This window comes from Ziziphus jujuba, chromosome 4, assembly GCF_031755915.1.
Source record: "Ziziphus jujuba cultivar Dongzao chromosome 4, ASM3175591v1".
In the NCBI taxonomy this organism is placed as follows: domain Eukaryota; kingdom Viridiplantae; phylum Streptophyta; class Magnoliopsida; order Rosales; family Rhamnaceae; genus Ziziphus; species Ziziphus jujuba.
The window spans coordinates 26,203,605-26,347,783 of NC_083382.1; the positions used below are offsets into that span (position 1 = coordinate 26,203,605).

The window sequence follows — 144,179 nt, forward strand, 5'->3', positions numbered from 1 at the left end:
ATTAATCGTGTCAGATACCTAAAACACTAACCCGACCTGTTTATAAACAGGTCAACACGACACGACCCGTTTAACACGATTATTTTAACAGGTCGTGTTGACCTATTAACCCGTTAACCTGAAATTGACCTATTAACCCGAAAACTAACCTATTAACCCGTTAACCCGAAAATTAACCTATTAACCCGAAATTTTTTTTTATTTTTATGTTTTTGTTTTATTAAAGATGTATTTTTTGTTTTTAAAAAATTAGTAATAGAAAATTATTTTTATAAAATTTTTAATTTATAATATTTTTTAGTTATTAAATATTATATTAGTGATAAAATATTAATTTAAAATTAAATTTAAATGGGTTGTAATAGGTATATAATCGTGTCGGGTTGAAACTGATACGTTTAATAAATGGGTCGTAACGGGTCAATTTCGAGTTAAACAGGTCAACCCGAAAATGACACGATTAATAATCGTGTTAAACGGGTTGATCCGATTATGACCCGAACCCATTTATAATAAACCCAAACCCATTTATTCCGTGTCATTTTCGAGTCATGTCGCCGTGTCATGATCCAAATTGCCAGATCTACTACATATGCATGTGGTAAACCAAAATTTCTTTGCGAACTGTAGTTTGGGTGGGAAACAGAGAAAAACCAGTTTCTGATAGATTCATTTCATTTTATTTTATTTTTAACAAAAACATTATGGACTTGTAGTATTTTTATTTTTTATTTCTTAATTATGCTAATATTTTTTTCTCCAAAATATTTGTTCTTTTTTCTTTTTTTTTTTTAATTTTAAATCAGATTTGTTCTGTTTTAGTAAAGCAATGCCCTTGGAATTTAAAGTCAGAAAGGTGCTTTGAAAAAATGCTTCTCTAGAAATCATGTCCAAGTTTGACTTTTCAGATACTGGTCCACTGGACGCCTGGATGCCAAAGATTGGCAGCTCATTTAAAGCGGTAACATTTATGTGGTTTTTTTTTTTTTTTTTTTTTTTGGTCTTTCTAAATTAAGGTGATCAAAATCCGGTCCTGATAAAAAAACACACATGACGCAGATTTTTGTCGAATTAGAGCTCCATTAACCAATAATTGTCTAGTTTTTACATCACTATTTGAACGCGATAGAATGATAGCAAGAAAAAAGTTGCCTAAAATTACAATTGCGTGGAAAAAAAGAAAACCATTGAAAAAAAAAAAAAAAAAAAGATATTTTCACTGACTAGATTATTTTTATTTATTTTTGGAAAGTCTGATAGTAGTTCTGGTGCGTTGAAGTAGTTTTCTGCAGAACTTTGCTGTGGCCATGGATAAGAAAAACAATCCAAGACACATGGTACTTGTTCTTTTCGTGTTCCTATTTCTGAAGGCCCATACATGCCTTGGTGCGGATTCCATCTCTGCAAACCAATCCATATCCGGTGACCAAACCATCGAGTCCGCTGGTGGGGTATTTGTCTTGGGATTCTTCAAACCAGGTAATTCTTCAAACTCCTATTACATTGGCATTTGGTACAAAGAAATTTCAGAGCATACCATTGTTTGGGTGGCAAACAGAGAGAGACCAATCTCCGACAGATTTTCATCAGGGTTAAGAATCTCAGATGGTAATTTAGTACTGTTCAATGAGTCCAAAATCCCAATTTGGTCAACAAATATTGTGAATTCAATTTCTTCCTACTCTGTACAGGCTGTTCTTCAAGATAATGGGAACTTTGTCTTAAAAGATGGATCCAATTCGCCAAGAATTCTATGGCAGAGCTTTGAACATCCAACAAACACTTGGTTACCTGGTTGTAAATTCGGATACAACAACATGACCAAAACAAACCAACGTCTCGTTTCATGGAAGAATTCAGAAGATCCATCCCCTGGACTATACACTCTTGAGCTAGACACCTCTTCAAGCACGTACAAAATACTATGGAATAGGTCTAAGAATTACTGGAACAGTGGACCTTGGAATGGACGGATTTTCGATACGGTCCCTGAGATGAACTCCAATCCCATCTTCGAATTTACATATATAACCAACATCAATGAAAGCTATTTCATCTATTATGTCAAGGGCAACTCTACTAAGTACCCTCGAGCCGTCATGGATGTTTCGGGACAGCTTAAGCAGCTAAATTGGTTGCCAACAAAACAATGGAATGCGTTTTGGTCCCAACCGAGACAACAATGTGAAGTTCCTTATTTTTGTGGGGCATATGGAATCTGCAACGAAATGTCTCTGCCTTTCTGTAACTGTTTGATGGGGTTTGAGCCAAAGTTGAAAAGCTTTTGGGATTTGGAAGATTATTCCCATGGCTGCCAGAGGAAAACAAAATTGAACTGCGAGAACATCAATGATACTGGTAACGGTAAGAGGGACAAATTCTTAGAAATGTCTAGCATGTCATTGCCTGAAGCTCAACAGTATGTCACTGCAGGGAGTGAAGCAGTATGTAAAGCAATCTGCCTAAATAACTGCTCTTGCACAGCTTATGCTTTCGACAGCAATAAATGTTTGATTTGGGTTGGAGAACTCTTAAATCTGAAACAATTCTCAGCAGGTGAAAGCAAAGGAGAAATTCTGTATGTTAGGCTAGCAGCTTCAGAGCTACGGAGTTCTAGGAAAAGCAATGGAAGAGTTATTGGTGCTGTTGTGGGTGGAGCTTCAGGATTAGCAGTTTTGCTTGGCCTAATTATTTTAGTAATCTTGAGACAAAGAAAGAAAATATTTTCGCCTGGAAAAGCAGTAGTGGAGGGCTCTTTGGTGGCTTTTGATTACAGATACTTGCAAATTGCAACGAACAATTTCTCAGAAAAATTAGGAAGAGGAGGATTTGGTTCAGTTTTCAAGGGGAAACTAAACGATTCAACTGTCATTGCAGTGAAGCAGCTTGAAAGCGTTAGCCAAGGAGAAAAGCAATTTCGGACAGAGGTAAGTACACTTGGGACAATCCAACATGTTAATCTTGTTAGGCTCCATGGGTTCTGTTCTCAAGGTAGTAAAAAATTGTTGGTCTACGATTACATGCCGAACGGCTCTTTAGATTCTCACATTTTCGAAACCAAGAATTCAAAAGTGTTGAACTGGGAAACAAGGTATCGAATTGCTCTGGGAACTGCAAGAGGGTTACGTTACCTCCATGAGGAGTGCAGAGAGTGCATAATCCACTGTGACGTTAAACCTGACAATGTTCTTTTAGATGCTGAATTTTGTCCAAAAGTGGCGGACTTTGGGCTGGCAAAACTTGTGGGAAGGGATTTTAGCAGAGTCTTGACAAGTATGAGAGGGACAAGAGGTTATCTTGCACCAGAATGGATTTCAGGAGTAGCCATAACAGCAAAAGCTGATGTCTACAGCTTTGGAATGATGCTTTTTGAATTTGTATCCGGAAGAAGAAATTCAAAGTACTATGTTAATGGCGACGTGAGTTTTTTCCCAACTTGGGCAGCAAGCATAATAATTGGAGGAGGAGATGTTTTCAGCCTTTTGGACCCGAGGTTGGAGGGGAATGCTGATCCGGAAGAGCTTATTAGAGTTTGTAGAGTGGCTTGTTGGTGCGTCCAACGTGAAGAAACTCAAAGGCCTTCCATGGGCCAGATTGTTCAAATCCTAGAGGGAATTTTAAATGTGAACTTGCCTCCACTTCCAAGATCTTTCCCTGTTTTTGTTGACAACTCGGACCCGGAGTATATCTTGTTTACAGAATCATCCTCAAGCCGTAGCATTCTCAGCCAGGAAACGGTGATGTCCACTGCTACATCTTGAGTAAACCTTGAGAAGATTTCAATTTCAGATGAGAATATATGTAAATTATTGCTTTTCTTATATTTCTTTATATATAACCTGCTCTGTTCCATAGTATGATCTTAGTTTATTATATTGTTAATTGAATTCTGGAGTATGTTTCATTAGCTTACCTATGCCAAAATTTTACTAGCATATTACATCGATTGGAGTTTAACTTTCTGGAATTCTAACTTGTATATATAAGCCAACGACCAAAAAATAATTATATATGAGCCAAGCAAGACTATGTTTCGGCAAGTTAAACAGATTTTTTCAGAAATGAATTAGAAACGTGCCATTTGTGCTTAAAATATTTCAATCCAGTTGGGCCATTATGTATTGTTGTACCTATACATCCAATTCAATTTTTGTGTTGCGCGTTTGCTCTTAGCATTGAATGTCCGGGCCTTTTAGATTAATTGGGATGAAATATTTGAGCACCAGACCTTGGACAAAAGCTATTGGATTATTAGTTGGTGGGTTGGGAGATGACTAAGTCAATGAAACATCTAATCAAAGCTTATCCTTTGGTACTAGATGATGGATGAGGTTTAACTGTTAACTAGAGCTCCGAAGCCGATTAATAGTATAATTAAGCTCTCACTGTCAGGGTTTATACTCCATCCCAATGTTACTTTTCAAATGAAACGCACAACCGAGGAAGAGCTGGACACGTAGGTTTCTGAAGGGCCTTGTTGCGTTTGACTGATGGTATTACAGATCACATTCAAGTTGCTGGAAATTTACAACGAAAATAAATGGAAGTCCAAATTAAATTAAACTGTAAAATTAAAAGGAACACAGTATATAATATTATATCATAAATCAAGGTCCAAAACCATTTGACTTTAATTGTTTGACCCAAATTATAAAAAATAAATAAATAAATAAAAACTCTTAGTAAGGGTTAAATAGACTTAGCCCTCTAAACTATACATAATTTTTTATCTCCCAAAATATGGAGTGTATTATGTCACCCTTTGAACCTTTATTTTTTGGTCACTTTAATCTAATTTTGCATTTTTGACAAATGAATTTTATGAAGTTGACCATATTCAATGTTACCAGCCAAATTATATTCGAGCATCGACCTAGTTTGTCGGGTCCTCTACAGCATGACAAGGAATTTCTTAATTAATTACTTGCAGCTAGTCAAATTGGCGCCCTTGGAAGTTTGAAGTCATTGTAACTCTGCAAGACTTTTTTCAGGAATGGCGGAAACCGGATAAGGAGATTCCAAGGACTCAATAGAGAATTACCCAAATTCCAATATTCATTGAAAACACATAAAATATGCAAATTTTAGTTTATTATAGTTTTATTGATCACTACCACTTTCAACCACTTTTATTTCTGTTCGATATATAAAATTAGTGATTCCCCTTTCCGTGGGGTAAGGAGTACACTACTAAAATAAAAGGAATGGACCACAATGATCAGATTACAATGTCACGGATATAAATAATATATATATATATATATAATACAAAAATAAAATCTCAAATGTTGGCATGACCTGGGCAACATGTTAAGAATTGTAACTTAATTAGTTAATTTTCTATCTACTAGTTCATTAGATTAATATATAACTATTCTATTTATATTTTAGATTGGGCCATTCAAGTGGAAGAATTTTGGAATGATTATGTGAACTGCACATAATCAGATTAACTCATTTGTTGGGTCTTGATGTTCCAATGATGGAATTGGATATTTTATTTAAGTAGCATTGCAATTAGGTTCATTGAAATAATCCTTTTTTTTTTTTTATTCTTTAGTTGGTCCATTAAATTAAAAGAACTTTGCAGCTTTTTTATGGTCCAATTGTAAACTTTATCAGGTATCTTATTCCATTCTATTTTATAGATATATTATTATTATTATTATTATTATTATTATTATTATTATTTTAATTGTGTTGTAAAAGAGATGGGATATTGTTTTTGGAGCCATTGTAATATTATTATTATTTTGACCTAGGAGAAAGAGAAGAGGTTGAGAGATGCCTCCATGATGACCTCTTACATACTGATTGTTTATCGTTTTACAGGTCACTCAACATGTAGGATTTCATGGCAAGAAGATGGGAACAAACTACATTGCACAATATGTTTTAAACCCTATTATTACGTACTATTAAATGATATGAGATTGTTAGTAATAATCAATTTATCCGTTACTATGTTTATGTTATGTGTGATTATTCCATATAATATTTATTAAAATTTATCAAGTTCTCTACGACGTTAACGCAGCATTTTCTTTTTTTGGCAAAATATTTGTACGACCATGGATATGATGAAGAACAACTCGACATACATGCTTGCTCTTCTTTTTGATAGAAAAATTAGTGTATATTAAAAATATATGACCAATCAATGGTATAGATGCAAATGTGATTTTTATTCGAGAATTATGCAAATATAAAAATAATGATAATAATAATAATAATAAAAGTAAGATTTATAGAAAAACCAGTATTAGATCGAAGTTAAAGTTGAATTTTATGTCTTTATGAATTTACCACACTTAAGAGCCCATGGCTTTATGCTAATCATCTTTGATCTCTATTGATAATAGTAGCATTCCAAGTTATCAAAATCAACAAAGTAGAATTGATTTGAACTTCTGCATATATACAACATTTAGATTCTCTAATATTGTTAATATAAGAATTGAATAATAATTGAATTGATTGAATTAAAATAAATAGAGATAGACATGTCTTTTTAATATAAAAATATCTTTTTATAGGTAAAGGCCATGGATGAATGAAGGATACCTTTTCAAATATAGCATCATTATGAATTAGTATCTTATAAAATATAGCAAGAAATTATACAACTTAAATATAATAAAAATGCACCTTTTAAATTTCCATTTAATTTTAAAAAATTAATTAATACAGTTTAAAATTTTCCAACACTATTTTTGTGCTTATTTCTCAAGACACATATCTGCCTTGGAGTTAAGACAATCTTCGCAAATCAATCCCTCTCCGGTGACCAAACCATTGTCTCTGCTAAGAATTGGGATTCTATAAAGCGGGTAAATCTTCCAACTACTACATATGCATGTGTACAATAAAATTTCTAAGCAAACCATAGTTTTTGTGGCAAACAGAGAGAAACCAGTTTCTGATAGATTTTCTCCAGTGTTGAAGATCTCAACAGATGGTAATTTAGTTCTCTTCAACGGGTCCTAAATCCCAATTTGGTCCACAAATGTGAGTTACACAACTACATCAAACACTTCACATGCGATTCTTGGGGGTGATGGAAACCTCCTGTTAAAAGATGGAGGGTCCAATTCCTCAAGAATTTTATGGCAAAATTTTGTTAATCCATGGTTATCTGGTCGTAAACACGGATACAACAACAGAACCAAATCCAGCCAATGCCTCATTTCGCTGAAGAACTTGGAAGATCCAGCCCGGTGGACTCTTCTCTCTGGAAGTGGACACATCTTATAGAATACTGTGGAATAGGTTTGAAAATTATTGGACAAGTGGATCTTGGAATGGAAAGATTTTTGAAAAAGTACCCGAGATGAGGGAAAATTATACTTTTAATTTCAAGTATTTTTCGGATGTGAATGAAAGTTATTTCATCTACTCCATTAGAGATGAGGCTACCAAGTCGGTTTGTGATGGTTGTTTCTGGACAGGTCAAAGCAATTGCTGCCAAATACTGCATGTTGGAACGTATTCTGGGCCCAACCAAGACAACATGGCAAACAAATAGTTGCTGCTTAATTGCTAGTATTCCAACTGCAGTAAACATCTTACGGACAAATTTTCTATGGCAACCTCGGCATTATGTCACGTCCTGTCCAGAAGAGGTGAAAGCCTTGAGGTTTGGCTGGAAGGTTCTACACTCTCCATGAAGATCCAAGAGAAGCCCGGATTATTCTAGAAGATTCAAGAGAAACCTAGACTAATGTAGATGAGAATCTCTCTAGAATACTCCATGTAAATATCTTGTACATAACTCTAGAATAATCTAGAACCCTAACTAGATAGATGACATGTGTAGATATCTATAACCTTATATCGTTGCGATACGTGCCAAGCCCTCTATATAAAGGGTTGGACTCTCATTTGTAACACATCCAAGAATTCTAGCAATACAAGTATTCTCCACACTCTCTCAAACTCTCCTACTTCCTACTCTACTACTTTTAGGTTCCGCATTGTGATAGCTTGTAAGTAAGGCTTACTTAGCAAGGGAGGTGCTAAGTGCCGCACGGGAGTGTTGGAAAAGTTAGGTCCGTGACAGTTGGTATCAGAGCCAATTGCTGCTCAAGCATATCGTTGGCGTGACGTGGAAGTAGGCAAGATGGCTAGCTCAGAGGTTACCATCAATGTGGAGGGAGCTACCGATGTGCGGGGTCGTGAAGAGTAACGCAACCCCAATGCGAGGAAGCAGAGGCATAAGTCCAAGTCCAAGGATGTGATGACTGGCGTAGAGTTACGCTTGCAGGAGCATGCTGCTCGAATACATGAACGGTTTGAGGCACTGGAGAGTGACCTAGATGGACTAGAGTAGGAGGACATTGCCATCAATCAAGCCGTGAGAGGGTTACTCAATGGGCTAGACGATGCCTTAAGGAGGGAGCTCCGCTCAACACGCGACCAATGCATGGGGAAGGTAGCAGACCTTCGTTCAATGCTGGAGAGAGAATTGATACCATCCGCACCCAAATGGACGATATGCTGGGTGATTAGGCTCTTTGCAAGAGGGCGGTGGCGTCGGGGACAACCACCATCCGCGAGGGGCCACGAATTGATGTGCCAAAGCCCAAATCCTACTCTGGGACAAGGAATGCAAGGGAGCTCGAGAATTTCCTTTGGGGCTTGGAGCAATACTTTGAAGCAATGGGCATTGTGGACGATGCTTCAAAGATTAGGACTGCCACTCTCTACCTTAGCGACTCAGCAATGTTATGGTGGAGGAGGAAGCATAGCGACATAGAGCGAGGTACGTGCACTTTCTATACCTTTGATGACTTTAAAAAGGATCTAAAAAGGCAATTTTATCCGTAGAATGCCGAAGATGAGGCAAAGAGTCGCCTTCGACGACTCAAGCAAATGGGCCATATCCGAGAATACATCAAGGAGTTCACCAACTTGGTGTTGGAGATCCCGAACCTATCAGATAAAGACTCCATTTTCTACTTCATAGATGGTCTACAACCTTGGGCAAAGACGGAGTTGAAGAGGCGTGGGGTACAAGATCTAGCTAGTGCCATCGCACATGCCGAAAGCTTTATCGACTACACCATCCAAAGGGACTCCTCGAAGCCAATGGAGAAGAAGACCAACCATGGAAAAGGTGGGGGAGAATCAAGCAAGCCCAAAGAACACAAAAGAGAGGAAGGTGCACACAAACCTCAAAGCTCGAAATGGAAGCCGCCTAGAGAAGGTAAGGATGCTTCCAAACCTAAGAACTCTTGTTTCTTGTGCGATGGTCCACATTGGGTTAGAGATTGCCCAAAGAGGAAGGCATTGACTGCCATGACCATTCAATATGAGGAGAGACAACAGGAAGAAGCCAACATGGGCTCCTTGCAAGTATTAAATGCCATCAAGGCTGCTTCTAAGGATTCAAAGAAAGGTGGCCTAATGCTTGTAGAAGCAAAGATCAATGGAGTGCTCACCAAAGCATTGGTGGACACGGGGGCTACGCACAACTTCCTTTCGGTAGAAGAGGCACAACGACTTGGCATTAAGGCCTTGAAAGAGGGTGGATCAATGAAGGCGGTTAACTCGGCTGCAAAGCCCATCCATGGGGTTGCTAGAGGTGCACAAGCCACCATTGGAGAATGGGTGGGCCAATTAAACTTATCAGTAGTTCCCATGGATGACTTCAAGGTCGTTCTAGACATGGAGTTCCTAGACCAAATGAAGGCCTTCCCCCTTCCATTTGCAAACTCTATGTGCATCATGGATGGAGGGATGACTTGCATGGTGCCTCCAGAAAGGGCTAGCAAGATGGAGGCCAAAGCTTTATCGGCCATGCAATTTAAGAAGGGCATTAAAAAGAATGAGCAAAGCTATCTAGCTGTTGTTCAAGAGCTTGATGGCCATAAGGATGTTCTAATATCTTCCGAAGTGCATACGGATGCATCAGACTTTGCCATAGGTGGGGTGCTAATGCAAGATGGGCACCCAATTGCATTCAAAAGCAGAAAGCTCAATGACACGGAGCGGCGTTATGCGGTGCAAGAAAAGGAGATGACGGCGGTCGTCCATTGCCTGCGCACGTGGAGGCATTACCTTTTAGGGAGCTCCTTCACCATTATGACGGATAACATTGCCACCAGTTACTTCCAAACCCAAAAGAAACTCACCCCCAAGAAAGCTCGATGGCAAGACTTCTTGGCGGAGTTCCACTACAAGATGGAGTACAAGCCAGGAAAGGGGAATGTGGTGGCGGACGCACTTAGTAGGAAGGCCGAACTTGCATCCATAAGTCAGCCCGAGTGTACCTTGCTGGAACGCATCAAGGAAGGACTCCCACAAGATCCCATAGCCAATAACATCATGGCCCTAGTCAACAAGGGAAAGATTAGGCGGTTTTGGGTAAGAGATGACTTGCTTTACACTATGGGGAACCGTATATATGTGCCCAAGAAGGATAATCTAAGAAGGGAATTAATCAAGGAGTGCCATGACACCAAGTGGGTTGCACTCGACGCACCCTAGCCTTAATAGGAGCCACATATTATTGGTCCCATATGAGAGATGATGTGGAGGTCTATGTGAGGACGTGTCTTGTGTGCCAACAAGACAAGGTAGAGCAAAAGCAACAAAGAGGGTTACTAGATCCGTGGCCCATTCCAAACGGATCTTGGGAGAGTTTCGATTTTCATCACTTGTTTACCTAAGTCGGAGGGCTATGGTAGCATTATCGTCGTAGTGGATCGGTTTAGCAAGTATGCTACCTTTATCCCTGCACCTACAGATTGCACAGCAGAGGAGACAGCCCGACTATTTCTAAGGCACATGGTGAAGCTGTGGGGAGTATCTAGCAACATAGTAAGTGATCGAAACCCTAGATTCACTGGAAGGTTTTGGACCGAGCTCTTCAAACTTCTTGGTTCAGATTTAAACTTCTCCACTAGCTTCCACCCACAAAGTGATGGGCAAACGGAGCGCACCAATGCCTTACCGGAGCTCTACTTGAGGCACTATGTGAGTGCCAACCAAAGAGATTGGGCTAAGTTATTGGATGTGGCTCAATTCTCCTACAACCTACAACGAAGTGAATCAACTAATAGGAGTCCATTCGAGATCGTGACGGGGAGACAACCGATGACTCCTAATGCCCTAGCCCTAAGCTATGGAGGCAAAAGCCCTGCTGCCTACAGTTTTGCCAAGTCTTGGGAAGAACAAGCCGATTTGGCTAGACCATACTTGGACAAGGCATCTAAAAAGATGAAGAAGTGGGCAGATACCAAGAGAAGGCATGTAGCATTCGAAGAAGGTGAGTTGGTCATGGTGAAGCTACTGACCCAACAATTCAAGGCCCTACGGAAGGTACATAAGAGGTTGGTTCGACGCTATGAAGGACCATTTCCTATTGTAAGGAAGGTGGGTAAGATTTACTATCAACTACAACTTCCTCCTAAGTTGAAGATTCACCCTGTTTTCCATGTGAGTGTCTTGAACCCTTACCATCAAGACACGGAAGACCCTAGTCGGGGGGAATCAAAAAGGGCACCTACGGCGGTTGTGACTTCGTTTGATAAGGACATAGAGGCTATACTTGCCGATCAGGTCATACGACGTAGAGGAGTGCCTAACTATACTGAGTACCTAGTGAAGTGGAAGAACCTACCAGATAGTAAAGCTAGTTGGGAGCATGAAGAGGCTTTATGGCAATTTAGAGATCACATTCGGAGGTTTAAAGAAGAAGACGCGATGAGAGCATCGCTAGATTAGGTGGGGGAGGGTGTCATGTCCCGTCCAGAAGAGGTGAAAACCTTGAGGTTTGGCTGGAAGTTTCTACACTCTTCATAAAGATCCAAGAGAAGCCCGGATTATTCTAGAAGATTCAAGAGAAACCTAAACTAATGTAGATGAGAATCTCTCTAGAATACTCCATGTAAATATCTTGTACATAACCCTAAAATAATCTAGAACCCTAACTAGATAGGTGACATGTGTACATATCTAGAACCTTGTATCGTTGCGATACGTGCCAAGCCCTCTATATAAAGGGTTGGACTCTCATTTGTAACACATCTAAGAATTCTAGCAATACAAGTATTCTCCACACTCTTTCAAACTCTCCTACTTCCTACTCTACTACTTTTAGGTTCTACATTGTGATAGCTTGTAAACAATGCTTACTTAGCAAGGGAGGTGCTAAGTGCCGCACGGAAGTGTTATAAAAGTTAGGCCCGTAACAATTAGGCCTCAACTGAGCACCCGATGAAAGCCGACCTACATGTATACAGTGTTTTATCATGGCAAATAAATTCTTGTAGCTTTGTTTTAGCCCAAATAAAATTAAAATAAAAACATATGTGCTGTTTTTCGAATTGGACTAAGAAAGCAATACAGATCAAAAGATCAATGGGGGCTTAGGTCCCAACTCATTGTCCAATCGCCTTTTTCTTTTTTCTTTTTTCTTTTTTTCCCCTTTCTTTTCGAATTTTTATTGGATGATTTTATTTGACGAAAACCACAATATACGCTGTTAAATAAAATCATCCAACCGAAACCATTGGTAAAATAAATAAATAAATAATAAAAAAATCGAACTGACCTGTACCCACCCTTGGCTATAAGGACATTGTGCATGCATATATGTGTAACTTTATGATGGAAAAGCATATTGCATTCAGAAAAGAGCCAAATTGGCTTGTATGTGTAGCTGTCATGGAAATGCGAAACATATTTTTATCCCCATATTTTATAAGCAATTTTAAAATCCATCTGAGATGCAAAGTCTCAGTTGCTTCCTTTGTTTTGCAATATATAAGGATAAATTATAAATTTATAGTGTTATCTAATACCTTGGACAAACACATTTTTTATCCATCTTTGTAGGATTTAGATTTTTTATCTCATTTTTTCTATTTTCATTCTTGTCTATTATTAATATAATATTATTTTAATTTTTAAAAAATTAATAAAAAATAGAATAAATGAAAAATATAACAATGATTTTTAATATAGTATAAGATTTTGTTACTACTCAATTAAAAATAAAAATACAAAAAAGGGGACAGAACATCTTCATCTTTTATATTTTTACAAATTTTATATTCGTTCCTTCAATGGTATCTTAAACTTCTACATTATGTTAGTCTAATAGCTAGTTACAATTATTAATTCTTTTTCAAATGGTGAAGCTACTGTTCTTTTATATATATATATATAATCGAGTAGAGCAATTGATATTGAAAATTTTTTGTATATTAGAAGCACCGCATACCTATCTGATTTATGCGATTTAATTACCATGATGTTTTTCATTGTTCTTAGACTTGGTTTGGGATTGCCTTTAGGGTTGGAATCAACTTTTCTAGAATTCAGGAATATTTATAGGTTTAGTAAAATAATATTTTTCTGATTATTTTATAATTTTATATAGTTGCATAGCTCTTTTAGAATTAGATACAAGGTTGATTTTAAGAATTTGATTCTTTTATATTCAATATAAATAAAATTTGACTCTCTAAAATACCCTTAATCAATCTATATAATATCAGATTATATTTATTTTTTATTTTGTCAAACAATCAAACTTAAATTAAAACTCTCTTATAAATATAAACTCAAATAAAAACTTTAATATAATCATTGTGGTTTATTATATATTCTTAACAATATTTTTTAATTCAATTTAAGTATAAAAATAACATACATAATTACATATAAATTATTATTTTTAAAAAAAATTATATACATCATGTTCATTTTAATAATTGCAATTTTTACAGTAATTTAGTTTAATAAATTATTGAATATTTAATAATAATTTTTACACCTTATAATATTTTTATTAATATGAATTATCAAATATTTAATTAATTATTTCTTTAGCATGGTTATAACGTATTCTTTACAACTACAATTTATTTTTCTAAAATCTAAGAAACTGCAAACTAGACTTTTAACATCTCATCAATTCCAAAGCTGGTCTAGTCTGAAGCTACGCGGCCCAAGTGGTTCTAACGCTTATTGTCAAACATTAAGTCTACGGTTTTAGAAGTTTCATATTGCCTTGTAGTGGACGGCACCCGACAGTTACGCTCATTTATTTATTTCAAAAGTAGAAAAATATTCATCACTTGGTATTGTTTGAGACTTGACCCGTATGGAAACGATCAGACATGCAACCGAGTGAATAGCATGAAACAGAGACAGGATTTCTGCAGTTTACGTGACACACAGGGCTTCTAGTTTATATAAAATAAATATTTATTTGATATATACATTCAACCAAAAATAGTCTGAATGGTTTTGTTTAAATCTAAGTTAATTAATGTTATATATATATATATATATATAATAATAATAACAATTAATAATAATTTATTTACATATTTTTACTTTCAAAAATTATTATTCAATAAATTACATCATCTAACAAACCTTTTTTAGAAAGACAATTTGGTTAAAATTGTTTATTTTATTTTTACCAGGTTAAAAGCAATAACATTTTAAATCCCCAAAACTGGAAGTTATTCCTCCCAATTTGGACAACAAATGTGACTTCAAGTAGCTCAAGCTATAGAAGCTGTTTTTGAGGATAATGAAACCTTGTGTTAAAACAAGGATCTAATAATCCTCAAAAAAATATTATGGGAAAGTTGTGATAGAAAAGAGAAAGGAAAGAGAAAACCGGTGGGCGGTTGTGAGAGAGGAGGAATTGGGTATGTGTCGTGTGACCTGAAAGAGTTACTGGTGCGTTGAGGGAAATTTTTTCTGCAGAACTTTATTGTGGCCATGGATTCGAAAAACAATCCAAGACACATGGTACTTGTTCTTTTTGTGTACGTTTTGCTGAAGACCCATACATGCCTTGGAGCTGATTCCATCTCTGCAAACCAATCCATATCCGGTGACCTAACCATTGAGTTTGCTGGTGGGGTATTTGTACTGGGATTCTTCAAACCAGTTAATTCTTCAAACTCCTGTTACATTGGCATTTGGTACAAAAAAATTCCAGAGCAAACCATAGTTTGGGTGAGACCAATCTTCGACAGATTTTCATCAATGTTAAGAATCTCAAATGGTAATTTAGTACTATTCGATGAGTCCAAAATCCCAATTTGGTCAACAAATATTGTGAATTCCACTACCTCTGACTCTGTAAAAGCTGTTCTTCAAAATGATGGGAACTTTGTCTTAAAAGATGGATCTAATTCGCTGAAGATTCTATGGCACAAATTTGAACATCCAACAGACACTTGGTTACATGGTTGTAAATTCGGATACAACAATATAGCGAAAACAAGTCAACGTCTGATTTCATGGAAGAATTCAGAAGATCCATCCCCTGGACTATACTCTCGTGAGCTAGACACATCTGATCGTGCACTCAAAATACTATGGAATAGATCTAAGAATTACTAGACCAGTGGACCCTCGAATGGACGGATTTTCTATATGGTCCCCGAGATGATCAACAATCCCATCTTTGAATGTACATATATTACCAACATCAATGAAAGCTATTTCATCAATTATCTCAAGGGTAACTTTACTAAGTTCTTTCGAGCTGTCATAGATGTTTCAGGATAGATTAAGCTGCTGAGTTGGTTGCCAAACAAAACGATGGGATGCGTTTTAGTCCCAACCGAGACAACAATGTGAAGTTCCTTATTTTTGTGGGGCATATGGAATCTGCATCGAATACTCTCTGCGTCTCTGCTTTTGTTTAATGGGGTTTGAGACAAAGTTGAAAAGCTTTTGGGATTTGGAAGATTATTCCAATAGCTGCCAGAGGAGAACAGCAATGGTACTTGTAATAGTGAGAGGGACAAATTTTTAGAAATGTCTAGCATGTCATTGCCCGAAGCTCAACAATATGTAATTGCAGGGAGTGAAGCAGAATGTGAATCAACTTACTTAAATAACTGCTCTTGCATGGCATATGCTTTTGACCACAAAAGATGTTCAATTTGGGTTTCCAATGGCTACCAAAGGAAAACGAAATTGAATTGTGATATCATCAATGGTACTGGTAACTATGAAACAGACAAATTCTTAGATATGTCTAACATATCATTGCCCGAAGCTCGACAATATGTGACTGCAGGGAGTCAAGCAGAATGTGAATCAACTTGCCTAAATAACTGCTCTTACATGGCATATGTCTTTGCCAGTGATAGATGTTCAATTTGGGTTGGAGAACTCTTAAATCTGAAAAAAGGCTTTGCATATGAAAGCAATGGAAAACCTCTCTATGTTAGGGTAGCAGTTTTAGAACTACAGAGTCCTAAGAAAAGCAAAGGAAGAGTTACTGTTGATGTTGTAGGTGGAGCTTCAGGATTGGCAGTTTTGCTTGGCCTAATTATTTTTGTAATCTTGAGACAAAGAAAGAAAATATTTAGGCCTGGAAAAGCAATACTGGAAGGTTCTTTGGTGGCTTCTGATTACAGATACTTGCAAATTGCAACAGACAATTTCTTGGAAAAGTTAGGAAGAGGACGATTTGGTTGAGTTTTCAAAGGGAAACTAAAAGATTCATCTGCCATTGCGGTGAAGCAGCTTGAAAGCGTTAGCCAAGGAGAGAAACAATTTTGGACAGAGGTAAAAACACTTGGGACAATCCAACATGTTAATCTTGTTAGGCTCTATGGGTTTTGTTCTCAAGGTAGTAAAAAAATGTTGGTTTATGATTACATGCCGAATGGCTCTTTAGATTCTCACATTTTCAAGACGAAGAATTCAAAGTTGTTGAACTGGCAAACAAGGTATCGAATTATTCTGCGAACTACAAAAGGGTTACATTATCTCCATGAGCAGTGCAGAGAGTGCATAATCCACTGTGACATTAAACCTAACAACGTTCTTTTAGATGTTGAATTTTATCTAAAAGTGGCAGACTTTGGGTTGGCAAAACTTATGGGAGGGGATTTTAGTAGGGTCTTGACAAGTATGAAAGGGACAAGAGGTTATCTTACACCAGAGTGGATTTCGGGAGTAGCCAGAACAGCAAAAGCTGATTTCTGTAGCTTTCGAATGATGCTTTTTGAATTTATATCAGGAACGAGAAATTCAATGTACTATGTTGAAGGCAATGTGAGTTTTTTCCCAACTTAGGCAGCAAGCAAAATAATTGAAGGAGGTGATGTATTTAGTCTTTTAGACCTATGGTTGGAAGGGAATGCTGATCCTGAAGAGCTTATTAGAGTTTGTAGAGGGGCTTGTTGGTGCATACAATATGAAGAAACTCAAAGGCCTTCAATGGGCTAGATTCAAATCCCAAAGGGAATTATAAATGTGAACTTGCCTGCACTTCCAAGATCTTTCCCTGTTTTTGTTGAGAACTCGGACCCCGCTTATATCTTCTCTACCAAATCATCCTCAAGCCATGGCATTCTCGGCCAGGAAACGGTGATGTCCACTGCTATATCTTGAGTAAACCTTGAGAAGTTTTCAATTTCAGGTGAGAATATATGTAGGTTATGGCTTTTCTTATGTTTCTTTATATATAACCTATTCTGTTCCATACTGTGATCTTAGTTTAATATATTATTAATTGAGTCCCTGAGTATGTTTTATTGGCTTACATATGCCAAGATTTTACTAGCATATTTCATCGATTGGAGTTTAACTTTGTGGAATTCTAGTTTGTATATATAAGCCAACAACCAAAAAGAAAAATTGAAAATTATATATAAGCCGAGCAAGACTATGTTTCGGCAAATTAAATAGATTTTTTCAGAAATGAATTCGAGATATGCCTTTGGTACTTAAAATATTTCAAACCAGTTAGGCCATTGTGTATTGTTATACCTACTACCTACACATCCAATTCAATTTACATGTTGGCCCTTTGCTCCTGGCATTGAATGTCCAGCACTTTTAGATTAGGGTTTTTTTTAAAAATAACCACCGTACAAATACATTCTTGAAAAATAGCAAATTTTTTTTTTTAAACTAACCAACTTTTAACCCATCCAAACCAAAATACCTTTTTTTGTTTTTTAAATTTCTTTATATTTTTTATGTTATGTCCCCTATCAAAACGTAGGTTTTTGTTTTTTATGGTTTCTATTTTTTTGTCTCTTCTTTCCTTTTCCCTTTCCCTTTCACTTTCCTTCCAAAAAACACCATCCCGTTCATCATAAAAACCATTTTGTTCATCGGCGTTTTTGATAGCTCGCTTTCAAATTCGCTTCTGTCCCACTGCTCTGCTATGGTTAGATGATCCAAAGTCGTACATACAGCATATAAGGCTCTTTATCCACCCCATTTTACACTTCACTGGCTTTGATACCTCTTGGGCACCCAAACTTTTCTTGCCACCATCAGTGTTCTTGCCACCTTTGGACTTTAAGGTAAACATCTCTCTCTCTCTCTCTCTCTCTCTCTCTCTCTCTCTCTCTCTCTCTGCTTTCCTTTTCAATTAGGTTTCGATTCTATTTGATGAAATTATGTTTATTTATTTATTTGGAGAAGAAAAAAAAAAAAGAATGGAGCTTTTGACTGATGACATGTTATGAGCTAAGTGTGATGTGTTTTTTTGGGGGATAATTGATGGGTGGGTGAGTAGGTGTTATTTTTTGCAGGGAGACCCAGTGCCTTGTGAGCGGTGTGCAGGCAATGGTAACTACTTTCTCTAGATCCTTGGTTCATTGATTGAGTTGGGTGCTGAAAATTAGAACTTTGAGAAACTCAATTTTATTGTAAGGGATGTTTGGTTTTGAATGACAATTTTTTGTTAAACCTTGTTGTTTAGTTTTTCCTTTCTTTTCATCTGTGACTTTTGCTAATCTTGTTATATGATGAGATGTCTGGAGTTTATGCTCTGCTTGCACTTGTAAAACAGTTACTATAGTAACATGTCCAAAAATTGTCTTTTAAGTTGAAATTTGATTAAGCATTCTTTTCTTTATAAAATGTCTTTTAAGTTGTATTGTTTCATCGACGACAGATACTTTAAAGGGCAGTTAACTTCAATTTCTGATATGGACTCTGAAGACGTTACATAGAGTTCATCTGTCAGAGTTACAGAAGCTGCTGAGAAGATATGTTTTGTTCACCTTGCATTGTTTCGTTTGAAGCTATTTCTTTTTCTTAATGCATGTTTACATATATGTGACCAGCTCATTATAGTCCATATTGTTACCTTCTTTATATCATTGGCTATCTAATGTTGCACATAGGTTTTTATCAAGTCTTTAAGTCTTATCTTGTTGGTAACCTACATGTTATGTCAAAACTATTTTGAGTTCGACGTTATTGATGTGAAAATTCACCAAGTGTGTGAGAACATCATGTTGCTTATTTGGCTAACCTGAACTAGGGTAGAACAAAAGAATCCTGTGTGTGCTTATTTATCTCTTAATTTTTAGTATTCATGTGGGTGAGGTTGAACATCATCTTAAGCACTTTGGACTCCGTATGTGTAGAGGTCCTTATATCTGTTGAGATCTTAACCCTTTGGAGTTGAATTTGGATGGAGTTGGGACTCCTCATAGAAAAACTTTTGTTGAGGATAGAGTCTACGAGCAAACTTATAAAAGGAGTACTCTAGCATCAAAGTGAAACCAATTGGTGCAGGCACTAATGATTGGTGTATTCATGACTAGTCCAAACTGAGCTTTGCTGAACCAACCATGAATAGGGTGTGATTTTCATCTTAGCTTAGCAGAGTCATCATTGATGGTTTTGGCGTTCATGTGGGTGCTGGTTTCATGTACCTCTTCTATTTTGGAGCCAAGCCCATATGGCTAGGTCGAATCAATTCTATCTTTGCATGGGTGGACTAGTGGAAGGATGAAAATCTACCTCTAAAGGCATCATACTTCTTTGCTGGTTTTCAGTCTCTACTTAGAAATTTTAACTATTTTTTATCATGAAAGTCTCCCTCAACGTTTCTAGCAAATTGAGAATGTTTCTCAATGAAGAGCGAAGTGTCCAGCATTTTGGTTTGTGGCTTAGACAATAATAAATCTGCATATTGGCTATTTTCCTTAAATCTCTCAACGTTGCATTGATGCATTTGCCATAGTCGGTGGTTTCTTGACTTTATGGTACTCCACTTATAGACTTGATTGCTAGAAGAAAATATTTGTCTATGGCTTAGACACTAATCAATTTCCATACTAGCTATTTTCTGTATTATAACATTTAACTAGTGTCCTTGAATCCTTTTTCTTATTTATGTATTCTTTTTGTCAAATTTCTGTTTTTTTTTTTTCCGCTAAAAATCATTATGCTTAACAGAAAACAACGAAGGAATGACTAAGTTGAATTATTTTGATTTTGATGTTTATTTGTTATCTATATCCGTAGTTTAGTACATAATTATTTCCATGATAGTATTTTGCTCTTGTTTAGCAGTGGTTGTATTATAAGAATCATCTTATTTCGATAAACTATTAATAATAAAACAACATATATATTATGACAATACTTGACTAAAACTTCCAAAATAATTTTCATATTTAGATATCAATTAATTAATTTGATGGTATTTGACTTTCAGTTTTGTAATCTTTAATTGTTATTTTTTGAACATACTCATACTTGTTTTTTTTTTTTTTTTTCAGCGTTTGAGGAGCATGTGAGGGATCAAGTAGAAAAACGAAGCATAAAATTTGAGATTGTAGAGTTACAAGATAAAACTACAAAAACAAGGATTTGAAGCTCTCTCTCTCTCTCTCTCTCTCTCTCTCTCTCTCACACACACACACACACATAGATAGAGAAAAAGCGAGAGATAGATAAGCATTGGAGGTGGTTTGTCCCCCATTAATGTAAATTACTTCTCAGAAAAAAATAGAAAATATTATACAAGTTGATTTATTGTTGGTGAAAATATAATGTAACAAATTTATCGTTGAACCTTTATTTGTGCTGCATTGTTGATAATTTTCATAATGGATTGCTCAATTTTGTGACTAATGTCTTTGTAAATTGTTCAATTTTAAACCTTTGTCATGATGAGCCACGCTTATGATATTGTGTTATTCGGTGTGACGACAATATTTATCTTGCATGCTAAAATGTGAAATTATTTCTTATAGAAAGCTGCTTTTTTGTTGAATTTTAATAGAAGATTTGAATGTGAAACAATAATCTTTAATATGTGTTAGAACCATAGGTTATCCTTAGGAAGCAATGTCACATACTTATTTCGATATGACGACAATGTTTGTCTTGCATTGTTAGAATGTGAAATTATCTCTTATAGAAAGCTGCTTTTTTGTTGAATTTTAATGGAAGGTTTGAATGTGAAACCATAATGTTTAATATGTGTTAGAACCATAGGTTATCCTTAGAAAGCAATGTCACATACCTATTTCACAAATTTGTTGCCTAATTTATAATGTACACTAATATATAAAAGAGATTGTAGCTTTTAAATCCACAATATACGTTGGTTCTACAAGTTTCGTTTGATATTTTTATTATAATTTTGCACAAACCAGTTAGGTCTAGTTCATTTGCAGCTCGTTTGTATGTTCTGGAAAATTTTTCCACAAGCAGAAGATTTTTCCTCCAGTCAGAAAAATGTTTCCTCCTGTCGAAAAGCATTTTCCTCCCGTTGGAAATCATTTTCTTCCTGTCGAAAAATTTTCTTCAATAGGAAAGAAATTTTTATCGGAAAATAGATTCCTCTAGTTGGAAAATTGTTTCCAATAGATGCATAAACATCCTTTTTTTTTTTTTTTCTAAACTTTCAAATTGTACTTGTTCGATGGAATTTTCGCTAGATTTTTCTTTTTTCCTATTTAATATATTTTCGGTTCTTTCGATTTACTATCCATATGCAAGCATATCTTCTGACTTAGTAGTTGTATTTGTTTTTTCCGATAAATGGATTCAGAATATCAACCAACATTTGTTCCAAGGTTTTGAAATCCGGAAGATATCGAAGACAAAGGTGAATTGTAGATCTAACTTCTAGAAAACCGTGACAGATATTAAGTTCAAGCTTACTCCAGCCTAAAAGAATAAGTTCGAGGATAGTTATTTTGGCCACTTTTTGAAGGCCAATGAGATACAGTTTAGTGGCTACATCGTCAACAGCATGCTATATAAGTAGTGCATTTATGATAAACAGGATGCTATGGTATTTAATTTTGGAGGTCGTGGTGTTAGATTTACGTATAGAGAGTATGCAATAATTACAAGTCTACAGTTTGGTTATGAACCGAATATGCGAGTTAACCTCTCTAAGAATATTAATGACACATATTTCAATGGAAAGCGAAAAATCACTAATTCGGAGATAACTTAAGCTTTTTTGTGACCGCACAATCTTAAGATGATGATGAAGACAACGATGATAAATTGAAGTTGCCATTATTATATTTTCTAAAGACGATTCTTCTTGGAAAGGAAAGCATGGCCACTGCACCCCATAATCACTTGGAGATGCTTGATAATTTAGAATACTTCAATAACTATCCATGGGGTACTTTATTATACATCACCACTATCAGATCATTAAAGAATGCTTTTGAGTATTGGGAGTCCATAACATTAAACAAGTCGAAGAGTTATAGTGTCTGTGAATTTCTTTTAGCTTTTATGGTAAGTTTGTATGACTATAAGTTAAAGTTTGTGAGTTTCCTTTAGGTTTTTTATTTACAGTATATATTTATTTTACTTATTCATTTATTCATTTATCATTTAACAAATTTGGAGTTTTGAGACAATTCTTTTGTTAGCTAAAACATTTGAAAATAGGTTGTTGAACATGTCATTTCCTTGTATTCTCAACTGCCATATTTCATAAGTGCCAAAATTTAAAAAGACAACTGAAATCTTTTATCATCGTGATGTAAATATATGAGTTCTTATACTTATATATATATATATATGCATTCCATCAACTTAATAATGTTCTTCAAACTCGCTTGTGTTTTTTAATCATATGTATTGTGTTACATTATACTAAAGTGTTAGTGATAAAAGTTCATTGTCAACCATGTAATTATCAATTGATGATAATCCCATTTGTATTTTGCAGTATTTGGTTGTTGACTTATTGGATGTAACTGAATATAAGAGGTCATATATTGGCAAAATTGCATCAGATGTACATCATAATAGATCGTCATATGGTGTTGCACATTTTTCTTAGAAAGAAGCCACCACAGGATAGTGGTCTTGGAAACAATGAGAGTGTTCCACTTACAACCAGTGGAAAAAATACGAAACAAAAACATGCCTCTGTGGAAAGTAAGGTGAAAAGAAGGAGGCGAATAGGAGACCAACCTACGGACCATCATGATCATGGTAATTCTCTTTCATCATCGACTATGGGAGTTGGTGCTCATAATCGTATTAATCCATCGACTCCACCCCAACCTTCATCCCATGATGACATTTGTATGAATGTTTTTCTTTTTCATTATTGTAACTACTAATAATTATTGTTTCCTTAGATACCTTTGAGAGAGAGGTTAACTATCTTTGAATGTCAAGTGACTAATGTACGCCAAGACGTTAAGGAATTAAAAATCTCGATGCTTAGGGAGTTTGCAAAGTTGGAGACCAAGCTTGATAAGCTAATAGAGCACGAAGGAGTGGGAGTTCATGTAAGTGTTATTGTTTTATTTTGGACTCAAATATTTTTACTCTAACCGTATTTAATATTATAACTGCTTGTGTTCATTATTTATTCATTTTGGAGGTTCATGATACCTCAGCTCAATGTTCAGACCCTCATTTATGGGAATTCGACAATTTGGGAAGTACTGATGAATTTCGTTTGGGAGATGCGATGGAAACTAACGTTGAAAGGGATAAAAAGAAAGAAGGGTTGGGTTGCGATGCGATCCCCTGGTGATAAACAGTCCCGTTTATCGATTGTAGATGATGCAGGAGTGAGTGTTGAGATTATTAAGGCAGTGTCTCCATCAAAGTTTCCGATCGGAAGATGTGCAAGAAACGTAGCAACTGCTAAACAAATGATAGATATTAAAAGGCAAGATAGGAAAGACGCAACAGCTATTACTACTTCATACAATGTTGAAGGCTTGCGAAAAATATTGTAGCACACCTTACCAGATCCATCTTCTGCTTTGAAGTTTAACCCATATAAACCGGTACCCACCCGACTTGTGAAAAGTTTTGAGCAAATTATGAAGTCTGATCGTGCAGCACAGGTCGATATGGAAATTTTGTGTGCGGATAAAGATTTTTTTCATAAACTTATAACCAGTGAACAATGGTAAATTCACGATGTAAGTATGTTTTTTATCAAAATTTTTATTTTCTAATTTGCTAAATTTCATCTATTGTTGTTAAATTGCATAGATGGAATTTAAAATTAATTCGTATTTCAATGCCAAATATGAAAGTCATACATCACTTATTTCGTGCACGTGCCAACCAATTCTGATGTTTTTGATCCTGGTTTGAAGGTGATAGATGGTAGATTTTGGATGAGTAAAAAAGTTATCGTAGTTGTCATATATTTGGACATTGTGATTTTGAATAACTAATAATTTATTTTTTTGTAGGGATACAATGAGATGTTGTATGAAAAGTTCATTCCCAAGCCATCTAATTATCTATTCTCAGATGAAATGCAATCATATGTACTGAGGATTCGAATGAAAGAGTCGAAGCCATGGAAATGCATAAATCATATACAATATACTTGTACAACTTGTGCAATGTTAACTGTGTATTTATTTATATTTCTTCCTTTAATTATTATTTTAACTAGATATTTATAATTTACTGATAGTTATTGATTCCATTAAATAAGATAAATACGCATTGGCTTCTAAAGCACGTGGACTTGCAAGAGTATCATATGACTATATATGACTCTGATAATGCTAGCAACCGAAACAGGGCAAGTACATATTATAAGAAATTATGCATTATGTTACTTTATTTATTACGGGCTGCATGCTTCTATAAGAGGCAGACGAATCTTGTAGAGTCAATTAATGAGTTTACCTGTGCATTAGCACAAAATTGCCCTTAGCAAACTAATGAGTAAAACCCCTTAACACTTACATGTTTATTGAATAAATTTTAACTATTGAATATAGTTGTAATTATATTATTGTTTTGTTGTAATAATTGTTTTGTTACAGTCGTGATTGTGGCATTTTTATGCTCAAGTCCATAGAGTTTTTACATGCTAGATTACCATTACGTTTCACACAAAATAATATATTGTTTTTCAGGAGAAAGTATGCTCATGAGGCTTACAACAAAGAACTAAGCATATGACTTGGGTGGTTGATTCATGAACATCATAATATCATTTTTACTTTTTTGTTTTTGTTACTTTCATCATGTTTATAGAAGCATTTTTTTTTTTTAAATGGGTTTTGATGCGTCTTTACATTTAAAATGCTAATATAAGAATATTAGCATTTTAAATGTAAAGATACATCAAAATCCATATAACAAAAACAAAGAAGTAAATGATATTATGATGTTTATGAATCCACCACCCAACTCATATGCTAAGTTCCTTGTTGTAAGCCTCATGAGTATATTTCCTCCTAAGAACAGTAGATCGTCTTGTGTGAAACTCAATGGTAATCTAGCATGTAAAACCTCCATGGACTTGAACATAAAAATGCCACAATCACCACTGCAACAAAACAACTATTACAACAAAACAATAACATAATTATAACCATATTCAGTAGTTAAAATTTATTCAACATGTAATTGTTAAAGGACTTTACCCATTAGTTTGCTTAGGGTAATTTCATCCCAATGCACAAGTAAACTCATCAACGGACTTTACAAGATTCATCCGCTCCTTAGAGACGCATACAATCCATAATAAATAAAGCAACATAATGCATAATTTCTTAAAATATATATCTGCCCTATTTCTATTGCCAGCATTGTCGGAGTCATATATAGTTATATGATGCTCTTTCAAATCCACGTGCCCTAAAATTCAATGCCTGTTTTGCTTCTTTAATGGAATCAATAACTATCAATAAATTACAGGTATGGAAAAATAATAAATAAACGAAGAAAAATAAACAAACAAACAATTAACATTACACAATTTGAACATGTATACTGTACATGATTTATGCATTTCCAAGGTTTTGACTCCTTTATTTGAATCCCCAATACATATGATTGCATTTTATCACAGAATAGGTAATTAAATGGCTTGGCAATAAACCTTCCATAAAACATTTTAATGTAACCTTATAAAAAAATAAATTATTAGTTACACAAAATCACAATAGCTAAATATATAACAATCATGATAACTTTTGTATTTATCCAAAATCTATCATCTATCACATTAAAAGTAGGATAAAAAAAATCAAGAAATTGATTGGCACGTGCATAAAATAAAGCATGACTTCCATATGATGCATTGAAAAACAAATGAATTTTAAACTACAATCAGTCAATTTAGCAACAATGTATGAAATTTAGCAAGTTAAAAAAAAAAAAAATCTTAATCAAAAACATACTTACATTGTGAATTAGCCATTTCTCATTGATTATAAGCCTATCAAAAAAATCTTTATCCACACACAAAATGTCCATACCGACTTGTGCTGCACAATCAGAACTCATAAATTGATCAAAATTTTTCACAAGTAGGGTGGATACCGATTTGTATGCATCAAACTTCAAAGCATAAGATGAATCTGGTAAGGTGCACTACAATTTTTTCACCAAGCCTCCAATACTGTATGGAATAGTAATTGTTATTGCGACCTTCCCACCCTGCCTCCCAATATTTATAATTTGTTTAGCATTTGCTATTTTTTTTGCACATCTTCCAATCGGAAACTTTGATGGGCACACTACCTTGATAATCTCGACAGTCGCTCCAGCATCACCTACAACCGATGGACGCGACTGTCTATCATCAAGATTCATATTGTGACCCAACTCTAACGTCCACTTCCATCCCGTCTACTAAACCAAACTCATCAACACCTCCAAATTGTTAAACTCTCATAAATGAGAGTCTAAAAATTGACCTTAGACATCATTGACCTACAATACGAATAAATAATAAACACAATCAATTATATTATGAAACACGTTTAATGTAAAAATATTTGAGTCCAAAATAAACAACAATATGAACTCCCATTCCTTAGTGCTCCATTAGCTTATCAAGCTTGGTCTTCAACATTACAAACTCCCTAAACATCAAGATTCTTAACTCCTTAACATCTTGGCGTACACTAATCATTTCACCTTCAATGACAGTTAATCTCTCTCAAAGATACCAAAGCAAAACAATAATTTTTAGTACTTACACTAATAAAAAGGAAGAATATTCATACAATTATACAAACTCCACATAGGATGAAGGTTGGGATGGAATCAATGGATTAACACGAGCATGAACACCAACTCTTATAGTCGATAGTGAAGGATAATTACCATAATCACCATGGTCCACAAGCTTATCTTCTATTCACCTCCCTTTTTTCATCTTCTTTTCCACGGAAGAACATTTTTGTTTCGTACTTCTTTCACTGGTTGTAAGTGGAACACCCTTATCTCTTTCAATACTATTTTGTGATGGCTTATCTCCAACAACAGATGCAACGCCAAATGACGTAGTATCGTGCTGTACATCCCATGCAATTTTGCCAATAACTAAACACTCATATTCAGTTACATCTAATAAACTAACAACCAAATACTGCAAAAGAAAAAGGATTACCATTAAGTGATTATTACATGGTGGACAATGAATTTTTATCACAAAAAATAGTACAACCCTAATACATGATGGAATATACATATATATATATATATATATATAAGTATACGAACACATATATTTTCATCATGATGATGATAGATTTCAATAGCCTTCTTAAATCTTAGCACTTATGAAATATGCTAGTTAAAAATCCGAGAAAATGACATGTTTGACAATTTATTTTCAAATGTTTTAACTAACAAAAGAATTGTCTCAAAAATCCAAATCTATCAAACAAAAAATGAAAAAATAAATAAATAAATAAATAAATATTGTAAATACAAAAACGAGCTGATAGTAGTGTTATAAGTTTTTGACTTGTTTACTGTCATGGACTTCCTATACTCAAAAACACTTTTTAACGATCTGATTGTAATACTATACAATAAACTACTTCATAGATAGTTATTGAAGTAGTCTAAATTGTCCACCATCTCCAAATGATTATAAGGTACGATGGTAATGCTTTCTCTGCCAAGAACAACCATCTCTAGAAAATATAATAATGCTAATTTCAATCTATTATCATTGTCTTCATCATCATCTTAATATTGTATGGTCGTGAAAACTTCTGTTATCTCCAATTTAATGACTTTTCATTTTCCTCCAAATATGTATCACTAATACTCATAGACAAGTTAACTCGTCTATTCGATTCATTACCAAAATGTAGACTTGTAATAATTGCAAACTCTTTACATGTAAATTTAGCATCGCAACCTCCAAAATTAAATACCATAGCATCTTGATCGTCACAAACACACTACCTATATAGTATGCTATTGACAATGTAGCCACTAAACTGTATCTCATTGGCCTTCAAAAAATGGTCAAAAAAAACTATCCTTGAACTTCTTTCTTTAGGCTGAGTTAGCTTGAATTTAATATTTATCATGATTTTCCAAAAATTAGATTTACAATAGACCTTTGTCCTTAATATCTTCGAATCCCCAAACATTTGAACAAATGTTAATTGATATCCTAAATAGGCCTGGCAACGTATCATGTTGAATCGTATTCGTATCATGTTCGTGTGGAATTAAATTAATTCAAACACAATCCGTTAAAATTTCGTATAAAAATAGATAAATTTAAATTTATTCGATAAATTATCATGTAATCCGTCACCCAACTCGTTAACCATAGATATAAATTTAAAAATTTAAATTTTATTTGAAATAATAAAATAATATATTTTTTAAAAATTATAAAAATTCTTGTTTGTTTTTAAGTTTTTTTAAAAATTAAACTAAAAAAGAAAAAATTAATACATGTTTAATAATAAATTAAATAATTTTAATTACCAAAATACCCATCTTTAATGGGTCTAATGGGTTTAACGTATTTCATCCATTAAAACCCGTTAATTTATTGGATATTATTGGATGACACTAATACAAACCCAATACAATATCATCAACCCAAACTCATAAATTATTATGTGGATTCGTATCGTATTATCGTATCGTGTGATATTTTACCACACCTAATTTTGAACCCATTTATCTGAAAAACAAATACACCTAACAAAACATACGATATGCTGAATTATTACACAAATATATTAAATAGGAAAAAAAGAAAATCTAGCAAGAAAAAATTTCACCAAACAAATACAATTTAGAACTTCAGGAAAAAAATTCCACACCAACTATGATGTTTATGTATTTATCATAAACGATTTTCCAACTAGAAGAACCTGATTTCCGACCGAAGGAAATTTTTCAACAAAAGGAAAATGATTTCCGATAGGAGGAAACATTTTTTCGATTGGAAAAAATTTCTTCCAACAAGGGAAAAATTTTCCACAAGCTACAAATGAACTTGACCTAATAAATTTGTGAAAAAATGAATTATAATAAAAATATCAAAATAAACTTTTAGAACCACGCATATTGTGGATTTAAAAGCTACAATCTCTTTTATATATTAATGTCCATTATACATTAAACAACATACCAACCTCATATACCATCACCTTATAGATTTTATATACAATATATATCATAAATAACTATATTTTAATCAGCAAAGAAATAAAAAATTATATGTAACATTGCTGACTAAAAATAACCTATGATTCCAACCAATCTCAAGCATTATGGTTTTACATTTAAATCTCCTATTAAATTCAACAAAAACACAACTTCATAATAGTTTTAATTAACATTCTAACCATGCAACACAAACATTGTCGTCACACCGAATAACACAATATCATAAGCATGACTCACAATAACGAAGGTTCAAAATTGAGCAATTTACAAAAAGATAACTTATCATCCTCTAAAATAATCCATTATAAAAATTATCAATAATACTGAAAAACCATACAATGCAGCACAAATAAAAGTTCAACGATAAATTCATTACATTAACACAAAATTACTTTGCATAATATTTTCTATTTTGTTCAGAGAAGCAACTTACATTAACGGGAAACAAACCGCCACCAAAAGTCTGAAATAATACCTAAGAGAAATGCACTCCCAACAAAGATCTATTACATTAAAATTCCAACACTAAGTACACTATACAAGGTGCATCATCTAATGTAGTTTCACATCTTATTCATGTACAAGCACCCTATTAAAAAACAAAAGGAAAAAAACATAGGGAAGTAAGCAGCAACTAGCAAATGAATTTTCCTATGTCCAAAGATCAAATAAAATTCTCAAAATCTATTTACCAAAAAATGTAATTAAACAAAGAAAATTGTTTGAACATATAAAGGGACAGATTTACAAAATGTGCAAGTATTAACACAACTTACCAAAAATCACTATGCATATACAGGGTGAAAATAGTAAATACAAGAACTTTATTTTCAATAAATTATGAAGTTAGTAACTATTGTTCTAGCTGCAACAAGGCAAATAAATTAGATTCTGCCATGAGCATTTAAGGCAGACAATCAAAGGGTCAAATTTACAAACCAGGTGGAAGTAGCAGCTGATCTTGGACCAAGGACTATGCACTCATCATTCGTTCCACTTATACCAGGGTGTAACCCTTACTGAATGTGGCCATGCAGCCACATTAGCCATCTAGTTGAATAAAAAGGGGGGAAAAAAATGAAATAAAAAAAGGAAAGAAGTGAGGAACATATTCATCTATATTAATCTTCACACAAAAATATATTTTAGGTTAAAAAAATTAGTAATATATACATTCTCTAAAGTTAAAGAAGCATCACTAATAGGACCATAGCACAAATAAAGATATTGACAACATTGCTACCACACCAAGCATCATCAGCTTCCCAATATGGAACATTCTAAACTACATGATCACCATAACCTCATCCTAGCATTCCTAACATGATAACAAAGCATTTACCTGTTCAATAATTGTTTGAGCTCCTTAATCTTATTTTAAGTCATCTTCTCCCTTGAGAAATCAAAAACCTCTTCACTTAGAATCTGTACATTGCTAGCTTCACCTACCAATCACTGCCAGCTTCACCAAGTCAAGTTGATTGGCTGATACAGCATAACAATAAAGAAATAGAACAATTCGATAAAGTGAAACACAAATTGTCTATAATTTATAAATATGCAGGACTTAGTAGAAATATAACTAAAGTAGTTTCTCTGAAAAAAAAAAATATTAAAACCAGGAATGAAAAGTTCATTCAAATCGCATTAAACAGCTGCCCCACTGGAAGCAGTACTTGTTTTCACCAGAAAGACCTATTAGGCATCCATGACTTGAAACCTTTTTCTGCAAAAATATATACAGATGTGTGTATATATATATATATATATAAATAGAGAGAGAGAGAGAGAGAGAGAGAGAGAGAGAGATAAATTGCGAATAACTATGAACAAACCTGATTAATGCTTTTCATTTTACTATTTATTTAAGATAGGCACAATAACTAATAGTTTTCTTTTTTTCTATTTGTCTGCTAAAATCATAAACATTCTTCTAAGAATAAATTAAAGCACAGCTTGCACGCCTACTAACCAACTTTTGTGCAAATGGTAATTTATATGTGATTGATGCTCTATTCTCAGAAATATATTTCATTTCCTTAAAACTATCCTCTTCTTTCTTGAGCCAACTCCATGAGTGAACCAATATAGTCTTTCACGGTAAGCATCTCAACCTATACATGAGATTGAAGTAAATAGCATATAACTTCACCAAGTGTTGAAAAGAATGTCTTACACACCTCAGAGAATGTCGTACACATTTTATCTTAAGAACAAAAGAAAAAAATAAAATGAGAATTTTTATGACCTTTTGAAATCAGATCCTTCAATTCCTTTGTCATTTTGTATCCATGTATAGTGCAATTACGAATAAAAAATTTAATGAAACATTCTTGAAGCTCAAATGTAACAAAACTAAAAGAGTTTAGGATTGAGAAGAAATTACAATATCACCATTTACACAGTTCACTTTGTATACAACACATAGAGCAGTAGTTATGAGGTTCAAATTGTATTCTTTCCCAAGCCTTTCCCATAAAATAAACAGAGAGGTTATACACCATCCACAAGCAACAAACATAGAAGTTTAGACTAGCTTCTACCCAATGAGCTAACAAAACAAGGTTTATTATATTGTCTGTTATTAGTATGCCTACTGTATTAATAATTTACAAATTCTTTTTAACATCAAAATTTGAAAAAAGCTGATATCCTTAGAAAGTCTTTAAATCTGACCTTAAAAGATGTCCAACCAGCATGAAGCATTATTGTCTTCACTGTGTTTTGTAAATATGTATATAGGTAATTAATGAAAACCAAAACCAATATATACAGGTAGAAAATTGTTATAATTTTCCATATATATATATTCTCTAGCTACTAGATCTTGGGAAAGAAACAAAAAAAAGTATTAACTAAATATGATAAATAAGCCAGATAGATGATTAGATGATCAGATCCCAGAAAAGCAAAGAAATAAATGCATGCATGAATGTTACATATATGTATCAAGTCCAATAGAAGATTGAAATGTTGAAGGATCATGGGAGAGAAAAATATATACATATTTATACACATATATATTGTTGTTTAAGCAATGGTATTGATGGGAGAAAGAAGTTAAAGAAATGGAAAGCACATATGCATACAATGTGTGGTACTTTGCACATTAAAAGTGAAATAAGATAGAAGATAGCAGCATGGTGGGTTGGCCAGCAGTACCACTACTGCCTTGTGTGTTTAATCCTTTGGCCGTCAATGCTCATGCAGTTCCTCCATCACATCCACACCTCACCTGCATTATTATATATTTTATGCCTATATACCTTGGCCAATACCACATTTCAATTTCAATTTCCTATTTATATATACATATTTTCAAATAAAACTGCTTCTGCAGCTAGACTCTATATATATATATATAGATAGATAGACAGATAGATAGATAAAATATCTTAAATCAATTCAATCTTAGCTTACTCCCATTATTTCAAGAAGACCAAATGAATAAAAGTTTGAAAAGTGCATGCTTGACAATGTTCTCCATACACACACACACACACACACATATATATATATCTGTACATATTTTCCTCGCCAACAATGAAACAGTTCCACAATTCATACAAGAATAACTAAATAACAAAGCAATGCAAACTATATATTTGAAGATTTTGATCCCGCTAGGACTACAACTAGACTTTTCTTATAATTGAGGTAGGAACTCTATATGAATAAACGCACATCAAACCCAATAGAAGAGTTCGTCCAAAAAATAAAAAAACACATACAAAACAAAAAACTCTCTATAGAAGAGCAGAGGAATATAAATCAATTTCATTAATCTAATAAAGCTTATCAGATTTCAGAAAACAAGAAATGGCAGCAATATGCAAATCCATTAACAGGTGGAATTTCAATTACCAGAAAATTTTCATCTTCCAGCAATATGCAAACCAGAAAAAATATGTATAACACACAGGAAATTGCAAATCCATGCAGAAAATAGCAAAAACGTGTGGAATTTCAATTACCCAATACCGAATTCGTATCAGTAAGGTTAGGGTTAGGGTTAATACTGGTGGTGGTTGTAATGGCTAAAGAAGAGAAGGAGCGGATACGTGAAAGGGCTCTGAAATGGCTACTTTGAAATCCTTCAGAGAGATTCGAGAGTTTGGCATAAGCCATCCACGAGGACCGTCTGGTACTCCTCCGTGTAGGCCATGAGAGACTCGATTGAGGGCAGAGGCAAAGTTTTTGAGAGACTTAAAGAAAAAGTTTCCCTACTTCGATTGGCGTTCAATGTCGGAGCGATAATGCTTGAGAGTTTGGAGATCTTCTTCAAGGTTCTGGGCCTCTCGGTTCAAGTAGTTGAAGGCGATGTAGTTGCGAAGACGAATAGACCATTGTTTTCTATTGCACATCGGACTGAGAGGGTTAGCTACCTGAGTAGGTGAGTGATTTTTGTGGAAGCTGATTTTGATCTTTGGGGTTTCGTACGGAGGCTTTGGGGGAGGGAAATCAGAGAGGGTTTATGCTGGTGTGGGTGGGTGTGTATAAGTGAAGAGGGCAACGACACTTGGAAAAAACTTCTAGGATCCTACGTTACTCAAAAACACGCTATTTTGGATTTAAATGAGGCTATGAATGTGAAAACGCTGCATTTTCGGGTTAATACACATACTGACAATTTTTTTTTTTTTTTTTTTTTTTTTTTTTTTTGGGTAACTAAAGTTGTTTGGACAGTCAACTTTAGCATTTTTAAGTGACAAACTCAAAAATTTATCACAATTTTTTTTTTTTGAAAATAAAGGAGGGAAACTTAGCTCCATTATTTTTTAGGCCTACAGTGACAAACTTATGCGACAAGATGAAAATTGTCACCATAGAGGATCGATCAATCATGATTATGTGACAATAGCAATTATTATCACTGAACCATGTACTGACAATGGCAATTCTCGTAAGTGTTGGTGGACTTTTACTTACAATTTTCCTTGTGTTGCTCATTTTTTTTTTTTTTAGTGAAAGTAATACATTTTTAAACGTAGCATCTATTATGAATTAATATTTTATAAAAGGTATTAATAATTATTGTGATGCTATACAATTTATAACATGTGAAAAGGCACTATTTTATATTCCCATTCAATTTTGAAATAATAATTAATATAATTTAAATTTTCCAACAATTAATTGAATTTCTGAATATGTTCCATTAGCTTACCTATGTCAAAATTTTACTAGCATATTTCATCGACCGGAGTTTAACATTGTGGACTTCTAATTTGTAGAGGTAAAGCAAACGACCAAAAAAAATAAATTATATATAAGCCAAGCAGGACTATGTTTCGGCAAAATTAAACAGATTTGTCAGAAATGAATTAGAAATATGCCTTTTGTACTTAAAATGTTTCAATCCAGTTGGCCCATGGTGCATTGTTATACCTACACATCCAATTCAATTTTATGTTGGGCTTTTGCTCTTAGCATTGAACGTCCGGGCCTTTTAATGCAAAACTACCATTTTTCAGATTAATTTGGATGAAAGACTCCAGACCTTGGACATAAGTTGTTGGATTATTAGTTGGTGAGTTGGGCGATGATTAAGCCAATGATACATCTAATTAAAGCTTATCCTTTCGTACCAGATGATGGCTGAGGTTTAACTGTTAACTATAGCTCCAAAGTCGATTAATAGTATAATTAAGCTCCAAAGTCGATTATTAGTATAATCGTTCCACATGACAATTTCTACGACGTTGAAGCCGCAAGTTTTTTTTTTTTAATCTTCTGCAAAATCTTTGTGCGGCCATGGATATCAAAAACAACGCGACATAAATGCTTGCTTTTCTTTTTGATAGGAAAATTAGGGTGTATTAAAAATATGTATAACCAATCAATACTATGGATGCAAATGTGATTTTTATTCAAGTATTATGCAAGTATAAAAATAATGAGAATAATAATAATAATAAAATAAATTTATAGAAAATCAATACTAAATTGAGGTTAGAGTTGAACTTTAAGTATTTAAGACGAACTTATCCCGCTTAAGTGTTCATGGTTTTATAACAATTATATTTCAAAATATAATTATTCTTTTCATAATAATAGCAATGATTTTTTTTGATAATAACAGCACTCTCAATTATCAAAGCAAACCAAAGTTAACCTGAACTTCCTCACTTATACATCACTTATACTCTCGAAGGTTGTCAATATATGCATTGAATAATAAATGAATTTACTGAATAAAACTAAATAGAATAAATCTATTTATAGAATTTGAAAGAAAAAAAATATAGCCAAAGGACATATCCATTTTAAATATATTTTTTTAATATAAAAATATATTTTTTATAAGTAAAAATACTATAAATTAATAAACGAATACCTTTTCAAAAATAGCATCCAGAATTAGTATCTTGTAAAAGATAATAATTTTTGTTAAACTATGCAACTTATATCTTACAAAAAGTTACATTTTAAATTTCCATTCAATTTTGAAATATTAATTACTATAACCTAAATTTTTCCAATGCTATTTTTGTGCTTATTTCTCAAGAGCATATCTGCCTTAAAAATATGTATGATCAATCAATACTATGGATGCAAATGTAATTTTTATTCAAGTATTGTGCAAATACAAAAATAATGATAATAATAATAAAAGTAAAATTTATAGAAAAATCAATATTAGATCGAGACTAAAGTTGCATCTTACATCTTTACAAACTTACCCTACTTAGGAACTCATAATTTTATAACAATCATCTTTCAAACTATAATAATCTCTTTTGATAATAATAATACTAATAATCCAAATCATCAAAATCAGCATATCACAGTTGACTTGAACTTTTTTTTATATACGACACTTATACTCTCTAATATTGTGGATACAAAAGAATTGAATAATAATTGAATCGATAAAACTCGCAGGCCATCAATGGGTCAGATTGTTCAAATCCTGGAGGGGATCATAAATGTGAAAGTACTGCCCTTTCCAAGATCTCTACGAGTTTTTGTGGACGACCAAGAGACTACAGAGCAACACATTAACAATATTTTTTAATTTAATTTTAGTATAAAAATATCATATATAACTACATATAAATTATTATTTTAAATAAATAATTTATATATATCATGTTCATTTTAATAATTATAATTTTTATAACAATTTAATTTTAATAAATTATCAAACATTTATTGATAATTTTTACACCTCGTTATATTTTTATTATATATAAATTATTAAATATTTAATTAATTACTTCTTCGACATAGTTATAATGTTTTCTTTATTCAAGACAACTATAAGTTATTTTTTTAAGATCTATGTAATACCAACCTAAGCCTTTAACTTCCATCAATTATTATCAAACAATAAATCTACGATTTAGAAATTTTAAATTTCCTTGTAGTGGACGGCACCCAACAGTTACACCCATTTATTTGTTTCAAAAGTATAAAAATACTCATCAATTTGGTATTATTTGAGACTTGACCCATATGAAAACGATCAGACATGCAACCGAGTGAATAACATAAAACAGAGATAGGATTTCTGCAGTTTACGTCACACCCAGAAGTTAGAAGAGCTTCTAGTTTATATAATATAAATATTTATTTGATAGATATATTTAGCCAAAAAAATCTGAATGTTTCTTTTTTTTACATCTAAGTCAGTTAATGTTTTATATATATATATATATATATATATATTAGATTTATTTATATATTTTATTTTTTTAAAAAAATTATTCAAGAAGTTACATTATCGAATAAACCTTTTTAAAAATAAATAGTCTCGTAAATATTGTGTATTTTACTTTTACCGGATTAAAAGTAACAGGATTTTCAAAGTCAAAAATCCACAAAACTGGAAATTATTCCTAGAAGGCCAAGGTGTAGTAATCGAGGAAAACCGTCCAGAAAACTTGATGTTTTCAAAACCGCAGATGGCATCATCGACAACTGGGCCACAGCACCCACCGTCATTGGGCTGGGTAGCATTGTTATTAAATCATCTCGATTTTATTTGATATTTTTAAAATTTTTATTTTTTAAAAATATTAAAATAAAATTTAAATTTTAAACGAAACAGATATAATTTTTATAATAATTATTATTAAAATTTTTATAAAAACTTCTATCAAAATATATAATTAAATTTTTAATAATTCGGTTAAAAAATTTATAATATCTATTGAAATTTTAAAAATTTTAAATAAATTTTTGAAAATTTTCATAAAAATATTTATAAATTTTTTTATAAAAAATTTAAAAATATTATTGTTTTTTAATAAATTATTTTACCAAATGAACTTTAATGATTTTTTTAATATTTTAATTATTTTTTTAAATATTTAATGATATAAATAAAATAAAATAAATTTAATTTAATAACTTTAATAAGTTTTATTCATTGATTAAATATATATATATATATATTTGCTATACAATTTGTATAAATTCATTAAAATTTCATAATTACAAGTTGATAATTAATTTTATAAGAATGAAAAATAATAACATAAATATAATATTATGTAGAATTGATATTGATAGTATTTAAATTAATAACATTAAACAAATAAAAAAATATATATATTATACTAAACATATAACTATATTTAATACAAGATTTTTATGGTTAACATATTAATAATTATATAAATAATTATTAAGAAGATATATATTTGAATAATTACTTTTCACATTTCATATCTTAAAATGAAAATAAAAAAGATATTAATAATTTTCAATTATCTAAGAGTTTTATGAGTATTGAGATGATATTTTTATTAATTATAATGTAATTATTAAATAAATAATTTATCAAATATATATATTTTTTGTATCTTTTTATCAATAATAATTATTTATGTCCATTACTATTTATTATAAATTATATAATATCTATTCAATATTTTTATATTTTTTATTATTAATTTGATAATTGATTGTTTAAATAAACTAATGTTAAAATTTTAAAAAAAAATATTTTTTAAAATAGATTTCTATCATTTTTTTGAAAATTTTATTAATATTTAATATTTTTATAAAAATTAATATATTTTAAAATTTTAATATTTCTATTAATATCGAAATTTTAAATTAATGATAATTATGACTCTAGTAAGTTTTTCTTTTTTGGCATACGCATTAGAAGGATTGACAAATTAAGGGATTGGACCTTTCCCCACACCAACGATAACTTGACAGAGTGAATTTACACACCTATGGGAGAAATTTTATTTACTTTCTATCTACATTTATGGTGTGGTCGCTAACAAAAATATTACAATCTACTTCATCGTTGAATATGCTCTACGAGCCTTTTTTTTTTTTTTTTTTTTTTTTAAGTGGTGGAAACCGAGACTAATATAAGGACCAAAGTGTCCATATTCATTACACAACCATTAAATACATTTTTTTGTTGAATTCGACCTCCATTTTGCTTGTGCTTAAAATCATTACACAACCATTAAATACATTTTCAGTTGATTTCGACCTCCATTTTGCTTGAGCTTAATAATGAATGAAGATTTTTCAGCAAAATAATAATAATAATAATAATGAATGAATGAAGATTTTTTTAGTCATTTATTTTCCAAGTGGAATTTTGATATTTTGATTCTGTTTCCGTGATGACATGACAACTGGAAAAAAGATATGGTTCAACGTGGCATTTGCCAAATATATACCGTGAAATAAAAAAAAAAAAAAAATCTCATTTATAAGAATACCGGTCTATCTAATCCAATACAATTTGATGGAACGTAGCACACTATAGCAGCAGCTCTCGAACACGTTTTGGCATGAGCTCAGGGCTGGCCGTGGGAAGTTTGGGGCATCAGAGCTAATTAAGAGGTTAGCTGTCCTATAAATACTTAAAATAAAAAAATAATTTTCCTTAAATAAAAAATTTTAAAATTATATGCAATACTACCTTAATATTTTTAAAACTTTATTTCAAATTTACTTTATTATTATTTTAAAATTCAGAATTAATAATTAAACTATTATGAAAGTTGTTTTGATATGTATTTATATATTGTATATATTTAAAAAACAAACGTTAACCGTGTCATATTTGTTGTCTTGTCAGAAACAGAAAAAGATAATTATGCTTGTAAATTTTTTTTTTGAAAAATTATTATATCATTCAAAAATATTAATTACTAGTTAATAAAAGAAATCTAAAATTATAAAAGGGGTTTATCTTATTGCTATTTTTATTAGACAATTTAATATTCTAATTTTTTTTAACTATTTTAAATATATTTTAAAAAATTTAAAAACATATAAATATTTACAAGGTCCTAAACAATTGGGGCTTTATGTCATTGAACGCCAGATACATGCATGAGCAGGGCAACAAGTTCTGTCTTTGACTTGATCTTCCTTCTCTCTCAATTAGCTTCGCTTTGTATTACTTGCTGAAGCATTTTTTTTTTCTTTTCTCCATGAATCTATCTCCAAAAAGTAATACTTACAGTTTTTTTTTTTTTTTTCCCTCTAAAACAAAGAAATAAAAATTTGTTTGTCAAAACGGCCTGTTGTGGTTTTCTTTCTTCTAAAAAAAAAAAAAAATGTAAATAAATAAAAATACCGTGCTGATTGGGCTAAGAAAGTAAAACGGATCGAAAAGATCGATTCCGTTTGTTTTTATTTTTTATGTCGATTTCGTTTGTTTTTATTTTTATTTTATAATTATTATTGTTATTATTATTTTTATTTTATTTTATTATTATTGTTATCTTTTAACATCCAATCAATTTCAAAGCTGGTCAAAATGGATTATTCTAATCCGAAGCTATGCGGCCTTGGTGGGTCTAACGCTTATTATCAAACGATAGATCTACGGTTTAGAAATTTCACACCCAACGGTTACGCCCATTTATTTGTTTCAAAGCTAGAAAAATGTTCATCATTTGGTGTTATTTGAGACTTGACCCATATGAAAACGATCACACTTGCAACCGAGTGAATAGCATAAGACAGGGTTAGAATTTCTGTGGTTTTCGTGACACACACAAGCTAGAAGGGCTTCTAATTTATTTAATATAAATATTTATTTGATAGACATATTTATCCAAAAAATCTGAATGGTCCATTTAAATTTAAGTTAATCAATATTATATATATATATATATATATATTGAAAATACTTCTACCGTATTAGAAGTAACAACATTTCATTTCAAAGTCGAAAATCCACAAAAAGGAAAATTAGGCGAGGATGGCATTATCAACAACTGGGTCGCAGGCTCCATTGTCATTGGACTGTGTAGATGTAGCAGTAGACCATCTCGATCATGACCATGGGTCTCATTCTACAAGTTTTTCTTTTCTGGCACACGCATTGAAGGAATGACTAAGTTAAGGGATTGGACCTTTCCCCACACCAACGGAACTTGATTTGGCAGAGTGAATTTGCAGAACTATTGGAGAAATTCTTTTTAAATTTCTATCTATATTTATGATGTGATCGCTAACAAAAATATTGCAATCTACCTAATTGTTGAAGATGCTCTGCGAGCTTCCTTTTTTTTTTTTTTTTACTTTCCGCTAATGGTGCTTAATAATGAAAGAAGAGTTTTTTATTCATTTATTTTTGAAGTGGGATTTCGATATTTCGATTCGGTTTCCTTGTTGACAGGACAACTGGAAAAAGATACGGTTCAGCATGGCATTTGCCCAATATACGCCGAGAAATGAAAAAAAAAAAAAAAAAATCAAAATTTTAAATAAAAATCAAAATAAAAATTAAAAAAAGAAAATGATTCTCGTTTATAAGAATACCAGGCTATCTAATCAAATACAATTTGATGGAACGTAGCACTAGTGCAGTAGCAAGATATGAAATTGCAAGAGGATTTTTTTGTCTCCACGAAAAGTGCTAAGACTGCATAATCCACTGCGATATTAAACCAGAAAATTGTTGTGGTTTTCTGACCATTTTAGAAAAAAAATGTAAGAAGAAAAATAAAAATTAATTTTATTAGTCATTTAGAAATAGATTACAAAAGTAAAAACTTTTTTCGTGGAAGATTCTCACATGGAACCTCTCTCTACATGTCAAATTTTTTCTGGAATTGCTCACTCTTCTCTCAAGCTCTCTCTGTAACTTAAACACTACTCTCAACACTCCTCACTTGGGGTGATATTGAGGTTGCACCGCTTGGCTTAGCTTGCATGCAACAGGATGGAGCCTATTTATAGGCTTACAAATTCGGTGCATGTCCTCCATTTTCAACCTCTTATGACGTTCAGCACCGGCCTTTTGACATTGCCCACAATTGTTGAGCAAGTTGGAGTTCGGTGTTAAATGCAGTAATGGCCATTGTCAAAAATGGTGAGCTGCTGGTTTCACACTGTCAGTGCAGTGTGGTGCGGCTGGACTTTACAATTCTCCCCCTCCAGGCGCATTTAAACTGATGGTCATCTGCCATCCATTCCAGCTATGTCTCTGCACAGCTTCAGCTTCTCTTAAGCAACAACTTTTGTTAGCATATCTGCTGGATTCTCCTTTGTATGGATCTTCATCAGTTTCAGCAACTGTTGTTCTATTACCTCACATATCCAATGATAGCGAATGTCAATGTGCTTTGTACGGGAATGATACATTGAATTCTTGCTCAAATCTATGGCACTTTGGTTATCACAATGTATCTTGTAGTCTTCTTGCTTAATGCCCAGTTCTGTGAGAAAACGCTTTAACCACAACATTTCCTTACCCGCTTCCATTGCGGCAATGTACTCTGCTTCAGTAGTAGATAAAGCAACACACTTCTGCAATCTTGACTACCATGACACAGCTCTCCCCGCAAAAGTGTAGAAATAACCTGATGTAGACTTTCTATTATCAGAGTCTCCAGCCATATCTACATCTGTATAGCCTTCTAAGATTGGATCACCTCCCCCGTAGCACAAATACAACTTCGATGTACCTTTAAGATTCCTGAAAATCCATTTGACTGCTTCCCAGTGTTTCTTTCTAGGATTTGAAAGAAATCTGCTCACAACACCTACTGCGTGAGCAATGTTTGGTCTGGTACACACCATTGCATACATCAAACTTCCTACCGCTAAAGAATATGGTACTGAAGCCATCTCCTCTATCTCTTCTTTAGATGAGGGGCACAATTTCTTGCTCAACTTGAAATGATTTGCAAGTGGAATGTTAACTGGTTTGGCTTTATCCATGTTGAGTCTCTTTATCACCCGTTCAACATACTTCTCTTGAGATAGTCATAACCTTCTATTCTTCCTGTCTCGGATTATTTGCATTTCCAAAATTTGTTGAGCTGGTCCTAAATCTTTCATATCAAAGGACTTAGACAATTCTTTCTTCAGCTGACTAATCTTCATTGTATCTTCTCCAACGATCAACATGTAGTCCACATATAGCAAAAGTGCAATGAAGTTTCCACCTGAAAATTTTTGAATATAAACACACTGGTCTGCTGCAGTCCTTTTATAGCCTTAACTCACCATAAACGAGTCAAATTTCTTATACCATTGTCTTGGTGCTTGTCTGAGGCCATACAAGCTCTTCTTCAGCTTGCATACGAGGTTTTCTTTCACTGAAACCTCAAATCCTTCTAGCTGCTCTATGTCGATTTCCTCATGTAAATCACCGTAAAGAAATGTTGTCTTCACATCCATCTGTTCAAGCTCTAGGTTTAGACTTGCTACTAAACCAAAATGACTCGAATTGAAGTCATTTTTACCACTGGTGAAAAAATCTCATCAAAGTCAATTCCTTTCTTCTAAAGAAATCCTTTGACCACCAATCGAGCTTTGTGTTTCACCACCCTTCTGCTGCCATCTTTCTTGAGCTTGAACACCCATTTATTCTTTAGTGCCTTCTTTCCTGTTAGAAGCTCAACCAACTCATAAGTATGATTTTTCTGCAAGGATTCCATCTCATCTTGCATTGCTTGTAGCCACTTTTCCTTGTCTTAATGAGCAGCTTCCTAGAAACTCTTTGGCTCTCCCTCTTCAATAAGCAGAAGATACTCAGATTCTGGAAATCTCTTTGATGGAATTCGAACTCGCGAAGATCTCTGAACTTGTAAACCACTGGTTTCAGGAGGTGTACCATCATCTGACCGCTATGATAGCCCTACAGCTGCTTGAGAGGATTGAGTCTTTCCCTGCTCAATATCCCCTTTTTCCTCCTGGTCTGCTTCTGGTATATCTTCATGCACCTCATTATCCTCTGTGGCTATTTGTGCTGGTGGTGGATTAGGACCAAAATTCTCGGCACTAGAACTACAATTAGGAGACATTCTGGGCTTTTTAGTGTCTTCCATTGTCTGGTTTTCATGGAATACTACATCCCTACTTCTAATAACCTTTTTTGTTTTTGGGTCCCATAACCTGTATCTGAATTCTTCATCTCCATATCCTATAAAGATGCATGAAGTAGATCTTGCATCGAGCTTCTGTCTGAGCTCTTTGGATACATGTACATAAGCTAAACAACCGAACACTCTTAAATGAGAGTAGGAGGGAATCTTACCCGACCACACTTTTTTAGAAATTTCAAAATTCAATGGTACTGACGATGATTTGTTGATTAAATAGCAGGCGGCACAAACAGCTTCTCCCTAGAATGGCTTTGGCAGCTTAGCCATACTGATCATACTTCTAACCTTTTCCATAATGGTTCGGTTCATTCTTTCGGCTATTCCATTATGTTGTGGGGTGGGAGGGATCGTCTTCTCATGTCGAATGCCATATCTTCTGCAGTAGGCATCGAACTCCTTTGAAGTATACTCTCCTCCATTATCTGAGTGGAGACATTTCAGCTTTTTTCTTGTTTCACGCTCTACCATGGTATGAAACAGTTTGAAATAATCTAATGCCTGGTCCTTTGTCTTTAAAAAATATACCCACACCTTCTGAGACGCATCATCAATGAAGGTTAGGAAATACTTGTTGCCACCTAATGATTCTACCTTCATGGGACCACAAACATAAGAGTGCACCAGATTGAGCAACTCTGATTTTCTCGATGCAGAGGAACTGAAAAAGACTCTATGTTGCTTACCAAATAAGCAGTGACTACAAGGATCTAGCGTAGCATCCTTGCAAACAATCTTTTTTGGCCAAAGTAGACAATCCTTTTTCACTCATATGACCAAATCTCTGGTACCACAAATTTTGAGATGCCTCTCCTTCTGCAATATTGAGGCTATCTGCACATATCTTCATATGAGTTTTGTACAACGTTCCACAAATATGTCTTTGGGTGGTATTTAGGTAAAAACGAATGTTGGTTGTACAATCACTTTGAAGGATGTCCGTCATATTCCAGATCTTCGGCTTAATCTACTTTCGGGAGCAACCTTAGACAAGCAAGACTATGACAACTATTTCAGCAAAGGCACATGGAATGTGAGAAGAAAAATAAAAAATTAATTCTATTACTCACTTGGAAATAGATTACAAAAATAAAAACTTCTTTCGTGGAAGATTCTCGCATGGAACTTCTCTCTACACTGTCAAATTCTCTCTGAAATTGCTCACTCTTCTCTCAAGCTCTCTCTGGAACTTAAACACTACTCTCAACACTCCTCACTTGGGTGATATTGAGGTTGCACCACTTGGCTTAGCTTGCATACAACGGGATGGAGCCTATTTATAGGCTCACAAATTCAGTGCATGTCCTCCATTTTCAACCTCTTCTGACGTTCAGCACCGGCCTTCTGACATTGCCCACAATTGTTGAGCAAGTTGGAGTTCAGTGTTAAATGCAGCAATGGCCATTGTCAAAAATGGTGAGCTGCTGGTTTCACACTGTCAGTGTAGTGTGGTGCGGGTGGACTTCACAAAAACATTCTTTTAGATGCTGAACTCTGTCCCAAAGTGACAGACTTTGGACTGGCAAAACTGGTTGGAAGGGACTTCAGCAGGGTCTTGACAACAATAAGAGGGACAAGAGGTTATCTTGCACCTGAATGGATAGCAAGAGTGGCAATAACTCCAAAAACAGATGTCTACAGTTTTGGAAGTATGCTTTTCGAGTTTGTACTGGGGAAGAGGAATTCACAGCAATGTGCAGATGGCCTGTGGGTTGCAAGCTTACTAAACGAAGGTGGCAATGTTGTTAGTCTTTTAGACCCAAGGTTAGTAGAGTTTGTAGAGTAGCTTGTTAGTGCATTCAAGAGGATGAAACCCACAGGCCATCAATGGGTCAGATTGTTCAAATTCTTGAAGGGGTTATAGACATGAATTTGCCTCCAATTCCGAGATCTCTGCAACTTTTTGTGGAAAACCAAGAAAATATAGTGTTTTATACAGAGCCATCATCGTGAAGCCGAAGTTCGCAGACATGGAGCAACACATCAACCGCTTCCTCTCAAGACAATTGCCCAATATCTTTGTTTGGCTTCATGTCCTATAGCACAGTCAAATTATCATGAACAACTTTTACATTTTTACTTTCGCTTTGTGTTACTTGCTGAAGTAATTTTTATTTATTTTTGTTCTCTTTTCTATGAACCTATCTCTAAAAATAAAATACTTGCAGTTTCTTTTTCTTTTTCTTTTGTTTTTTTTGGCTAAAATAAAGCAATAAATATTTGTTTGTTAGCACAGCCTGGTGGTTTTCTTCCTTCTCAAAAAACAAAAACAAGGTATTGATTGGGCTAAGAAAGTAATACGGATCGAAACGATCAATTTGGGCCTAGGCCTAGGACTCATCAACCAATCACCAAAGGTTTTCGTTTGTTTTTGTTTATTTATTTATTTTTTCCTATGGTTATAGTTAGATGATTTTATTTAACAGGATGATTTGATTAGAAATTTACACAAATATAGAGTTAATCCAGGAAAAGGAAATAAATAAATAAACAAAAAATTGACCTGCTTCCATCCCCAGCTATAAGAAACATTGTAATTGGAATGGAAGTAGGAAACATATTTTTGAATTTAAACCCTCGCATCATTTATGTAAACTCCTGAAGAATGTAAACTATTGAAGATCTAATGACATATGACAAATTAAATATAATAAACATATTTGGTCCACTATTTATAATTTGCTTTTTTCATTTAACATTCTCTCCTACTCTACTAATATTTGACAAATGATAAATAAAAAGTCAAGATTCTTCCTTTTATTTATTTTTCTATTTTTTAATTTAACCCTATATTAACTCTTAAAAATAGAGTTATAAAAATATGTTACCTTTTATGGACAGTTCTTTTATGCCAACTGTATTTGAAGAAAATACAATGGGAAGTGAAAGATTCTATTTTTTATTTTTTATCTAAGTATAAATATAAATTGCAATATTATATTCAGTGCGATACTTCTACTGTTAAAGATTGATTTTTTGTTTTTTTTGTTTTTTTTTTTGTTTTTGTTTTTTTTGTTTTTTTTTGTTTTTTTTTTGTTTTGTTTTGTTTTGTTTTTTTTTGGGTTTTTGCGTACCTATTTCTTTTGTCCTTCCAATTGGTGGTAATAACACTTCTTCTTCTTCATTTTTTTTTTTTTTTGGGAAGGGGATACAGACTTACTCCCTTCAAGGACAGTCCAAACGAGTTAAAGATCTCACATCATCCAAAGGGAGTGAAGATGATTAACATCAAAATAAAAATTACAATTACTTAATCATTTACAATAATTATCTCCACTGCACTACAGTAAATGAATCAGCAAGGAAATAACACCTCCCACATATTGAAGCAAAGCTAAAACATGAACAATGTCAGTTATGATTGGCAAGATAAATTTTTCTTTTGGACATTATAATTCTTAAATTAACATTTCTCACTGCTGGTACATAAATAAGCCATACATTTATTGTATCAAAATGTAGGTTAATATATCATGCATCTAGATCTTTTATTGGTTTTTCTTTTATATATATTTAAAGGAAAATTAAATTCAAATAAAGCATGCGTGAATATTATATATTTCTAGTTGTGAGCATCCAACTATGAATTTTTTATGTAATATTCATAAATTTTGGTGTATACACTTAAAATAGTACTAGAAAATCATATAAAAGTAAAAAGAAAAAAAAAATTCATGGTTGAGTTCCCACATTATAGAGTGAACAGGTCTTCTCTACAACAAAATATTATATATATATATATATATACATGGTCAGACTCAAATCAAGTTTTTAATATTAGAACTAATATCAGAATTTTTTTTTTCAGTTTTTGAATCGTATCATAGACTAATACTTAAAATTATATTTATTAATTATTAAATTTCGATAGGATTTATTTTTCCTAAATATGATTTAATTTGTTACTAAATTTATATTTAACTATTTTTAAAATTTAAATTTCAGTTTTAAATGTGATTCAATCGTTATTAAAAAAAAATTTAATATTAAAACTATCAGATCATTCTAATATAAATCTAACCATATATATATATATATATATAAAATGCTATTGTGAATAAAATAGCCTGCCACTTGGCGGATGACAACCATTCACAGCTGTTAAATTGCATAAATCATTCAAATTTAATAATATTAAAAATCCATCAAAGATGATAAATCATTCAAATTTAATAATTTTAAAAATCCATCAAAGATGCAAAGTCTCACTTTTTTCCTTTGTTTTGCAATATATAAGGCTAAATTATAAATTCATAATGTTATCTTATACCTCGTACAAACACATTTTTTATCCATCTTGTAGGATTTACATCTTCTATCTTATTTTTTCTATTTTTATTCTTATCTATCATTAATATAATATTATTTTATTTAAAATATTAATAAAAATAGAATAAGTATATATATATATATAACAACGATTTTTTAAGATAATATCAGATTTTATTTAGTCAGTTAAAAATGAAGTTACAAAAACAAGAGACAAAATCTTTATCCTTTATATTTCTACAACTTTTATATTCGTTTCTTCAATGGTATCTTAAACTTTTACATTATGTTAATTTTATAGCTAGTTACAATTATTAATTATTTTTCAAATGGTGAAATTGTTGTCTTATATATATATATATATATATATATATATATATAATATAATATAATATAATAGAGCTACTGATATAATGATATCGAAAATTTTGTATATATTGGAAGCATCACATGCCTATCTGATTTATGTGATTTATGTGCCACAATGTTTTTCATTGTTCTTAGACTTGATTTAGGATTGCCTAAGAAGTGCCGGAATCAATTCTTCTAGAATTCATGAGTATTAATATATTTGGTAAAATAATATTTTTCTAATTATTTTATAACTTTATGCATGTAGTTACATAGATGTTTTTAGAACTAGATGGAAAGATGACTTTAAAAATCTGATTCTTTTATATTAAAAAAAAAACAAATTTTGAATATCTAAAAACCTTTAATCAATTCATATAATACCATATTATATTTATTTTTTTTATCAAACATTTATACTTAAATTAAAACTGTCTTATAGATATAAACTCAGATAAAAACTTTAATATAATTATTATGATTTATTATATAATCTTAAAAATATTTTTTAATTCAATTTTAATATAAAAATATCATACATAACTATATATAAATTATTATTGTAATATATATATATATATATATATCATATTCATTTTAATAATTATAATTTTTATAGTAATTTAATTTAATAAATTACTAAACGTTTATTGATAATTTTTATACCTTATAATATTTTTTAATATAAATTATCAAATACTTAATTAATTATTTTTTCAACTTAGTTATAACGTATTCTTTATTCAACAATTACAAATATTTTTTTTTTTTAAATCAAAGTAATACTTAAATAAGCCTTTTAACATCCCATCAATTTCAAAGCTGGTCAAAATGGATTATTCTAATCGGAAGCTATGGGTCCCATGTGGGTCAAACGCTTATTATCAAACAATAAATCTACGGTTTAGAGATTTCATACTTTCCTTTTAGTGGACGACACCCAACATTTACGCCCATTTATTTGTTTCAAAGCTAGAAAAAATTTCATCATTTGGTATTATCTGAGACTTGACCCATATGAAAACGATCAGACATGCAACCGAGTGAATAGCATAAAACAGGGATAGGATTTCGGTGGTTTTCGTGACACACAGAAGTTAGAAGGGCTTTTAATTTATTTAATATATATATATATATATATATATATATAAATTTATCCAAATAATCTGAATGGTTTTATTTAAATTTAAGTTAATCAATCTTTTATATCTATATATATATATATAGATATATATAAATTTTACGAAAAATTTGACATTATATTATTTTGTAAATTTTAATATTAATAATAATTTTTAAAAAAATTATTATTAATATTTATTTTTGAACAATAATATTGATGATAATTTTTATAATAAAATTTAAATTATAAAAATATATGAATATTCCTACCATAGACTATATACATATAAATATATATTTTTATTTTAAAAAAATACTATTTTAGACAGTTTCATTAACGTCGTGTATTTTACTTCTACCGTATTAGAAGTAACAACATTTCATTTCAAATTCAAAGTCGAAAATCCACAAACGGAAAATTATTCCTAGAAGGCCAAGGTGCAGACGAGGAAAACCCTCCTGAGAACTTGAGGTTTTCCAAACCGCGGATGGCATCATCAACAACTGGGTCGAAAGCCCGATTGTCATTGCACTGGGTAGCTGTGGCACTAGACCATCTCGATCATGACCATGGGTCTCATTCTACAAGTTTTTCTTTTCTGGCATACGCATAGAAGGAATTCCCACTTAAGGGATTGAACCTTTCCCCACACCAACGGAACTCGACAGAGTGAATTTACAGAACTATTGGAGAAATTCTTTTTAAATTTCTATCTATATTTATGATGTGGTCGCTAACAAAAATATTGCAATCTACCAAATTGTTGAGGATGCTCTACGAGCCTTTTTTTTTTAATTTGTTTTTTTTGACTTTTCGCTAATGGTGCTTAGCAATGAATGAAGAATTTTTTATTCATTTATTTTTTAAGTGAGATTTTGATATTTTGATTCTGTTTCCTTGTTGACAGGACAACTAGAAAAAGACATGGTTCAGCACGGCATTTGCCCAATATATACCCAAAAATAAAAAATAATAATAATAAAAAAACTCTCATTTATAAGAATACCAGGCTATCTAATATAATACAATTTGATGGAACGTAGCACTGTAGCAGGAGCTCTTGAACACTTTTTGGCATGAGCTGGCCTTGGGATGTTTGGGGCATTAAAGCTATTTAATAGGTTAGCCGTTCCATAAATATTTAAAATAACATTAACTAAAATAAAATAAAAAAATATTTAAATAAACAAAGTTTTAAAATTACATGCAACAATACCCCAATACTTTTAAAAGTTTATTTTAAATTTACTTTTTTAGTATTTTAAAATTTAAAATTAATAGTTACATTACTCCAAAAGTTGTTTTGGTATTTATTTTTGGTATGTATTTATACGTTGTATGTATTGAAGAAACAAATGTTAATCACATTATAATTGTAGCTTTATTAGAAATTAAAAAAAAAATTATGCTTGTAATTTTTTTTTTTTGAAAAATTACTATACCATTCAAAGATATTAATTGTTAGTTAATAAAAAAATCTAAAACAATAAAAGGGGTTTATCTCATTGTTATTTTATTAGGCAACTTTAATATTCCAATTTTTATTTAACTATTTTAAATATATTTTAAGAAATTAAAAAACATATAAATATTTATAGGTCCTAATCAATTGGGGGCTTTATCTAATTGCGCACACACCAGATCCATCCATGAGCTGGCCAACAAGTTCTATCATTGACTTGATCTTCTTCTCTCTCAATTAGCTTCATTAGTTGAGTTCTATATAGCATGTTAAGGTAGCTATGCTGTTCTGCAAAGTTTTGGGCAGCCATGGATATGAAGAACAACCCAAGATTCATGCTTGCTTTTCTCTCCCTATGCCTTTTTCTCAAGGCCCATATCTGCCATGGAGTTGATACAATCTCTGGGAACCAAACCATCATGGGTGACCAAACCATTGTCTCTTCTGGTGGGATTTTTGAACTGGGATTCCATAAACCAGGTAATGTTTCTTCCAACTACTACATATGCATGTGGTACAAAATGATCCCTAAAAGGACCATAGTTTGGATGGCAAACAAAGAGAAACCAATGTTGGATAGATTTTCTTCTGTGTTAAGAATCTTAAGTGGTAATTTAGTTGCGTTCAATGAATCCCAAATCCCAATTTGGTCAACAATTGTGGCTTCAAGTAGCTCAAGCGCTGTAGAAGCTGTTCTTGAGGATAATGGAAATCTTGTGTTAAACAAGGATCTAATAATTCTCCAAAAATATTATGGGAAAGTTTTGACCATCCCACTGACACATGGTTACCTAATGGTAGACTTGGATACAACAACATAACGAAGAATATCCAGTGTCTTATTTCATGGAATACCTCAAAAAATCCAACCTCAAGTCTCTTCTCTTTTGAGCCACACATATCTAACAACTCGTATAGAATAGTGTGGAATAGGTCTAAGAGTTACTGGACTAGTGGATCTTGGAATGGAATATCTTTCAAAAAAGTCCCTGAGATGAGACATGGAAATGGTCTTTCTGTGAGGACCCGTCCAAAATTCCTCACCGGAATCCTAGACAAGCCCTGATCCCAGGGAAACCCTACCAGACCCTCCTATGAAAAATCCGGCAGAACCTCCCCTAAGGGATGGACTTACCACAATTTACCTGCACTGAAAACACACTTCTATAATCACCCCCTTATTCCTCCCGCAAACTACAAGTTGTTCCACAATTTACAGCACTTCACAACAATAACAGCAGCCTAGTGCATAAATGAAAACATAAGTGTCCAAATAGTATACAGAGCTTTATGAAGTGCTAGTCAACAGAAATACAACAAAGATGAAAGAAATAATACACTGAAATGAATGAGTACAAAGGTACCTCTCGAAACACGATAGCAGTGGAAAATTGGTTCGCTCCGGAAGAACGTCTACCACCCCTTGCACCTAAGGAAACGGAACTTAAAAAACGTGAGATGCTAATCATCTGAATGAGTGACCCTAACTACTGAACACTTTTAATAATAATAGTAACAAATAGAGAATTGAATTAATACCAACAATTAATAAATAAATAATAATAACAGTTGGAAATGATAAATTTTCCCTCAAAACTCTCACTAATCACTCCGTTGGAAATGTTCCCTTTTTAAAACCTTTTCACAAAACCCAATATTCGTACTTCCCGAAAACCAAGGAATCAAACCATTTGAGAAACAGTAAATAAATAAATAAATACCCCAATATAATTAAAATGTACTAAATTATAATAAATAATTTTTTGAACACCTTTGGTGTTTGAAACTTTATTTGAAAACTACACTTGACGCACCACACCATATACCGGTGATGCCCTCCGATACCCAGCATCCCGAGCACCGACTGGCGGGGGGGGTTAAAGAGAGAAACTTGCAAACTGCACTTCGGCGTCCCGACAGTACCGCTGCTGAAACCGTCATCCCGGCTAAGGGAGGGGCAGCTGTGGCCAATATCAAACTTGCTTGCCCACGGTCCAATGGCAACCACGGGAGACATAATACTTGCGCGCTAAACCACGTGTACATACACCAGAACACCAATACTGTATGAGTGCGTCTAAAATAATTATTAAACCAATCGTACCGTTTTCCAAAATTACCGTGGGAAATATATTAAATTTTCGCACTTACCATCCCATATATTTTTATTTAACAAACCGGTACGAAAACATCGATAACAAATAAACCATAATTTTCTTGTAATACGAGGTTGAACAGATAAAATACCGTGGGCATAATTATAAAATTAAACCACCAATTTAACAAATATTTTCATAAAATATTTAAACCAATTATGCCCAAAAAATAATACTTAAAATCACGTACGATTATTACCGAAATACACTTTGCTCATGCATAAATAATAAATTAAACCACAATAAAATAATAATTACATTGTACCACATGAGCATGATTCAAATACCAATTAAACATAATTAATTGCCCAAAATATTTTTTAAGGTGGATCACTTACCTTAAGGGCGTAAATCAGCTAAGATCCTCCGCAGGATCAACTCCACTACTCGTACGCGCACCTAAAACATCCACAGTATACCAGCCAAATATATTAATATTTTATTCGGATAATCCCCAAATGGGTACCCAGGGAGCGAACACCAAACGATATCTAAAAGTTGCGAGTTATATACCGAATCGAAGCTCGAGTGATGAGGATCATAGATTCGGTCTTAATTTCCGGTGATCGGACCCGAGGTGGTCGGAATCTTGCCGGAAAGCTTTCGGGTTTCGACTCCGTAATTCTCCCAAACCGTCGCGGATTGGCGGAAACGGATGCCGGATTCGGGTTCAGGAGGTCGAACACAGTCGGGAGAGATCGGTGGGGTGACTGGCTACTCGCCGGAACAGTAACTTCCGGCGAGCCGCCGCGGTCACAGGCAACCGTCGCCCGCGGGGGCGCGTGCGGTGGCCGTTGACTGAGATTTTTTTGCATATTTGTAGATCGAGGGGAGAGGAATCCAACGGGACCGGCGGTGAGGCAAACGGAGGTCGGATGGCAGAGAAATCGGGGTTTGAAGGATTTCGGCCCCTCGCCGAAAAACGCTCCGATCCCGGCGCGTCGGAGGTCCGGTGGCCGTGAAATTTGGTGGGTAGGCCGGACTTGAGGAGGTGGTGAGGGCTGGCTGGCGCATGTGGCCGGAAAATGGCCGGAAAGGGGTCAATCGGTGGTGGCAGGCGGTGGAGGGAAAAATCACCGCCGATCTTCGCCGCCTCGATCCGGGTGCGTCCGGCCGCCAATGGCCGTGAAACTTTGGGGTTTTGCCGGAAACGGAGAGGGGCTTCTTGCTAGCCGGTGCGTGTAAGGTGGATCGGCCGAAAAATTTGAAAAATTCCGGCGGCCGGTCGGACTCTCTCTCTCTTTCTCTCTCCTCTCTCTCTTTCTCTCTCTTCCCTGAGATTTTTGTCAAATAAAAGCCACCGTATGACACTGTTCAGTCCACGTGGACCAATCAGGTGATGAAACGTGGCATTTCACTGTTCATCAACTCAAAAACATTAAAATATTATGGTATCCGACAAACTTCATGCGTCCATAACTTTTTAACCAGATGTCCGTTTTAAACGTGCCGCTAGTTTGTGAACTCGTATCGACGAGCACTTCACAACCATGCATGAGTCAAAGCTCATTTCTCCATACATAAAAAGTCAACTCTGGCACCCCTTGGACAGTTTGGACCTCAACTTGTTTTGCTTATAACTTTCAAACCGTAGCTCCGTTTTCAACGTGCTACTAGTCTACGAACTCGTGCCAACGTGTACTTCGTAACGGTACCTCAGTCAACCTAGAATTCCAATTGGGTCAAAAAGTGAACTTTTGAACCCCTTCGGTCAACGGTCAACAGTTAACCTCGGTCAACGTGCAAAAATTCCGACATGGTTCGGGATGGGGTGTTACACTTTTCGAGTTTTGATATTTTAGGGACGTGAATGAAAGCTATTTAACCTACTCGATTGTAGAAAAGACTACTATATCTAGATTTGTGATGGATATTTCGGGTCAGGTTAACCAATTAACTTGGCTGCCAAAAACTGCAGTTTGGTATATACCTATGGCCCAACCAAGACAACAATGTGAGGTATACTCATTCTACAGAGCATTTGGAAGTTGCAATGAAATGTCATTGCCTTTCTGCAATTGTTTGGTGCAGTTTGAGCCAAAGTCTCAGATCGATTAGGATGTGGGAGCTTATTCCGGTGGTTGCACGAGGAAAACCCAAATGCAGCGTGGGAATATTAGTAGTGTTGGTAGTGGTGAGAGAGACAAATTCTTAGAAATAACTAGCATGGCATTGCCTGAAGCTGCACAATCTGTAACAGCAGCAGATCAAGTAGAATGTGAATCGACTTGCTTGAATAACTACTCTTGCTTATGCTTTCGACAAGGGTAGATGTTCAATTTGGATTAGAGATCTCCGATAGGATTATTTTGTTTTACATGACCATGCAAACTTTCTGTATGAAGTAAGAATAAAGATCACGGTCTTGGTCTATGGTAGTATTGACTGGGTCTATGTTAGTTTTGTTAACAGTAGCTATCTTTATGGGGTCAGTTGGGGTCAGTTTCCTTCTTATTAATGGAGTCTAGATTAGGGGTGGGCAAAAACCGAACCGGACCGATCAAACCGACCAAACCGACATATTTGGTTTGGTTTGGGTTGGTTTTAATTTACTAATCGGTTTGGTTCAGTTAAATATATAAAAAAACCGAAACGGTCGGTTCGGATTGTAGGTTGGATGAAATTTATCCAACCCAACCCGCACCAAACCGATCATCAATTAAACTAACATTTTATTTTACTTTTATATATAAATATAGTATATAATTATAAAATAAAACTATTATTTTATTTATTGTGAGAATGGGATTGAAAAGTGTGGAAGAAGACTTTTTAAAATAATTTTTATTTTTATGGATTGTTAGTTTATTTAATTATAAGTTCATTTTAAAATTTAAGATTTCAAATATGGATTGTATTCTATTTTATAATTAATAATGGTTGTAGATTTGTTATAGAATTTATTTGTTGGTGTATGATGTATTTGTATAATTAGGTTGTAGTTGTAGACTTATATTATAGTTATATGGTTTTATTTTGTATTATCTTATTTGTATTGTAGTTGTATGGTTTCATGTTGCATTGTAGTTAATAGTTAGTTTATTTGGTATTTTTGCTAGTTGAATGTATATTAAAATTATTTAATTTAGATAATAGCTTGAAAAATATGCTTAATTCAAAATATAATGCATGAATATGATTGAAGATTGATAATTAAAAAGGCTTAAAAAAATTTATACAATTTTCAACCCAATGTATACAATTTTTATCTCAAAATAGCATAAATAAAAAAATTTGGACCGAGATCCAAACCGACCTAAACCGTTAACCCAATCCAAACCGACCAATGATCATCGGTTTGGTTCGGTTCGGGTTGAACATGGTGGTCGGTTTGGTTTGGTTTAGTATCCAATCCAAACCGAATTGGTCGGTTCGGTTTAAAAAAATCTATAAAACCGAACCAAACCGCACCAAACCCACCCCTAGTCTAGATAATGGTCCACTAGTTCGGTCCATAACTATGACAGTTAGTTTATTTCCTTTTCGTGGGGCTGTAATTGCTATTTAAATAGTAGAATATTGTGAGTAGAAGGCATAAGATAATAATTAAAAAAGCCTCTTCTTTTCTTTTATGTCTTTTTCCTCTACCACATTTTCTCTCTCTACTCTCATTCTCTCTTTACTATCTTTCTTCATACTTTGTTCGTCTCTATTTCTAATTGCCCAAAACAGGGGAGTAACTTTCATACGCACAAACCCACATCATTTTTTGGTATCAGAGCAGGCTGACCCATGGAGGCCCATAGCAAGACTAATGCCGAATTCAAGGTCGAATTACAAGAGACTTTGGCTCGACATGACTCCTTGTTTCAGACTATCCTCACCAAACTTCAGTCATTTTAGATGAGCCAAGCTTCAAGGGGATGAGAGCGGGATGAAAACCCCTTTGCCATTGGCTCAACGTCATATGACCATGTTGGAACACAACCTGAAGAGCTTTCAACCCAACACCAGTTGATGCTTTCCTTCCTTACCTTCGATGGGGAAGATCCACATGGATGGATTTACAAAGCCGAATAGTATTTTGAGATTAAAGAAGTACCTTTCCTTCAACGTGTTCAACTTGCCTCCTTTCATCTTGAAGGCTTGGCTTTACAATGGCACTTGTGGTACACCAAAGTGAAGGGACCAGTAACTTGGAAAGAATTCACGCAAGCAATCCTTCGTCGCTTTGGCCCAACCGATTACGAAGACCCCTCGGAGTCCCTTAGTAGATTACAACAAACATCAACAGTGGCAGCTTACCAAGCAGAATTCCAAAGGCTATCTCAATGTATTGACGGACTTCCCGAGTCCCATTTAATCGGAACATTCTTATCGGGATTGAAAGATGAAATTCGCCTGGAAATCAAGATGAGGCAACCTTGTTCTCTGTCAGAGGTGATCGGACTAGCACGGTTATTGGAGGAGAAAGAGTCGATACCAAAATGAAGCTCATATGCTCCTAAAACAACGCTAGCAGCTTCACAACCCCGACCTATATCAAACCCAGCTGTTGGAATTTTGGGAGCACTCTAATGGGAAAAACTATGGCCAATTCGTCAGGTGGTGTACGGAGACTTACCAACCAAGAAGCCCGAGAACACAGATCCAAGGGACTTTGTTTTTACTGTGATGAAAAATATGTCCGAGGACATAAATGTCGAAGGCCTCAAATATTTATGATAGAAGATACAGAGTTGGACGTGAATATAACACTGTCGAAGATGAGGAACAGATCAAAGAACCGGAGCTCTAACCTGAAATATCCTTCCATGCCATGATAGTAGCCTTTAACCCACAAACAATCTGCCTCATGGGACAACTAGGTAAATATTCTGTTACTATTTTAATTGATGAGGGCAGTACCCATAACTTTATTGATCAAGCTACGGTCACCCGATGGGGACTACCTGTGGTTCATGGATCACCCTTCCAAGTAATGGTGGCCAATCGTGAGAAAATTCAGTGTTTTGGAAAATGTGTGGGACTCGAGTTGATCATACAGGGATGCACAGTTAAGGCCAATTTTTACGTTCTTCTTGTAGCTGCCTGTCAAGTGGTTCTTGGTGTACAATGGTTGGAGACAATTGGACCTATCCAAACTAATTACAAGAACCTAACCATGAGTTTTGGACAGGGTGGGAAAAAAGATTATCTTTCAAGGAATACGATCCTCTTCTCCTATAGCCTTGACAGCAAAGGAGTTGCTGCACTTGGGTGGAACAAGTGTGTTTTTCCAAATTTCACTAATAGGATTTAATCCTCTACACCAGGAAGTAACCTCAAAGAAACTCCATGATCTCCTTCTTGAATTTCAAGAAGTTTTCAATGAACTCTCTTCATTACCCCCACCCCGAGATCGTGATCATGGAATTCCTCTTCAAGCAAATCATCCTTCCGTGAGTGTAAGGCCTTATAGATATCCTTACTATCAAAAATCTAAAATTGAAAGAATAATTGAAGAATTTTTGCAGGTAGGTCCAATACAACCTAGCACGAGCCTGTTCTCATCACCGGTCTTGTTAGTTAAAAAAGCCAATGGAAGCTAGAGATTTTGTGTGGTTTATCGAGCTCTAGAACATTACAATCGAGGACAAATTTCCAATTCCAATGATAGATGAGCTATTGGATGAGCTGAATGGCGCCAGGTATTTCTCCAAGCTGGACTTGCATTCAAGTTACCATCAAATTCGCGTCAAACCAGACGATATCCACAAGACGACCTTCCGCACTCATGAAGGACACTATGAATTCATTGTGATGCTCTTTGGCCTCACAAATGCACCAGCAACCTTTCAGGGGCTTATGAATGACCTATTTTGAAAATATTTGCGTAAGTTTATCTTGTTTTTTTTTTAATGATATATTAGTTTATAGTCAAACATGGGAAGATCATTTAATCCACCTAAGGGAAGTTCTCTCTATTCTTGCTGCTAACCAATTATATGTCAAGAAAACAAATGTGGATTCAACTAAAATACAGGCAGTACAAGATTGGCAGATTCTAACCACTCAGAAATAAGTCTGTGGATTCCTTGGGCTTACTGGCTACTATCAAAAATTTATTAATGGCTTTGGAGGTATAGCAGCACCCTTGTGTTGGCTTCTCTCTAAGGAAAGGTTCATTTGGACCCTAGAAGCTGCAGCAGCTTTCAATAAGTTGAAGAAGGCCCTGCTGACACCTCCAGTTTTGAAACTCCTCGACTTCACACAACCATTCATAGTCGAGAGTGATGCTTGTGATCATGGCATAGGTGCTATCCTTGTTTAAGATAACCTTCCCATAGCCTATTTCAGCGAGGCCATTAAAAAATCGTACCTTTCCCTATCCAATTATGAGAAAGAGATTATTGCCATCATAAAAGCCATTCGCAAGTGGAGACCCTATCTCTTCGGTAAGCCTTTTATTGTAAGAATAGACCAAAAAAGTTTGAAGTTTCTGTTGGAGCAGCGGATCACCACACCGGCTTAAACTCGCTGGTTGCCAAAAATAATGGGCTATGACTACATTATCCAATACAAGCAAGGGAAGGAGAACCAAGGAGCTGATGCCTTGTCACATTTAAAAGAGTTCTACTGTTTTGTAATCTCCTTGCCACACGCTAACTGGTGGTCTACGTTGCAAAAAGAAATTCTAAATGATCCATATTACTCTAAATTACAGCAACAACCGAATGGAGGCTCTTATCTTCAAAGGGATGACATGTCGTTTAAATGGGATAAGATTTTTTTTGAGTCCCAATTCATCTATAATACCCCACCTTTTGGTAGATTCCCATTCCTCTCCAACTGGTGGGCATTTCGGATATGAAAGGACTCTCAATCGATTGAAACCCGATATTTTTTGGTTAGGAATGCGCAAACCTGTTAAGCAACATATCAAGGAATGTGATATTTGTCAGCGATGCAAGTATGAAAGCACCAAACTAGCCGGCCTTTTGCAGCCTCTACCCATTCCCAATCACATTTAGAGTGACATCTCCATGGATTTTGTCGAAGGACACCCAACTTCCCATGGATACAATTCTATCTTATTTGTTGTCGATCGGCTTTCCAAATATGCTCACTTCATTCCTTTGAAACATCCTTTTTCAGCTCAGACAATGGCTCGAGCTTTCATTGATCAAGTGGTTCGGTTACATGGGTTTCTTACTTCAATAATAAGTGACAGGAATAAGATTTTTTTTGAGCAATTTTTGGAAGACTCTATTTCAGTTGTAGGGGACCTCTTTGAAGATGAGTTCAAGCTACCACCCCCAGACAGATGGTCAAATATAGGTATTGAATTGGACCCTTGAATAGTATTTAAGATGCTTCTCAATTAATCAACCCAAATGTTGGCTGGAATGGCTTCCCTGGGCAAAATACAGTTACAACACTTCAGTTCACTCCTCCGCCAAGAAGACACCTTTTGAGGTGGTGTATGGCATCCCACCTCCATCCTTGCTGTCCTACATACCGAGAACCATTAAAGTTGATTCGGTGGATGAATTGTTGAAAGATCGGGTAAAGATAATGAAGGAATTGAAAGACAATTTGAAAGTTGCAAGGAGTAGCATGAAGTCTCAGGCTGTCAACGGAGGAAAGAGGTAAATTTTGAGATTGGGGATTATATGTTGCTCAAGCTCCAGCCATATCGACAAAGCACAGTGATCACTCGAACTGCCCACAAGTTGTCTCCACGTTTCTTTGGACCTTTTCAGGTCTTACAGCAAATTGGTTCAGTTGCTTATAAACTTGACCTGCCAAAAGGATCAATGGTGCATGGTATCTTTCATGTGAGCCTCCTTAAGAAATATGAGGGACCTCTTCCTCCAACTATACCATTACAGGTTGAATTTCCGTAAATTTTAGACCATGGCCCTCAGCGTAAAGCTATCTTGGCAACCAGATCAATTCAAAGGGGAAATTACCGACCAAAAGAGGAGGTTTTGATTAAATGGCGGGGGGTTCGGCAGCAGATGCTACATGGGACAATAAACGGCGTCTGTGTTGACAATTTCCAGAGTTTTTCCTCGCGGGCAAGGAAATTTTAAGGGGGGGAGGAGTGATAGGATTATTTGTTTTACATGACCATGCACACTTTGAGTAGGAAGTAAGAATAAAGATCACAGGTTTGGTTTATGGTAGTATTGACTGGGTCTATGTTAGTTTGTTAACAGTAGCTATCTTTATGGGGTCAGTTTCCTTCTTGTTAATGGAGTCTAGATTCCACTAGTTCAGTCCATAACTATGACAGTTAGTTTATTTCCTTTTTGTGGGGCTATAGTTGCTATTAAATAGCGGAATATTGTGAATGGAAGGCACAAGATAATAATTAAAAAAGCCTCTTCTTTTCTTTTCTATCTTTTTCCTCTACCACCCTTTCTCTTTCTACTATCTTTCTTCATACTCTATTTGTCTCTGTTTCTAATTGCCCAAAACAGGGGAGTAACTCTCATACGCACAAACCCACATCAATCTCTTAAATCTAAAACAGCTTACAGCAGATGAAAGCATAAGGAAAACACTATGTTCGGCTAGCAGCTTCAGAGTTACATAGTCCTAAGAAAAGTAATGGTATATTTATTGGTGCTATTGTAGGTGGAGCTGCAGGGTCGGTAATTTTGCTTGGCCTAATTGTGTTAGTTTTTATGAGACAAAGAAGAAAAAAAATGGGGCTTGGGAAAGCAGTAGTAGTTGAGGGTTCGCTGGTTGCTTTTGATCATAGATCCCTGCAAATTGCAACAAAGAACTTTTCGAAGAAATTTGTCGGAGGAGGATTTTGTTCAGTTTTCAAGGGCACATTGCTAGACTCAACTGTCGTAGCAGTAAAGCAATTTCAAAGTGTTAACCAAGGAGAGAAACAATTCTGGACAGACATCAGCACAATTGGTATAATCCAACATGTTAATCTGGTTCGACTTCTCGAGTTCTGGTCTGAAGATGCCAAAAGGCTATTGGTTTATGATTACATGTCAAATGGATCTTTAGGTTCTTGCCTTTTTGGGGAAAAGAGTTCATACGTTTTGAATTGGAAAGCAAGATATCAAATTGCTTTAGGCATTGCAAGAGGCCCTTTTTATCTCCACGAAAAGTGCAGAGACTGCATATGGAAGAGTTAAGTTCTTCGTAAATTTGGTTGCAAGCTTAATAAACGAAGGTGGCGATGTTGTTAGTCTTTTAGACCCGAGGTTAGAAGGAATTGTTGATGTAGAAGAGGTTAGTAGAATTTGAAGAGTAGCTTGTTGGTGCATCGAAGATGATGAACCCCACAGGACATCAATGGGTCGGATTGTTCAAATTCTTGAAAGGGTTACAGATGTGAATTTGCTTCCAAGTCTGAGATCTCTGCAACTTTTTGTAGAAAACCACTTAAATATAGTGTTTTATACAGAGCCATCATCGTGAAGCCCGAGTTCGCAGACACAGAGCAACATATCAGCCGCTTCCTCTCAAGACAATTGCACAACATCTTTGTTTGGCTTCATGTCCTATAGCACAGTCAAATTATCAAGAACAACTTTTACATTTTTACTTTCGCTTTGTATTAATTACTTGCTGAAGTAATTTTTTTTTCCCCGTGTTTCCATGAATCTATCTCCAAAGAATAGTACTTACAATGTTTTATTTATTTATTTATTATTATTATTATTATTTTCTAAAACAAAGCAATAAAAATTTGTTTGTCAAAACAGCCTGTTGTGGTTTTCTTTCTTCTCAAAAAAAAAAAAAAAAAAAGAAAACAAAAAAAAAAAAAAAACAAAAAAACAAAAATACCGTGCTGATTGGTCTAAGAAATTAATACGGAACGAAAATATCAATTCTGTTTGTTTTTATTTTTTATATCGATTTCGTTTGTTCTTATTTTTTTATTTATTTTTATTTTATATTATTATTATTATCATTAATTTTTTTTTTTTTGGGTATGGTTTTAGTTAGATGATTTTATTTAACAGGATGATTTGATTAGAAATTTACACATATATAGTGTTAACCTAGGAAAAGGGAAAAATAAATAAACAAAAAATTGAGCTGCATCCATTCCCAGCTAAAGAAACATTGTATATGTGTAATTGAAATGGAAGTGGAAAACATATTTTTGGACATGAGTCCTCTCCTCGTTTGAATTTTATTTAAATTATTAAAAATCTAATAACGTATGACAAATTAAATATAATAAATCTATTTCATCCTTTATTTATTATTCGCTTTTTCATTTAACTTTCTCTCCTAATTTAGTGATATTTGATAAATAATAAATAAAAAGTCAAGATTCCTCATTTATTTTTCTATTTTTTAATTAAATCCTAAATTAACTCTTAAGAAATCGAGTTATAAAAACATGTTACCTTTTATGCCAACAGTATTTGAAGAAAGTACAATGGGAAGTGGTGAAAGTTTTTATTTTTTATTTTTTATCTAACTATAAATATGAAGTGCAATATTATATTTAATGTGGCACTTCTATTGTTAAAAATTGATTTTTTTTTTTTTATTGTTTTTTGGTTTTGTTTTTGCATACCCATTTCTTTTATGCTTCCAGTTGGTGACTTACTCCCTCCGTGGACAGTAAATTAGCCAAAGATGGGGAGGGAGCGAAGATTATTAACATCAAAATAAAAATTATAATTTTTAATTATTTACAATAATTATTAATTTTTACTTTAATTTCGAATTCATAATATAAATATGAGTGTACGAGTAAGGAATAACCCCACCTCCCACCTACTGATCAATAAAGCAAAAACATGGAAGTGTCACTTATAGGCAAAGGTTTTTTTTTTTTTTTTTTTTTTTTTTTTTTTTTTTTTTTTCGTTTTGGCTAAAAGGTATATTTTTCTTTTGTAATTGTAATTCTTAAATTAACATTTCTCATTGCTCATACATAAATAAGCCATACATTTATTGTATCAAATGAAGGTTTATCACGCATCTAGATCTTCTACTGGTTTTTTTTTTTTTTTTAAAAAAATCTTACATATATATATATATATATATAAAGGACAATTAAATTCAAATAACACATGTGTGGATATTATATATTTTTAGTGTTATAAATATATATATATATATATATATATATATATATACATATATATATATCCACACACATACACACGCAGCGTTTCACTATAAAAATAATATACCCACATCATAGTGTGAGTATTTAACCATAATTTTATTTTCTTTTATGTAATTTTCATAAATTTTAGTGTGTATATTTAAATAGCATTTAAAAATTATATAAAAGTAAAAAAAAAAAAATCATGGTTAAGTGCTCACAGTGTAGAATGAACATGTCCTTTCTATAGAAAAACCTTATATATATATATATATATATATATAACTTGAACCAGGTTATTAATATCATATTTAAGATTTTCTTTTTCAGCTTTTAGATCATATCATAAGCTAAAATTTAAAATTATATTTAACATCATCAAATCCTAATAGGATTTATTTTCTCTAAATATGGTTTAGTTTATTATTAAATTCATATTTGATCATTTTTAAAATTTAAATTTTAGTTTTTTAATGTGATTCAAGTGCGACTAAAAAAAAATCTGACATTAAAACTATCAGGTCATCCTGATATGAATATAATTATATATATATATTTATGTATACGAAATACTATTGTGAAGGAAATCGCCTACCATTTGATGGGTGACAACCATTCACAACTGTTAAATCTCATAACTGTTAAATCTCATAAATGATACACATTTAATAGGTATTGACGCCTACCATTTGATGGGTGACAACCATTCACAACTGTTAAATTTCATAACTGTTAAATCTCATAAATGATACACATTTAATAGGTATTGATGGTTGTTGTCCACCATATAATGTTTGACTTCGACTACTATAATAACCATATATATATATATATGAAGATTTTACAGTAGAGACATTCATAAATTTTTCAACTTCGGAATATATGCAAAAAATTGATGATTTTTTAATAAATTATTATCTATAATTGAAATATTGATAACAGTTTTTTAAACAACTATTATTTATAAATATATCTGCAAATTATAAATTAAAAACTTACAAATATCTATACCATAGAAAAACTATAAATATATATATAAAACACTAAAAATATATAATATTTAGCCATGCTTTATTTGAATTTAATTAGCCTGTAACATTTTTCATTGGACTGGCAATTCACAATTAAAATTAAAAGCTAAATATAGACAAAGTTGGAAAGAGAAAGTTAATAAACGGACGATTCTAATTCTATGCTCACATGCCGAGCACCCACGACAAACGTTTGTCATCTTACGAGGTCATATCACGGGCGGATTTACTATTAATTTATTTTAATATTTTAATATTATTTTTCGATATTTTGCTTATTTACATAATTAAAACTAAAATTTATATATGTGTTCCCTCTAAATTTATAATATTTTTAATCTAATATTCACTCATTTTTTTTATAAAATTTAATTTTTTTCCTTTTTAGCTTAATGAATGTCTAATTAACACCAAATACTATATTATTAAATGTTGTAAAAGTATTTATTTTACATGTAAGCCTTTAAATATTTTTATGTGAGAACAAAAATCTAAAAAAATCTTTGATTATTGAAACTAGTTTTTTTAATTAAAAAATCAATTTCTTTTTAGTTTTCAAGTTTAATATATGTAAAATCTTTATCCTTTTTTTATTTTTTTATTTTTAAATCTTTGTCATTTTAAATGTTATTTCTAATACTAAACTATGTTATTAATGTTTTATATTGCTATGAGATAATAGTTGAATAAAAAAATATAAATTACCAATTATGCACTTCTTGGATAAGTAAATTTTTTATTTTGTTATGAATTATTATAATCTGATTCTTTACCCTCACAAAAAAAAAAAAAAATGTATATCATGGTGCCCGTCTAATCAAATTTTCTGGATCTGCCACTAGATCGAATCGCATTCCAACCTTGACCTAGTTAAGGTCCTCTACAGCGTGAGAAAGATGGTCTTATTACTTCGCATCCAGTCAAATTTTGATCCCTTGGAAGTTTTAGTTGGAAGTCGTGGTGGTTTCTGATTTGGGAAAAAAGAAGAAGAAATTGTTAGGACTTTCACCAGTGGCAAACATTATCCAGTTTCCAATAGGATTCAAGAACTGTTAGTTAGTACGCTACCTAAATCCAAGATTCTAGATTACCCAAGATGCCCATATTGATTCATTTAGAAACACATATTGGACACGTTTATTAAAAAAAAATAGATGAATTTGATCTCCATTCATCAAATATATATATATATGTATATATATATATATACTGCTTTAATCCTCAGCGGAAAATATATATATATATATATATATATTGCTTTAATGGTTATTAAGCAGGTGTTCATATCGCTGACAGCTATTTTCATGGTGACTGCCCAACTGGAAAAAAAGATGCTTCAGACTCCAGCAGAACCACGGCAACTTCAATGACATGGAGATTTATTAATAAAAGATTTTATTCAACAAATAATATTAACTTGGAAGCTCTATAACACTGTTTAACATGACCTGGGCAACACGTTTTCAATTGAAACTTTTCGTTTCTCTCTCTCTCTCTCTCTCTCTCTCTCTCTCTCATTTGTTTAATGAGATTGAGAGTTCTAGCATGTAAAAAGTAGTTTACTTTTTGTGCGACCATGGAAAAGAAGAACAACACAGTACACATGCTTGGTGTTTTCTTGCTATGCCTATTTCCGAAGAACCATTTCTGTGCTGGACATGAAGGCATGCAGTATGTTATGCATGGTAGATTTTTTTTTCTTTTTTTGGGAAAAATGCTATTTGTCTGTGAACAATTAACAGTAAAATCTATATATTATATCATAATTTTACTAACACATATTAATTTTTATAGTATGTTCAAAATGCTATAAAAGATAAATAATTACATTTTTAAAAATATCATCACAATTTACTTTTTTATAACACTTTTGAAATATCATACTAAATTTTATAAATAACTATTCAATAGTATTTGTCTTACGTTATTATATATTTTAAAATAATTAGAAATGTCATGTTGTAGCATTTGATATACTATGTTAAATACATTTTATAATATTTAAATATACTATTTTAAATAGATTTCATAACATTTTAAAATGCTATATTAAATATAAGTCATGTCATTTCGAGATTTCATAGCATTTCAGTGCTATGGATAACAGTTGTTACATTAAAATATGGTAATTAAGAAATTTAAGACCTCTAATTTTATATTCCTCTACAAAAACACAATTTTCAATATTTGAATTATAACCATCTGGAAATTTTAAGTCAAATAACCTCTAGCAAAATGTTTTTTTCTCAACCTTTGATAGTGTACGTGGGGTTGGAGAAATGTATGTTCTATTGTCTCGATTTTTAGTATATAAGTCTAGTCTAATTTTTAGCCCTTTTAAGTTCTTACGAGCATTTAGTTCATCCTTTGATTTTCTGTTTCGTAAACATTTTTCATAACATGCATTACATCCTGATTATGACACAGTAGCAATATCTAAAAAAATATAATGACAATATCACAAATATGATATAAGCTATTATTGTAGCAAATATAAATAAGAAATAAATTAATATCAAATACAATAGTGCTTAGTGGCATTTACCACTCAATATGACAAAGCAAAAGATATTAATCTTTTTTTTTTTCACATTTGTAAGCTTTCATTGTTTTCCTTCCTTTTCCTCTTATTATATTTTCCCCATTCAGTAGCAACATTTTTAAGACTCAATAGAATGTTGCTCCCATTAAGGATTCTAGGTTTTGCTCCATTTGTCTTCATTTCCATCAAACTAAGCTTTCATTTTTCGAAAAGAATGCAATGGCAGTAAAAGGTGCTTGTAATATAATAACATATTTCTCAAGCTCCAATAACTAAATCAAAAATATTTGGTGCTACCAAATGTCTTGAATTAATTTGTACAATTATAAAATTAAGCAAATTGGATACTGACCAGTCCAATTATACTGCATATCCTTAGAATCCGATATTCAAAATTAGGGCTTTTTACCCATAGGCAAATCTTTTGAAATTGAATCTTCTAATGGGTCCTAATAATATCTAATTTTACTAATCTAACTTCAATTTTGTCCAATTTGACTAATTTTGTCCAAATATAGTCCGAATTCATCTGATATTTAACTAATTGACAAAAAAATGGAAAAAATTATCAAACGATGTCCAAAATTCACAAAGTTTATATCAATGAAAAGCCCAAGAGACAAAGTGTGTTCACCTCAGTCCAACGATGACTTCGGTGGCTGGAAAACTTGATGGAAGTCTCGGCCAAACTCCCTATTTACATATCTCTAAAACGGTGAAGAATTATGGAAAATTGACCATGGAAATGAGTTCAGAGAGTCCCAAAATGGTGGAAAAAGTGTCTGGGTTGACCTGAAATGATCAAAAATGGTCAAACGATAGGAATATGCAAAACAGTTTCCGTCGGCTTCAAACGGCTGATCCCCCTGCACTGGCTATCAATTTGTCCTAAAATTTGGTCGTTGAGGTCATCTTGAGGTGGGTAATAAGGGTAGATGGCGTGTGCATCAATGTAGTGGCCGGATTTGGACAAAGTGGCCATGACCTAGTTGGGTGTAAAACGGATTCGAAACGATCCGGTTAGGATCTGTGGGTCGTTTGGAAGACAAAATGGATATTTTGAAACTTGTTTCCTACTGGGCTCACTTTTGAACATTCATATAGAGACTTAGGTTACTAACAAACGAAAATCTAGGACTGGTTTAGACACTGATATAAAACTGATATTTGAAACTTTACAGAATCATAATTTTTTATCCGTAATTCAGAATTTGGCGTGTCAATAGTCTACACACTCATATTGATGAACACTACACAATGATGCAGTAGTCAAACAAAAAGTATTAACTATAGAAAAAGTCAACTTTGGACTCACATACTGTCCACTTGGTCAAACCTGGTCAAACTTGTACAATAGGGATATTTTGGTATGGGTTATTACATTTCTTACTAAGTATAGAATCTGAAACTAAATTCTTCCTAATATCAGGAACATATAAGACATTAGTAAGAATTAAAGATTTTCCAAAAGTAAATTTAAGTACCACATTGCCTTTGCCTTCCATCTTTGATGAAGATGAATTCCCCATATATAGATTTTCTCCTTCAGAACTTGTTTATAATCAGAAAATAATTTTTTGTCACTGCATATGTGCATTGTGGCTCCTGTATCAACCCACCAGCCCTTTGCATATGAAATCATGTTAACTTTTGATACTACTGCAACCAAAGTCTTATCAGATTCATGAACATTTGCTTGATAATTGTGTGCAAATGTCTAGTCCTTACGGTTGCGACAATCTTTTGCTTTGTGTCCTATCTTTCCACAAACTTAGCGACTTCCTTTAATTTTCTTGAAGTCTTTGCCTTTCGGAGCATGTGGATTAACACACTTCGCAGCAATCTTCTTGCCTTTAAACTGCCGAATTTAGGCTTTGAGGCTCCCTCAATGATATTGGCTTTCTCTCCATCAACTTTGTCTCCCATTCTGTGATCTTCTTCTACTTGAAGCCTTAAGAAAAATCCTCCATAGACATCTCTTTACGTTTGTGCTTTAAGTAAATCTTAAAGTCATTCCATGATGGTGGCAATTTTTCAATAAGTGCTCCAACTTGAAATTGTTCATTGATAGAACATTCCTCAGCATGTAACTCATGAATCAACACCTGCAATTCTTCAACCTATTTCACAACAGTTTTTAGAGTCAACCATAATAACTTGAGAAATTTACCAATTACAAATTTCTTTGCACCAATATCTTCAGTTTTGTACTTCTTCTCAAGCATCTCCCAAACTTCCTTTGCAGTCTTATATGAAGAATAAATCTCAGATAAGCCATTCTTTAAACGACTCAAAATATAGGTTCTGCATAGGTAGTGAGATTGTTTCCAAGCTTCAATGGTCATCAATGATTCCTTTGAAGGGGATCACCATCTGCCTTGAGAACTTGTTCTTTGACTATGTGTGTCAGATTCATGGTTGTCAAATAGAAAAGCATCTTTTGTTGCCATCTTTGAAGTCAATACCATTGAACTTCTAAGGCTTCTCATCAGAAGGATTCTTAGAGACATTGACAGGATTTGCCACTAAACTTGCTTGTGAATTCGCCATTAGAAATACTATTTTTAGATTGTTGGAAAATTCACAAACAATATAAAAACAAAGTATAAATATTCAATAAATATTTAATATGATGTAAAATAAAGAAGAAGAGAAAAAATATTAATATACAGCAAAATAAAATAAATTAGGAAAACCTATATTGAAGAATTGACGATAGAGTCTTGCTTGTAGTAATGTCCTAAAGGTAATATTTCTCCCCTTCTTTGTGTATGAAGTTCTGTAGGACACTACTGCCTCCCAGGACGAAACTATCAGATATTTAAGATTGAACACTCAATCTCAAATCTAATGCTAGAACAAAAATATTTTTCCTCTCTGAATATTTTATGCAGATTGTATGTGAATTTTTTTTTAAATGAATGAAATCTATCCTCTATTTATAGAATAATTCGTACTCTTTCATGGAACAATACAATTCCATGAAAAGGTGGAAGTTGTAATAGGAAATAACATATGTTTTCTTGAAAATGTCTTCTTAAAAAAATAAAAATAAAATTATATTATATTTTAATAAAAATATGCATATTTTTTTATTATATATATGTATATGATGGGTTGTTCAAGTTTAACCCACATCACTTATGCTTATAGAGCATAAAAGTTTCTCTTAAACTTTCGATGTGGGCCTATGTGTTTTTGTTTCAAAACATTCATAACTTCAACATTGATTAGAAGTTTACACATAGAATTAATCTAGGAAAAGAAAAAAAATGAAAAAAGAAATTGACCTCCATCCACCCCTAGTTATAAGAAACTTTTTTTTTTTTTGGTAAATAAAGTCATTTCATTGCACAAGGCCAAAAAGAGAACCTCCCAGAAAAAGGAGGAAATTACAAAGATAGGTTACTTCCCAAGGCATCAAAAGCTAACAAGTCCGATATGTCCCTAGGAAATGAACTAGCATTACAAGCAAGCCAAACAAAATATGAGCCTGTCTGAAGGGCTTTCTTGGCCATCAAGTCAGCCACCCTATTAGCATTTCTAGAGTTCCAGGATAGGCACCAATTCTCCTTTTTAAATAAAGATCTAAGGAAAATTATATCATGCCTTGTTTCCCACACCAAAGGATTGTCCACCGAGAGGATAGTGTTAACAGCTTCTCTACAATCCGAAGACCAGCAAAGGTCTTGCCAGTTGTTCCTCTCAGCCGTCTCAGCTGTCCAAGATAGGGCCTTCACCTCAGCCTCTAGAGGAGAACTACAAAAAATACGCTTAGAATTGCAGTAAACGACCTCCCCCTTCCAGTCCTTAGCAACAAAAGCAATCCCAGCTTGATCATTGTTAAAAGCTGCATCAGAGTTGATTTTCCACCACCCTTTAGTTGGAGGACTCCATCGTTCCTTTAAAGAGCAATTGTGAATTAACTCTTCCACACTTTCAAATTCCTCAACAATAGTGTTGAACCGTTGTAACATATCCTGGGTAGGGAAAGAGTCCGAAAAAACCTTTTCATTTCTACAAAGCCAAGTAAAATAAAGTAAAGTGGTAAGAAAGATGGATATTGATCTCTTATCTTTGCCTTGACATCCTCCAGCTGTAATAGGATTTATACACATCTCCACCAGCTCCTTTGTGTTGGACACATTCCAGTTCTCAAGTCTACACCCCCAGTTACTGGCAAAAGCTAGTCTTCTGATAAAGTGACAGTCCTTGAAAATGTGCAATAATGTTTCCTCTTTGTCTTCACACCAAACACAGTTGCGGTCCCCTTTCCCAATTCTAGTAAAAATCAAGTCTCTGGTGGGAATCACATTGGACAGCACTCTCCACAGAAACATTTTAAGACGTTCATGCATCTTGATGTTCCACAGATTTTTCCAAATAGCCTCTGATTCTCTGCTTTGGTCTAACATACATAGAAATTCAAAGCAATGTTTAACTGAGAACTTGCCTTCCTTATTGCCTTTCCAGATAAGTTTATCTCTACAACTGACACGCGGCCAAACAATCTGTAAAATAGCTTCAGCAGAGTCCATATGAAAAAAATGACGAATCTCAGTCTCTTTCCACTGATTAGTTCTCTCATCTCGAAGCTCAAAAACTCTCCTCCATCGTGAAACATCTGATTCAACTCTTGCAGTAGGACTTTTTGACTCTATACCTGGCAGCCATGGGTCCTTCCAAATATCTATTGTCACACCATCTCCAACTTGAAAACATGATCCCTTCCTTATGATATTTCTTGTTTTGATGATTCCTTGCCATACCCAAGAGGTCCCTTTTTTTAGTTTATAACCAAAAAAAGTTTCATTTCTCAGATATTTCGCCTTCATTAATCTTGTCCATAGGCTATCTTCTTCACAAGCCAATTTCCAACCAAGCTTAGCAACAAGGGCCAAATTTAAATCCTTAAAGCTTCTGAAGCCTAAACCTCCCATTTCCTTAGGCCTACACAGGTCCTTTGTATCATGTATGCATGTGTAATTGGAATGGAAGTGAGAAACACACTTTTTATCTCCACATTTTATAACCAACTTTAAAAATCCATCAGATGGGCAAAGTCTCACTTGCTCCCTCTGTTTTGCAATATGTAATATGTAAGAGTAAATTATAAATTTATAAATGAACAAACCTAATGCATTTTTTTCTCAATCCTTGTAGCATCTATATCTTGTGTCTCATTCTTCATATTTTCATTCCTATCCAACATTAATATAATGTCATTTTTATTTAAAAACATTAATAAAAAAATAAAAAAAGTAAAAAATAATAAGGGTTTTTTAAAGATGATTTGAGATTTTTTTACCCCAAAAAAAAAAATGATTTGAGATTTTATCTCTCATGGGATAAAAATGAAAAGACATAAAAAGATATAAGATCTTCATCCTTTATGTCTAAAAATTTTACGTTCTTTTTTTTTTCTTTTCTTTTTTTTGCCGAATAAATTTTATATTCATTTATTAAATGGTTTCTTAAACTTTCACACCAACACACTTATGTTAGTCTAACGGCTAGTAACAATTATTCTGACCAAAACAAAAAAAGAGCTAGTAACAATTATTATTATTTTTTACAAATAGTCAAATTACTGTTCTTATATATGTGTTCTAATAAATCTAGGGATAGTGAAAAAATATTGTATATTAGAAGCAACGCATACTTATATAATTTATTTCATTTATGTGCCACAATGTTTTTTTTACTGGTGAGTTAATTTGTAAAAAAAATCCGTCTAGATATAATATGTTGTTTGATTGATGGAAGTTATATAATTTAATATAAATCAAAGACAAATTTAAAATAAGAGTTTTTGACACCAATATCCTCTGTAGCTTAAACATTATTACATTTTACTCTTGTAGCATCGAATTAATACAATTTCCTTCCAAAATTTGTAAACAAAATTATGTTCACTATATTAGAATTTTCATTTTGATTATACATTATTTAGGAAAAGATAATCTTCTTACATGCATTGCGCATGCTTTTTACAGCTGATAAGTTATGGTGAAGATTTTGAACTAATGTTTTACCCTTTATAAACTTCAAAAGGCATTTGAGCTAATCCGTACTATATAGGCTAAAATACAAAAATATTAAAATTTTAAAGGATATTGATGCCAAAAACCCTTAAAACAATATGTATGAAATATAACCATATTATTATAATTATTCTCAAATATAATATAAAGATAAACATTGAGAAACATGTCAACGGTATGTTGATAGAGAATGCATGTGGTGAATTAATAATTCTAGAGGTATGTCCAAAAAAGAATCTAAAATCTAAAGGGGGAAAGAAATGAATGCAGGCAATTTCTCGTGTCAAAAGACTTTACTTTCAGGTTCACATATGACATTTGGATTGCCAACTTTTGTGGCTTGGAGCATGGAGCATGAGAAAGCTCACTGCACATAAATAACTTTTTTTCTGTTGATTAAAAAGACTACTTTTGTTTCAGCGAAAAAAAAAATTTACATAATTATTCCTTTACTTATGTTATTGCTAATTAATAATTGGTTTCTAAAATATTTTTTTGGCAATTTAATTTTAAATATGCAAAATTGCAACATGGATGGTCCCTAATTATTTTTTTTATCCATTCTATCACATAAAAATATACACTAATTTATATAATTAGTCGCCAAACTATTACAAATTATAAGTAGGTCCTGGAACCATGCCAAAAATAATTACTTTTAAGGATCGATTTGTAATTTGAAATATTATTTAGAGGCCACATATCAAAATTATTCATAAATAAATAAATAAATACACCACTTTTTTGGCCAACATAGCAAATGACGAAACAATTATAGGCCATCATTATTTTAAATTTGTGAGCAAGGCTGAATATTCTTTTTAATTTTTTTATTTTATTTTGTTTGCTAAGATATTGTCCTCTTTTTTAGATTTACATGACTGCGGCAGTTGAATATTAATAATTAACAAAGGACAGACTTATTCTGGCGTCTCATTAATTTTTTTGGTACTAAATACGTTCAACATCACAATTAATTGGCAACTGATATTTAATTTTGTCTATTTTTTGGTCAATTTCTAAATCATAATTTTTCTTATTATCTATAAAAACCAAAAATAAAATCCCTATATGTAAAATATAAAATAAAATAATAATGTTCTTCTTTTGTTTTATGAAATCTCCATTTCCCACGGTAAAATCGAATTTAGTCTTGCAATTATTCATTTATTCCAGCACGTGTTTTTGACGATAACTTTTAATTGCATTAGTCAACGAAAAAAAACAAAGAAATTAAAATAAAAACAAGAATGAGTTGCGTCTTTGAGGCATTCAAACCTAAAAAGGTATTGGTGAAAACCATAAGAAAAGAAAAAAAATTGACGACCAGTTATTAATATTAAATTTATACTAAAATGTGAACCTACCAGGTGTACCTGGTCCGGTCAATGCCTCTAGATCTTATTTTATTTGACTTTATATTTTTATCATTTGCAAATGCTTTCAAAATTCTGAATATATATTAAAAAATAATAATAATAATTATTCGAAACGCACATATCTCCAATCTTGCTAATTAATTAAAAATTACGCTGGAGATCAATGTCAAACTGTTGAATATTACAAGCTGTCAAAAAAACTGCATTTGTGGCTATACTTCATCGTTTAATGCAACTCTTAAAAAGAGGAGAGAAGAGAAAGTTTGAGGATTCTAACGCATGCACAATGACTCTTTTTATTTTTATTTTTATTTTTTTAATTTTGTTTTTGAAAATAATTCACAATGAGACTCTGAATCGACATCGACGACCAAGACCTTGACTTTTATTACTCACTATCACAAACGGAACAATCCCGTAATCACCAATCATTTTTTCAACTGGTTGTTTTCAGCTAGAACGAGTACACCCTCTTTAAAATTGAAAGTAAATTTATTAGTTTTATTATGGAGAATGATCAAACGGCCCTGAATTTGAAAATTTCAACTAAATCAGTCTATTTATAACCAAAACTTAATTGAATGAAAATTATAAGAATTCAATGGATCTAATTTATTAAACACTGACTGTTAATCTGTTTCCATATGGGCTGGGTTGAACTTGAAACCGAGTGAAAGGCGTACATTATTATTTGCCATCTTAATTTCAACTCATTGAATATGATTAGAATATACATAGAACAACTTATAATATTTTTATGATAATAAATATTATTATTCACCATTGCCGATGGTCTAACCTTACGAAAATGGTGGGTTTGGTGATAAATTTCACGAAATGACCATCATATTTTGCAGACTCAGAGTCCCATCAATTCCTTAGCAGGTCAAGATGGATTCTTCTAATCTGAAGCTGTGTGGCCCAGTTGGGTCCGAACGCTCATGATCAAACAATAAATATACGGTTAAGATTTTTTTTGCAGTGGATGACCAGACAGTTGCACCCAGATTTTTTTGTTTCTAATTTTCAAAAGTAGAAAAGGTATATTACCTTGTAATACAAAAAAATTTTCTTTTATTACAATTGAATATTTTTATAAAAATATATTTAATTATAATTAAAAAAATTTTAAAAATATACAATGTAATATATTTAAGTAGAAAAATAACCATTTAGTAATATTTTAGACCTAGACCCGTTATGAAAACGATCGAACAACTGAAAATAATAGCACAAAACATTGAGACAAGAGATTTTTGTGGTTTTCCAACACCACACGTATATATCTAATGAGACAGATTTCTTTGCCGTATGTTTTTACTTTTGGTTCCTTCTTTTTTTTTTTTTTTTTTTTTTTTTGTTCCTAAAACAAAACAAAAAGAAAAAATAATTAAGTAATTTTAATTTTATATAAATATAAAGGTGATATCAGGCTCACAAAGTGAACGGTCGTGATTGTAAGTTGGTATGATCACACATAAATACAAAAAGGTTTTGCCTCTATTATAATCCAAATGTGAAGCATCCGAGGACGTGACTTGGTCACACCTAAAACTTTTCATATGACGTGGTCCAATCATAATCCAACCTCGACACTGTGACGTCCTCCAAACGGTGATCCAGAAAATATTGCTTGGTTTGCACCAAGTCGAATTTGAAAGCAAGAGCCTCTTTTTTGACTTTTTGCACACACACACACACACACGCTAATCTCATATGACCCAAAGTGCCCATACTCATTAAACAACCATTAAATAAACACATTTATACTTGAAATTGGACCTCTATTTTGCTTGTGCTTTATAATGGCGAATTTTTTATTTATTTATTTGCGGGTAAATTTTATTATAATTTATAACTATAATTTTTTTTTGGAATGGTATAACTAAGACAATTACTTGAAAAACAAAAAGCGTTGAATATAATTTTGAAAAGGATGAATGTAAGTATAATTAAGATAAAATTAAAAATATGTAAATAAAAATTTTACTTTATTATTATTATTATTATTATTATTATTATTATTTTTTGAAGTGGGATTTTGATATTTTGATAGTCAAACCGTGACGACAGGACAACTGGAAAGAGATATGACTTAGCATGACATTTGCCATCGCTACACCGAGGAAAAATATTTTTTAAGGAGAAAAAAAAAACAATAAAAAAAAGAACTCTTATTTATTGTAAGAATAGCATCCTCTCTAATCCTAATCTAATGCTATTTGATGGAACATAGCAGCAGCTCTTGAACACGTTTTGGCATGAGCTCGGCCACATGTTGTATCTTTGAATATTTCTTCTTCTTTCTTCTTTCTCAATTGGTTTCATGAGTACTTTTCACCAAAAGATTAGTTTCATGAGTTCTACATGGTATATATGTTAAAGTAGCTTTGCTTTTCTGCAATTTCTTTTGGGCAGCCATAGATATGATGAAGAACAACCCAAGATTCATGGTTGCTGTTCTCTTCCTCTGCCTGTTTCTCAAGACCCATGTCTGCCATGGAGCTGATAGAATCTCTGGGAACCAAACCCTCACCAGTGATCAAACCATTGTCTCAGCTGGTGAGATTTTTGAACTGGGATTCTTCAAACCAGGTAATTCTTCCAAATACTACATAGGCATGTGGTACAAACAAATATCAAAGCAGACCATAGTTTGGGTGGCAAATCGAGAGGCACCAGTCTCAGATAAAACTTCTTCTGTGCTAAGAATCTCAGATGATGGTAATTTGGTTCTCTTAAATGGGTCCCAAATACCAGTTTGGTCCACGAATGTGAGTTCTTCCACTGCCTCAAGCTCTGTACGAGCAGTTCTTGGGGATGAGGGAAACCTTGTGTTAGAAGAAGATGGAGGAGGGTCCAATTCGTCAAGGATTTTATGGCAAAGTATTGATCACCCAGCTCACACATGGTTACCTGGTAGTAAACTTGGATACAACAACAGGACCAAGGAAAACCAGCGTCTTATTTCTTGGAAGAACTCGGAGGATCCGGCACCAGGGCTCTACTCTCTTGAGCTAGAGGCATCTACCAAATCGTATTTAATACTGTGGAACAGAACTCAGAGATACTGGAGCAGTGGACCTTGGAACGGCCATATCTTTGAATGGGTCCCTGAGATGAGGCTCAACTATATATACGATTTCAAATTTGTTGAAAACGAGAACGAAAGCTATTTCATCTATTCTCTTTACGACAATTCTCCAACATCTCGATTTGTGATGGACGTTTCGGGACAGATCAAGCAACAAAATTGGATGGGAAATGATTGGATTTTGTTTTGGTCGCAACCAAGAAAACAATGTGAAGTCTACGCTCTCTGTGGGTCATATGGCAGCTGTAACGAGAAGTCCTTGCCTTTCTGTAATTGCCTGACTGGGTTTGAGCCAAACTCACAAACTAAATGGGATTTGAATGATTATTCTGATGGTTGCAGGAGGAAAACCCCTTTGGCTTGTGAGAGCAACGGCAGTGTTAGTAATGGTGAGAGGGACAAATTCTTACCAATGCCTACTATGTTATTGCCTAATCACTCCGTCAAAGCAGGGAGTGCTGCTCAATGCGAATCAACCTGCTTGAACAACTGCTCTTGCACCGCTTATTCTCTGAATGACAATGACTGCTTGATTTGGATAGGAGATTTCTTGGATCTGGAGCAACTCTCGGAAGATGACGGCACTGGAAGAACTTTCTATGTTCGTCTAGCAGCTTCGGAGTTACCAAATCCTAAGAAGAAAAATGGAGTTGTTATTGGTGTTGCTGTGGGCTCAGCTGTTGGGATATCAGTCTTCCTTTGCCTAATTGTGTTTGTAATTTTGAGACGAAGGAAGAAGATCCTCAAACCAGGAAAAACGGTGGAGGGTTCATTAATGGCCTATGATTACAGATATCTGCAAAATGCAACAAAGAATTTCTCAGAGAAACTTGGAGGAGGAGGATTTGGTTCTGTTTTCAAGGGGACTTTGCCAGACCAAACCGTAATTGCAGTGAAACAGCTTGAAAGTGTTAGCCAAGGAGAGAAGCAATTCCGGACGGAGGTTAGCACAATTGGGACAATCCAACATGTTAATCTTGTTCGGCTTCGCGGGTTCTGCTCCGAAGGCGCAAAAAGGCTGTTAGTCTATGACTACATGTCAAATGGCTCTCTAGATTCTCACATTTTCCGGGAGAAGACTTCCAATCTTTTGGACTGGAAGACAAGATATCAGATTGCTTTGGGGACAGCCAGAGGATTGTATTATCTCCACGAGAAGTGCAGAGATTGCATCATACACTGTGACATCAAGCCAGAAAACATTCTCTTAGATTCCCAATTTATACCGAAAGTGGCAGATTTCGGACTGGCGAAACTAGTTGGAAGGGATTTCAGCAGGGTCTTAACCACCATGAGAGGGACAAGAGGTTATCTTGCTCCTGAGTGGATTTCAGGAGTAGCCATAACAGCAAAAGCTGATGTTTTCAGCTTCGGAATGATGCTCTTTGAATTTGTATCAGGAAGGAGAAACTCGGAGCAATCTGAGGATGGCAAAGTTAAGTTTTTCCCAAGTTGGGCTGCAAGCGTAATAATCGATGGTGGTGATGTTCTTAGCCTTTTAGACCCAAGTTTGGAGAGGAATGCTGATGTAGAAGAGATTACTAGAGTTTGTAGAGTGGCTTGTTGGTGCATTCAAGATGATGAAAATCGCAGGCCAACAATGGGTCAGATAGTTCAAATCCTTGAGAGGGTGATAGACGTGAACCAGCCTCCGGTTCCGAGATCTCTCCAAGTTTTTGTGGACGACCAAGAGAATGTAATCTTTTACACAGAGTCATCCTCAAGCCAGAGTTCACAGACTCGCAGCAATACATCAACTGCTTCCTCTCAAGCCAAGAGCACAACCTCTTCGAAGAACTCTTTGTCCTAAGTAAGCTGAATCAAATTAGATAATCCTTTACATTTTTCATCTTTCTTTCATGCCAGCAATCTTGAAATCAGCAGAAAAGTTCTCATACATAGCGTAAAGTTTTCATATATAGTTTTCATATATGATATTATTATTGATAAAGTTTTGATATATTCATCAGCAGCTAGCATCCAATCTGTGATATTATTGTTGATAATAGTTGTAGCACTTTGCATACAGCTGTTTTTGTTTTATGTTTTCAATAATGTCAAGCAACTTGGTTTTGATTAATTGAGACGTACGGCAAAATGAGACACCAAATTTGGAGGCCAATCATTGCTCTCCTTTGGCAGTGAATCAAAGCCCCACCCTGCTTAATGGGAGTTTTCAAACTCCCACTTTGTTAGGCAAGGCTAAAAGTCAAATTTCCCATCAGTGGCTTCATTTTCAAACTGTGACCAAGTGCTTCTAGAAATGTTCATCCACATTTATGCAACACTTGCCACACTGTTAGAAAGATAGAATCTTCCTCGCAGTAGAAAATAGGGAAAACACATACAGAAAACAGAATTGGAAACCAACTAAACATTTAGGCCTCAGAAGTTTAAACTGGGCTGGATTCTCGAGATGTAACGATTGAAAATTGAAGTAAGGAAATGAGTGGATATGGCCACATTAGCCCAAAAAATAAAAAAATAACAAAAGTGCTGATTTATTAATTGGGCTAAGAAAGTAATACGGACCGAAATTATCAAATTGGGCTTAGGTCTAAACTCCTTGACCAATCACCAATTCCTCCCCCCACCCTGAAAACCAAGGGTTTTAGTTAGATGAGTTTATTTAACGGGATGATTTGATTAGAAGTTTACACATAGAATTAATCTAGGAAAAGAAAAAGTGAAAAAAAAAAAAAATAGAAATTGACCTGCGTCCACCCCTAGCTATAAGAAACTTTGTATCATATATGCATGTGTAATTGGAATGGAAGTGAGAAACATACTTTTATCTCCACATTTTATAACCAATTTTAAAAGTCCATCAGATAGGCAGAGTCTCACTTGCTCCCTCTGTTTTGCAATATGTAAGAGTAAATTATAAGTAATTATAAGTTTATAAATGAACATACTTAATGCATTTTTTTCTTGATCCTTGTAGCATCTAGATCTTGTATCTCATTCTCCATGTTTTCATTCCTATCCAATATTAATATAATATCATTTTCATTTAAAAATGGAAACACATAAAAAGACATAAGATCTCATCCTTTATGTCTACAAATTTTATGTTCCGTTTTTTTCTTTTTTTCCTCTTCTTTTTTTTTTTTGGTTGGGGGGGGGGGGGGGGGGGGGGGGACTGAATTTTATATTCATTTTTTCAATGGTTTCTTAAGCTTTCACACCGACACCCTTATGTAAGTCTAACGTCTAGTAACAATTATTCTGATTTAAAAAAAAAAAAAAAAGCTAGTAACAATTATTATTATTATTATTTTTTGCTGGAACAATTATTATTATTTTTACAAATAGTCAAATTACTCTGCTTATATATGTGTTCTAATAAAGCGGGCAACAGTGAAAAAGTTATGTATATTAGAAGCAACGCATACTTATATAATTTGTTTCATTTATGTGCCATGATGTTTTTTTTTTCCTGGGACGTAGTTTGTTATTTTGTTAAACAAAAAAAAATAAAAAATAAAAAATAAAAAATAAAAAATAAAAATCCATCTAGCTAAAATATTTTGTTTGTTTGATGGAAGTTATATAATTTAATATGAATCAAAGACAAATTTAAAATAAGAGTTTTTGACACCAATATCCTTAAACATTATTACACTTACCCTTGTAGTATGGAATTAACACCATTTCCTTCCAAAATTTGTAAACAATATTATATTTACTATAATAAAATTTTCATTTTGATTATACCTTGTTCAAGAAAAGATAATCTTCTTACATGTATTGCGCATGCATTTTACAACTAATAAGTTACAGTAAAGATTTTGAACTAATGTTGTACTGTTTATAAACTTTAAAAGACATTTGCTACGTAGGATGAAATGTAAAAGTATTAAAATTATAAAGGATATTGATGTCAAAAACCTTTAAAACAATACATATGAAATATAACCGTATTATCATAATCATTCACACATATAATATAAAGATAAATATTGAGAAACATGTCAACGGTACGTTGATAGAGAATGCATGTGACGAATTAATAATTCTAGAGGTATGTCCAAAAAAGAATTATAAATTCTAAAATCTAAAATGGGGAAAGAAATGAATGCAAGCAATTTCTCATGTCAATGACTTCACTTTCAGGTTCACATATGACATATGGATTGCCAACTCTTGTAGCTTGGAGCATGAAGCATGAGAAAGCTCACTGTACGTAAACAACTTTTTTCTGTTGATTAAAAAGACTACTTTTGTTTCATCCAAAAAAAATTAATTTACATAATTAGACCTTAAATTATATTGCTAATTTCAAATTGGTTTCTAAAACATTTTTTTAGCATTTATGTGTAAAAACGTAACATTATTAATCCCTAATTATTTTTTTATCCATTCTATCTTGTGTAAATGTAAAATAATTTATATAATTAGTAGTCAAACCGTATTACTACATATAAATAGGCCCTGGAGCCATGCCACAGAATAATTACTTTTAAGGATCGTTTTGTAATTTGCAATATAATTTGCATTAGTCAACCCAAAAAAAAAAAAAAATTAAAATCAAAACAAGAATGAGTTGCGTCTTTGAGGCATTCAAACCTAAAAAGGTACTGGTGAAAACCATAAGAAAAGAAAGAAATTGATGAAGAGTTATTGATATTAAATCTAAACTAAAATGTGAACAGACCAGTTGCCTCCAAATTTATTTTATTTTATTTTATATTTTTATCATTTGCAAATTTTGCAAATGCTTTCAAAATACTGAATGTATATAAAATAATAATAATAATAATTATAATTATTATTGTTATTAGAAACGCATGTCTCTCCAATCTTGCTAATTAATTAAAAATTATGCTTGAGATCAATGTCAAATTTTATTTTTTTTTTAATTTTTGTTGATAAAAGGCAATTCATTGAAGAGAAATAAAGTAAAACAAAACATACCTCTAGAGAGGGGATTACAAACTTAAACCAACAAAAAGCAAATCGAAAGAGAAAACATCCAGAATGGCCCTAGGGAGGGAATCCAAATAGAAGTCCTCCACCTTAAAAGATCGATTGTCACTTAAAGCTAACTCGGCAGTGTAGTCTGCTAAACTATTAGTACTCCTGGAATCTCAACTTAAGACCCAGTTGAACTTGGAGAACATAGAATGGATGAACAAAAAATCATATCTAGTATCGCAACCAGAAGGTTCTTCCAAACAAATAATATTTTCAACCACCAGAGCTTAATCAGAAGACCACTCGATGTTGTCCCAATTCCAATCGGCTGCTTCTCTGACAGCCCACACAAGTGCCTTGGGTTCTGCTTCGAGAGGAGACGAGCAAGGAACGCATTTGGATGCTAGATGTAATAAGTTTCCTCTCCAATCCCTAACCGCAAAAGCAAGGCCAGCCTTTCCATAAAAAAACGCAGCATCTGAATTTATTTTCCACCAGCCTTTCGAAGGTGCTTTCCAATTATTCTTAGAGTCGGCAAAGGAATCAATTGAATCCATGGAAGCCTCCAAAAAATCCTCCACTATACGATTAAAATGAATAACCTCACCACCGAAAAGACAAGCACCTGAGAAAAGTTTTTCATTTCTGCACTTCCAAACAAAATACGTCAAAGAGGCAAGAAAGATTGTTATCTCCTTGCTTTTCAGAGAGTGAAGGCTAAATTTAGGTTTCGGATTAATACAAAAGTCCACCAGCTCTGCAATATTCAAAAGAGACCAAAAATCCATTTTGAATTCCCAATTACTCGCAAACGCCAACCTTCTAGAGAAATGACAATCTTTAAAAAGGTGAAGAGTTGTTTCCAGTTCGGCACCAATAAAAGGCAATATTGATCCCCTCTTCCAAGTCTATTGGTCACTATCTCACTTGTGGGGATAACATTAGATAGAACTCACCAAAGGAAAAGCTTCAAAAGGTCATGAATTTTAAGGCTCCACAATTTCTTCCACAAATTATTACTGTCGCCAGTTTATGGGGATCCAACCAAAAGATTACAACAGTTTCTGACAGAGAACTTGCCTTCCTTGTTTCCTAACCATATGAGCTTTTCCATGCAGTGAATAGAAGGCCATACCATGTTCAGAATTGTTTCTGCCGAAGAAGAATGGCAAATCTATCTAACCACATCCTCTCTTTAATGGTGGTTACTGGAGTCCCATAATTCATAGACTTTTCTCGAGTGAATGCTAGATGTCTCATCTCTAGCAATGAGGCATCTATTCAGGAGACCTGGCAACCAAGGGTCCTTCCGCAAATCAACGGAGGAACCATCTCCAATGCTAAAGCAGGCACCGATCCTTAGGACATCTCTAGACTTTAAAATTCCGTTCCACACCCAAAAGGAGCTTTTCTTCAGCTTATAGCTGAAAAATGAATCATTTTTTAAATATTTGGCCTTCATCATCCTTGTCCATAAACATTCTCCTCCATTAGCTAATTTCCAACCCAACTTAGCTAACAAAGCCAAGTTAATGTCTTTAAACCTCCTGAAACCGAGACCCCCTAGCTCTTTGGGTTTGTAAATATCATCCCACAACTTCAAGGCAAGATAACCTTTGGCTTTCGATTTTGACTCCCATCAGAATCTTCGAACCAGATCATCTAGATCCTCACATAAACCAAGAGGAAGGTGAAACGTAGTCATCATATAGGCGGGACAACCTATTTGATCAACACCGTTTTGCCCGTTTTTGGAAGGAGATTTTTATTCTAACCTTCCAACTTGTCCTTGATTCTTTCTTTCAAATTAAAGAATTCCTTAGTTTTGTTCCTCCTGAAAACAAAAGAGTTTCCCAAGTAGATGGCTTTTGAATCCATATCTTTAAAACCCAAAATTTGTTTGACCAACTTCCTATCCTTCCTGCTTGTGAATTTGGAAAAAGAATGTTTGACTTTTCAGTATTAGCCAACTGTCTCGACCAATTACAATAGATGTTGAAGCTCTTTTTGACAACCGAAGCTTCATGCTGATCAGCTCTACATATTATGAACAGATCGTCTACATACATAAGATGGAAGACAGCTGGGGCATTCTGGGCTATTTTAATACCATGTAACCTTCCTTGTTCTTCTTCCCTCCATAGGAGTCTAGATAAAAATTTAGAGCAGAGAATGAAGAGAACATGGGAAAGAGGATCACCTTGCCGAGGACCTCTTTCAAGGAAGAAAGAACTTCTTATACTACCATTCAATAGAAGGGAGTATTTTTCTGAACTAACATAACTGCGAATTAGATCTCTGAAGTCCAAAGAAAAACCCTAAGCTTCTAAAGACTTATCAAGAAAGTTCCACTCCAAACGATCATAGACTTTCTTGAGGTCCATCCTGACAATCATTAAACATCTTTCCTTTGTGGTTTCGAACTTTGTGAATGATTTTTGGGACCACCACAATATTTTCTGCAATTCACCTTCCTTTCACAAAGGCTCCATGATTTGGAGAAATAATTTTGTCAAGGACTTTACTTAACATGGTAGCAATTAGACCTGGCAATTTGGATCATGACACGGCGACACGACTCGAAAACGACACGGAATAAATGGGTTTGGGTTTATTATAAATGGGTTTGGGTCATAATCGGGTCAACCCGTTTAACACGATTATTAATCGTGTCATTTTCGGGTTAACCTGTTTAACTCGAAATTGACCCGTTACGACCCATTTATTAAACGTGTCAGTTTCAACCCGACACGATTATATACCTATTACAACCTATTTAAATTTAATTTTAAATTAATATTTTATCACTAATATAATATTTAATAACTAAAAAATATTATAAATTAAAAATTTTATAAAAATAATTTTCTATTACTAATTTTTTAAAAACAAAAAATACATCTTTAATAAAACAAAAACATAAACATAAAAAAAAATAAAAAAAAATTTCGAGTTAATAGATTAATTTTCGGGTTAACGGGTTAATAGGTTAGTTTTCGGGTTAATAGGTCAATTTCAGGTTAACGGGTTAATAGGTCAACACGACCCGTTAAAATAATCGTGTTAAATGGGTCGTGTCGTGTTGACCTGTTTATAAACAGGTCGGGTTAGTATTTTAGGTACCTGACACGATTAATAAATGGGTCGTGTTTGGGTTAGGCATTTTTGACACGATTATTAAACGGGTTGACACGAACACGACCCACCAACACGAATTGCCAGGTATAGTAGCAATGATTTTTGCTACTATCTTATAGGTAAAATTGCACAAGCTAATTGGCCGAAATTGGTTGCAATTTTGAGGCTGGTTTGATTTTGAAATGAGGATAAGGAATGTCATGTTCATGTCATTGGGATTCTTCTTTATTTGAAGCATTCTTGGATAAACATTGTCACCCTTTCTTAGACTATATACCAATAATTTCTTAAGAAAATACCAGAAAAACCATCCGGGCCAGCACTTTTAAGGGGATGGAGATTTCACACTGGTTTTTTAATCTCCTCTGCCACAGGGATTCTCATCAAATCCGAATTTTCCTCTTGACAGATGCAACAGTCTCCTAGATTCTTTAAGTCTTTGAAAATATCCCGGTGATCAGATTTAAAGAGCTCTTTGAATTGCCGAATGAAATAATGAATTAGTTATTCGGACCCATATATCCAGTTATAAACTTCCTTGACAGCCAAAATATAGTTCCTTTTTCTCTTAGTAAGTAAGCTTGCATGAAAGAATTTTGAATTCCTATCACCTTCCTTTAGCCAAATCTCTTTTGATTTTTGTCTGAGAATGGATTCCCATCTAGTTTGGTGTGTCCTTAACTTTTTTAAGATATCATCTTCTCTAGCAAAATCCCTTTTGTCGTAATGTTGTATGGTTACAAATTCCTGCTCCAATTTTTGAATTTGTTGATCAGCAACCCAAAAATATTCTTGTTCCAAACTTTTAAAGCCTTTGTTGTTTCTATCAGACTTCTTTTAAGCTTATAGCTTTCAGTCCCAGATCGCCATTCTGAATTCCAGGCTTTCTCCACCATGTAGCGGCTTAATTCATCCGAAGTCCAAGCTTTCAAAAATCTAAACAGTCTTCTCAGCTTTGGTTTTTCCCCATCCAATCTAATAAGAATGGGACGATGATCCAATCCTTCAAAGAGAAAGTGTTTCACCACATCATGAGGATTGTAATCCAGCTAGCCATTATCTGCTACTGCTTTGTCCAACCTTTCTCTTATAAGAGCTTGCCTTCTTTGATGGTTATCCCAAGTGAAACGGCCTCCAATAAATCCTATTTCAGGTAAAGCTTCCTCTTCCATATATGTCGACCTCCATATTTCTCCAAGTTGTCGACTATAGCATTGAGATCCCCAAAAAGGAATCCATGGCTTGTTTAGACTGAGGACTGTGTTAGTTATAAGGTTCCAAAAAGTTCTCTTATCCCCATGAGAAGGAGTGCCATGGCAAGCAACAAAGCTCCAAATAAGATTCCTCTCTTCTCCAATAATATCCCCATAGATGATTCATTCAGAAGCCCAAGAGATGGCCAAATTAATATCTTCAGACCACATTAAACATAATCCCACCGCTCTCTCTTTTGCTTCTACAATTTCAGAGTTCTGAAATCCCATACTTCTGCAAATTTGTTCTAACCTTTTCTTGTCACATTTCATTTCACAAAAAAGACACAATTCGGATTATATCTTTTAATAATATTTCTTAGAACTTTGACAATATCTGGATGCCCCAAGCCCCTACAATTCCATGATAGAAACGTTATGGCTGGGGGGGGGGGGGGGGGGGGGGGGGAGGGGGGGGGGGGGTTGGCATGATAAGGCCCGCCTCCTCGGCCAACTGAAAGTCCAAATGTCTTCTGGATGAGGAGCTCTCTTCCCCTCTTATTAGGATTTGAGCTTTTCTTCTGGCTTCCCTCTTCCAAAACCATTGATGAGAAGGGACTTTATTCTGAGGCTAGGGAAGTCTAGAGTTAGTAGGCATAAAGGAGTGAGTAGGTAAAGATTCCTCTTCTTCTCTACTAGGTGGAAGAGTTGGCGCATCCTCTTCTCTGTCATCTTGACTTCCTATCTGGTGCTTTGATAAGTGATCCTCCTAATTGCATTGATGCAAATTAGTAACAGATTCAAGTTGGCTACTTGGCTCTAAGGGTTCTGTACCATTACCGATCCTATTACTATCATTCCAATCCTGGGCTTCTACAACTCTACAGATTTCTTTTGAAGGCCTTCCCAGTTCTATGATGGCAGGATGCTTATGGGCTTTAAGGGATAAGGCCTTGTAATTGTTAGAATCTTTAATACCTGAAGACCTCTTATTCAAAGGGACGTCTAGTCCAAGCGGTTCAAGTAGATTAGTATGCAATTGGCCTATTACTCTTTTTTCCCTTGCTTTTGTGGCTGCAATAAACCTAATTATGTTTGTGGCCTAGCTGGACAAGCCCATAATGTTAAAATTAGGGTTTTTAATTTCTGAAAGACTGCTTTTTTAAGTTTTTCTTCAAGCTCTGAATCGTGCTTTTTAAGAGTAAGGCTTAATGTATTCAATTCAAGACACATTTCCATGACATTGTCATATTCAATTTCCAAAATGCTCTAACAATGGCTTCCGTCGTTCCTTTCTTGATCCTCGAGTTCCAAAATTTTATGGTGAATTGCTTCATCACGCCAATACATGTTGGAAACTATAGCTCATTGATATCGCAAATTTACTTCCCTCTATTGATCTGGCTCTGATCACCAACTTCCATGGGTGAGTTGACAAAGAACAAACTCCCCAGTGATTCTGATCTCAACCAAGAACCATAAAAACATGCCACCACTCCAGATCCTATGGAAATTATTGTTGGTAAATCGAGAGGGCATTTCCCAGGAATATACATAAGGCATCCACATTTGTAGCAGAAGTCTTCTAAGCGTTCATTCTTGAATTGAATCCAAGGTTCTTCCCCTTCTGATCTTTCCAGGAAGAATCCCGTCGGGATAGGACTTTCTACTTCAATATCTACCCGAAAACGAAGGTACCTCTATGCTACCACACACTTCCATTTACAAGATTCTGAATGAAATTTTCTGAGTCGGTTTACAATTAAAACCACTATGTCTTCATGAAGGTATAAAGGAGGAAGGCCATGTATCTGTATGGTGAATGTGGAAAAAAGGAAAGAGATTTCTGATAAGGCCAAGGAATTCGGCCACTCCTTGAGAATTAAATGTGCTCCATTGAGTGACCACAACCTGTTTTTAAAGATAAAGTTTTTATCTTCTACTTGTTCAAAAGAAAATTTGAAAATATTCTCATCCAACTTTTCTATTTGAACTTTGCCTCCCAATTTCCATGTTTTCGTAATAATTTCTAAAACGGTGAAACGATTGAAATTTTGGGAAGTTTGAATTTTGCCAACTAGCACTTTAAGATTTACCAATGAATTTGGATTGGATTTTGGTTGTAGAGTGATTGATTTCAGTGCTTCGTGAAGAGCAACCAGGTTAATGTTAGGGTTCTCGATGAAGAGAAGAAGGACGGGGAAGGGGAAGGGGAAAGCAAGAGAGGGCAAAGACAGATGCAAAAGTAATGGTGGGGGAAAAGAGGGAAAAGGACTCCCAGAATGGAAGAATGGCAGATCTCCTAAGAGAAAATCACCGTGGAAGTTTTCTCCATGAAGAGAAGAAGGATGGGGAGGGGGAAAGCTTGGTCTCTAGCTTGTCATGGCTTTGGTTTTACATGATGAGAAAGTATGGTATAGATCAATGTTAAACTGTTGAATATTACAAGCTGCCAAAAACTACATTTGTGGCTATACTTCATCGTTTAGGGTATGTTTGGCACATTGTATTGATGTGTATTAGGAGAGAGGTAGTATCTAGTACGGTGTTTGGTGGTGGAAGATATTTTATTATCTAATACCCTTCCACATTCTTCAATCTGATCCGTACCGTATTAGTAATACACTTGATTTTCTTTGTATTACCTAATACGAAACAAATCGAATCCAATATGCCACCTCTCCTCCCAATAACTACACAGCCGGTTGATTATCTCTGCAAGTGAGGCTTCTCAATTTTTTGATGAGGACCAAATTGTTGATGATGAGTATAATAAGCATTCTCGAAACCCATTTGGCATTCTTCATCTTTCACCTGCAAAGCATCCAGAACAGAGAAAATTCCCATAGCCATTTCCCAAATTCGGATTTCTATTTTCAAGAGGCTGAAACTGGGTTGTTGTTGTTGTCTGGTTCTGACAAAGACTCAAATTTTCTAATTGCTGACTAGGAGGTGAAGAAGAGAAAAAACCAGAAGAAATTTGCTCCAGAGAATGAGATTCATCCTTCGATTTTGGTTTTGCTGTGTTGTTGGGTGGTCTGAAAGTGCTTGAAGGATATTAATGGCGGAATCTGAGAAGGGAGAGAATTGACCCTCTGCAAAGAGGAAATCAGAAATAGTGTCAACCATATATATAAATAAAAGAGTAAAATATATATATATATATATATATTTCCTTCCTGTTAAAACTATAGATATATAAATAAAAGTGTAAAAATTATATATATATATATATATATTTACCTATTTCAATATATATACATATATATGTATATATTTACCAAGATTCCATCTATAGTTTATTTATCCAAACAATCCCTGTTTGGAAGATATGATATTTTTATAATGATTATTTTTTTAATAGTAATAATTTATAAAATAAAAAATAATAAAATACAATACAATATTATACCAAATACAGTATATATATAATATAATATATTACGATATAATGCAATACAATACAATTTATACTTATATAATATAATACTGTATACCAAACGACCCCTTGATGCAACTTTTAAAAGAGAAGAGCCCAATAATCACCAATCATTTTTTCAACTGTTTGTTATCAGTTAGAACTAATATATCCTCTTTAAAATTGAAAGTAAATTTATTAGTTTTATTATGGAGAATGATCAAATGGCCTTGAATTTGAAAATTTCATCAACTAAATCAGTCTATTTATAACAAGAATTTAACTGAATGAAAATTATAAGAATTCAATGGATCAAATATATTAAACACGGACTGTTAATCTGTTTCCTTATGGGCTGGGTTGAACTTGAAACCGAGTGAGAGGCATACATTATTATTTGCCATCTTAATTTCAATTCATTGAAATCGATTACAATATACATACAACAACTTGTAATATTTTTATATAAACAAATATTATTATCTACAATTGCCGATGGTCTAAAAACTTAAGAAAATGGTGGGTTTGGTGATAAATTTCACCAAATGACCATAATATATTTTGCAGACTCAGAGTCCCATCAATTCGAAAGCTGGTCAAGGTGGATTCTTCTAATCTGAAGCTGTGTGATCAAACAATAAATATACGGTTATGAATTTTTTTTTTTTTTTTTTTTTTTTGCAAAGAGATATTTCATATTTCCTTGCAGTGAATGACCCGACAGTTACACCCATATATATATATATATTTTTTCTTGTTTCTAATTTTCAAAAGTAGAAAAATATTCATTTGGTATTATCTGAGGCCCAAGACCCATTATGAAAACGATCTCAAACAACTGAAAATAATAGCATAAAACATCGAGACAGAGATTTATGTGGTTTTCCAACACGACACGTATGTATCTAATGAGACAGATTTTCTTCCTCGAATGTTTTAACTTTTGGTTCCATTTTTTTTTTTCTTTTAAAACAAAACAAAAAGAAAAAATAATTTAGTAATTTTAATTTTATATAAATATAAAGATAATACCAGGCTCACAAAATGAACGGTCGTGATTGTAAGTTGGTAAGCCCACACATAAAATACAAAAAAGATTTATTGGCCTCTATTACAATCCAAAGGTGAAGCCTCTTAATGCCGAGATATTTAAGAGGATGTGATTTGGTCTCCTGCCGCGTGCAAAGCAATTCAGGCGGCAAGTGGTCCAATCATTATCAAACCTCGACACAGTGACGTCCTCTAAATGGTGATCTACAAGATATTGCTTGGTTGCGCCAAGTCGAATTCGAAAGCAAGTGCCTATTTTTTGACTTTTCGTTAATGGTGGAAACCAAGATTAATAATATATATATATATATACACACACACACACATATACGCTAAACGAGTAAAAGAGAGGTGCTTTTAAGTATTTTCACCCTGATCTTATATGAACCAAAGTAGCCATGCCTATTAAACAACCCATTTTGCTTGTGCTTAATAATGATGAATTGTTTTAAGCAAAAAATAATAATATTAATAATAATGATGAATTTTTTATTTGTTTTTGAAGTGGGATTTTGATATTTTGACACTCACTCCGTGACGACAGGACAACGGGAGAAAGATGACTCAACATGACATTTGCCATAGCTACACCGAGAAATAATATTTTCGATTTTTTTTTTTCTTAAATCTCAATTTAAAAAAATCTTATACAATTTGATGGGACAAAGAAGCAGCGCTTGAACAAGTTTTGGCATGAGCTGGGCTACAAGTTGTTTTTTCGAATTGTTCTTCGTCTTTCTTCTTTCTCGATCAGTTTCGTGAGTTCTACATAGTATATATGTTAAAGTGGCTTTGATTTTCTGCAAATTTTTTTGGGCAGCCATGGATATGATGAAGGACGACCCAAGATTCATGCTTGCTGTTCTCTTCCTCTGCCTGTTTCTCAAGACCCATATCTGTCATGGAGCTGATAGAATCTCTGGCAACCAAACCCTCACCGGTGACCAAACCATTGTCTCAGCTGGTGAGATTTTTGAACTGGGATTCTTCAAACCAGTTAATTCTTCCAAATACTACATAGGCATGTGGTACAAAAGAATTTCCGAGAGGACCATAGTTTGGGTGGCAAACAGAGAGACACCAGTATCAGATAGATTTTCTTCTGTGTTAAGAATCTCAGACGGTAATTTAGTTCTCTTCAATGAATCCCAAATCCAAATTTGGTCAACAAATGTGAGTTCAAGTGGCTCAAGCTCTGTACAAGCCGTTCTTGAAGATAATGGAAACCTTGTGTTAAAAGAAGGGTCTAATAATTCCCGAAGAATTTTATGGGAAAGTTTTGACCACCCTGCTCACACATGGTTACCTGGAAGTAAACTTGGATACAACAACATAACGAAGAAGAACCAGCGTCTGATTTCATGGAGGACCTCGGAAGATCCAGCACCTGGACTCTTCTCTCTTGAGCTAGACACCTCTGACAACTCGTACAAAATTCTGTGGAACGGGTCTGTGCAATATTGGACCAGTGGACCTTGGAACGAAAACACTAAGATTTTCGATCGGGTCCCTGAGATGAGGCTGAACTACATATACGATTTTCATTTTGTTTCAAATAATACTGAAAAATATTTCACTTATTCTGTTAAAGATAATTCAACAACATCTCGTTTTCTGATGGATGTCTCCGGACAGATTAAGCAGCAAAATTGGCTAGGAAATGGATGGAATTTGTTTTGGTCACAACCAAGACAGCAATGTGAAGTCTATGCTTATTGTGGTGCATATGGAAACTGCAACGAGGAGTCCTTGCCTTTCTGTAATTGTGTGACTGGGTTTGAGCCAAAGTCACAGAGCAATTGGGATATAGAAGACTATTCCGTTGGGTGCAGGAGGAAAACCCCATTGCAGTCCTGTGGGAACAACAGTACCAGTGGTGGTGGTAACGGTGAGAGGGACAAATTCTTACAACTGACTAGCATGTCATTGCCTAATCAATCTTTATCAGCAGGGAGTGCTGCTCAATGCGAATCAACCTGCTTGAACAACTGCTCTTGCACCGCTTATTCTCTGGATGACAATGACTGCTTGATTTGGATAGGAGATTTCTTGGATCTGGAGCAACTCTCTGAAGATGACGGCACTGGAAGAACTTTCTATGTTCGACTAGCAGCTTCGGAGTTACCAAATCCTAAGAAGAAAAATGGAGTTATTATTGGTGTTGCTGTGGGCTCAGCTGTTGGGATATCAGTCTTCCTTTGCCTAATTGTGTTTGTAATTTTGAGACGAAGGAAGAAGATCGTCAAACCAGGAAAAACGGTGGAGGGTTCATTAATGGCCTATGATTACAGATATCTGCAAAATGCAACAAAGAATTTCTCAGAGAAACTAGGAGGAGGAGGATTTGGTTCTGTTTTCAAGGGGACTTTGCCAGACCAAACCGTAATTGCAGTGAAACAGCTTGAAAGTTTTAGCCAAGGAGAGAAGCAATTCCGGACGGAGGTTAGCACAATTGGGACAATCCAACATGTTAATCTTGTTCGGCTTCGCGGGTTCTGCTCCGAAGGCGCAAAAAGGCTGTTAGTGTATGACTACATGTCAAATGGCTCTCTAGATTCTCACATTTTCCGGGAGAAGACTTCCAATCTTTTGGACTGGAAGACAAGATATCAGATTGCTTTGGGGACAGCCAGAGGATTGTATTATCTCCACGAGAAGTGCAGAGATTGCATCATACACTGTGACATCAAGCCAGAAAACATTCTCTTGGATTCCCAATTTATACCGAAAGTGGCAGATTTCGGCCTGGCAAAACTAGTTGGAAGGGATTTCAGCAGGGTCTTAACCACCATGAGAGGGACAAGAGGTTATCTTGCTCCTGAGTGGATTTCAGGAGTAGCCATAACAGCAAAAGCTGATGTTTTCAGCTTCGGAATGATGCTCTTTGAATTTGTATCAGGAAGGAGAAACTCGGAGCAATCTGAGGATGGCAAAGTTAAGTTTTTCCCAAGGTGGGCTGCAAGCGTAATAATCGATGGTGGTGATGTTCTTAGCCTTTTAGACCCAAGTTTGGAAAGGAATGCTGATGTAGAAGAGATTACTAGAGTTTGTAGAGTGGCTTGTTGGTGCATTCAAGATGATGAAAATCGCAGGCCAACAATGGGTCAGATAGTTCAAATCCTTGAGGGGGTGATAGACGTGAACCTGCCTCCGGTTCCGAGATCTCTCCAAGTTTTTGTGGACGACCAAGAGAATGTAATCTTTTACACAGAGTCATCCTCAAGCCAGAGTTCACAGACTCGCAGCAACACATCAACTGCTTCCTCTCAAGCCAAGAGCACAACCTCTTCGAAGAACTCTTTGTCCTAAGTAAGCTGAATCAAATTAGATAATCCTTTACATTTTTCATATTTCTTTCAGGCCAGCAATCTTGAAATCACCGAAAAGATTTCATACATAGCTTAAAGTTTTCATATATAGTTTTCATATATGATATTATTATTGATAAAGTTTTCATATATTCATCAGCAGCTAGCATCCAATCTGTGATATTATTGTTGATAGTAGTTGTAGCACTTTGCATACAGCTGTTTTTGTTTTATGTTTTTAATAATGTTAAGCAACTTGGTTTTGATTAATTGAGACGTACGGCAAAATGAGACACCAATTTTGGAGGCCAATCATTGCTCTCCTTTGTCAGTGAATCAAAGCCCCACCCTGCCTTAATGGGAGTTTTCAAACTCCCTCTTTGTTAGGCAAGGCTAAAAGTCAAATTTCCCATCACTGGCTTCATTTTTAAACTGTGACCAAGTGCTTCTAGAAATGTTCATCCACATTTATGTAACACATGTGACATGCCACGCTGTAAGAAAGATAGAATCTTCCTCACAATAGAAAATAGGGAAAACACAAACAGAAAACAGAATTGGAAAATAGCTAAACATTTAGGCCTCAAAATTTTAAACTAGGCTGGATTCTCGAGATGTAACGATTGAAATGTGTATTTTTTCCCGTTTTAGGACCTTTTTTTTCTCTTTAAACAAACAGAACCTGTGGGGCTCCGAGAAAGGCAAGACAACATATTAGGCTGAAAGTTCTTCACAAATCACAAACTGTTTTCTTCATAAAGGCAAAGCAAACCACTCGTAAAGCATGAGAAAATGGTATTTGAAAATAACAAATGCAACAACACAATTATACCAATATAGTCAGAACACAAATTAAGAACTTGTGTAGTTCTATTTCTGTACTCTCTCTGGGCAGCCTCACTACATATTTCCTAATGCTGTTGAATACTAAGATACAGTGGATGGAATCTGAAATTTTCTTTCTTCATGTAGGTAACTCGAATAAGTCTATTAATAATGGTTTTGTCAGAAAATCAAAATGCAGGACTAATCCACATTGGCTTTTCTAGATATAAAGAACTCATAATCTGGCTGCTTATTGTATTCCATGACGTTATCTTTCCAAACAAGACCTCTGGCGAAGAGTAATGCATTTGCTTTGAGTGTTTCAAGCCTTTCTTTGAGAATTGCAGAACCATTGAATATATCAGAGGATATTTTAGGATCAAACCAGCATTCACCCTGCAATTATAAATTTTGATGCAATTTAAGAAATTAGTTTCACATACCAAATTAGGAAATTTCCCAAATTTCACACACCTGAGTATTGTAGCTTTCCAATCCCAACACAGGGGAGACAATGCAAAATATATCCTTTTCTTGAGAATCACCTAAAATGTGTCTCTGAACCAAATGTCCTAATGAATGGTAAGTAAGAAATGATGCGTGGAACTTCCCTTCAGGAATTCGGTATATAGGGTACCAGGCCACTGAAAACCTGGAAGTCAAATTAATCATGGTTTAGTAATATGCTAACTCTGATTTAAAGCTGGTAGCTAGCATAGACAGGTATGGTTCTCACCATGATGCAGGATGCAATTCTTGCAGATTCATACAATCTAGTTTTGATGGGTCTCCATAGCAAATCTGGTACTCACCACAGTTGGAAGTTTTGACGTCAATTAGCTCCAGAATTCTGCAAGTAATTACAAAGCAACTCAAAGTTAGGCAGTTCCTACACTTGCTATAACACAAAATGATTGCATTAGTTAGGATCCATACAATTTAATTGTACATATCTATATGATTGCACGCTTCTATAAGATGAGTATAATCTTTGATATCATATATGCATTGCAAAAGTCATGATAAAGACATGAATAAGCATACTTATCATAAAAAGGCTTTCGATGTTGCGGCAGCTCAGATTCAAAAAACTCAAATATTAGCTTGCTATCAGTGGGGGAGGCCAGTAAACAAGAATCCAGAACTTCACTTCCATTGACAGCGACAATATTAGATGCAATAAAAGGCTCCTTGACCAATTCAAAGTTCATAGCAAAATTTTTATCTCCTGCCTCACAATGATTCAGCTCAACCATTGCTTCTGAGGTATGTCTGGGCAACATTCTGGAACATGAGTTGTCCGGTCCAATTCCTTCTCCTCCATCATAAATGTCACCATCGATTACTTCTTTCTTTCTAACACAGCGCTTGGAGAGCTCAGGGTACCCAAACAACTGAACGGCAGAAAGGTATGGAACAAAATGAAACGAAATTGAATCAGTTTGAATAGCATTTAGGTTTGTAGAGTTCTCCACTTTGATAGCCAATCCATATTTTCCTGGTTTCTCATACCAGTTCCAAACAGCACGGAGTGGTAAATTCGGTATGTGGTACTCACAAAGAAAACTGTTACACGAGCAAATGTCACATCTTTTATGCCCAGTTGAATAAGAAATTATGGGAGCAGCGGAATGAAGAAGTGTTTCAACCTGTGCAAGTGAACATTCCGTTGAAAGCCGAATATCCGTGGATGCCAATTCCTTATAAGCAGTATTTAGTGCTTCCCATGCAGCTTGTGAGCCAATTGAGATTTGATGGGCATCCTTTAGTCTTCTAGCTGGTGCCTTATTAAATTGACATTCATCCTCATGACCTCTAGCAGCATCAGCATGATACAAATTTTGATTTGCATTTTCAACTAAGCTTGTTTTCTGGCTGGATATTGAGCTTGTGCTTTCAGGATCACAAACCGCAGTACATGAGGAAATAGGAATTTTATTTCCTTCCAAAGGGCTATCGTTTATCCTGTCATGTAAAACGAGAAAGTTATCCTTAAATTCATTGCACATACCAGCAGAACCAGTCCTCTCTGTCAGCTTTCTCTGTCCCTTAACAACAGGAATCCATTTCCATATAGCTGCTCCAGAAGTAAAATTTTGTCTAAACTCAATGTTTCTATGAAATTCAAATTCTGAGCATGGTTTACTTTGCAGGGAAACACACGAAGACCTATGGCATACATGTTCCCTGCTTGGAATCTTCCTCAAATTGTACAGTTGAGAGCCATTTGGTAAACCTTCAATATGCTGGCTCCCATAAAAGTTTCTTGCAGTATATCTGCTCTTGTAATGTGGTAATTTTAAAGGTATATGTGACAAATGCTTCTGTGATATAGCATCCTTATCATAGAGCTCGAAAAACTTTGCACCTGTATCTCTCTTTCTGTCGTACTTTTCATGCGTAAATGAATTGGTCAAATCTGCTTTTGATTTTCCAGAGCGACTTTCCCAGTCACATAAATGACATGTTGATGAGAAATGTCTCTTAAGGTCCCAATTCAACACCTGTTGAGCAGCCGATTGCGGTTGTTCTTTCAATACTCTACTCCACCTTCGCCCATACATAAATGGCTCTACTTGTCTCATTCTATTAGTGCCATGAGCTGCAGCGGTGGATACAGAAGAGCAAACTAATGGACCAGGTAAGTAGCCATGACCATAAAAAGAGTGATAACTATAACTTTTTCCTCGTAATTCTGCCGAGCTAGCATTCTTTTTTTGCCAGACAAAATGCCTACTTCCCTTGACATTATGAGAACAACGCACAATCTCTTTTATTGCACAAGAATGAGATGCAAAATTATCATGAACATTGTAGACAATGTAACAGCACCTGCTGGTTTTGGTGTTTTTATATCTGCAATCTCCAACTTTACTGCAATCTGCGTGTCTAGAAAATTCACTACCCTGAAGCTTCTCAGAAATGCTGTTGGTGCTTACTTCATTTGGCCCTCGTTTGCTTGTATTCAAATTCTTGTAAATATTTTCAGTTCCACAGCCACCATTACAGCTTTTAAAATTAGCTGGTACACAAGTCCTATTACAACCAGGGAAACCAACATGCGAAGCCTTAGGAAGTTTCTCACAGTTTTGATCACTTGTCACATTCAATACAGATGGAGAAGTGATGCCAGGATATGAAAAGCCATTCTTTCTGCACTTTCCAGCTTCACAATGTAAAGCAGGATTTTTCACGTCTGCCTTGGATGAATGATAAGATGTCATTAAATCGTCTGTAGTACATACGCTACGTCCTGCCTCAGAAACTATCTCATCATACAACATTTTAGCTGACTCACGTTTTTTTTTCTGTTTCTTTTTCGTATTCTTCGTTTTCTTCCTCTTACAGAAATTTTCAACACATTTCTCTGTGGTTGAAGGATCAGGTAACAAAGAGGCTTGGATGTTTAAACTAACAGTGGGACAACCAACAGGACTAGAAGTCTCACCATGAAAATGCTTTTCGGATTTTGACACCTCACCACATTTCACGCTGGGTAAAGTTGTACGTTCTGTCTGCTCCATATAAACTTCTGTAATATCAAAGTCATCAGATGTAAAATGATCTAGATAACCTGAAGAATCACAAGCATATTTTCCCATAAAACTTATTTTGTTACAAAGTATTCAGTCAATCCCATGAATGTGATATCTAGAGGACATTATACATGCAGTACTCAGTCAAAATCCCATGATTGCAGTAAAAGCAATATGGTTCATAAAGCCTAAAAGATGGTAATTAACTCCAAATAGAAGCAATAATTTGGTTGAGAAAAAAAATATGTTGGGCATGGGATAAAGTAAATTTTGGACACAATTTTGCTATTAGCCTTGGCTAGTCTATACATTCCAGTAATATCGAACATATGATTTTACGTCTTATAGCATCAGCGGTTTGTAAGATTCACAGATTCTACCATTGTGCTAATCTATGAACATAACACCATTGAAATTCACCCTTTTACTCCTTCTAAGAACCCCCTTTCTATTTTTTTTTTTTTTTCTATTCTCTATTTTATCATAATGCAATATGCTCGGTAATTTCATCAGATTTATATGAAATATGAGCATCATATTAGACTCCTCTTATAGATAAACATAGATTATAGCAACGTGAGGACTCTTGACGATAAAATTAAGAACACATGGAAGCAAATTTAATTAACCCAAATAATTTTTATTAATATGCTTTACTAAATTATTGCTGTTTGTCACTTTAAACCTTATATAAATTAACACAAAAATTCACCCAAACCCAAGAATATAAGTATAATGGAAAATGAAACTACAAGCATAAGTATAATTAAAGACACACCTAACTGATAAATCTATAAATACCCAAATTTCTCCGTTAAGCAATCTGTAAATTTTGCTTGCACTTCAAATAAAATATTTGACATAAACCTTAACTAAACCCGAGAGAGACAGAGAGAGAGAGAGAGAGAGAGAGAGAGAGAGAGAGAGAGAGAGAGAGGATGAAGTATAGAAAACAGAGTGGTGTACCTGTTATGGACTAGAAATACAAGCAATGCAGAAGCAAGAATTCAAAACTTAATCAAAGAAACCTAGCAAACAAAACCCAATAAGACAAAAGCAAGAACAGACATTGTTTTCAGATCAAATTATAGAAAAAGAAAAAAAAGAAAATGTTGAAAGAAAGACATGGCAAATGATTAAAAAAGAAGAAAAAAAAAAAGAAAAAAAGGAATTATTCGACTGGTACTTTATAGTTTATGAAAGTACCTGAGAGAGAGAGAGAGAGAGAGAGAGAGAGAAAGCGCGCGATGAATGGGAATATGAAAAAGCAAGAATGGTGTTTAAAGCTTTGGTTGGTTGATTTGGGGTTTAAAGCTTGCTTCAGGCAACGTTTGCTTTTTACCGCCTGTTTGGCGGTTTTCTTCTTGAATAAATAATAATAATAATAATATTAATAGTTTGAAAGCCTTTGTGTACTGGCATGTGGACGGAAGTAGTAAATCTAAACCATTCATTATATATATATATATATATATATCTGCATTTTTTTTTTTTTTTTTTTGCAATTTTTGATTATTCATGTACCAATCAATATATATTCAACTGTTAATATTATTGGTCAAAAATATCTATAAAAGTTTTTTTTATCCATAAAATACACAGCTCCAATAATATATATGTAACCACGTTGATTGATTATTAATATCATCATCATCATGATGAAAGTTGATTGATGATCATTAAGCAAACATAAATTAGTTATTTTTTTCTTTTTTTCTTTTTTTCTTTTTTTTTTCACGAGAACATAGCATAGATCTTTTATTATTTCAAAAAAGTAAAAAACATAGTTCTTCTTTTCATTTTTTCTTCGTTTAAAAAAATAATATAGTTCTTTTATTATTTTTTAAAAATAGCTCTTTTATTTAAGCTTTGTTCTTTTTTTTATTTATTATTTTAGTAATTAAAGTTTTGGGGATTTATATCGAATCATGGACAACAGACCTTCAACAAATCCTAGGGCCTGAGCCCAAAATGTTAGTCCAAAACCTAACATAGTTTGGGAGTGTGTGCACCCATCAGGCCCAGCCCATATTTATCTCTCCACTGTTTTTCTACTTACAATTAACAAATGGAAAAATCTATTTGCAGTGCTTGATACAATTAGAGTATCAATGGCTTTATAAATTGTTGGTATGTCATTTATTTCTATATTTTTAAGGTGATGGTTTCCAAATATTGGATAAAAATGAAATTATTATAAATGATTAAAAAAAATTACTATTTGTATGATATAAAAGTTGAAAGGGTTCATTGTTTATGTGGCATAAATATATATGTAATAAACAATCAAAACCAAAGTTAGTCTCCAATGGCTCTATTTAAATTCCAATCATTAATAATGTGTATCAATTTTTTTGGTTAAAAATAGATTTTTTTTTTTTTTAATAAGAGGGTAATTAAATATTTGCTTTGCCTTAATAGCTTTTTATGCTAAGCCACCAACAACTAAACACCTGTGTTTATTTATTTTTTATTTTTTTCCTCACAGCTTGATAGAATCCTTACATAGATTTATTGAAGAGGTTTTCTCTTAAAATAAATAAATAAATAAATAACTATCTATTTCTTCTTATATCGCAAAAAAGATTTTAACAATGGTTAAAACAATTGCTGGTGCTCTTAGGACTCTATAGTCTATAGACTCTTAATGTAAAAAATAAAATAGAAACCATCACTAAAAAAACATTGGGTAAGAAATATACGACAGGAAAGAGAAAAAAAAAAAAAAAGAAACAAAAAAAAAAAAAAAAAAAAGCAAAACAAAAGTGATAAAGTTGATGATTTCCTCCAATCTCAAAGGTTGCAAAACCTACGAACTGTTGCATCTTTTTTTTCTTTTTTTTGTTTTTTTGTTTTTTTTTTTGTGTGTGTGGTAACATGTTACATCTGATCGGATGGCTCAAATTCTTTGTATCATATGGGTACATGTTCCTTGATCTATATTATATACAAATACAATTTTCTCATCTAGAAACCTATACAGATGATGAAAAAATAAAAATAGAAAATAGAATACTAGAACACAAACAACCCCCCCCCCCCCCCCCCCCCCAAAAAAAAATAATAATAAATAAATAAATAAATTAGATACCAAAACCATATGCATAATTTTGAAGATAAGAACAACTAGAAGGAGAGCGACAAAACTCAAAACCCAAACTCTCAAGCAACCTGTGAATATAAGGACTGATACCTCACTCTCCCTCAACTGTCAATATTGGTCGGGTAGGTCGAGAAACATGTCCAGGGTGCGTACCGTCTTATTAAGTGCTCCCATGTTAGTGTTCCATGCAAAAAGGAATTATTGTGTGACCTTTAAATTAACCCCTTTTTTTTTTTTTGGGTTAATTTTAAATTTGAGTGAGATTCTTCTTTTTTTCCTACAACTTTTGCAATAAAAGCACACCTCTTTCTCTCTCTCTTAATGTCTTCCTAACCTTCTTTATTCTTAGTAGTTTTCAAAAATAAAACCGCATAATACCTGCATGGCCACTTTATTTTTTCAATCTTTCTTAACCAATTCGGTGAGGCATGCCTTTAATCCCCATATCAACATTTCAAGGGAAATATTAAATTATGAGTTGTAAATGCTTTTTAATTTTTTAGCTATGAAGGAAATGCTTTCAGGTTTGACCATAACTACGTGTCCAAACCTACTGGTAAAGCATTCAAAACTTTTATGATGGAGGATTAAATACAATCAATAGAATAAATATGGCTAAAATATTCAAAAATTGAAAACCTAAAATGTCCGTACTAAAGTTATTTTTTGAAATGTAAAGCTGATTAACCGGCCTTCAAAATTATACATTATGTTTATTCGTGTGGGATATATATACGTACTGCTGCTTTTGCTTTTATGCTTTTTGGCTCAGTTTTATTAGCCTTTAACAAACTTAGTCCTTATCTTAAACTATACATTTGTCTCTTCTTCTTTTTTCAAATAAAAAACAAACTTTTAAAGTAATTATCCAAATATTATTGGGAATATCAATGTAAAATTGACCCTAACTTTACCTATTTTCTTAACACCATGACTTGTATCTACTATTATCCATCATCCATAAGCAAAATAATTGAAAGAGAAAGAAATATACTTATATATATATATATATATATTATAAAAACTATTGTGTCTAATAATGCACTTTTTTGTGCTTGCTTACCTTTCTTCACTCCATTTTTTAATTTTGTTTCGGATAAACTCTTTTAAGAGCATTTTATGTATTGTAAAAATAAATATATCATGTAAGCAATATGAATAATATTTTTAAAAAATTACTTTCTTATAGTAATGTGTAAAATAAATATCAAACTAATGCAGTATAAACATTATCAATATGAATATCTATTTTAAAAATTAAGTTAAATATTATGAAATTTTTTAAAAAATAAAATATTTTTAAAAAATTATTTTTTAAAAAAATTTAATAAAATATATATAATTAATTAACAGTTATTAATAATTTTATATACATGCAACATTGAAAATAATTTTAAAATTATTATACATTTATAATATTTATATTTAAATAATATTAATTTTTATACTATATAAATAACAATTTATATCTATTATTGAAAGTATTTAAAATATATAGAATTCTGTATAAGCAACCTTAATAGTTGTTATTGAACTTAAAAAGCAGAAACAACATTTTCAGAAATTATACAAAACAAAACCTTTACCATCTTATCTTACTCTTGTTTATACGTCTCCCTGCACCCAAAGAAACGAAAAAGTTACAACTTTGTATTGTCCTTGACAGAGGAAAAGATATATGATTTGACAAGCACGAAACTAGGAGGTATATGTAGAATGAAGAGAATTTAATTTGTAAACGGATTTTAACTGCACGGTTAAGAACTTTATGATACTGTGAAAATAAAATATTTATTAAAGCTTCACAAGGTCATCGTTTGTTTCAACTTTCAAACAACAACCAGTCACACGTGGCAGACACCCATTTAAGTAATTCGACCTCCTTTCAATTATTTTTAATATGTTGGCCATGTATATGCAAATCCAATTTCCAACCGTCTTTGTGGTTAAGGTGTTAAAGCATTACTGCATGCTTTTCTTTAATGCATTTATTAATTCGACATCTTTTAAAAGATAAGATCTTTCAGAGCAACTTTCCACGACTGATTTTTTCTGTTTTGTTTTTATTTCTATTCTTATTTATTTCGTTCCATTCTTTATAAAAATAAAATAAAATAAAAACTGTCAATATCATATATTAATTGGCCGCGAGGCACTACCATAGTCCTTGGCCACCTATATTTTGCCCTGTTTGCGCTCCGCGTTCATAATTTAACTGCATTTTCAAACTTCTAGCTTGTTCTTTCTCTGGAATATCTTGGACCGGCTTTAAATAAAGAAAAATATTGCAACCCCAGCCACAAAAAAAAAAAAAAAAAAAAACTATATTCTAGTGGCTTTTTCAGAAATAATTATCAATCATATAACACCTTTTGTTCGTTATATATATATATATATATATATATATTGGAAATATACATTATGGAAAAGAGACGTACAAATTATAAATCATTAGAATGATACATCATCTAATAAAATATAGGAGTAAAACATGATTGATTCTCCATTAGAATGATACATCATCTAATAAAATATAGGAGTAAAACATGATTGATTCTCCTGTATATATCCAAATAAAATTTGCCAATCATATAAGTCCCTTTGGGACAGTTAGAATAATTAATTTATTTTGGACGATTTCAGAAGCTAAATGAAATATCCAACCATCTTTTTTAATACATTGCCCCAAACCTCATTGCATTCATAATCAGCCGAGCCACTTTTGATGCTTCCGAAAGATTTTCCACTAGAGAATCATTCACAAGTTTTCCATTAACTGTAAACTGATCTTAATTTGCAGTACAAATATATATATATATATATATATATATTTTATATGGGTTCGACTTAAGATCCATTGCGCAGAGAAAGGCAAATAATTTTGGGTAATCGTGGCAACACATGGTAGTGAATTTTTGGTAAGGCTACTATGATTGGCTTTTGCAATCCATCAAAGAAAATTAATTAATAAAAAATAATATTTAAATTGTTAGTACTTGTTGGAGCAAAATTAAAAAAAAAAAAAAATGTGTGTGAAAAAATATATAAATAGATGTTGTTTTAGCCTTCATTTATACATTAATTACTTAAAAAGTTGTTTTAGCCTTTAAATGGATTCTTTAATCTTAAAAACTAATACAAGATTAAGCAAATTATTATTTTTTCAGGATTTTTATTTATTTTTTAATCTTCTTTCCTTGAATTCCCAAGTCCAAAATTGTAAGCACAAAACTGATTTAAAGGGAATATACATATCTTTCTCAAATTTTGAGTATGTACTTCATCTACTCGTCTTTATATTACATATATATATATATAAATTAATACAAACATATTTCAAGGAAAAAAAATTAATACAAACATATATTGCATCACTGAAGCCAAAAGCATAGTACAAATTAAGGGGGGAAAATTAATGTAATAGTGAAATATGTAAACTTTTTTTTCTTTTTTTTTTTTGGGTAAAAAGTGAAATATGTAAACTGTACCTTTCATTGGTTTAATCATTTTATTTTTTTATTTTTGATACTTCCATTAGTTTATTCTTATCCTCGTACGATATATAAATGAACCATCCAAGCTAAACAAAAGCAAGCGTCTCAGTTACGTTTGGTGTAAGAATATTCACCAAAATCAAAGCATTAATCCAAAAAAAAAAAAAAAAAAAAGTTTACACTTCCTAAATATGACTACTACGAAACTGGGAAACACTAGCAAGTAAAGGAAAACAGAACATTCTGATTTTCTCCCCCACCACCACAAGAAATGTTAATGAACAAAGTTACAAGAAACTCACGTGCTTGTCTCCTTGTGGCTCATTTAAAAAAGAAAAAAAAATTTATTAATTTTGCGAACCAGAGGAAGCTGCATCAAGCACGAAACAAAGAATTTTCACGTCAAAACTTTAATGCTATCTCTGCTACTGCTATGCTTCCTTTGGAGCAGCCCTTCCATTATTACCCTTTTCTTGTAACCCTTCGATTCTCTCTCCTCCGGCCACTTTCTCACACTTTCCGTCCGCCGACACCGAAGGTTCTCCGGAGACCAACATGAAAGAAAATAGAACCAAATCGATGTGAAAAGTATCGCACAGATCCTACCCCACAACACTGTGACCGTGAGGCTAATGAGAAGCAAAAATAAACCAGAGTTTAAAACAGAGCAACGCTTATTTGTCTCTTCAGACTTCGTTTCAGGCTCCCGATGTTGATGGTTCCTCTGCTTTTCCAACTTTTGTTTCACCGAATTTCTTGATGAAATTTTGGGTTCCGGTGTCGAATTTGATAACGACGTTGATGAATGGAACAGACCCATTTTGGTTTCGATCTCTTGGAATTGGAAATTGCTGTTCGCCGGTGACAAATTCATCAATTCGTCACTGTCAGAATCCGAAGATCTTTGTCTACTACTCTTTGACAACAACATAATGTTTGATCGAGACCCTTTTCTATCACGAACTCTTTTTGCCTGAAAAAGTAAGAAATAAGAAAATATTGAGAATCATCGAATCAAAAACTAAAAATCACTATCAAAAAATATTAGAAAGCTAACCAAAATCGTTTCGAAAAACACAGCTTTAATGACCCGAGAAAAGCTCCGCTTCTGAGGTTGAAGGGTTATGGAGTTTTCCGAATTCATCGAACACCCACTATTCGAAAACGCAGATTTAGTGGGCGAAACTTTCATACCCTTTTGGTTTTCTGGGGTGATACAGGTACAACCCAAATCAGCCGATCGATCAACAACGCTTTTGGAGTCGAGCATAACATCCATATCAATCATGGGTCTAAAACAATGTAAAAACTTGTTCCTTGAAACGGTTTTCATTGTTGTCGGTGACTTTGGAAAAAAAAAAAAACGGCTAGTAATTTAAAGCCTTAATAATGGTATTTGCTATTATGGCGTTTTGAAGAAATCGAAGGTTACACATGATGGTAGTTGAGTTGGTGGAGCAAACAGAGGAAACAGAGACCCTCTGTTTTTTCACTTTGGATTTGGAGGTAAAGGGCCGGCAGACAAACTAGTGGGTTTGTATGTTTATCTGGTTTTATCTCACTCGCACGAAGTAACACTTTTTGAGGATCGTTTTTATATTTTTGATTTTATTTTCTTGATTTTGATAATGGTCTTTGTGGAGAGCCGACAGCCCTTTTGGTGCTTTCTCCGTGAGGGATAGGTTGGGGGATATAACTTCCTTTTATTTTATTTTATTTTTATAGAGGTCCATTAAATTTAAATTTGCTTTGTAATTTTGTATTTGTATGATTGGATAGTGGGGCTAGAAATTTAACGATTTCAAAAATGTATTTGTAAGGTCTAGAATGAAAATTTTACAACTAAGAAATTAAAACAAAATTTTTAATGCATCTTTTTGTTTCAATTCATTAAGGGGGGGAAAAAAAAAAAGAAAAGAAAAAAAGAACGTATAGGTTTCTAAAACACGCCATTCAATTTTTTCTACTCTCAGCTAATAGCTTGTTAATTACAAACTTTAAGAATATTGATTTAGTACTTGTAACATATAAGTCATTATTGATTTGTTTTTCTTTTTAGCATGTTGGCTTCTTGTAGCAAAGACTTTGAGTGCGTCTTGTCTAAATATGAAAGCCAACTCTAGTTCTGCCTTATCTGAATTAGTCAAGATCAAAATGAATGGAAGTCAAGCTAGCTGCAGTCCAATTTGTCTTTCATGCCATTATTAATACGAGTTATACTTTTCTTTTGGTTTTCATCCTTGCTTCAAATTATGTCCTTGTAATTTGAGCTTTAAAAAGTTAAATATAATAATGTACACGAATGACATTGCTCAACATGTTTCTATATCACTTTGGCTATCGTTTTCTCGAGTTGCTTTGGATGTGTCCAAGCTACTCCACCGAGAATTGTTCTTAGACATATCTCAACATACATATTCGGTTATAATAAATATAATGTTAAAATACTATTAGAATCACATTGATAGATGATGCAATTAATGCGTCGTACAAAATAAAGACCGACGTATTGCGCAGTATCGTCTAACGTTCTATTGCTAAATGCATAAGACAACACGCAACACATTAATAATGTCATCTATTTTTTGAGTTTTTGACGATGCATCTAGACTTTTAGCGATACATTAATCAAATGCATCAGATTTTCTATTAGAGTTTTAGTGACCTATGTATTAAATGTCAAATTTTTTATCAGATTTTTAGCAACACATTTATCATATGCATCAAATTTTTTATCAAATTTTTAGAAATGCATTTGTCAAATGCTGTCAGATTTTCCATCAGATTTTTAGCGACGCTTTCAACATATGAGTCAAATTTGATTGTCCATTTTTGGCGACTCATTTCATTTAACATTTAGGGACACTTTACGAAACAGTCGCTAAAAAAAATCTTTTAGCGACTATTTTTTAAAGCGTCACTAAAAATAGCCAATAAAATGAAACTCTTCGAAAAACGTCACTAAAGGTGGAAAAACTCTGTCACCAAATATGTTATGTGATGTTGTTCGTTTTAATGCATCACCCTTTATTTTTTATTTTTTAATTTGCTTATTTTTAATTTTTTGAAAACTTGACTAACATCATAAAAATATTAAAATAATTAAAATACAAAAAAAAAACTAAAATTAGTTTCATCCAAAATAATTAGGATACAAAAATTTAAAATAAATATTTTCATAACAAAATAATTATCAAATAAATTAAATATTATCTTATTGACATATTTTTACATAATTTGGTAAATTATTGTATGTTCAAAAGCAAATTCAATATTAATTAAACTTCCATGAATGTATACTCATTGAGATGGAAGTTGACGTCCTCTTGTTGATGATAATACACTCTCATACTGCATACGAAAAAATTAAAAAAATTATTAACACTTATGCAAAATAAATAAATATTAATTATTATTAAATTATGTAATTTAGTAAATGAAAATTTTGAAAAATATTACCATTTTCTTAAGATTTGGCGAAGTACATTTCTCCTAATTAAAAGTGGAAAACTTATGATGAAGTGGATCAGAAAATTAAATAAATGAATAATAATAAATTTCATAAATATTACTTAAAATATAAGTAATAAATCTATATACCAATTTATTTAGAAGATATGTTTTATCCATATCTTCTCACAGTCATTACTAATATAGTCACTCACACATTCATCCTCATTATCATTTTCATCAACACTTGGCAATTGTATGACAAATGGATTGTGAGCCATCGTAGTATCTTCAAGAACATCTTCTTCAACAAAAGTACGATATTGTGGTGAAGTTAAAATAATAGACCATCTTATAATAGACCATCTCGAATCAAGTTGATCGTCAACATTAAAATACTTGTTGAACTTAAAAAAACAATGTCAAGCAATATTACAAGCAAAAAATCTACAAAAGCAAGATTAAGAAAACTTAACGAACCTAACCTAAGGTTAAAATTGGAAAAAAAAAAAAAAAAAAAAAAACCAACCGACCACATGTCTCTGCCAACCACAAAGAAAAAAGAAATTCATCTAAACGATGGAGATGAAGAAAGAACAAACCCAGCTAACCGCGAGGGCAACATAAAGAAACCCAGCTTCCTGATGGTAATGTAGGCAAATAGAGAATGAAACCCGAAATATCCTATTCTTCAAGTCTCTCTTAGATTACTTCCAAATCTAATATCTATTAGGTAGTGTATTTGATGAAATTTTAGAAAAGAAAAGAGATTCAAAGGTCCGCGTAAAAATTTTAAAATGCGCCAAAAATTTTCAGAAAATGGCAAAAAGATGACCCTTTTGAAGATTCTTTTAAAAAAAAAAAAAATTAAGAGAACAAGCGACGCATTTACATCTTAAAGCATCGCATGTTCCATCAATGTTATCATTTTTCGTTTAATTAGTTTTTATTCTTCATCTAAAAATAATCACTAAAAATATTTCTTATATATGTGAAATAAAATTATCAAAGTGGGAGTTTAATTATTTTGTTTTCCAAGTACAGCTTATTCACTTTAAAATCTTGTAAATTTAAAATTTTTTTTTAAAAGAAAATAAGCGACGCATTTACAACAGACAGTGCCGCTTGTTTTAAGTTATATTTTTTGTTCCTTAAATTGATGGAACAGGGGACACATAAAAAGCATTTTTTGAAAAATGCATCGCATTTTACTTTATTTGGTGATTCTTTTTTAAAACAATGCGTCACCTAAAACTTTATTAGTCATTTCATGTTGTATTATTACATCCAAGTCATTTGGTCTAATGGTGTGATGATTCCTTGAGAGTGTAAAAGGTTTTGGATTCAATTCTTAACATGACTCTATCTAATTTTATTTTTTTATGGGTTTGTACACGTGTAAATAAAAAAATCGAAAAAAAATAAAAAAAAAAAAGGTGACACATTTGATGAGCAACGGGTCGCCTTTTGCTTTATTTGGCCACTCTTTTTTAAAATAATGCATCGTATAAAACTTTATTAATTATTTCTTATTCTATTATTACATCCAAGTCATTTAGTCTGGTCGTGTGGTTATCCCTTGAGAGTATGAAAGGTTCTGGGTTCAAATCTTGGCATGGCCCTATTTGATTTTATTTTTTTTTATGGGTTAAAAAATAAGAAAAGGCGACACATTTGTTGTGCAATGGGTCGCCCGCCTTTTCCTTTATTTGGTGACTCTTTTTTAAAATAATGCGTCGTCTAAAACTATATTAGTTATTTATTGTTGTATTATTACATCCAAGTCATTTGGTCTGATAGTGTGGTTATTCCTTGAGAGTGTAAGAGGTTCTGGGTTCAATCTTTGGCACGGCCTTCTCTGATTTTTTTTTTTTAATGAGTTTGTACGTGTGCGAAAAAAAAAAAAACGAAAAGGCGATGCATTTGCGACTTTTTTTATAAATAATGTGTTGCCTAAAACTATATTAGCTATTTCTTGTTGTATTATTACATCCAAGTTATTTGGTCTAGTGGTGTGGTAATTCCTTGAAAATGTAAGATGTTTTGGGTTCAATTTTTGGCATGACCCTATCTAATTTTAGTTTTTTTATGGGTTTGTACACGTGTAAATAAAAAAATCGAAAAAAAATAAGAGAGCAATGGACCACCTTTTTCTTTATTTGACGACTCTTTTTTGAAACAATGCGTCGCCTAAAATTATATAAGTTATTTCTTGTTGTATTATTATATCCAAGTTCTTTGGTCTGATAGTGTGGTTATTCCTTGAGAGTGCCAGAGGTTCCGGGTTCAATTTTTAGCATGGTCCTCTCTGATTTTATTTTATTTTATGGGTTTTTACGTGTGTGAAAAAAAAAATGAAAAGATGACGCATTTGCGACTTTTTTTTAAAACAATGCATTACCTAAGACTATATTAGCTATTTTTTATTGTATTATTACATCTAAGTCATTTGGTCTAGTGGTGTGATGATTCCTTGATAGTGTAAGAGGTTTTGGGTTCAATTTTTGGTATAACCTTATCTAATTTTAGTTTTTTTGTGGGTTTGTACACGTCTAAATAAAAAATTTAAAAAAAAAAGAGAGCAATGGGTCGCTTTTTCCTAAAAAAATTTAAAAAAAAAGAGAGCAATGGGTCGCTTTTTCCTTTATTTGACGACTCTTTTTTAAAACAATACTTGGCCTAAAACTTTATTAGTTATTTCTTGTTGTATTATTACATCCAAGTCATTTGGTCTGATAATGTGGTTATTCCTTGAGAGTGTAAGAGGTTCTGGGTTCAATCTTTGGCACGGCCTTCTCTGATTTTTTTTTTTTAATGAGTTTGTACGTGTGCGAAAAAAAAAAAAAACAAAAAGGGCGACTCTTTTATAAATAATGCGTTGCCTAAAACTATATTAGCTATTTCTTGTTGTATTATTACATCCAAGTTATTTGGTCTAGTGGTATGGTAATTCCTTGAAAGTGTAAGATGTTTTGGGTTCAATTTTTGGCATGACCCTATCTAATTTTAGTTTTTTTATGGGTTTGTACATGTGTAAATAAAAAAATCAAAAAAAAATAAGACAGCAATGGACCACCTTTTTCTTTATTTGATGACTCTTTTTTAAAACAATGCGTCGCCTAAAATTATATAAGTTATTTCTTATTGTATTATTATATCCAAGTTCTTTGGTCTGATAGTGTGGTTATTCCTTGAGAGTGTAAGAGGTTTCGGGTTCAATTTTTAGCATGGTCCTCTCTGATTTTATTTTATTTTATGGGTTTTTACGTGTGTGAAAAAAAAATGAAAAGACGACGCATTTGCGACTCTTTTTTAAAACAATGCATTGCCTAAGACTATATTAGCTATTTTTTATTGTATTATTACATCTAAGTCATTTGGTCTAGTGGTGTGATGATTCCTTGATAGTGTAAGAGGTTTTGGGTTCAATTCTTGGTATGACCTTATCTAATTTTAGTTTTTTTCTGGGTTTGTACACGTCTAAATAAAAAATTAAAAAAAAAAAAAAAAGAGAGCAATGGGTCGCTTTTTCCTTTATTTGACGACTCTTTTTTAAAACAATGCTTGGCCCAAAACTTTATTAGTTATTTCTTGTTGTATTATTACATCTAAGTCATTTGGTCTGGTGGTATGGTGATTCCTTGAGAGTGTAAGAGACTCTAGGTTCGATTTTTTGCATGGTCCTATCTGATTTTTTTTTTTTATGGGTTAAAAATAAAGAAAAGGCGACACATTTGTTGAGCAGTGGGTCGCTTTTTCCTTTATTTGCGATTCTTTTTATAACAATGTGTCGCCTAAAAATTTATTAGTTATTTCTTCTTGTATTATTACATCCAAATAATTTAGTCTGGTGGTGTGGTTATGCGTTAAAAATAAAGAAAAGGCGACACATTTGTTGAGCAATGGGTCGCTTTTTCCTTTATTTGCGATTCTTTTTTTAAACAATGTGTCACCTAAAAATTTATTAGTTATTTCTTCTTGTATTATTACATCCAAATCATTTAGTCTGGTGGTGTGGTTATTCCTTGAGAGTATAAGAGGTTCTGGGTTTAATTCTTGGCATAACCCTATCTGATTTTATTTTTTTTATGGGTTAAAAAATAAGAAAATATGACACATTTCTTGAGCAATGGGTCCCCTGCCTTTTTCTTTATTTGGTGTGTCAGGACCCGACCAGAATTCCTTCCCTGGAACCCTAGACAAGCCCTGATCCCAAGGAAATACCACCGAACCTTCCAACGGAAAATCCGGCAGAACCTCCCCTAAGGGTAGGACTAACCAAAAATTACCTACACTGAAAACACACTTCTAAAATTGTCCCCTTATTCCTCCCACAGTACTACAAGTTGGTTCCACAAATTTCAGCACTTCAATATAAACGCAGTAATCCAGTGCGAAAATAAATACATAAGTGTCCCATACAGTATACAGAGCTTTATGAAGTACTACAAAGTATAGAATACAGCAAGAGTGAAAGAAATATTACAACTGCAATAAAAGAAGAAACGGGTACTGCCGAACTAAAACAGCGAGGAAGGTCAAGTCCGCTCCGAATAAACACAGACAACCTGGTACCTAGAGGAACGAAATTTAAGAGTATGAGATGCTAATCATCTCAGTGAGTGACCCTATCTACTATACAATATAATATCACGGTAACAAGGTAGATAAATAATAATTATTTGGAAATAATAATTTCTCTTAAAACCCTTACAATTCTCTCAGTTGGAAAAGTTCTCCTTTTAAAACCTTTTCACAAAACCCTTTGTTCGTATTCCCCGAAAACCAAGACATCAATTAATTCACTAAATATCAAATAGGATATAATAAGTCAAGCATCCGACAATTTTAATTTAAAGGAAATTAATTTATTGAATAATTAAGTAAAGAGAAAATTAAACCAATTTAAGATCCCCAACCAAATAAATACCAGAACAGTAATAATTATATTTTTAATTCCAACACAGTTTCAAAATATTTTATTTTTATAACACAGTTCTGAAAATCATTTGATGCACCCACTATATACCAGTGGCGCCAACAGTACCCAGCGTCCTAAGGTACCGCCAGACAGGAGGTTATAGAAAGAAACCGGCATACGGTCGCGTGGCGTCCCACTGCGCCGCTGCTAACCTGGTGTCCCGGCCATGGGGGGTGGCCTAACCTCATCCGATGGCAACCACAGGACAACCTCATAATATCACCTGCGCGCTACTCACACCCACCTGCGCGCTAATCATAATATCACCTGCGCGTTACTCACACCCACCTGCGCCCTAATCATAACCGTGTGCACACTAACCATATCACATAAAATCAGAACACCAGTACGTGCACGGTGCATCTAAAAATCATAAAATTCACAATTTAAATTATATAACAAATTTCACATTTTGCATAAACATAGCGGGTATAGTCCATCCGCTTGAATCCGGAAACTCTCCACAATTTCTTTATAATCAATACCATAAATTCCATGATTTTCAAATCCACCAACTCCCAAATCCACCATTTCAAATATTCACATTTTCCCAATAGCATAAATAATTCTTGAAATATAGTAATCAAATCTCATAATATTTCATGGGCATATTTTATAAAAATTGAAATCACCAACATAACCAAATATTTTCCTTGAAATATTTGAAAATCAAATCATGCCCGATTTAATGTTAAAACCACAAGAATTTCAAAATTCTCAAAACCATAAAATAATTCCACATGGCATAATTTGTAAAATGCACACTTTCTTAAATCCAATAAATTCACAAATAATTCCACAATAAATCAAATAAATATTTGGCACATAGGAATTAAATTCCAAATATTTAAATCACACATAATATATTCACCAATTAAATTCCCAAAATTAATTTGAAGGTGGGTCACTCACCTCAAGCACGCAATTAAACCATGATCCACCATGGGATCAATTTCATGACTCACCCGTGCTCCTAAGACACAATTCACACACAGTCAAATAAATTAATATTTTAATCGGGTAAATAATACCCGGTATCCAGGGGGTCAAACACAAACTTTAACCAAAATAGACGAATGATATACCGAATCGAAGCTCGTGGAACGAGGATTACCAATCCGGTCTCCATTGACCCCAATTCCGCCGGAGGTGGCCGGAATTTGGCCGAAAAGCTTCGGTCGGATTTAAACTTGAGGGATCTTTCATACGGTGGGGATTTTGGGCAAACTAACCCCGGAAATGGACTCAGAGGGGTCGAAAATAGTGGGATAGATAAGGGACGGGCTGGGTTGGTCGAAAACGGCGAGAATCGCCGGAAAAATTTCACCTCGACGCCGCGACTTCGCCGGCCCGATCTGGGCACGTTCGGCGGCGGCTGGCTGGGAGATTTGGTGGCTGAGGTCGCGAGGTGGTGGGCTTCGATGGTGGCCGGCGCGTGTACTATATGGGTGGTCGGAAAAGTTAAACAAGGGAGAGAGAGAGACGGCCGGTGGGAGAAACAAAAACTGTGCGTGTGTGTGTTTTGATGCTCGGGGAAGAAGAAGGAAAAAAGAAAAAAGAAAGAAAAAAGAAAAAAGAAGGGTGTTTTCCCACGTGGGGAAAAAAGAAAAAGAAAAAGAAAAAGAAAAGAAAATAAAATAAAATATATAAAAATAATTAAATAATAATATTATTATTTAAAATAATAATAAAAATAATTTGATTTTAAACATGGTTGACATGTGGCATTTCACCATGCTGACACATGGTCACCTTCAGTAAGTCACACGTAGCACATCGTTACGCGTTTTAAAAATAATATTAAAATAATACAGTATTTGAAAAACTTTACAGGTCCATAACTTTCAAACCATATGTCCAAATCGGACGTGCCGCTAGTCTACGGACTCGTATCGACGAGCACTTCACAACCATGCATGAGTAAAAGCTCAACCTTGCATGAATAAAAAGTCAACTCCGGCACCCCTTGGACAGTTTGGACCTCAACTTGTTTTGCCCATAACTTTCAAACCGTAGCTCCGTTTTCAACGTGCTACTAGTCTACGAACTCGTGCCAACATGTACTCCGTAACAGTACCTCAGTCAACCTAGAATTCCAACCGGATCAAAAAGTCAACTTTTGACCCCTTCGGTCAACGGTCAACCTCGGTCAACGTGCAAAAATTCCGACATGCTTCGGGACGGGGTGTTACATGGTGACTATTTTTTAAAACAATGCATCGCCTAAAACTATATTAGTTATTTCTTGTTGTATTATTATATCCAAGTCATTTGATCTGGTAATGTGGTTATTCCTTGAGAGTGTAAGAGGTTCTGGGTTCAATTTTTGGTATGGCCCTCTCTGATTTTATTTTTTTTATGGGTTTGTACGTGTGTGAAAAAGAAAAACGAAAAGGCGACAAATTTGTGACTCTTTTTTAAAACAATGCGTTGCCTAAAACTATATTATCTATTTCTTGTTGTATTATTACATCCAAGTTATTTGGTCTAATAGTGTGGTGATTCTTTTAGAGTGTAAGAGGTTTGGGTTCAATTCTTGGCATGATCCTATCTAATTTTAGTTTTTTTATGGGTTTGTACACGTGTAAATAAAAAAATTGAAAAAAAAAAAAGAGAGCAATGGGTCGCCTTTTCCTTTTTTTGACGACTCTTTTTTAAAACAATGTCTCGCCTAAAACTTTATTAATTATTTCTTGTTGTATTATTATATCCAAGTCATTTGGTCTGATGGTGTGACGATTCCTTGAGAGTGTAAGGCTCTGGGTTCAATTTGTGGCATGGCCCTCTCTGATTTTTTTTTTTTTTATGGGTTAAAAAATAAGAAAAGGCGACACATTTGTTGAGCAGTGGGTCGCTTTTTCCATTATTTGCGACTCTTTTTTAAAACAATGTGTCGCCTAAAACTTTATTTTTTATTTCTTATTGTACTATTACATCTAAGTCATTTGGTCTAGTGATATGGTTACTCTTTGAGAGTATAAGAGGTTTTGGGTTTAATTCTTGGCATGGCCCTATCTGATTTTATTTTTTCTATGGGTTTGTGCACGTGTAAACAAAAACATCAAAAAAAAAAAAAAGAAAAGGCGACGCATTTGTTGAACAATGCATCGCCTTTTCCTTTATATTTAAGCAATATATTTTCATTGGTTATTTGAAATTGAAAGAAAATTAGATTGACTAAAAAAAAAAAAACAAAAAAAAAACAGGCGATGCGGAATGAATCAGTTGCGTCACTGGTTCCCTTTATCTTAAAAATAAAAAAATAAAAAAACCACCTCAGTTATATTGCTTAAATATTTTCACTGGTTATTTGAAATTGAAAGAAAATCATATCGATTTAAAAGAAAAAAAAAGAAAAAAAAAAGAGGGAACAGGAGACGCGGAATGAAGTAGTTGCGTCGCCTATTCCCCTTATCTTTAAAAATAATAAATAAATACAATTTAAAAGATTTGCAAGTTTAATTAACGGAAAACAAACTGTACATGAAAAACAAAATAATTGTACAACCACCTCAGTTATATTATTTAAATATTTTTACTAGTTATTTGAAGTTGAAAAAAAATCACATTGATTAAGAAAAAAAAATTAACAATTCCCTTTATGAAAAATAAAAAATAAAAAATCACCTCAGTTATATTGCTTAAATATTTTTACTAGTTATTTGAAGTGCAAAAAAATCATATTGATTAAAAAAAAAAAAATGGACCAGGCGATGCGGAATGAAGCAATTGCGTCACCTGTTACCTTTATTTAAAAATAAATAAATAAATAAAAATCACCTCAGTTATATTGCTTAAATATTTTCACTGGTTTTTTAAAGTTAAAAGAAAATCAGATTGATTAAAAAAGAAAAAAAAAAAAAAAAAAAAAAAAAAGGGAGCAAGCGACGCAGAATAAATCAGTTGCGTCGCCTATTCCCTTAAATAGTTTCACTAGTTATTTAAAGTTGAAAGAAAATCATATTGAATAAAAAAAAAAAAAGGGAATAGGCAACGCACAATGAAGCCGTTGCATCGCATGTTCCTTTTATCTTTTTTAAAAAAAAAAATACAAGAGATTTGCAAGTATAATTAATAGAAAATAAATTGTACATGAAAAATTAAATAATTGAACAACAATCTCAGTTATATTGCTTTTTTGCAAGTTTAAGTGATTTCCATTTTTTTTTTTATCATATCTAATATTAAGCGACGCATTTTATATTATAAACGTCGCCTATTTTCAAGTATTCGTATAATTAAATTTTGTTATTATGTAAATATAGATAAGTGGTAGGTTAATTATTTTGCATGAGTCTAACATTTAAACAATACAATTCAAATAAAATATATGCACAGTATTAAAGGTGATTCTGTTTAGCCGCATATTCAGCGACACTGAAGGGCAGCATTGCGTATTGTTATTTTTAGCGACCGTTTGACTTCGATAGTTTTTGAACACACCGTATATTTATGGAATTTTAATTGATGCTTTAGCCTTAGCATCGCGTTTTAGTTTTTTTAGATGTATTTTTTTGTAGCGTCGCTAAGTTATGTCACTAGATCTCAATTTTCGCGTTGTGAAAATAATTAAATATAGAAAAATATTATTTGTTATAATAGTATAAATTTATCAACAAAATTTATCTATTATAAAATGACAGTTTTAACTTTTAATACTTTAGTATAAAAATAATATAATTAAATATCTTTGATTAAAATTTACTATATAATTGATTGATTATTAGAAAAAAAGTAAAACTTTTAGATATCATATATATTTACTTTTAACCGATTAATTTTACAAAATTAATAATAAATTAATATTTCAAAATTAATAATAAATTAATATAGTATTAAAGCTCAAAAAACCCACATACCTAGATTTGAAGTACACTATGACCCAATTAAAATAATCAACACGTATTAAAACAAAAAAAAAAACAAAAAAAAAAAAGACCACAAAGGAGCGAATGTAAATTTTCTAATGTAGTACATGAGATCTGCTACAATAGCACATCAAAAAATAAAAATAAAAAAGAAATTATCACGCATATTGTAAGGGAAGATTTCATCCCTTTTAGTTAATAAAATATTGATCTAGTTGTCCAAAGGAAAATAAGCCTAGCATTGGTAAGCCATATTAAAAATTATATATCGTCATAGTGATGTAAAATAATGTAAGCATTTCTTCCAAAAATTGTTTAGAGGGACAATTAATTTCTACTAACTATTCAAAATCAAACCCAAAATGCACTCTTTTTGTTTCGTTGATTTAGTCATACCTAGAACCTTATAAGCTTTTATCGAACCCTAGTTAAGAAAGACCAATTCAAGATCCAAAATAGAGCCATCTATATATTCAATAGTGACATGATCTCCAACTAACTATTAAATATCTTTGATTAAAATTTACTATATAATTTAGTGGTTATCACTATAATGATAAAAAGTAAAACTTTTAGATATCATATACATTTACTTTAACTGATTAATTTTTTAGAATTAGTAGTAAATTAATATAGTATTAAAGCTCAAAAATCCCACATACCTAGATTTGAATTACACTATTACCCAATTAAAATAATTAACACGTATACAAAAAAAAAAAAAAAAAAAAAAAAAAAAAAAAAAACAAAACAAACAAACAAACAAATAAAGACCATAAATGAGCAGGAATGTAAATTTTCTAATGTAGTACATGAGATCTGGTACAATAGCACATCAAAAAATAAAAACAAAAAGAAAAGAAAAAAGAAATTATCATGCATAAGAGAAGATTTCATCCCTTTTAATTAATAACATATTGATCTGGTTGTCCGAAGGAAAATAAGCATAGAATTGGTAAGCCATATCAAAAATTGTATATAGTCATAGTAATGAAAAATAATGCAAGCATTTCTTCCAAAAATTGTTTAGGGGGGACAATAAAATTCTTACTAAGTATTCAGAATCAAATCCAATGTGCACTTTTTATGTTTCGTTGGCGTAGTCATATCCAGAACCTGATAAGCTTTTATCGAACCCCTAGTTAAAAAAGATCAATTCAAGATCCAAAATAGAGCCATCTATGTATTCAATAGTGCACATTATCTCCAACTTTGATACTAATTGATGTAAGACAATGCAACCATTTCAATAAAAGTTGCAACTATTGAAAGGAGCGCAATTTGTTCTTATTAATAGTTTAAGATCATATCCAAAAGTATACTATTTAAGCATTAAATTCTATTAGATGATGGAGAAATTATGGAATTCTTAAACCTTCTTGAGAAAAATTAATTGATTTGGGATCTAGCATAGACCCCTCAATATATTCAATAACATACTTGTATCACACAACCACCATTATATTTAGGTATTCTTTGACAATTCAATGACTTGAGTGTTTCTATGTTATCAAACAAAGGCATCGCAACAGTATTAAACCTTCTCCTCTTACCACTTACTATGTGAAATTTTGCATAAATAGTCTTATTATAAGTGTATATTTATATATTATATTTACATAGAGATAGAGAGAGCTCTTTTATAATTCTGATGTTCATATTCTTTTAACATACAAATATTTGTAAAAATGAAACCGTCAACATCATCACACAAAAATAACTATTTTGTCAAAAATTATTATGTTCGCACATTTAAAAATATAATTAATATAGACATTTGCAACACAAAGTAATTATATATATATAGGCTCTACTTTATATATGTTGCTGGTTATGTAATCGATTTAACATTATTTCTGTGGTTGTGATTTTAGAATGGTACAATAGCACATCATTGTTTGAAAAGGAAAAAACCAAAAATTATTCCAATGTTTGCATGGCATGCATACAACGGGATCAATGGCATGGCGTGAAACATGCTCTGAACTTCCGTGGTTTATTTCCCTATCTTCCTTTTTAAGAAAAATGACAGAATGTGTTACATAATTTTTTCAACCTTGAGTATGGTCAAATCAACAAAATGAAACCAGAGAAATTCAATTTCCAGAAGAAAGTTAAGCTCAATCAATGTGCTAAATTCCACCACCAGAAAATAATAATAATAAAAAAAAAATGAAAATCAATGTTCTAAATACCATTACCATCAATCTTCTTAAGAAAGTTCTTTATGATCATATATATATATAGGTTAATTCACCGTATAAAACTTTTATTTTTTGGGACTGAGATCTATTTTCCCTTCTTGTGAGAAGAGATTTGAAAAATTAAAAAAATAAAATATAAAAGCAAAACCAAGTTTCAGGGAAAAAAAAAAAAAAAAAAGGATGCAATTAATTTAATACGGCTAATAGTACTAAATTTAAGAGGTAAAGAAATCATGAAAAGTATCCAAATATTTGTGGAGGCCATAAAAGAAGTTTAAATTGATGTTTGTAAACATTGTCCAACTTGGATTTGGAAATCATCAAGTACTGGTTGTTTTTGGGTCTTTGACAATGACAAAGTAATTTGTTGGCTAAACCCCACAAAACCACTAATTTACTACCGAATATGGCAACCTTGCCACCCTTCCAGTCTTCCCGATCACAAAATTTTATATATTTTATTTCTTTTCTCTTATTGTATGTGGTTGGAATTAAGCTGAAAATTGGACACCAAAACATTAAAATGTTACCTAAAATTGTGAAAACAAAAATGTATTTATTGGCTGGGACAGAAACACTTGTGTATCTTTCGATCTGACTGGGAAGTGGGAACTGGGCCTCAACTGTCATAGATATGTGTGTCGCTATTGCGCCGTATGAACCCAAACTACATATTTTCGTTCAGCCCATCGAATGTAAAACCAAAAAAATTTCAAAGCTGTTAAGAAAAAGAAAATACGAAAAAAAAAAAAAAAATCTGTCACCAAATTTTGTTTTAATTTTTTCTAAGAATATTTTTGAACACGCATTCTAGAGCCCTAGGTTTGTGTTTTTCGTTAAGGTATAGTTCATTGTTTGTCTTTTTATTTTTATTTTTTTAATTTTCCTTTCTTGTTTGAGAGGTTAAATATGAATGAACTATAAATTACTACTATGATAGCTATTTATAATTGGAGAAAGAAAATTGTTTATCAACATAAGCCTTTTCTTGTAAATATTTTGAAGTTTTCTTCTATTATTATTATTATTATTATTTTTTTTTCCCCTTCGAGTTTGTAGCAAGGTGAAAAGCCTTGTTATTATTATTTAAAATAAAATATGAGACAACCATACATCACTTAATTGAACATGGCCATTTAAAAAAAAAAAAAACAAATTGAAAACATTAGTGTTACTAGACAAGGGGTAGATAACATGATGATTTTTCCATTGCTCAAGGTATTTTCATAAGAGAGCAGGTCCTTTTTTGTTATTATTTTAAGTTAAAGGAAAAAAAATCATAAATAACTTGTGCTCTTATATTATTGTTCCAATCCCAAATTAAACGAATACATATAATATCATTCCCATGAGATCCTCGCAACTTGTTTACATTGTAAAATCCTTCATATTGGTCAGTTTAATATAGTGTAATAAAGGTGTGGAAAAATAGTACTTAGGAACTTTTGGAGTCATAATAACACGAAAATGAATTAAGAGGTCAAGCTTGATCATCTGCATAATTTCAGCAATTTCTCACTTGCAACGACACGAAAAAAACAAGAAGAACCGTGAACAGCATTAAATTATTAAGTCAATGATAAACTAGTAGGTTTTTTTTTTCTTTGACGAAAATGATAAACTAATAACTAGTGTATCCATTTAAAGGGTTAAAACGTAAATTATTGATGAACTGTTCAAAAAAATTAATTTATTCTGAAACTTAATTAGCCATGTGTTACGCTTACATGTAGAGAACTTGATCCAGAGATTAACGGCCATGTGATATCTTAAAACAATAAAAACAAAGTGGTTGTTTTATTTATTTATTTATTTTTTTAAAATTAATTTTCTTTTATAAATTCGTGGATGACCTTGAATGCATGCATTGAATAAAAGCCCTATGGTGATTCCTCCTTAATTCTTTTATTTTCATGTGGGATGAGAAAGTATAAAAAAGTTGCGTGATGACGGAGAATGGAAACCCAGGTCATTCTTTAATTTTGTGGAATGGGGAGCTTGACTTTGACTATAGTGTCAACACTTCTTCCTCAGAACTGTTACAAAAGGAGAAAAAAGAAAAACAAAAAAACAAAAAAACAAAAGCGAAATATGAGATAATGGATGTCATTTTTCTTTTTTCTTTTTTTTTTTTAGCTTAAGAGATAATGGATGTCATTCAAGCATGATAATTTTACCCCATACATTTAAAGCACTTGAAAGTGCTGAAACAACAGAAATTATTTCCAAATTCTTGATAAATATAAGGATTAGATGCAATTTAATTAATACCTTATAGTTTAGATCAAGTGCAATATTTAATATAGATTTCAAACTATTTGATCCAATCAGAATTGTTGGCAAATATCAATTGCGTGAATTAAATGGTATATGCAAGTTTTCGAAACTAAGGAGTCAAAAATTACAACAATTTAAAATCGGTGAAGTGAGACCCAATCGTAAATCATGATAACAATATATATATATATATATATATTTAGTTGAACTAAAATTTAATAAATTCAAATTTAAAAAGTCATAATTGTAACTATTTAAATTTGAATGGTTTAAAGTGCATATATGTATATGTATATGTATATCTAGATATTATTACCAAACTAGAAATACAAAAGTGTAATTTAACCCTAAATATAAAGATAAGATTAGAAGTGAATTTGAGTGGAGGGGGAAAGATTAGAAGTGACTTATTCCAAAAAAAAGAGCCTTTTTAACTTTCAAAAAATCGATCACCATTTTTCTAAAGCATTTCAAATTCCACAACTTAACCCTAAATATAAAGATAAGACTAGAAGTGAATTTGAGTGGAGGGGGAAAGATTAGAAGTGACTTATTGCAAATAAAAGAGCCTTTTTAACTTTCAAAAAAATCGATCACCATTTTTCTAAAGCATTGCAAATTCCACAACCTAACCTTTTACGAAATGCATTGACCACTACATTCCAGTATTAATTGGCTTTCAAAAACACTCTTTAAAGCTTTTTAAAAATACAACGACCATATCTCGGAGCTTTCAAACCATGAAAGACATACCATATTTATGGTATTCCATAGACAAAGGCTATGTGGGTATATTAAAAGCTAATTTTCTTTTGATTTTTGGTATGATTTCTCATCCCCACAGGAAAACGCTTGATGGGGTCCCACTCTAGTCGTTGCTTTTCGTTCCATTTCTGATATTTGTATGTGGTGTATTTTTCATTGACCATGGACCCAAACGTGATTCAAACCGAAAAACAACAAACTCAAAACTATTCTTGTTCACACGTGATTTCTGAAATTGATTAATCTCTTACCCATACGTGTCTCTCCTAATTCACCAATTAATTACTTAGAAATAATTATGTTAATTAGTTACTGCAAACTTTGGACCTAGTTTTATCTTGGTTGTTTCTTTGATTAAAACATGATTAGTTACTGCAAACTTCGGACCTAGTTTTGTCTTGTGTTGTTTCTTTTATTATCCATTAATGCATAAAGGGAAATTACTGGGGTAATATTTAATAGTTTATGCTATATGTGAGCGTGCCATTTACAAATAAAATTGTTATGATAGAAACAGATAATAAAAGAGAATTTTATATTGAATTAAAATATATAAGAATTTATTAATAAGAGAAATTCAACTAAAAATAACAATAGAATAGAAAAATAAAACATAAATAAAGGACTAAATGAAAACTAAAAAATAACTATTTAAAATCTAAAATTAAAAAAAAAAAAATTGAATTGAAACATATTGAAAAAAAAAAAAAAAAAAAAGAGTTGATGAATCTATGAATGGTGATTGAAATGGTGTCCTCCACCTTTTATATATATATATAGCTTTCACCCTAAACTTGATGAAAAATGATAAAATACTTGATAGACCTTATTTCAATTAAACTTCATTTTATCACAAAAACATCTCTCTCCATTCGATAATTAAAATTTATCATTTTCCCTTGCTTAGATAAATTTTATCTCCATTTAAATAATTTTTAAATTTCATATTTATCTTCAAAAATGTTTTTTTAGGTTCAAACACATACACAGTTTTAAGCCATTCATAATCTGCTTAATTTATTTCAATATTTTGACCCCAAAAAAAAAAAAAAAGAAATATAGAAAGGAAAGTATCCCAATACTGTTACTATTTGCGTGACTTTTTCTTAATTTTCATAGTTAAGAAAATTAATGATATCTTTCCCCCTTAATAATTCCTGGCTATAATAGTTGTAGTTTTGCCACTAACAGTTCCTAATTGGGGAAAGATATTTTTTTCAAAAATGATTAATTTTCAAAAGTTAAATGCATGTTTGAACATATATTTTTCAAAAATAATAATAATAAAAGATTATTTTCTTTGTTTCATTGAACTTTTCTTTTTTTGACCAAAAAACACATCAATTACTTTTTTATTTCACTTGATTAGATGAAGTATAGTAACCAAGTTGGATGAGGATTTTCCCCTCATTTATGCTTCAACTAAACTTTTATAAATCTAAATGACATGTGACACATAATAAATATTGAGTCATTATTTAACTGTTTTATTTTTATTTTTTATCATAAATGAACATAATAGATTTTTTGATTACTTTCAAAAAAAAAAATTATGTTAAGTTTGAATAAAAAAAAACTTTTATGTTCATTTATGATTAAAAAAAAAAAACTTTTATGTTTATTTATTATCTTTGTTCTATTTTATAAAAGATTGACTTTTAGAAACATATCCTTAAAATGAATTTTCAAAATTTTTTTATGAGGAAAAAAATGGTTAAAGAAAATATTGTGAGTATAGACTAAAAAAATTTTTTGTTTGGTGGGACTAAATAGAGTGAAAAGATTTTCTTAGTCAGTACAATAATATCAAACTCATAACTATCACTATAGATGTTAATGGTTTATAACTGAGTCTAACTTACTAGACAAACAGAATGGAAAAGTTTGAAAAACATTTTTTGTGAGAAAAAATAAAATTGCATAAAACTTTGTTGCTAAAAATATAAGTAAAAATATATTTATACCGGGAAGAACTGGAATTTTTTTTTTTTTTTAAATCTAGTTGGAGTGATTAAAAAAATCTGAAAAAAAAAGCATATTTTTCCGAAGACAATCTAATAGTTTTTTTTTTTCCCATCCCTCTTGGGACCATTTATGGGAATAAAAATTATTAATGAATGAACTTTTTCTTTTGGAAAAATATGGGCAAATAGAAAACAATCTCAAATAAATTTTTTGGATGCAACCATTAGGGGTACGAAGATTACATTTTCTATCCTATGTTTTAATATTTTTAAAATCTTTAATAGACAATCTTAACCATATAATTGCCTGCTTGCCAAACCTTATTAAGTCCTTAAAAGCATAAATAAATATTAGAGGGATATATTTTTTGGATAATTTTTAACCCAAATCAAATCTAACCAAACCAACTATATATAAATATATATATATATTAATATTTTATTACAATTAATTATATTTTTAACGCATTTTATGTTCTTAATTATTTAGTTAAATATATTAATAATATGAAATTCAAATCAATAAAAAATAATAATATTTTTTAAAAAAAATATTAAAAATTAAAAAATTATAGAAAAATTAAAAAAAAATAAAATATTTAACCTGATCAAATCGACAAAATCAAATGGAAAATAATCGGTTCAATTTAGTTTGATTTTGCGATATGATTTGGTTCCATTTGTTAAAAAACATGAAAGGATGAAAAAAAATCAAGAGAGTCAAGTCCACGTCCACCTCTAAATAAGAGCACCAATTTTGCAACTTAATGGGTATTACAAGCCATCTATTTTGTGTGTCCTTATCTGTCCAGCTTTTTACAAGCACAATTCTTGGCCTCACGATTTCAGCCTATTTTCTAAAGAGGACATTGTGTTCTTGTACTTGATTGAATATTGCACCAAATGAATTGAATTCATTAGTTTGAATTCCATATATTTATATATGGTCTGTATTTCAGCCCCAAAAAGAAGAAAAAAAAAACATATCTTTAACATCTGTCTCATTGGTATAGCTAGCTAGTCTTCCTGGCCTATAATTTCAATTTCAAATACCTTTAATATCCGCGGAATATCTTCTGTCTCAAATCACTTTTTTTTTTTTTTCCCCAATATTCTTAATTAATCACTCTTTTCTAATTCTACTTTCAGGATATGCTGTTTTTTTCTTTGCCAGAATCTTTGAAAATTAATGGAAAATAAATGGACACCTTGTAACACTAATTATGTATATTTATATATAAACGGAAAGGAGAATTCTCCTATCCATTGACTAATGGTTTCACGGTTAGAGAGAGAGAGAGAGAGAGAGAGAGAGAGAGAGAGAGAGAGAGAGAGAGAGAGAGAGAGAGGAGAATTCTCCTATCAATTGACTAATAGTTTCACGGTTAGAGGGAGTTAAACAAACATAAAAAAGCGAAAGGGTTTCTGAGATAAAATGTGTTTCTGCTAAAAACAAAAATGAAAATGGAAAATCGATAGGTCTATGAAATTTAGTTCCGTATAAGAAACTATTTAACTTTTTTTTTTTTTTTGGTTGTTTTTTTGGGTCAGGTACGTAGAGTACGTTGATTAATTTTGAACCAATTTATATCTTATCAGCATCGTTGATGTTGATCCACATAAAGGGGGCTTGGTGTAACACATGCCACCGTGCACGTTGTGTGATTGGAAGCTATCTGTTTTTTTTTTTTTTTTTTTTTTTTTTTTTTTGAATTGGAAGCTATGTTTATAATTTTTTTTAATTTTAATTTATGGATATTCATATTTAATATGTTGCATAATATCCACATCATAAAAAAGATAAAAAAAATTATGTATCTGTTTTTATTAAGTGATTTCTTTTATTTTATTAAATCAAACATTAAATTTTAAAGATTGCTGCATATACCATTTTAATATTTTAGATTTAAATTCAAATATAATTTATTATGCAACCAGCAAGCATATTATATATATAATATATACTAATTTTTCTTTAAAAAAAATTACCCAAAATCATTTAATATAAATGTTGACCGTTAAATATTAAAAATATCATTTCAATAATTTAATATTAAAATTTTTAATTGAATAAATGTTAAAGTTCCACATGTACTATATTATTCAATGTCACAATAAGATGGGAATTATATCTAACAGATCAAAATGTGTATATAGCTTTTTATTTATTTATTTATTTTCTTTCTCTCTTTCCTGGAAGCCTTTTTTTTCTTTTTCTTTTTATTTTATTCTCTCTCTCTCTCTCTCTCTCTCTCTCTTTCCTGGAAGCTGTAACACTTATACATATTTCCCACTGTTGGTCCTATCAACATTAAGAATGGGACTGACTCATCTTTATTAATTTATTTGCAAATAGCAATAAAATATTTCATGAAACACGTTTTGGTCTCGCTGACCATAGTATAAATAAGTGAAAAGATTCAACTTCAAAAAATTAAAGGCCCAGTACAATGAACGCTCGTATCTGAGAGAGAAAGCTCATTCCTGAGAGAGAGAACAGAGCGAAATTAAAGACACTACTACTGAGAAAGAAAATAAAAAAAGGAAAAGATGGTTAGAACCCCTTGCTGTGATAAAAGTGGACTGAAAAAAGGTACATGGACACCCGAGGAAGATAGGAAATTAATAGCTTATGTCTCCAGGTATGGTTGCTGGAATTGGCGCCAACTACCCAGGTTTGCGGGTAAGCACAATGATACTCATCTGGACCTTTTAAACTTGTCACCAAAAATTCGAATTTTAATGCCTCTTTTGCCTTTGTAACATTCTCTTATAGAGCAATTTTCAAAATATGAACCTTAGCCACTCCAAATGGTGAACATGTTTTCCATCTCTTTCTCTTCTTCTTCTTCTTGGCCGGAATTTTTTCCTTCATACAAATCTCTCGGAAAAAAAAAAACAGAGATTTTGAATGTTTCATTTTCTTTTGTCTTGATCAACTAATTAATCATAAAGTTTAAGTTTATGTTAATAGTTTTCGTAATTAATTATTGAAATGGAAAAGTATATGGGATTAGAATTAGTTGCTGAAAACACACTGAGAATTTGAATGCAATTTTTCTTTTTTACAGGTCTACAGAGGTGTGGGAAAAGTTGCAGATTGCGGTGGATGAATTATCTTAGACCGAATATAAAAAGAGGAAACTATACAAAAGAAGAAGAGGAAACTATTATCAGATTGCATCAATCTCTGGGAAACAGGTATGCATTTCGATCAGTTTATAGACCTTTATGGTCATAAACTGTTACATATAATCGGCTAATTCCCTTTTCTCTCTTTTCTTCAATGGTACTCACTCAACGTCAAACTCTACAATCAAAATCAGTAGCTTTTTAAAAACCAACTTACAACCACATATTCAATACCTTATATTTCTGGAAAAAAAAAAAAAAGAAAGGAAAAGAAAATGACAAAAATAGATAAAAAAAAATAGTACTTTCTACATATTGAATTAATTTCATTTTACACAGATGGTCTGCAATTGCGGCACAGCTACCGGGAAGGACAGACAACGAAGTTAAAAATCACTGGCATACAAACCTCAAGAAACGCGTGCAACACAACTACGTGACACACGGATTAGAAATATATTCCAATAATTCATCCAACGATTACAATATTCCATCCCAAGAAAAAACCAAGAATAATACAATCTCGGAACACAATAATAGTGCTCTGGAAGATCAAGCGGCTCTGCAAATCCTTGAGAGCTCTACACTGTCCCCGGGACAGACATATTCTTCAAGTGATGAAGTCTCAACCATTAGCACGGATACTACTTTCACTGAAACCAGCACCACAAACTTTGCCGCTGATGACAGTAATGTTAGTGCTTATAATTCCTTGGAAACATTCTCTGAATTCAGTGGCAATTTCTGGACAGAGCCATTTTTGGCAGATAATTCCTATATCCCAAGTGAATTTCTCACACCCATCACCGACCTCGAGATTTTCTCTCCATTGTTTGATGGAAGTTCCTTGAGCTCTACTCATGAGTATTATATGGAACATGAAGTCCTGTTTTGGTAACAGTTATATATATATATCCATTCGCTTTTTATGCATGGAAATATTGTTATATATATATATAGTTCTAGTTTTTGAATCTTTATCGTCATCGATTTCCTCTGTTTACTTTCTGTTTCAGTAGCCGTTTTCTGCAAATTAATCAAATCAGGCTCGAAACATAATGCGTTTTTCGAATGTTAATATATATCCTTAAAAAAAAAAAAAAGGGGGGGGAAATTGGTGGTACAAGAGTTTCCCGACTATAGTATTTTTAACATGAATGGTTGTTTTCTATATAGCATAAAAATTAATATTATTTAAATAAAACAATATGAATATATAGTTAATTCTGAAATTATTTATCAATGCTAATGTGGATAAAAATTATTTATAGTTATTAATTATTTATTTATTTTCTTTAACTTGTTTTTTAAAAAATTAACTTTTTTTTTTTGAAAAAGTTTTTTATTTTTTTTGAAAATTGTATAATGTCTAATCAAGTTTTTAATAATGTTTAGATGACATTAAATTCATATGAACAATTTTTAAAACAGTGCTTATAGTGTTTATATAATATATTTGTTTTAAAAATCCACGTTACCATTCAATTTGCTCCTATTTAAACTTCTATTCATAAAAGAGCCTGTTTTAGCTAATTGGGATAACCTTTTTCTACTATGATATATACATGTGCGACATGTCGGACATAATTATTGAGTAGTTTTTCGTTTTGGAGATGCAAATTTGTGTGTTTTTTTTATAAGATGTCATCGTAACCGATAATTTTTTTTCATTAGAAGTCAATAATGGGAATGAATCTGTTTTTACTTTATAAATCATAATAATGGCAATGTCTTATCATTTTTTTTTTTTTTTTCGGGGCTTGAATTCGCTTTTCCAGCTACGGTCTGCTTCACACTTGTTGGGCTTTCTTTTTAGGTTCATACTTGTCACAACTGGTTGATTATTGCTTCAAGATTTTATTTATTTATTTTTTTTTTCATGAGGGTTTTATAAAAAGGGATTTTTGTGTCTATCTACTTATTTAAATATTTTTAATTTTTTAAAGTAAAATGTAAATAAGGAAATAGCAACCTACATAAAACTACAAAGTCCTTAACATCTCAAAACTACACATTCATATATACATACGTGCAAGAGAGGTGTGAGATTTAGACATATAAAAATTCAAAATATTGGTTAAATTGTGTAGTTAGATTATTATCGAATACCGAAATAAGGTATATACCAAATGATGCATTAAAGTGCTTAACAAATGATATAACATAGATAATGTGTTATTATTTTTGACAAATAAATATAATAATTTAGATTTAGATGAGTAAAATATTATTTCATAAATTATTTGGTGATAGTTAAGCGAATTTTATTTAATTGATATGTTTTCCACATTCACTATTATAAAATCTTGAATTTGAGACACTAAAGAGAAGAAAAATTATCATAAATAATCAAAAATATATTATTGATGAAAAATTGGAGAGGTTGCTAGAATTGTTTGTAATCTTGAAAAAAAACAAATTAACAAAGCATCATAAGGCTTCATTTCAAAGTCAAATTTTCAAAACCATCAAAAATACAAAAAAGAAAAAGAAAAAGAAAAAGAAAAAAATTAATTTTTCTTTTGTCCACAATTTTAAAGTGGGTACGTATCTAGTCTTTTAAATTCAGCCCTCAATATGACTTTGATTCTCAATTTTAATTTTGGCTTTCTATGTGCATCATTATACAGTTAACCTAATTTATTAATTATTATTTGCACACTATATTTTGCCTAAAATTTCTTAACATCAAAATTTTCATTATGTTTAGGATTACATTGATATGAAAACAAAAAGTAAAGACTTCAATTGAAAAAATTTAATAAAAATGCAAGATCCACTTTTAAATTGAAGAAAACTAAGGGCTAAATATATATATATATAGCAGGGCTCCTATCATGTCAATATGATGATTTTACTATTAAAATTTATTCAAAAGTTGGAAGTTAAAGTTTTTTAGATTTATATATCTATATCTATATATATATATATATATAAATATATATATATATATATATATGAACATCAACATCATTTTCTAGATTTAAAAATCGGAATAATATAATCTTAGTTTTGAATTCAGCACAAAAATTGACCAACCAAATGGAACCGTGTTAAGTGTATAACTTATTAAGACTGATGCTCCTATCTAATGGCGACAATTTTATATATAAATAAATATATAATTTAAATAAATAACATGTGTCACAATATGTAAACAATAATGATAATAAACAACATGTGGCATAAAATCCCTCCTTATTGTGCATGTTAGTCCAAACAAAGAGGAAAAACCAAAACATTTCCAGCAACCAAAAAAAAAAAAAAAAAAGAAAAGGAAAAAAACAAAACGGTGATGATGTTTTATGTGTATTATATAATTTGTAAGCCCCAACAGGTAGACCAAGGGGCTAACGAGTTTGACGTGTTGAAACTAGAAACGGTCCACGAACATTCCTACCTCCCCATCCGTGTATAAATTTTTAATTTTTAATTTTTTATAAACTAACAGATAATAACTAGTAAATGATCTAAAGAAAAAAGATGCCTCTGGCTAGAACTAGCAAATGATTTTGCAAATCAAAATTTGATTCCTAAAATTTAGCAAAATCTAACTTCTAAATCTAGTTCTAATATTTGCCAAAATATTTCGTCTATCCACTATATCTTTAATCAAATTGGGTTGGGCCGGACTATTATACAGCCTAAGCCTACTGACTTCCAAGGTCCAGTTTTGTGGAGCAGATCCGCATATGTTTGGATCAAAAATGAATATTACCTTAAACTTCCCAAACGTGCAACATGAACCAACAAATAATTCCATAATGGAAAACATCAATGGATAGGGTTAAAATGGTCCATGAAACATATATATATATATAGATATATAGATATGATAGTGACTTGTGGCTAAGTAGTCCTAGTATTCTGTGACTTCTATTTTAGCATGTGCTTTCTTTGGCATATCCGTAATATTCTGACAATACTGTTGACCAAGACTTTCACTCAGAAACACAGAAAACTCTACTTTAAATCCGCCACGGTTGAAGTAAGATAATGATGACATAAGCAGCGAGAGACTTCTTCATTTACAATGTGATTCACATTTCCAATATCCTTGTGATCCCAATTAAAGTTGGAATATATTTTGATCATTTCAAGATTATCTAGAAGTGCCATATAATCAAACTCTTTATGACATAATACTTATTTTTATAACCTTTCAATTTGTTTCTTCTTCTTTCTTTTCTGAAAAAGTAAAAAATAAAAAGTAATTATTACTGTAAACTTTACAGCCCAACTGACATACTTTACCAATAGTGTGTGTCGGATTAAGAATTATTCCCTTTAACCCTGGAAAAATAAAGTGTCTTTTGCTAACTCATTAATTTTTTATTTTGTGTTTAATATTTTATTTTAAATATTTATTAGTGTTATTTAATTATAATTAAAAATTTATTAGGCATATCCAATAACAATAAATTAAAAACCAAAGGGAAAAAAAAATATTAAATTAAAAACCATTTCAAACTGTTTTTTATTTGGTATTTGTAATTATTATTATTTTCTTTCTTTAAATTTGCAATTAATTGAAATGCTAAATAAATGTTAACACACACCAACTAATATTTCAAATAAATAAAATATACATAATTTAAGTATAAAAAATGAAAATAAAAAACCAATGGACTACCAAATGACATCTAAATAAATTGTATCAAAAATAAAATTAAACAAATATTCATATCAAAAAGTATTAATAGGGCAATTTGGTTCGTAAACTATGATGATTATTTTTACTTGGGAAGTTTGAATGCCATTCGGATGCTTCTTTGAAACTGGTTGATATATTTGTTAGGAAATTAATATTGCAATCGTAGAACATGTTTCTTTGGGAGTTTAAGGGTCACAGGAAAAAAGAGGGTTATTTGGTCATGTTTCGTGGAATCCTCTTGATTGTGACGTTTGGTAAATATCGATAGGGATTCATCGGCAGTAGTAGCTCTTTCATAAACCCCTTCTTTTGTTTTTCATAGCAAAATTAAATAAAAAATTTGCATATATATATATATATATATATATATGTATAAATAGCAAGATAATCCCCTAATTATATAATAAATTCATATTATAAATCCCAATTTTTTGTTTTAGAAGCAACATGGAATCTCAAGGTAGCTCATGTAAATATATCAACCAAAAAAAAACAAAAAAAAATAGTTCATGTGCATAAAGTATGAAAATAATCAAATATGAACAACAACAAAAAATGATGCTTTCTTTGGTTCTTATCAAACCGATTAACGCGGATGATACTTTCTTTGGTTCTTATCAAAGAGCTTAACGCGGAAGCGGAACATATCGCCCTGGAAATCACTCTGCGTTGACCGTGACTCCACGTGTTTTTTAAGGTCCAAAAAGAAATCTATTCTTTTGTTGGTCAGGAAAAGGAAAGTCCATTCAAATCCTCAGTGTGAATTTAGCCTCGTGCTCAGAAGACCACTGCTTTTGACCTTTCTGCTTTTTGGCCTTTCTGTGGGTGACGACTGTTTTTTAATTAATAATAGAGCACCATATTATATATATATAATATAATTATTTGGTCTCCACGTTTTCGGGTTCAAGTTTCAGTGACATCACAATGTCTTTCGTCATTTCTCCGTCCTTTCTTCGACATTCATATGTATGTCAGCTTCCTTTACCAAATATATGTTAAACAAATAAATATTTTAAAATAATATTAATGGACGCCTTTGAAAAATTTTCCATTCATGAAAATAAAAATATATATTAAATATATAATTTTGATATTGTTAAAAGAGTTGCAAATAAAGATTGCAACGGATGATCATTTACAGTCCATTGATCTACATGATTTGTGTAAATTTTATATATATATATATATATATATATTTTAATGCTTGTTATTTTAATTGATAAGTGAGCAAAATTTTGTTTCAAGTTTATTTCAACTGTTTCCATCATCATTAAATCAATGATTTATAAGATTAAATATGTTTAGTAAAAACAAATTGCCTTCAGATTCTAGATCAAAATATACCAAAATCTAAAATTAGTACTGAATTAAATACATATCCAAGAGTAGTATTTATATATATATATATATATATTTTTTTTTTCCACTCAGACGATGCCTCAACAATAATAAAAGGTCAAGGAGTGCATAAGAAAGTACTGGGGTTTAAAAGAGTTTTCGGTAAATGGTATTCAAAAGAGTTAATCGAATAATAATCAAGGTCAGTGGATTTTATCTATGGTTGCATGAGAAAATACTGGGATCATGCATATGCTAATCAAGTATATGTTTTGAGACACCTTGTTGTTACACCCAAATTCAGGTTTAGGCAGCAATAATCCACATTTTTGAAGGGTGTATTTCAGTATTTGGTTTCTCCCTGGAAGCAAAAATTTGACATTTCTATTTCCAACACTAGACATGTAACTTATTATGACCCCCCCAAAAAAAAAAAAAAATCTGATAAGTGATATTTTGGCTGATGCAAATTATTAACAAATGCCTTGAATAGCTAGCCACTTGCCCATATAGATTAGGATTATTAAGATTGTTTTTCTGTTCTTTTTTCACGTTTCCTGTAGAAAATAAGCATTTAATGATATAACCAATAAGGAAAAAAAAAAAAAAATAGCACACCAAAAAAAAAAAAAAAAAAACAAAAACACTTTCAACGAAAGGCAGACATGCCATCCCTACCAGCTAGCCAATACATCAGAAACTGCAGATAGAAAGATAAAACTTATAAAAAGGCAATCCATTTATTGGGCCAGATTTCTTTTTATCAGGATTGGTTGGGCCTGATTTATTGGGTCTCTGTGGAATCACAAATATTCAAGGGTTCCGACGGCATTAGGTCACTTCAGTGACTGACAGTGTTATATACCTTTTAATTAATTTATTTATCAAAAAGTCACCTTCAATTGCAAATAAATAATAAAATAAGAAATAAAATATAATTCTTCATTTGTAACTTTTGAATTTTAAGATATATGCAAATATATTCCACAATTTTTTGAAAAAATCATTTACACTATTTAACGTTGTTAAATTTATTGTTACATCCTTGAAATTAAAGTATTTTAAAATTATGTTTGTTTCTTTATTTTTTAACAATAATTTTTATATTTTAATTTAATTATATTTAAACTATATAATAATGTTTTAAAACAGGTATATGATAATTTTAATTATATAAACTTTTTAAATTAAGTTATGTATTTGGTAAATACCTTTAATTAAATAAATTTAAAAAATTATAATATATTTAATTAAATATGTTTGATAATTATAATTTATTTTAATATATTTAATTAAAATATATATGATAAATTATCACTTGATTAAAAAATCTTATTTGATTAAAATCATCATATAATATTTTTACACGAAAAACTATCACATAATTTAAATGAATTTTGTTAAAAATAAATTAACAAAACTTTCAAGTCTTCAAGTTAATTTTTGCAAACTTGTCAAGAAAAAAAAATAATTTTTGCACAAAAAAAAAAAAAAAGAAGAACAAAGCTTTGAAAAGTAATTTAATTTTACTAAGGATAAAGGATAATTTAATTTGCTATAAAGAATGTAAATAATTTATTAGAAATTTTAGAGATGTTTTTGCATTTATTTTAAACCTTAAATAGTGTAAATGAAATATGCCCAAAATAAAGAATAATAATAATAATAATAATAATAACAACAATTCAACCAGCACTATGCATATATCTATTGTCTATACAAATAGATTTTTTTATGTTTTTTGGTTACAAGAAAACATGGACACCTTTGTTTAAAAGAAATATTAGACACATCATCTCGAAGAATAGAAAAAGGCTATTCTGGCTGAACTTCCGACCACGATTCCTACTCCGATAAAGAAAGTGAGTAAAGAGCAAGCCGGTTCGTATAGTCCAAGGAATATTGTTTCAATAGCATACTTGATTAAGATTCTGCGTGTCTCCTAAGGATATGGAGCAAATGGTATGGCGCCTATAGCCCATTTAATAATCCCATAAATTTATGCAACACCAACATAGATATTAATTTCGTTCAACTTCCATCCAAAATTTTAAATTAAATTAAAACTCACTCGTGTATATTGTAGAATATTGATCCCTTTCACATATGGAGGGTATACATAGGCACATGATAGAACTACTTATTTCTTTAAAGTTTTAGAAAAAAAATGACAATTCAATTTAGTATTATAACTAAATATCTTTTGGATTCTTAAAATTTCAAATTCAACAATTTCAAAAAAAAAAAAAAAAAACTCATATAAAAACTAAAAAATGAGCACAAAAAACTGTGTTTATATATGAGAGAAGTGTTAAAGAAAAATACAAATAAAATGATAATCTAGTTTGAGAAAATTTCTTTAGAAAAATAGTAATTAATTTTGCATCAAAATTAAAATTGATGAGAGGTAAACTATTATTTCTTCTATATTTTTCGTTAACATTTTCTAACAAAATGATTTACAGCGCATCTAGATTTTTATTTTTATTTTTTTATTATTGCTTTCTTTTGACTTTGGAGGTTTTGAACATAAACTTCGAATACAATGAACTTAACAGCCATAGGGCTGGGCTGTTCTCGTGGGGACAAACACTTGTTCTAAATTGAAAATTAATATTTTACCAAAAAATAAATTGAGGATTAATAATAACGAGAAAATTCGGATAATATATAGTCCTGCATCATCCATTAAAATTGAGGAAGTGGAATAGATATGCTCCAATCGACCTATTATTTTTCTGCCTGGCTTTTCTTTCTTTCTGATAGTTTTAACTTTATAGTAATTGGAAGGAAAAGACCTAGAAGTATACTAGCAGAAACTATTAGGTTTCCCACTGAAGAAAAAGTTAAAAAGCTACATATGGAAAGCACATTTATTTGTCTCTCAGTTCTATTTACCATTTTCTCCTTCTATAGTTATGTTCAAACTTCATACGAATTCATTCATCAGTAATAAAAAACAAGAATAAATTACTTTTTCGTCGAATGACTTCAAAATAAGAATTAATTTTAAATGTTGTAGTGTTTTCTAACATAATGTGAACTCTTTAAAAACAAAATAAATAACAACAATAAATTCATACAATGGGAATGCAGGACGGGTTGTGCTTATTTTATTAAGACGTAATATGTTTTTATGGCTTAAAAAAACATAGTATTTCTGTTCCTTTAAACATAAACAGAAACATATATTAAAACTGTTTGATTTTTAAGTCAGCTGCTAATTAAAGTGGTTTTGTATTTTTTTTTTTCGATAATATGGTTTTTTTTATATGTGAAGATAAGCATTTAATTACAGAATTGTAAATCAGCTAGTAAATTATTTGTAATAAGCTACACGAAACGAACAAAATGATGAGAATATATATTATTCCTTTAGTGCTGCTCAAATCATTATAGTGATGCACTTTACTAATCGATGACACATACTGCCGATTTCATGTGACAATTTTTTAATTAATTAAGGTCCTTATGGTCACACAAATAATACTATTCTACCAATAAAGCCATTTTCATTGGCATCTTCTGCTAGGGTCCCTCGTATTTAAAGTATGTAAGATATATATAATGGGGTCCACCTTCAAAATTGAGTAAGTGACTATGAATAATTTAAAAACGTTTCTTGTTTCAATTTGTGTCTTATAAATACAGCAAAAGTGGCTGGTTTAATTAAGCTAGAAAACTTTGGCATGTAAGAGAAAAAGTGTGTAGTGAGAGTGAAATTATTAAAAATAGAAAAAGACAAAGGTTGTTAAAGACATGGTGAGAGCTCCCTTTTATGGTAAAGATGGACTAAAGAAAGGGGCTTGGAGCCATGAAGAAGACGAAAAGTTAAGAGCTTATGTTCAAAACCATGGCCATCCCAACTGGCGTGAACTCCCCAAATTAGCTGGTGAGTTCGAGTTCTTGAAAATCAAATATTTAAATATATGTATTATATATATACAATTTTTATCTGTCGGGAATATAGAATCAAAACAAAAATTTATGTTTATGTTTATAGAAGGAGATGTAATTTACAAATTAAGATGATCTTCATGGCTGCTTGGCAATTAATCCCGTTATTGTTCTTGTTTTACCTGGTTTCTTAATAATTAGTATTGGATTCTTCTAATTTTTACAATCTCCATGAGTTCCAAGGAACTCTCTACTATCTAGTAGCATATTTGATGCCACAATTTTTTTTTTTTTCCCTTTTTTGGGAGGAAATTTGGGATTATGTCATGGTCATATGAGTTTCCAAAATGTTTTCTCAATTGGGTTAGCTTCTTTGTTTTTCTGCCTTTATTTAATGAAGAAATAACGAAACAGAGATAACTAAACTACCTTGTTTTTGCATCACAGGTCTAATGAGATGTGGGAAAAGTTGTAGACTAAGGTGGATTAACTACCTTCGACCAGACGTAAAAAGGGGAAACTACACAAAAGAAGAAGAAAATATAATCTTGGAATTACATGAAGAAATTGGGAATAAGTATGTCTTCTTTCTCTTTAATATGATTTCTTCAATATTGCGTAAATATCTCCACAATGAAGTTTTTAATCATCAAATCATATATGGACGTTTGCAAGTTTTTCATATTAATCAGATGTCATTAGATGGAACAAAATGAAAATAATTTTGGAAATTAGAAAATTTCTTGCAGTTGTTGTACTGTGTATAAATATATGGATATAAACTTATTGTTTAATTTATATGTAGATGGTCTGCGATTGCTGCAAAATTACCCGGAAGAACAGACAATGAAATAAAGAACCACTGGCACACCCACCTGAAGAACCGTGCAAAAAAGAAGCCAAAAACATCTCAAGTGAAAGAGCAGCACTCTTGCGAATCGTCTCAAAGCGAAATTTGTCCCTACAGAGAATCGGAAATCGAGAGTAGCGCTCCTAATGTTACTGGTTTATTTCATGATCAAATTCCTGAGAGATGTCAATCATCTCCTGAAACAACTTCTGATATTAATGAATCATCTCCTTCGAGGACTTCCAACCATCATGCTTCTTCCTTGTCAAGTACCGTGAACTGTCCCCCTGAAGTATTCATTGGTGACTTTTGGAGTGAACCGTTTCTGGAAGATAATATGTATTCTCAAAATGAATACCCCACATATTGTGCTGAGGGAGGTTTTGTATTACCTTATGCTTCCTTTTATGATGACGCCATGGATTTATTCTGATAAAGTGATGCAAAAATGCATTTTTTGTGTTAGGAGGTTATCTATATATATATATATATATATATAAAAGAGATAGATACAAATTGCATAAGGAACTAGTTTCCTTCTTTTTATTCCCCCTTCTTCTTAAGTCTTGATTTACTGATCATACAATAATTTAATTAGAATCTATATGTCATTACTAAATATATATATATATATATATTAGCAATCTGCATGCATGAGAGCTTTCTAGTGGCCTTCAAGGCAATTATATATAGGTTGATTTCATTGGTTATATGTGAAAGAATAAAATAAATAAACAATATTTCTGACCATACAAACGGCATGTATATTAGGTGTAAAGTTATATGTCATCATGAGAAGGAATTTTTTTTATTTATATTTTATCATTCCTATTCTCAAATTTCAGATTGGAAAATCTAGATTAATGTGAAATAATCACCTAGTGCTATAGTTTTCATATGTAAAAAGATACGTATATTGACATTCTTTTATCAAGATCATTTTAAATGAAAAATCATTAGAAAAGTGTGGAGTTCTATCTATATAATATAGAAGATGGACTGATCTTATTGTTCATATGACATTAATATTTATTTAATAAATTCTCAATCAAAAAATTGATCTTCAATGACTCTGTCTAAATGATAGGACCCGTCTATGGACCCTCTCAGTATCTTAGAAATGGTTCCACCTAGTGAAGTCCCACTGAGTAATTCTTAGAAAATATCCAAAGGAACCTCACTTAAAAACATGGACAAACAACATAAGTCATAACAAATAATACCTCAATATAAAGATAGAACCACAACAACATACAAATCCACCACTATGGTCCACAATTACAGTCCATCATACTACAAACCATAACTACACATACATAATATAATAAATATTGTGTCCAATATTTAGATCAGAGCATTTTAAGAGTATCTGTAACATGTGAAAATACAACTTATGCAAATAATCTAGAAATATAAAGATAAATAGAGATAGATAAGTACTGCTGCTGTTGTGAAGAATACTAAACAATAGACGATGTGAGAGGTAGATTGTCAGTTAACTGCCTGAACCTAAGAGAACAGATTTAAAAACAAATAAAATGTGAAATAAAGATATCTTAGTAAGTGACACAGTACAATAAAAAATAATACTTTATTGCAGTAAAAATTTCTGTCAAGACCTCCTGTTCTATTCTTTTTTGAAATGTTCTTTATTTAAAAATCATTTCACGAAATCCAAATTTGTACCCTAAATCAATATTATAAAACCAATGCTCAAATACTATAAAATGAACGATCAATAAATTATTATAAATTGAATTAATCATGATATAAATATTAGGCATAAAATAATATAAATATAATTTCACAAAATAATTATGGAAGTGCTGTAACAACTATAAATATCAGAAAAACTAATAATACAATCAGAAACATAAATAATGTACCATAAGATATACCTAGTGCTGCCAAGTGGAGCACAATGTCTCAAAACACCACCGGAAAGTAAAATAAATGAAATCTGTAGGATAAACCCACCTCATGACCTTTAGCTTTCCAAAGCGACGTGTCATTACAAACCTGTGGGATCAACCCAGCCTCACGACTTTTAATGTACGAAAGGTACCGTGGCAATGATGAATATGTGGGATGAACCCAACCTCGCAACCTTTAGCATATTACAAGTATCGTGGTAAACCTGCGCGCGATATAATATAATATAAATCTAAAACACTGGTATTGTATGGTACACCAATTAAAAATAAACGATACAGTATCCATAAAATAATTTTTATCCGATCATATCTTTCCAAACAATACTGTATTATAAAACATAATTTAATATTCAAATCCAACCATTTATTTAAATATCCCAAAAACTCCAAATCGTCATTTCATGTCAAAACTATAAATATCACAATAATATATATATATATATATACAAATCACCGCAAATCATTTTTGAGCACATAAAATTATAAAACACTTAAACATGCTTAAAAACATATGATTTTCAATTTGTTTTCTCAAAATTAATTATTTTCCAAAATGATTAAAAGTTTAGTTTAAATTCCAAGATATTTAAATACCATGATCTACAAGTCAATTATGAACTCAATAAATTGGAAACCATTTAAAATATTATCAAAAATAATATGAAACGATAACATATAAATGTAAAAACAAATATTTATATATGCATAAAATAAACATTTAAATTAAATAATATATACATAAAATATTCAAACCACATTTATATAATACTAGCATACCCAAAACATTTTAAAAAGATAAAGCCACTTACAAATACTGTTGATACTCACTCCTGCTTCTCCATAGGGTTGCTTCCAAGTTCAATATCAGTGCCTGTAATATAATAAAATATTTTTCAAATTCCAACAATTAAGACAAAAACATTGGTGTACATCAAATATCTTAAAATAGTTTATACAACTATAAAATTACATAAATTTGACATCGAGCAGTCCAATTATACTTGGGACTTTTCACCCTAAAGCCAATTTTATGAAATTAAACCTTCCAATGGATCCTATTAATATCTAGTTACACTAATTCAACCTCAATTTTGCCCAATTTGATCAATTTTTATCCAAACACAGTCTAATTTTATCCTTTAATTATCTATAAAACGATGTTCAAAATTTACAAACTATATATCAATGAAAAGCCCAAGAGATAATGAATACAATGGTTACTCATCTCAGTCCAAAAGTGTCACCAATGGCTAAAAACATTGTAGCAGAAGTTAGGCAAACCTCTTATTTATGTATCTCTCAAACGATGAGGAAACTTGGCAAACAGAGCATGAGAATGGATTCAAAGGGTTCGTAAATGGGGGGAAAAAGGTGTGTGGGTTGACTTGGAACGGTCAAAAAATGGCTAAATGGTT

At 32.4% G+C, this 144,179-nt stretch overlaps 8 protein-coding genes, 1 long non-coding RNA gene and 1 pseudogene across 23 annotated transcripts; 7 read left to right on the forward strand and 3 right to left on the reverse strand.

The window, feature by feature from the left end:
• The first annotated feature begins 1,128 nt into the window (after nt 1-1,128).
• Nucleotides 1,129-3,940, forward strand: LOC107416951 (G-type lectin S-receptor-like serine/threonine-protein kinase At2g19130). Of its 3 annotated transcripts, none has more exons than XM_048472271.2 (2): nt 1,344-1,479; nt 1,692-3,907. In XM_048472271.2, exon 2 carries the CDS (start codon nt 1,818-1,820, stop codon nt 3,759-3,761), a length of 1,944 nt encoding a protein of 647 aa, XP_048328228.1. In that variant the 5' UTR covers nt 1,344-1,479; nt 1,692-1,817; the 3' UTR covers nt 3,762-3,907. The 3 variants fall into 3 exon arrangements, with proteins under 3 accessions (XP_048328226.1, XP_048328228.1, XP_048328227.1); XM_048472270.2 differs by having other exon boundaries at nt 1,469-1,608; nt 1,692-3,940; XM_048472269.2 differs by having other exon boundaries at nt 1,129-3,940.
• An 11,855-nt stretch (nt 3,941-15,795) lies between these two features.
• On the forward strand, nt 15,796-45,774 carry LOC107416942 (G-type lectin S-receptor-like serine/threonine-protein kinase At2g19130; annotated as a pseudogene).
• LOC112491427 (uncharacterized) lies at nt 26,953-34,238 on the reverse strand. 5 transcript variants are annotated; one of them, XR_007240253.2, is made up of 5 exons: nt 32,824-34,238; nt 31,004-31,387; nt 30,601-30,711; nt 30,095-30,164; nt 26,953-27,601 (listed from the first exon to the last, which is right to left on the reverse strand). It is a non-coding gene; the product is annotated as an uncharacterized LOC112491427 (long non-coding RNA). The 5 variants fall into 5 exon arrangements; XR_007240252.2 differs by lacking the exon at nt 30,095-30,164 and having other exon boundaries at nt 32,824-34,237; XR_009638684.1 differs by lacking the exon at nt 26,953-27,601 and having other exon boundaries at nt 30,014-30,164; nt 32,824-34,237.
• Nucleotides 45,775-61,985: 16,211 nt separating the features above from the next.
• LOC112491392 (G-type lectin S-receptor-like serine/threonine-protein kinase At2g19130) lies at nt 61,986-62,435 on the forward strand. Its single transcript, XM_048472425.2, has one exon. It carries the CDS (start codon nt 61,986-61,988, stop codon nt 62,433-62,435), a length of 450 nt encoding a protein of 149 aa, XP_048328382.1.
• A 15,067-nt stretch (nt 62,436-77,502) lies between these two features.
• On the forward strand, nt 77,503-80,437 carry LOC107416965 (G-type lectin S-receptor-like serine/threonine-protein kinase At2g19130). The gene is made up of 2 exons (XM_048472065.2): nt 77,503-77,648; nt 77,790-80,437. The coding sequence occupies exons 1-2, from the start codon at nt 77,633-77,635 to the stop codon at nt 80,273-80,275; spliced, it is 2,502 nt and encodes an 833-aa protein (XP_048328022.2). The 5' UTR covers nt 77,503-77,632; the 3' UTR covers nt 80,276-80,437.
• Nucleotides 80,438-92,576: 12,139 nt separating this feature from the next.
• Nucleotides 92,577-99,710, forward strand: LOC107416964 (G-type lectin S-receptor-like serine/threonine-protein kinase At2g19130). 6 transcript variants are annotated; one of them, XM_060816353.1, is made up of 2 exons: nt 92,577-95,490; nt 99,694-99,710. In XM_060816353.1, the coding sequence occupies exon 1, from the start codon at nt 93,004-93,006 to the stop codon at nt 95,488-95,490; it is 2,487 nt and encodes an 828-aa protein (XP_060672336.1). In that variant the 5' UTR covers nt 92,577-93,003; the 3' UTR covers nt 99,694-99,710. The 6 variants fall into 6 exon arrangements, with proteins under 6 accessions (XP_060672336.1, XP_060672334.1, XP_060672332.1 ...); XM_060816351.1 differs by lacking the exon at nt 99,694-99,710 and adding an exon at nt 98,215-98,231; XM_060816349.1 differs by lacking the exon at nt 99,694-99,710 and adding an exon at nt 97,396-97,419.
• On the reverse strand, nt 95,497-101,182 carry LOC107416954 (uncharacterized). 4 transcript variants are annotated; one of them, XM_060816347.1, is made up of 5 exons: nt 101,057-101,182; nt 97,359-99,846; nt 97,051-97,164; nt 96,789-96,966; nt 95,497-96,710 (listed from the first exon to the last, which is right to left on the reverse strand). In XM_060816347.1, the coding sequence occupies exons 2-5, from the start codon at nt 99,836-99,838 to the stop codon at nt 96,516-96,518; spliced, it is 2,967 nt and encodes a 988-aa protein (XP_060672330.1). In that variant the 5' UTR covers nt 99,839-99,846; nt 101,057-101,182; the 3' UTR covers nt 95,497-96,515. The 4 variants fall into 4 exon arrangements, with proteins under 4 accessions (XP_060672330.1, XP_060672329.1, XP_015880989.3 ...); XM_060816346.1 differs by lacking the exon at nt 101,057-101,182 and adding an exon at nt 100,817-100,939; XM_016025503.4 differs by lacking the exon at nt 101,057-101,182 and having other exon boundaries at nt 97,359-100,304.
• Nucleotides 101,183-106,622: 5,440 nt separating this feature from the next.
• Nucleotides 106,623-108,141, reverse strand: LOC107416960 (uncharacterized protein At5g23160-like). Its single transcript, XM_016025510.4, has 2 exons — nt 107,505-108,141; nt 106,623-107,420 (listed from the first exon to the last, which is right to left on the reverse strand). Exons 1-2 carry the CDS (start codon nt 107,778-107,780, stop codon nt 106,845-106,847), a joined length of 852 nt encoding a protein of 283 aa, XP_015880996.3. The 5' UTR covers nt 107,781-108,141; the 3' UTR covers nt 106,623-106,844.
• Nucleotides 108,142-129,370: 21,229 nt separating this feature from the next.
• Nucleotides 129,371-131,068, forward strand: LOC107416948 (transcription factor MYB13). The gene is made up of 3 exons (XM_016025498.4): nt 129,371-129,639; nt 130,028-130,157; nt 130,428-131,068. Exons 1-3 carry the CDS (start codon nt 129,507-129,509, stop codon nt 130,984-130,986), a joined length of 822 nt encoding a protein of 273 aa, XP_015880984.1. The 5' UTR covers nt 129,371-129,506; the 3' UTR covers nt 130,987-131,068.
• An 8,699-nt stretch (nt 131,069-139,767) lies between these two features.
• Nucleotides 139,768-141,348, forward strand: LOC107416961 (transcription factor MYB15). The gene is made up of 3 exons (XM_016025511.4): nt 139,768-139,975; nt 140,428-140,557; nt 140,786-141,348. The coding sequence occupies exons 1-3, from the start codon at nt 139,843-139,845 to the stop codon at nt 141,261-141,263; spliced, it is 741 nt and encodes a 246-aa protein (XP_015880997.3). The 5' UTR covers nt 139,768-139,842; the 3' UTR covers nt 141,264-141,348.
• The last annotated feature ends 2,831 nt before the right edge of the window (nt 141,349-144,179 follow it).

Excerpts from the sequence above, each read along its gene's own strand:
- LOC107416951 (XM_048472269.2), top strand. The coding sequence starts at position 1,308 with ATGGATAAGAAAAACAATCCAAGACACATGGTACTTGTTCTTTTCGTG.
- LOC112491392 (XM_048472425.2), top strand. The coding sequence starts at position 61,986 with ATGGGGCTTGGGAAAGCAGTAGTAGTTGAGGGTTCGCTGGTTGCTTTT.
- LOC107416964 (XM_060816353.1), top strand. The coding sequence starts at position 93,004 with ATGGATATGATGAAGGACGACCCAAGATTCATGCTTGCTGTTCTCTTC.
- LOC107416954 (XM_016025503.4), bottom strand. The coding sequence starts at position 99,916 with ATGGGAAAATATGCTTGTGATTCTTCAGGTTATCTAGATCATTTTACA. Across the intron at positions 96,967-97,050 it reads GAATTGCATCCTGCATCATG|GTTTTCAGTGGCCTGGTACC; the intron begins GTGAGAACCATA and ends TTTGACTTCCAG. Across the intron at positions 96,711-96,788 it reads TGGAAAGCTACAATACTCAG|GGTGAATGCTGGTTTGATCC; the intron begins GTGTGTGAAATT and ends TTATAATTGCAG.
- LOC107416960 (XM_016025510.4), bottom strand. The coding sequence starts at position 107,780 with ATGAAAACCGTTTCAAGGAACAAGTTTTTACATTGTTTTAGACCCATG. Across the intron at positions 107,421-107,504 it reads TGTTTTTCGAAACGATTTTG|GCAAAAAGAGTTCGTGATAG; the intron begins GTTAGCTTTCTA and ends TTACTTTTTCAG.
- LOC107416948 (XM_016025498.4), top strand. The coding sequence starts at position 129,507 with ATGGTTAGAACCCCTTGCTGTGATAAAAGTGGACTGAAAAAAGGTACA. Across the intron at positions 129,640-130,027 it reads CCAACTACCCAGGTTTGCGG|GTCTACAGAGGTGTGGGAAA; the intron begins GTAAGCACAATG and ends TCTTTTTTACAG. Across the intron at positions 130,158-130,427 it reads CATCAATCTCTGGGAAACAG|ATGGTCTGCAATTGCGGCAC; the intron begins GTATGCATTTCG and ends CATTTTACACAG.
- LOC107416961 (XM_016025511.4), top strand. The coding sequence starts at position 139,843 with ATGGTGAGAGCTCCCTTTTATGGTAAAGATGGACTAAAGAAAGGGGCT. Across the intron at positions 139,976-140,427 it reads TGAACTCCCCAAATTAGCTG|GTCTAATGAGATGTGGGAAA; the intron begins GTGAGTTCGAGT and ends TTTGCATCACAG. Across the intron at positions 140,558-140,785 it reads CATGAAGAAATTGGGAATAA|ATGGTCTGCGATTGCTGCAA; the intron begins GTATGTCTTCTT and ends ATTTATATGTAG.